The 144,179-nt window shown below is 40.8% G+C and overlaps 3 protein-coding genes and 1 non-coding gene across 4 annotated transcripts; 1 reads left to right on the forward strand and 3 right to left on the reverse strand.

Moving 5' to 3' along the window:
- Window positions 1-10,931: 10,931 nt before the first annotated feature.
- Window positions 10,932-14,767, reverse strand: LOC122643933 (protein DETOXIFICATION 40-like). Its single transcript, XM_043837509.1, has 6 exons — window positions 13,776-14,767; window positions 12,546-12,602; window positions 11,887-12,125; window positions 11,352-11,470; window positions 11,182-11,268; window positions 10,932-11,045 (listed from the first exon to the last, which is right to left on the reverse strand). The coding sequence occupies exons 1-6, from the start codon at window positions 14,750-14,752 to the stop codon at window positions 10,980-10,982; spliced, it is 1,545 nt and encodes a 514-aa protein (XP_043693444.1). The 5' UTR covers window positions 14,753-14,767; the 3' UTR covers window positions 10,932-10,979.
- Window positions 14,768-34,858: 20,091 nt separating this feature from the next.
- LOC122643935 (protein DETOXIFICATION 40-like) lies at window positions 34,859-38,339 on the reverse strand. The gene is made up of 6 exons (XM_043837510.1): window positions 37,402-38,339; window positions 36,459-36,515; window positions 35,684-35,922; window positions 35,254-35,372; window positions 35,080-35,169; window positions 34,859-34,942 (listed from the first exon to the last, which is right to left on the reverse strand). Exons 1-6 carry the CDS (start codon window positions 38,205-38,207, stop codon window positions 34,880-34,882), a joined length of 1,374 nt encoding a protein of 457 aa, XP_043693445.1. The 5' UTR covers window positions 38,208-38,339; the 3' UTR covers window positions 34,859-34,879.
- An 8,685-nt stretch (window positions 38,340-47,024) lies between these two features.
- LOC122643369 (probable jasmonic acid carboxyl methyltransferase 2) lies at window positions 47,025-99,059 on the reverse strand. The gene is made up of 3 exons (XM_043836994.1): window positions 99,030-99,059; window positions 96,104-96,508; window positions 47,025-47,333 (listed from the first exon to the last, which is right to left on the reverse strand). The coding sequence occupies exons 1-3, from the start codon at window positions 99,057-99,059 to the stop codon at window positions 47,025-47,027; spliced, it is 744 nt and encodes a 247-aa protein (XP_043692929.1).
- A 38,500-nt stretch (window positions 99,060-137,559) lies between these two features.
- On the forward strand, window positions 137,560-137,666 carry LOC122644410. Its single transcript, XR_006330340.1, has one exon. It is a non-coding gene; the product is annotated as a small nucleolar RNA R71 (small nucleolar RNA).
- Window positions 137,667-144,179: the final 6,513 nt, after the last annotated feature.

Below are 144,179 nucleotides of genomic sequence, written 5' to 3' on the forward strand. Positions count from 1 at the left end.
GACTGAGAAGGGTTAGGAGGGGACAAAGGAGAGGCTATCGGGTAGATGGGGTCAAATCCATCGGACTCGGAGTCGGGTGAGGAAGAGGTATCCAAGACTTCGTCTTCTTCATTGTGAAGGACAAATAGTAGGTCCGGGGAGAAGTCATCATCTACAGAGTAGAGTGATTCAACATCTGCATCTGGATCATCATTGATGGAAAAGGGGGCAAGCATATGCATTAGTTTAGCCTGCTTAGATTTGTCAGGGCAATTTCGAGCAAAGTGGCCAATTTTTCCACACGCAAAACATTTGGTAGAGGTCTTCTGCCAAAATTTCTTTCGTTTGAAGAACTTATAGGGCTGCTGCTGAGACCTATGCTGATTCTGATGCTTACGTTTGAACCGATGGGATCTGTGAGTGCCATCTTTCCTGGGAATCCTTTCTGGTCGGGAATTGGTCTTGAAGTGGGACTTCTTCTTGGATGGACAAGAACAGGCTTTGTCTTTACACTTGATCTTAAGATGAGATGTGTCACACGCATCAGTGAGTCTATGAGTGGTCTTTTCCCATTGCTTGAAGAAGACTTGCTGATCACACAACTTCTGCAGAGCACTAAGGATCTCTTGGTAGAGACGACCGATAGGAGCTTGATCAATTTGGAGACCAAAATGGTGCAATGATTTGAGGGCTTCTTTGCCCAAAGGTTCAGGGAAAGAATTGAGGAACACTTGCTTCATATTTGGGTCATCCAATCCTCCAAGGATGTAAAATCGGTCTAACATCCGTGTATAGTGCTTAGCAAGATCATTCTTCTGAAAAGAGCAACACTTCATCTGGAAGTATTCTTCTCGGGCTTTGAGCCTGTTGTTCTCAATGGGTCCAATCATCTCATTGTACAATTGTGCGATGAAGACGTCAATAGGAATCTGAGTCCACTTGAGTTGCCGATAACCACCAAGGGCCATAAACCATTCTCTGAGGGTTCCATGGGTACGGGCCAAGAACTTGGTGATAACAGTACCATCTGTGGCTCCAGCAACTAACAGTTCTGCAGTGAGCCAAGCATGAAACTCCGAAATCCGCTCAGGCCATTTGTGAAAAGGGAGGCCATCAAAAGTGAATAGCTGCTTCGGGTCCTGATTGGTAAAGGGACTGGGATTCGGTGCCTAAGGGGGAATATGAGGAGCTGCAGGGGCGGTTCTGGGCTGGTGCTGCTGTGGGGCAGTAGCAACTTCACTGTCGCTGCTATAGATAATGGGTTCAGTTGGAGTCTGGGAGGCATCTGGCGCCTGGGGATGGGTTTTTTTTTTCTTTTTCCCTTAAATCTCGCTCAATTTCCAGAATCTTCTCTAAATAAAACAATTCCCCTTTTTTAGATTTTAACTTCCTCTTTCCTCTCCCAATAACCCCTGAAAAGATGAACATATCCCCCCCTCTAACCAAGATGATTTCCGATTGGGTATTTTAAGGAGTCAAATGATTTAAACAAGAACGATTTCTGATTGAGTCATTGAGTTCAGGGTCGATTTGGTGGATTTAATTATTTTTATTTTCTGTGGGTTAAGGGACTGGTTCGGTCAATGGATGGGGACTTTATGGGTCTGACATTTTTTGGTCTGGGGCTTGATCAGGGATTCATGACCAGGTTTAAAAGATGATTTGATAAATGACTAAAATGCCCCTACTATTCCATGGCTTTGGGAAATCTCTATAAGCAAAATTGGGGTGTCTACATCCAGTTTGACCGGGTTTATTATGTATTAAACATTTCATACATTTTTTATTAACATGATCACATGCGATATAAACTTTTTGAGCAATGTATGTCCATAAGTTTTACTTTAAATTGGTAGTCACAACTAGGATTTGGGTTGGGCAGCCCTTATCATATGGTTGTCGCATTGGGTATGCCTAAACATGTTTGATGTTGTTGGGGTACAAATGCGAGTAAGCACATGTTGATGTGTGTATTGGCAAAGAATCTTATTTTGTCGATTTCCTTATGTATGACTGCCAGATGTAGGTTTGGGATACACATGTGTAGCCGAGACTCAATACTTGAGAGGTCATTGTCACTGCATGATGTGAGCGTATTCTTTGGTTCACCAATGACTGCGGTTTAAGAGAACTAAAGCCGGTGTTCTGAGAATGCGTAAATATTATGTGAGTGAAAGAGTTACTCAACATGGTCTCCACTGTTTGATTGAGAAACATTAAGGGAAGTTAGTTTGTGGATGGTCGGATTTGAAACAGGATCCTATACCGTTTTGTTAAATGGTTTTTGCAAAAAATATTTTCACATAAAATGACAATCTATAATTATGTGTTTGATTAAAGAGTTTAATCGTGTTTTGTGGTTTTCGATCATGTACACAGACACTCTAATACAGACACGTACCATAGAATGGGGTTTGGTAGTACTAGTGTGCATGCCCTAGATTCCATGACGACGATATTGTTTAGTGGAGGGTTAGTGCATATTTGATATATAGGGGTCTTTCTGGGATTTGCTAATTATCCATTAATTATATTAAACTAGTATGGGCTTGATGCAATTTATTTAAGGTCCATTATTGTTTAATTTAATTAATTAAAATATTCCTTTTTAGATTCTATTTCTTGCCTAATTAGAAACCCATCACTCAAGCCCATCGGGGTTTCAAGACAAACTGGAGAGAGAGAGAGAGAGTCAAACTCACATTGGGACTGGGGAGGCTGTTTAGAGCCTCACCTATATAAACACACTAGAGGGGGTGCAGAAGCTATCCAAGGGTTGGACAAAAATTTCCCCCCCCCCCTTGCAAAAACACAGACACTCTCTCTCCTCTCTCCTTCTTCTCTTTTGATCTCTTGCTCTCTAGAGTTTTGAGATCTGGTTAGGATTTTGGAAACCTAGTTTTATGGATTGGATCCAATGAGAAGAAATTCTGGTTTGGCTTGGGGATCTTCTGCTTGCATCAAGGAGATCCAGATTAGGGTTTGATCGATCGGCTCATTAGGGGAAGAACCATTATCTGGAGGAGCAACATTTGAGGCTCAACAGGTTAGCAAATTTTGATGTTTTTTATTTACATTCAGTGTTTTAATTATTTGATAATCATGGGATTTGAAAGAAACCTAAATCGATCTCTTTTTGTTACGCATTCGGGTATGGGATGGATCCCTCTTTCCATGTGATGGAAAAGAGATGAGTTTCTCCCTCTTGAGGATCCCATATTTTTTATGGGACAAGAAAGAGAGGGTTTGGTTATAAATTTTTATACCAAACCCTAATAGAGATTCACTAGGGTTCCCATGGGGCAACCATGGGATTGCCCTAGGGTCACCATGGGAGACCATGGGCTGACCCAGATTTCCAATAGTTGTGAATCCAACATGATGGACAATTAATTCATGTGTTTGATGATCCCATGGACTGTAGTTTGCCTACAGTGTGGTATCCGAGCCACTTTTCTCACCCATGGATATCATATAATTATTGTTTGATGTAATTATTATGTATGGGATGCAATCTTTTTTATTTAAATATTCATGGTAGAATATAATTATGAATGATTGCACATGGGTTGTTAATATGGTTGTAACAACCTTTCCATGTGGCACATGGGTGGTTACAAGGTAGTTATTCATGTAACTGCTGTGTCATGTGCACATGGATGGTTATGGTTGTTGTAACAACTTTGTCCATGTAAGACGATGAAATTTTTTTTATTGATTAATTTTTTATTTCATCATGAGATTTAAAACCCAATATTTCAGAATTAAAAAAAAAAAAAAAACAGAATTTAATTTTTATTATTTTTGTTTTTTGGTTGGAAGAAAAAGATGGGTAAAGCGATTCTTATCTTCACCCTCTTGGAATTAAATTAATTTTAAATTTTGAGCTTGGGTACATGTTGTCACATGAGATGTGATGGTTTAATTTTGGAATGATCCATGTGATTGTGGACCCATAGATGATGTTACATTATCTATGTGATTATGGGATTGAGTTTCTGATAAAACGGATGGCGTGTTTATGCATGTGATGTGTTGGTTTCTTTATGGGATTATGGGTGGATGTGATGCTTCTCTCTCTCTCCCTCCTCTCCCCCCTTTCATTTTTATAAACAAATGTACTCTACCCCATAGGCAGTCTAAATGGTGGGTTGGTTTCTCCATGCGGGATTTCTTTACTATAGAAAAGAAAGTGTATAAAAATTTCTTAGATTTCCATTGTAATTTTAGCGGAGTTAGGACTCCTAAGGCATGTTAATGTTTGATCCACATGTGGTGATTAAAGATTATGGAGATGCAAATCAATAACTTTGAAGATTTGATCAAGCAAATGAGAGGGACGAGGCATGGCAACTGGAATATCCTGGCATGATGATGCACCCATGTTTCATAGAAAGTTATTAGATTTATTTTAATTTTTTTATGGGAGGGTTTAATTATCGCTTCTATTTAAAATTGCTGCCATCTCATAATCACTTTAATTGTTGCTAACGGTAAATTGTTATCCATGTATAATGTGAGAGTTGTTATTATCCCTCTTTAACGGTAATACATGTATGATATAGATTAATCTAATCTAGTAGATCAAATCCATAGCCTCCCATTGAGGATAAATATAGAAATTGTGTGATATCGCCTCGCTGATGCCGATAGGATAAGGCCCCGTTCATATCACATAATTATCTATATTTATCTCCTTTTGAATAAGTAGGGTATGGATAGTGAAGGGGCACTGCGACAGTGGGCCATCCTTCATGTTTTCGTGATACTAACCAATGCAATGGGTATGTACATGACTTGAGTGTGTGTCAGCAGATAGGATCTGGACATGACACTCAGGTGGCTGAAAATATTGGAAGCCCAAGGGGCGGACAGCATAGTCCAGATTGCCAAGGTATGTATAATCACTCTCGACAAGGTAAGTTATGCATGCAAGGATGGTAGGTATCCAATTCATGTTACAAGTCGTGAGGGAGACTTGAATTGTGAGAGACCATTGATCATGATTGCTTACTTTTATTATTTTGTCGATGGTTATTAATTCATGTGATCGAACTTGTGCATATGTAGATTGAGATTATGATGGCTGCCGTTAATTCAAATTTATTAGCCGTTATAAGTTATTCGAAATTGATTGACGCAACTATGTTGATTGGTACCGAAGCATTAAGTTGTTCCTGACTGCAGAAAGACTCATTAGTGTTCTTGATGAGGATCCTCCTCATGAATCCCACCAGAATAATGACCCTGAAGTCATAGATACTATGATGACTTCATTGTGAGGGATTTCAAAGCCTCACTGTATATCCAGGGATCTATCGATAAGTCATTAGTGGAGTCTATTAAAGACATAAGGACTACTGAGGGTAAAATGGATAAGCTTGCAGAGTTGTTTAATAGATAGCTCAGTCATGCACATTACGATGTGGTGAGCCAGATCCATAATACCCGGATGTCTAAAGGGTCCCCAGTAATAGGTCATGTCATGAAAATGATAAATCTATTTTGAGAAACTGGAGACCATGGGGACAACATTCGATCTTCTTTACAAGACAGATGTTATTTTGAACTCTCTGCCAGGGTCATATGCTTCTTTTCGAATGTCTTATAAGATCAGTGAAAGACAACTGGAATTGACTAAGTTGGACAATGCTTTGGTCGAGGCAGAGAAGACCCTGTGAACACCACTGATGCAAAGCCTTCTTCCAAGCTGAAGAAGAAGAAAAAGGGTTACAAGAGCAAGACCCTGAAAGCCAAGGGTGAAGGTGATGGCAATAAGAAGGCATGTGGTAAGTGCTTCTATTGCAAGAAGGAGGATCACTGGAAGAGAAATTGTCGTGCATTCCTGGCTACTGTGAAAGACAAGAAGCCAGAAGAATCAGGTACTCCTAAAGAAGGTACATTTGATATAAATGTTCTTTATGAGTCAATTTTATCTATTGAACCATCTAATTCATGGTTGGTGGACTTTGTGGCCATTATCCATGTTTGCAATATATTGCAGGGGTTCAGAGAGACAAGGAAACTGGAAAGAAATGAGGTGCGCATGAGGATGGGCATTAGAGCCGAGGCCATGACAATGGTTGTTGGAACTTTTACTTTAACTTTTAGTTCTTTTGATTTAGTTTTAAAGGATTGTTACTGTGTACCCTCTTTTAAGAGGAAGATTATTTCAATTTCAAAACTTGTTTTAGACGGATATAGTTTTTCCTTTAATTCTAAATTAGTTATTTATTTTAATAATTCCTTTGTGGCATCTGGTTATTTGCAAAAAGTTTTATATTTTCTAGATTACCCTATTAAAATGAATTTAATTTCAAATGTTGATTTGAAACGAAAAGCAGCTCCAGTGAATCTAACGTACCTGTGGCATATAATATTAGGTCACATCAATATGGACCGAATCAGTAGGCTGGTAAAGGATGGAGAGTCTAAAAGTCGAATCCTTTCCCACATGTGAGTCATGCTTTCAAGGCATGATGACAAAGAAACCCTTTAGTAATAAAGGTGTTAGAGCCACAGATTTGTTAGAATTGATACACGCTGACGTGTGTGGACCCATAAATGTACAAGCTAGGTATAGATTCGAGTACTTTATAACATTTACTGAGGATTATTCTAGATATGGATATGTCTGCTTGATGCATAAGGAATCGGAAGCCTTTGAGAAATTTAAGGAATTCCAAGCCGAGGTCAAAAAATAGATGGATAAACGCATCAAGTCTTTGCGATCAGATCGCTGATTAGAATATTTATCGGATGAATTTACAAAGTATCTTACATCAGAGGGGACTTTTAGTCAGTTAAAAAATCCAAGAACACCACAACAGAATAGTGTGTCCGAACGGAGCAACCGAACTCTATTAGATATGGTTCGGAGCATGCTTACTTATAGTGAGCTCCCTCTATCTTTCTGGGGGTTTACGCTAGAGACAATGATGTATATCTTGAATAGAGTTCCAACTAAAGCAGTCACTAAAACACCTTTTGAGTTGTGGAAAGGGAGTAAGCCTAGCCTGCAACATCTTAAGGTATGGGGTTGTATCGCACATGTGTGCAAATAATAGACAGATAAGTTGGAATCCAGGACTTCAAGATGCTATTTCTTGGGTTACCCCAAAGGCATGATTGGTCATTACATCTATGACCCAATGACCAAAAGGTCATTGTAAGTAAACATGCTACTTTCCTTGAGGAGGAAACACTCACAAGAAGATCAGACCCTGTAGTTACTGAGGAGTTATTGGATAACTCAGAAACATCACTCCCTAAACTGAAACCAAGCAACGTACCCATTGAAACCTCAACACCTCAAGAACCTCGACGCAGTGGGAGGATAACTAGACCACCCACAAGGTTAGTTTTTCTCACTGACGATGAGAAAATAGTGGAAGAGTTCCACATGGTGTCCGTTAAGTCAGATGATAATCTGATAACATACTCTGAGGCTCTTAAGGATGTTTATGCTATTAAATGGTTGGAAGCAATGCGCTCTGAAATGGATTCAATGCATTCCAACAAGGTCTGGACTCTAGTCGATCCACCGGTTGGGGTAAAATCCATTGGATGTAAATGGATCTTCAAGAATAAGAAGGGACCTAAAGGAAAAGCTGAAAGGTTCAAAGCGAGACTGATGGAAAAAGGATACACCCAGAAAGATGGTGTTGGCTATGATGATACCCTTTCCCCAGTGGCGATGATGAAATCCATCAGGATTTTATTGATAATCGCAGCGTACTTTGATTATGAGATCTGGCTGATGGATGTGCAGATCGCATTTCTAAATGGATACCTCAATGAGGATATCTATATGACACAGCAAAAGGGATTCTCTTCCTTGGAGGAAGAAGGCAAAGTATGCAAATTGCAATGGTCTATGGACTTAAGCAGGCTTCCAGAAGCTGGAACATCAAGTTTGATCAATCAATCAAAACTTTTGGTTTGGATCAAAACATAGATGAACCATGTGTTTACAAGAAATTCAGTGGGAGTGCGATTTGTTCTCTAATTCTATACGTAGATGGCACATTGCTAATCAGAAACGATGTGGGGTTTCTTACATCGATTAAACAGTAGTAGTCCACTACTTTTCGATGAAAGATCTAGGAGAAGCAAGTTACATCCTAGGGATTAAACTAGTAAGAGATCGCCAAAGATGGATGTTAGGCAAGTCACAAGGCACCTATATAGATAAAGTTCTGGCCAGATTTGGTATGGGGAACTCCAACAGGGGAAGCATTCTTTTTTGGTATGGAGTCAATCTTTCATTTCTCAATGTCCTCAGACTCAGACGGACATTGAAGAGATGAGGAGGGTTCCTTATGCTTCCATAGTAGGGAGTCTTATGTACGCTATGTTGTGTACGATGCCAGATATTTGCTATGCAGTAGGGACTGTGAGCCATTACCAGTCAAATTCTGGATGAGAGCATTTGAGTGTTGTGAAAAACATCCTCAAGTACCTGAGAGGGACTAAGGATTATTTCTTACTTTATGGATGTGATCAATTATCGGTTCTAGGGTATACTGACTCAGAATTTCAAACCGATAAAAAGATGACATGAAATCCATGTCTGGGATGGTTTACTTAATGGGAGGAGGTGTCATTGTATGGGGGAGTGCAAAACAAAAATCTACGACCGATTCCACTACCGAAGCAAAATACCTTACAGCCTATGATGCGACAAAAGATGGTGTTTGGCGGAGGAAATTTTTATCAAATTTGGAGGTAGTCTCTGACCTTGTCAAATGCCCTATTCCCCTATTATGTGACAATAGAGGGGCAATTGCATAAGTAAAGGAGCTTAGGGCTCATCAGAGGAACAAGCACGTGCAGCGGAAGTATCACCTTATCAGGGAGATTATCTAGCAAGGCAATGTGAGTATCTCCAAAGTGGGCACAGCTGAAAAATGTCTGGGACACCATGACAAATGGTTTATCCCCTAGAGTGTTTGAGAAACACATGGAGGGCATGGGCTTAAAATGTATGAGGAATTGGCTTCGATGTATAAGTGGGAGATTGTTGGATTTGTGTGTCCATCAAACCCGATTCATCCGGTTCGACCCGATTTATTATATATTAAATATTTCATACATTTTTGTTTAATACATTTTCATATTTGATATGCAGGGGTATTTCTGGGATTTGCTAATTATTATTAATTATTTTAAACTAGTATGAGCTTGATGCTATTTTTTTAAAGCCCATTAGTGTTTAATTTAATTAATTAAAATATTTTTTTTTAGATTATGCTTCTTCACTAGCTAGAAGCCCATCACTTAAGCCCATCAGGGTTTCAAGACAAACTAGAGAGAGAGAGAGAGTCAGACTCACATTGGGAATGGGGAGGCTCTTTAGAGCCTCACCTATATAAACACACCAGAACGGGCACAAAAGCTATCCAAGGGTTGGACAAAATATCTACCCCCTGCAAAAATGCAAACATTCTCTCTCTCTTCTCTCCTTCTCTTTTGATCTCTCGCTCTCTAGGGTTTTGAGATCTGATTAGGATTTTAGAAACCTGGTTTTTTGGACTGGATCCAAATGTTTGAGAAGATATTCTAGTTTGGCTTAGGGTTCTTCTGCTTACCTCAAGGAGATCCAAATTAGGGCTTGATTGATCAGCTCGTTAGGGGAAGAACCATTATCTAGAGGAGGAGCAACACTTGAGGCTCAAGAGGTTAGCAGATTTTGATATTTTTATTTATATTAAGTGTTTTAATTATTTGATAATCATGGGATGTGAAGGAAACCCGAATCGATCTATTTTTGCTGCGCATTCGGGTATGGGATGGATCCCTCTTTCCATGGGATGGAAAAGAGATGAGTTTTCTCTCTCTCGAGGATCCCATATTTTTTATCGAACAAGAAAGAGAGGGTTTGGTAATAAATTTTTATACCAAACCCTAATAGGGATTCACTAGGGTTCCCATGGGCAACCATGGGATTGCCATAGGGTCACCATGGGAGACCATAGGCTGACCCAGATTCCCAATAGTTGTGAATCCAACATGATGGACAATTAATTCATGTGTTTGATGATCCCATGGACTGTAGTTTTCCTACACCTTCATCAAGTAATGCGGTTTGAAACCAGATGTGGACGACAGACGATTATTAGCTGTAGAGTCCTTACGATTCTTCAGGGTATGGTACATCGTCTTGACAGAAAAAAATTCCAGGTTTGGCTCCCCCCCCCCCCCGAACCAGCCTATCTTCATGGGAGTAGAGGCTTAGTTTAATCTTGCAAAGTTCTAACTTTCCACTAACAAGTTCCAAGTTCAAACACAGGGATCTGAAGATCGAAAATGTGCTGGTGAGATACTACTGAGATCGGATGATCACATTGATCAATTTCAACCTCTCATTAAAATGCGATGATACAACATCAACGGTTCACCTTTAATGGGGAGGGGAAAGGAAGAAAGAGAATCCAGGAAGGAAATCAAAATTGCAAGGGGAAAAGAGAAGAAACTAAGAGGTGAAGAAGAAGAGGGGGGGGAATCAGAGTTGCAGGGAGAAAAGAGAAGAAGAAGGAAGAAGGGGGGGGGGGGCAGAGGGTGCACATGCGCACAACCAGAAACTCAATTCATTCTTTCCATTATTCAATTCTGTTCCACATTCCTTTTCAAAATACAGTCTTTTAAAGACTCAAAATCAAAAAAAAAAATTACAAAAAATAACTCCCTAACAACTACTTCTATAGCTATAATTGTCCTCTAATAACTACTTCTATAGCAATAACTGAAATAAAAACTAAATGCAGGGCTGTTAGGGCTTGAGCTTGGGCCTGAGATGGTACCCCTTGGAATATCTAATTGGGCTTGGGCAAGGGCTAGTTGCCGTCATAAAGCAATTACAGAGATGGATGACCATCAGCATTGTTAGTAAGGTTAAAGGATCTAACTCACATCACTCCACACCATACACATCACCACAGAAACCATATCTCTTCACCTGTTAACTAGCCATGCTTTTCAAGTTCCAAAGCTCGCTCCCATCACTCTTTCCCTACTGGTTCTTCATCGACTTTCCATTTATCCAAGCGTTTCATAGCTTTCTCCACCTAAAATTTAAGTCACATTACAACTATTATGAACAGATACATGAACACAAGAGATCAATCATGCCTTGACTCACTTTATTTCATTTTTTTTTCCTCTTCTACTTTAAAGATAAAAATGATAGTTTATCAGACTCACCTCTTTCTTCCAATCTGTCCTTAAGGTAACCCACAGTAAAATGATAGTCTGAATTGTTGTGCCACCTATCATCCCTGACCATATTCCCTACACCATCCACAGATGATCAAAGAGTGAATTTCCATAAGTAAATTATGGTAATGTGAAGGATATCAATAGGAATTTCATACCTTGGCACCTAAGTTGTACTTAAAACCCAGCAAAACCCCTAAGGGGATCCCAATGATGTAATAACATCCCACGTTAACATAAGCAACGAATGTTTGCCATCCACATCCAACAGCTACACCTGAAAAAGAACTTGGCTTTATACCCAATTCTTCAAACAACCATAGTTCAAAATTTCGCGAATATTTCCATAATTTTGAACCCCCGAGATGAAACTGTTGGATATAAACATCATACGACGCGTCGAAACTCAAAATAGACAATGTTTTGATTGAAACTTTGAAAATTTTGTTTTGGAATCACGTTTATTTCGGTCTAAAAATGCATCGTTTTGTCATCGCTTCAGTTATTTCAATATTTAAGCCTTTCTCATCCAAAAATGACAAAACAAAAAAACTTATGAAAAAAAATACAATGTTTTAATGAAATTTCGATATTTTTCTTATCTCGATCTGATCGAAACGAAACGAATTTTTGAAAATAATCAAATTAATTTAAAGAGTTTCAGACATGAAGTTGTAATAAAAAAAAATGTACCTGACAAAACGGGTTGGACTCCATTGAGGATCATAGTGATGGCTAGTAAAGGGCAAAGGTCTGAGACTGCTTGGGCTACAGCTTCTCCACCAGTAAAAGCATAGCTGATGACATCTCTTAATGCAAGCACCACTGCTGATAAGATCAATGCAGTTACAAAAGATATCAAAGTCACCACCACTACTGAGAATGCTGCCGATTTAGGGTGTCCAGCTCCAAGCTCGTTGCTCACCCTCACACTGTTATTATTATTGTTTTTTTTATCAAAAAGAAAAGAATGAGGTTAAAAACCAACACACTTTAGAACTATCAAACAACCAAGGTTGTGTTTGGTAAGCATTCTCTGAATAGATTTAAATAGATAAGAAGAATTGGGTTTCAAACCATGTTCTCGACCCAAAATCTATTTCAATAATGCATACCAAACACAGTTTAAGATTCATAAAAAAAAACCTCACATGGTAAACCCAAACCCAAACCCAAACTCTAGCATGGGCAGTTATGGACCTGGGTCTCTGTTAACCCAAGAAGAGCAGGCCTAGCTCAACTTTTTTTTTTTTTTTTTGGCCCAATTCCTTGTGGAGGAAAGAACAATTCCAAGCAATAATAATATTTAAATTAAGAAATCACAGTTCTTTTTATAGAAATTAGAGACAAACCTTGCAGCAGCATTGAATCCAACCGAAATCATGAAAACCCAGCCACTTATTGTCATGCTGCACATTGTACACGTACACATATTTGAGTTAACAAAAAACAATAAAAGCAGGTTTCGGATCCGCCCATATACTGATACCATCTGGCCGATACCGAACTAGTGGTTAGAAATGGATACGGGTATGATATGATAATATATCTTTGAGACCCCCTACCCAAATCCATAATTTTGGTTTTTTGGTTAGGATTTGGATTCAACCCTATAGCCCAACAGAACCCACCGATTGAGACCCCCTACCCAAATCCATAATTTTGGTTTTTGGCTAAATCTAGGGCTATAATAGGGTCGGGTTGGGTCGGGCCTTTTAAAACCCCAACCTAACCCTGAGTCCCCTTAGCTGGACTCAGGCCCGACCCTGTCCTAACTCAGGATCAGAAAAATTCAACCTTGACCCGTCCTCAAGGTTGGGCTGGGATGACCCTGATTGGCCCTGACCATAAGGAGGAATGGAGATGCATGGGCCGACCAAGCTAGGAAAGGGAGATGCATGAGCTGGCCCGACTGGGAAGAAGAACAACAACAACAACAAAAATAAAAAAGAACAAGAAAAAGAAGACAGGGTCGGGTTAGGCCGGACCGGGCTCAACCCGAGCCCTCAACCCTGACCCGGCTCAGCCCTGACTCAAGGCCGGAATTTCCCAACCCTAACCCGCCCTTAAGGCCAAGGTATCTCAACCCAGGCCCTATTCGGGCTTAGGACAAGTTAGGACAGGTTCGGACTGTCATGGCCAAACTTACACCCCTACCTAAATCCATAATTTTGGTTTTTGATTTGGTTTGGTTTGGTATTCACCCTTATAGCCCAACAGAACCCATCGATCCGATCCATCTATCGAGAGTTGAGACCTCCTACCTAAACCCATAATTTAGGGGACCCTAATTTACAGTATTTCAAATTACCCCGCCATGAGCAAGCAATGACTCGTAGAGCATTACAGTGGGAACCACTCCACACATGCAAGTCACACTTTGTTTTTTTTTGTTTTTGGATTATGATGCGAGTCAGACTACGGATCACAATACAGATCCTCTGCTGCCCGTAGCGGCCTTAGCGGCGCATTCACAGGGTCGCACATTATGTGAACCCGTAGAGGATCTGTTGTCCTATGAATTGCAAAATGCAAAATAAAAATGGTTTATTAACAGAGTTAAGGAAGCTCTAGTGCTTTACCAGATAGAGAGAGAATTCAACGATAACTGAGGGTTCTCCAGCAAGCCAGCAAGCAAAACTAGTATCTGAAAATACCAAATCTCCAAGCACAACATCACCGCCGACGAAACCGATAGCTTAAAAAACTCAAACAGCCCTGAAAAAGCTTCCAATGTGAACCCGGTCCATGTCTTCTTACACTTCTCACTCTTCACTATATAAACGAACTGAGCCACCACTATAACCCACCACGACAAGCTCAGCAACAAAGAAGCCCCAAACAACCCAAGCCCGATCTTGTACACCGCCACCCAGCTTAATAACATATGCAGAACCAACGTCACCGTCGCTATGTAGGCACTGGGGGTCACAATGCTCTGTGCCTGCAAGAATTTCTGTATAGGGAAATTGGCTCCATAGGCGAATATCTGAGGGATCAGACCATAAACAAACATGGAAGCTGCCGATGCGATTCTTGATGATTCCCCAAGGAGGATCAAGATTGGCTTAGAAAAGATGTAAAGGATGGTAACTGGGATTCCAGTTAGCATAAGCAGGATCGTTGATCTCTGCATGTATACACCAAGCATTTCATATTTCGATGCACCGTAGGCTTGCCCACATAGGGTCTCCACTGCACTCCCCATTCCAAGCATGACTCCATAAGTGAAGCATTGGATGCCGGTGTTGCCGAGGGAGGCGGCGGCGAGTTCGAGGTTACCGAGGTGGCCGGAGAAGATCTGGGTAGACATTGACATGAGGTAGTTGATCATGTAGACGATCACAGACGGAGCAGCGAGATAGAGGAGGAGTTTGAGCTCGATTATGGTGGCTAAACGAAGACGTTTCAGTTGAGGTAACTGGGTATCTGATAGAACATATTCTAGTTGATCGCTGGCTTGGATATCTGGAGAAGATGATATTGGGAAAGAAGATGGTGATTTTGGAGAGAGGAGAGGTTGATCGAGTTCAGTGTATTGGTTGTTTTGATGATCCATATTGAGATTGTTCTTGTAAGAAGGTTAGGGTGAAGAGTGTAGAGAAATAGATGAGATGGGTCTCGTACTTGAAACTTGAAACTTGAAAGCAGTAAGAGCTGGTTTCTTAAAGTAGGTTTCTGAGTTCTGACCGCAGTTTAGTGGAGGGTTGATGTTCGAGTAACGGGAGACTAAAAGAGAGAGAACATGTTTAGGTGGTTTGGCTTCTAGATTCGTCTTTTAAAGTAAAATAGGCTGGAATTAGACGATCTGGATCCGTGAGCAATTTGTTCGAGTGGGGTAAGGCGATTTTTGCATGCAGCATCGTATCTGACAGCACATTCCTACTTAGACAAATCAGCAGTAGAGGATCTAGATCCATGAATGAGGGATGAACGTGACTTTAGAGTACACGTAAGAATGCTCTTTCGTGTCTTCATCTATGAAAGTTCAAGTCCGTGGCGCGTGTGAGGTTGCTTGAACTCGACCCAGCGTACGTACCACGTGGTTCATATGGCATGTTTTATGGTACAGAAGTCAATGAACCGCGTGAGTATGAGAGTGAGAGTGCTAATAAAATTCTCATTACCAAAAAACAAGAGGTGAGATTAGTATTATCTCGGAGAAGCGCGTTGCACGTGCTTTACTTCTCTGTTCCCACGTACACGTATTTAATATGAACTTATTAACAAAAAAAATTGATTTGTAGCATTTTCAGTTTTTTGTTTTTTTTGTTTTTGGTCTGAGTTTTAACAGAACTTGTGGTACCCACCTTGTGTCTCTCTCTCGGATCTGTATTCTCTCAATTATATTGTTCGTACTTGACGTTAAGTACATTTAATTGAGCAGGCAAAAATAACTATCCTATTCCCTATCTGAACACACTGCTTGATGTGGGGTCTATATGGGGTCCATTTTCTTCTATTAGATGTACTTGACGTCAGGTACGAACAGTGTAATTAAGAGGATAAAAATTCCTATTTCTCTCCCCTCCCCCATGGAAAAGGATCACCATGCCCATCCCGTTGGACAAGGCCGTCCATCTGCTTACTTGAAGTGGGTGGCATATCCAATCCTCTTGAGATACGTACACTTATAAATCTAAGGGGTAATTATTATCACTATCCTACACTTAGCTTGTATTTATTAAAACTACCCTGCATTAAACTTCTTTTCTGATACTTCCCTGCTTTTAAATTTTTACATCTCCTTCTACCCTCATGTTTTTAAATACGTAGATTACCCTTTTCACCTAGTAACCTGCTAATCTATGTAACCTACCATTCATCTTCTACTTTTTATTATTTTTGCCAGTAAAATAGTAAAAAATGAAAGCACTCATCCACTTCTTCTCTCTCCCGCTTTTTACTCCATTCGTTTTTTTTTTTCTTCAATTTCTCTATCTAATTAATTTTTTATTCAACATTTCATCCTCATCGTTTTTCTTTGAACAGATCATGGTTCTAAGTATCAGTATTGTATCGCCCGTATCGAACAATACATACCGATGTTGCTAGTCACCGATATTGATACCGTATCGGTAACATGTTACGGACAAGGAGTAAAATGGTCAGAAAACTCATTTTTAAGGAGATTCAAGGGTAATTTTGCCCGATACAGCCAATCCAAGCCGATATCGTATCGGTATCGTATCGATATTGTAGGTTACCGATATCCATTCCGATACCGTGCACTAAACCATGGAACAGATCGACTCTCTTCAAAGCACCCCACTTCTTCTCTCTCTTCCTATTTTTATTCAATTTACTTTTTGCTATTTTTGAAGAGAGTCGATCTGCTCCATGGTTTTCGTGCACGGTATCGAAACGGGTATCAGTAACCTGCAAAACCGATACATTATCGATCTGGTATCGGTCTGGATCTGCTGTACCAGGCAAAATTATCCCTGAATCTCCTTAAAAAATGAGTTTTCTGACCATTTTACCCCTTGTCCCGTACCGTATAGTATCGGTTTCAATGACTAGCAAAATCGGTACCGGACGATACGATACGATACTGATACTTAAAACTATGATCTATTCAAAGAAAAACGATGAAGATGAAATGCTAAATAAAAAATTAATAAATAGAAAAATTGAAGAAAAAACAAAAAAAAAAAACCGAATGAAGTAAAAAATAGGAGAGAGAAGAAGCAAGTGGGTGCTTTCATTTTTTACTATTTTAATGAAAAAAATAGTAAAAAGTAGAAGATGAATGGTGGGTTAAATAGGTTACTAGGTGAAAAGGAAGGGCAATCTGGGTATTGAAAAACATGATGGTAGAAAGAGATGTAAAAGTTTAAAAGCAGGGTAGTTTCAAAAAAGAAGTTTAAGATAGGATAGTTTTAGTAAATATAGGCTAAGTGTAGGGTAGTGATAGTAATTACCCCTAAATCTAATCCTATAGAAAAATAGTATCAGTGGTCTGTTGCAAAAAATAAAGAAAACCTAATGAAAGCAATGGTTAAGCTAATCCTAGGAAGTAAGTAATATGTTGGAAAAAAACAAAAAAACAAAAACAAAAACAACATCTTTTTTTTAACCCTTAACTCTGGGGTTACTCAGGTTAGCAAACCACGATTCACGACCCAACAACCCTACTCCGCCTCGCCTCTAATGGCCTCAGCCGCAGAACTCCTTCGAAGTTTCATATTCCATCTGGCGATGTAACCCACCATCTCCCGCCGCCGGCGTAACTCCATTGAAGCACCTAAGAATGAAGTGAAATGCTTACGGGACTCAATAGGATACTTCATCTGCTATTCTGTTCTGTTCTACTCTCCCTGCTTTACTTCGTCTTCCCCACCATTTCCAATTAATATTCTTCACTGTTATTATGTCTTTCTTTATCTTTACCGCATCATTTAGCTTTTTCATTTTTCTTTTTTGTTGTACATTGTCTTCTCTTCGGGAATCCAGAAACTCATTCCAGAAAATTCTTTAGAATTGCTATCAGTGGTTGATTTTGTGAGATGTCTCTTCCACCACTTTAAAATCAACAATGCTTTTGTCTTTAATTTGTGAGATCTCTCTTATAGTTGGGTAAAGGTTTCTTACATCATATTCTCACATAATTTTAGCCCTTTTTCTCAAAATGACAGACCAAATAGGAAGCCTTTCTAAAATGAACCCTTTTTTAGGTAATTTTCCCCTCATAATTTATAAATATGTCATCAATATTTTGTATTTATCTCCTTATTTGGTAATATGGCAATCTTATAGGACAATGGTCAAACCTTTGAGCAACTTATTCACTTTGTGTTAAAATTTTACAGTGAGATGAGTAATAAGTTATTTATCACATTACACTTCTAGAGATTTTCTTATTGACATTTCTTAAGCTATCCAATAATTAGTTTTTTTTTTTTTTTTAACCTTTTTAGTATAACATACATTTTTCTTCCAATCAGTATAAATATTTATTGTCAATTCACATGTATACATAATTACTGTCATTTCACATGTATACTCAAAAATTATGCACAATAATGAAACCTTTTGATAATGACATAATGATGTCATTTTCATATTATTTTTGAAAACCCTTTTATACCTTTAAATTAAATAATTTTTGGGAAAGACAAAATGGGCAATTAAAAGGTGTAAAGTTCTAAATACACTTATATAGGTGTTATTTAGACACTCAATTTTCTTATTAACACCCATTAGGCTATGTTTGGAAACCAAGAAAAAAAAATAAAATAAAAATTCAAAAGTTTTTTAATTTGAGGAAAGAGAGCCACACACAAAAACCAATGATTGTGTCTCTGTGAGATTTCATAAGGTAGGCTGACATAGTCTCATTTTTGTTTTTAATAAAATCGGTTTAGCAGTGTTGATGGAAGCTACCTTAATGGTATGAGTCCAATTGCTATGTGTGGACGTAAGGTATTGTTTCCTTAATGGGAAGAAAACCCTAATTTCTATGCAGGGTTGGTCCCTACCCTCACTACTATAAATAGTTGTCACTGACCCATTAAGTGACTAATCTTAAGAAAACCTAAAGTTGAGTGGAAGAGGGTAGACCAGACCAACGCAGTTCGTGTGCGACAGAGATCGTTAAGAGTTTGGCTTCCACAACTATGGATCCAGGTACGCCAATCACACATCTGTTATTCTTGCATGCTCATCGATCTCCATGAATGTTCTGCATGAATTATTCTATCAATGATATAAGAGCAGTTTCATGATAGAGAAGGGACTACAATTTTGTTTTGTGTTTTCATGACCGATTCGGTGGATTAGATCCAATTGCCATGTCTGAAACCATAGCCTAGCCTTTATTCAACCGATCATTGTGAAAGTAACCATCTATGGCTTTAGACCCTTCTAAGTATGTATCTCATCCGCCAAGAACCAAATTCATAAAAATAAAAAAATAAAAAAATAAAAAGGGAAAAAGGGTTGCGTCCGTGGTTGAAACCATGGCTGCAAATAGTCTCCGCAGAACTGTTCCTCGTCGTTCGGTGATCTTGATCCCTGTCGGGGTTCACCTAATGATCCTGACCATATGAAAGTTTTTTTTTTCATGGTTGGAATCTGGGTTTATGGTCCTTGTTAATATATTAAAAAAAAAAAAAAACCTTTAGATCAGAAGTTGAACTCGGTTGTCTCGGTAGCCTTCATCTATTGGCTTTTTCGGTGTTTGGACACCGGCATCTTAAACCGGAGTTGTCATAGCTGGAATCAGGTGGTCGTTCGTCCGCTTTTATCGACGCCGTCGGTGAAGGCAACAATGTATTTTTTGGAACCCTTAAAAGGGGGTTTCCTGGTTTTCTGTCAGCGTTGGGTTTTCCAGGCTGCCACTGAGGACGGGGTTTTGGATTCAGGAGCGTTACGATCCTTCGCTGGTATTTTCCAGGCCACCAGCCCTCTCGTTTGGCCGCTGTCGGAAGTGCTGGTAAACCTTGAAACCCCAAAATAAGTTTTCTTTCGTTCTCTGCTTCTTGCGATTTGGGGAAGAAGGAGGGAATATTCCCTCTCCGCGATTCCTTCTTTTAACCTATTTTGATTTAATAATAAAAAAAAAAAAAGACGGTCAACATGGTTTTGAACCGTGTAATAAAACAGAAACCACCTTTTTGGTAGTGCAACTAATAAAAAAAAAAAAACTACCTTTTTGGGTAGATGTGCAACTATTTAAAAAAAAAAAAAAACCAAAGCATGTGGTGTCAATTTTGTCTTTATTCTTAGTTGTCAAAAACCGGATTTTATGGGTTGATTATGGAGTTTTTTTTTTTTAAATAATCAAAGAAAAGGTTTTGCCTTTTATAATTATCATGGGTGTGTTTTGTCTATGATGGATATGCTAACATATGTCGATTCTTGGTGCTAAAATGCACCACGGTTCTGGTCGACCCGCCAATCCAATTCGGTGACCTGATCCATCGACCCATATATATATATATATATATATATATATTTTATTCATGACCTGATCCGATTGACCAAACTTTTTGAATTGGTTCAGCCCTTGGTTCAAATCTGATTTCTGATTTAATTTTGTTCAAGTTGGTTCTTATGGGTTTATTTGTTGTGACTTTTAATTCTGTCACGAGTATGTGCAATATTTGTTTAATTTTGCTTTTACCTTGTAATGTTACATATTGAAACGATAGAGCACATATGATGTATACATGACGGGATGTTCTATTTCTATAATGATAGCGAACATTATTGAATGCCAACACTTAAGAAAATTATGTGTTCCATATTACCTCGTGATGTTCCCTCTTGTAACAATAGAAACAATTTAAGTGTTTGATTAGTGTCTCATTATGTTTCAAATTGGCACAATAGGAAATTTTTATGCATGGTAACACACTTAAATTTTATTTTTGTTATATTTGTTACATGCTTAAAGAGGATTTTTAATGGAAATAAAATGAGTCCATTCAGTTTTTGGTGGTTTATTATTATAAAGTTCATTAAATTGAAAATGCGTAATATGGATATAAGCCTATATTAATTTTATTTATTAAAGGCTTATCATTGTTTTATGCCATGTCTAGCACATTGTCATATTGATTGATCGAACCGGTGGGAGGACGAAATTATGTACTCCGAGTCGGTTATATGGTTCAACCAGTGGGACAATGTAATTATGAACTTTGTTCAGATTTTGGCTCAATTTTTGTCTGGTTTGGTTCAATTTTGGCTATAGATTATTCGTAGAAATTGATTTGGTTCATTCTATTTACAGAAGTAATTTTTTGTTGATATAATTCATGAAAATATTTCAGAGAAATATTTTTTTACTTCAGAATATTATTTATGTTCCATAGAAACACTTCTATTTCAGGGAAACAATTCTGTTTTAGAAACAGTTTTAGTAAAACTAATTTTCTAAATTATTGTAAGGCTATTTTTAAGCCATTTCTGAACCGTTTTAATCCTGAATTTAAAGAATATCTTGAACCTGTGGGAGTATAAAATTTAAATCAAGGGTAATTTAATGTTCCATACAGTGTCAGAAACGTGTTAAAGCATACTCTCAATTTGAGAGACATTAAATTAAACTCACACAGAAGGGTCTGTTTAGCTGCTTTATGTATCTCTTTAGCCTTCTAAGGTGTTGTATGGATACATAAAGAATTGTTTGGTTGTATATTAGTTATTCAATTGTTTAATCGTTTAATATGATTATTATACTTGTTTTCCCTCATGCTATGTCACATACATGTATTTTTTACAACATCACATTTTGGACTATTCTAAGTGTGGATTTAGTGCCATTAAGGTTGTGACATTTAACTATGTCACTAGGCAGTATATAAAACTACATGTATATTATAATACATTAAGAAATTTGTGACATTTTGTATTGCCATGAGGTATTATAATCAGTGATATACACTTTTGGTTATTTGTGACATTTAGAGAAACACAATCTTTAATGTTTGATATTTATAAATTTGTCATTGAGGGGATATTGTTACCACATGTTCCATCATTTTATATCTCATAAAGTTATTTTAGGCAATCTTATAAATATGTGAAGGCATTGAAAATTTAATTTTTTGTAACTCCTGTACAAGATGAACATGATGATGTCCACGTATAATTGAGGTTTTGGATCATAAAAGTAGTAAGCTTGAGCTTATAAAGTTACGGATTAAATACTTCCATCATAGTTTTAATGAAACCTACTTGAAAAGTCTTATAAATGGATTGACCATAAATTGTTTATGGAAGTGAATCAGAAATCATACGATTTAAGTTTGATCTATTGAAATAATTTCTAAATTCTAGATATGACCTTATGATTTTTGTATTTGGCTTCATTTCTAGAAATCGTTTCTGTAGATTGGTTATATACATCATTTCTGGTCTTGAAAATTATTTATCAATAAACATTTATGGATTACTTTCTGTGCTTACAGTTATTATTTTGGAACATCTACGATATCGTAATTATGAATCTATTGACTAGTTTTTTTTTTCGATGAAAAATGACATATATATTTAGTTAGAACGAGAAAGCCTGTACACGGTAGTGTTTGTGGTGTCAACCCACCTATAAGATATGTTAGAAAAATTATGTGTTAGTTCTGTAAATTCAAAAAAATAAGGTAAGCAACTCCAAGGTATAAAAGAGAAGGTCTGTCTAGACAAAAGGTCAAAAAGAGTCTTGTTGCATCACCATATCTCCCTTAGAATGATATGATCTGCAACCGCTGTCCTCCATCCATGTAGAATGCCACAGAGCTCTGCCACCAGTTCATCTTTAGAAGTCGTTCGACCGGAACTGGTTTTAAATCTTTTCCCTTTATGGAACATCGAAAATGTCCACTTGGCTATTCCAAGTTTGGGATCAAAAACTCCTATGACCAGCAAACCAGGCAAGCCCATTGTAAGGTCAATGATAGAATTATCAGTAAGTTGTGGATAAAGTGTGTGGTGAAGTGTATGTTATGCATGAGGAAGTAAAGTATTTGTTGAAGAGGGAGTTAAATGTAGGTCAGAGATCCAACGATTAACAAAATGGATGATCTGGATAGGGTCAGCCTTAAACCCATCATTTAAAACCTTATTTCGTACAGACCAAACAAAATAACAGGTATTATAAAAATAGAAAAAAACCAACAAAAAGACTGTTTTTGCATAGCACTGGAGCTAAGGAGGGAAGCACACAGACATATGAGCGAGAGAGTAGATAAGTGCTCGGTTCTCAATCCAAGTGGGCCAGAAGCCGAGATTCGCTTAGTCCAATCACAAGATAGAAAAAGATGCCAAAGTGATTCCTTGTGAAAGCCACAGAATACACATGAAGGCTCGACATGTATCCATTCCGAAAGCGAATCTCTGACAGGAAGCCCTGCATTTAAGACATGCCAAAAGAAGATTTTAAATCGCGGATGTAAATTAAGTTTCCAAAAAAATTTCCACCATTGGCTAATCAGAGGATTCGGTAAAATAGAGGTTGTAAGTTGTTTAGCAGCTAATCTGGTGGAGAATCTACCATTCTTAAACAAAGTGCAAGCCCAAATATTAGTACAATGGGAGATATTGATTCGAAGTATACTATTAATAGTTTGAGCATCAAAGTAAGAGTTTAATAATCCGGCCCGTCGACTTGTTTTTGGGCCAGTAGGCCCGTTGCCAGTATGGTCTTTTGATTTTGACTGATTTTGGTCTTTTGGTTTAAGACAAAGATTCAAACAAGGTTGATTAGTTCAATAGTGAACAAGTTTTAGATCTTATATGAAGTTTTCTTATGGTATCACGATGGGAAGATCGAATTCTATCCTATTATAGGTGATGGGTGCATTACACATTGGTTTATATGCATTACACTTGTCTTTCATGAATTTTAACCAACTTGATGTATTTTTACTTGCTCATTGGTGTTATATAGTTTGTGACATTCAGTTTCGTCACGAGAAATTGCATGTAGCCTATTCTTGATATTGACATCTAGTGATAATTCTAAACGTCACGAAAAGATTAATTTGGTGATATTTCTGTAAATATATTGACTATGTGTGTTTTATGATAAAAGCAATCTTGATGGAGATTATTGAAATAAAATGGGCATTAAGTAGCAATCCAAGTCTATGGGGTTCATGATTTAGGTGATTATGCTTTCCACTTAGTGGGCTAGTTACTTGGATTGTGAGATCATCATTGAATATTCGGATGGATTAATTGCAGTCAAGGAAACCATATGGCGAACGATGTGCTCTTGCCACCACAGGTGAATCATCGTTCGGCCTATTTCGCTTGATGGTGTTAGGGTGATGTTTTAGGCTTCGCAGCTCTAGAGGTTCTTGTCTTGCCACCACAGATGACAGAATCTTCAGAATGGTGTTGTTTCAAACGTCTCACCTTACATGTGAAAGAGTCCATTGCGTGTTGGGCGATCTTGCTACCACAGGTGTGATCCCGATGGTGCCAGAACTTTCTCCAGTTGTTATTTTCCTATAGTTATTAAAATAAACACTAGGATAAATCTGATTAATAAGCTCTAATTAATCAGTTTTAGTCATATTATTGGGATATTGATATGCCTTAAGTTATTACATATTGTATGTTTTGGTATATTTTGTGTGATCATGTTTGCCAGCTTTAACTTCCTAATTATCTTCCATCAAAATGTTGAATGATTCCAATTTAGGGAATGTAACGAATTCTTGAATGTTTTCTATAGTTATAATGAGAATGGATTTTGCCATTTTAGAGTTGACAAACCTCCCAAGCCATTGGCTGACAACTCTATTGAAGATAAAGGTCTTTATGAAAAGTGGGAGGAGTCAAATCGGTTATATCTGATAGTCATAATATATATTATGGACATGACCATCAAGAAAAATATCATTTTTGATTGAGAGTGATAAGGAACAGAAACTCATTACACCTATAAACAGAAGATTCATTATTCATGATAAGCTTTAAAGAACACTTACATGGATTTTGTGTTGTTTACACCCAGTTCTTATAATAGTGTAAGTGTGTTTGTGAATATATTATAAATTACTAATTATGTCATACAAGTTGAGTTAAATAGAGATAAAATACTTGATACGTTTTCTTGAATGGTATATTATTTAGTTATTCTTGTCATAGTTTGACAACATTTATCTAAAGATCAGTGGGAGTTAGATAATCTTTTTTTGTATTTTATAGTAATGATATTCTTGCTGCAATTAATAATGTTACCCTTTTACTTGAGACAAAACAGTTGTAACCATTTTGATAATGTTAGCATATTAACATTCCATTAATCACAGAGGTTTAGGGATTACCTGAACCGAATGGAATCGCAGCGGAAGGGATGATCGAATGCGGCTTGCAGTTACGAGCAGATCACGATCATGAACAATCTTAAAAAGTTTCTCCACGAAGAAGAACCCCACACCACAAAACCCTAGGCAACAATGGAAACCCTAGAAAAAGCAGAACTTGAAAGAGAGGGAGAGAGTTTCTAATTGTGTTACTCACTTAGGGTTTGAGCCAAATAACATATTTATAGGCTAAACCCCTAGGGCTCCCCACTAATCTGATTCCCTCTAGGAATCTAATCTAAGGGATAAGAAGGGGGAAAGGAATCGATCACTTAAGTGATCGTTCCTCCCTCTCTCGTCTTGGGCCTGTGATCAGCCCCCACATGTGGGCCATCAAGTTAGGCCCAAAGCCCATTAACGTTTTACATCTCCCACTCGCCCACATAGGGCGCATAAATTTAATTATGCATTCAAGTTTCTCTCATTTCGCATTATCCTCCATACAGGTAATGGGGCGTGTAACCTATCGAGATGATACAAGGTAGGAGTACTATATCAAACTTCCATCTAGCCAACATAATACATCACTCTCAAAAGTCTCGAAATACCCCAAACGATCCACTTACACCCGATCTAACACTCTCGACCCCTCATGATGAGCAGTGCTAATCCTTGGTATGTAATGTACTCATGACTGCGTCGATCACAAATACGACACGTCGCCCGGGCAATGAGTCACATAACAAAGTTGTAACGTCCAATGGTTTTCCCTAAGCCCCTCATGTCAATCCAAATATCCCTAACAGCTTTCCCAATCACTTCCCGCTGGACCGCATCATGCATGGTCCTAAGGAGAACGTCAAAGTAGCGTCATTGAGTGTCCTTTTCATGACATTGTCTCAGGTAATAAGGGTACTATGGGATTAATATAATCCACGTGGCTCACATAGTGATGAAGCAGGGATCTATTCGGTCACTCTCACAATCGATCGATATAATAAGCACATGCAGTATGATGTGCATGCTATGGCATAACTCCCACTAGGGTGGGCATGTCACTCGTAATAAATAAACGCCATACAGATCTTAGTCTAGTCGCTTCTCTAAGCGCCTAACCTGAGTCTCTAGCGCAGTCACCCTCATGGTTTCTGCGTAGAACCTCACATCTGGCTTCTAACAAGCTACTTGGAAGTGTGGTGTCTTCCAAGTTGGACCAAGTAAAGGTCACATCTTAGCTCTAACTAAGGCCCCATAGAGCACACATGCTCATGGGCTCATCTCATTCGCTACACCCTAGTGCTGAGGCGAATCACCCGCGTGAGTGGGTCGATTCTAAGCCTGGTGACATCTTTACAAATAATGAATGTATACACACAAGATTACTCAAACAAATATATGCTCATCAATAAATGTAAGAGAAATACAGATAAATGTCCATCATAAACTAAGTGTTCTCAAAGAAAATACATATCAGATCCGCCTGAGTCCCAAGTTCCTAACGTGAACTAGGAAAACGTCTCTGGCAATGTGCTTAGTCAATGGATCAACCAAAATATTGCTAGTGGAGATATGCTGCAGAACCACTTTACCTTGCGCTACCATATCTCGAATGTAGTGATACCGTATGTTAATGTGTTTGGCTCTACCATAGAACTTGGGGTCCTTCGTAAATGCAAGCGCTGTCGTACTGTCACAATGTATAACCACAACGTCGTCTGAGTGAGCAGAAATGCAAAGTCTCTGCAAGAACCTCCTAAGCCAAATGGCCTCCTGTACTGCTGCCGAACATGCGACATACTCTGACTCCATCGTGGACAGGGCGATGTAGGTCTGTTTTTTGCTACTCCAAGTGATAGCCCCGCCTCCCAAGATAAACGCATACCCCAAAGTGGACTTGCGTTCGTCTCTATCACTAGCCCAATCAGCATCACTGTAGCCTCTCAGTCTCAAGTCTGAACCACTGAAGATGAGTGAGAGGTCTACGGTGCCACATACGTATCGAAGTATCCTCTTTATTGCCTGCCAATGAGCTGGCCCTGGGTTACTCTGGTAACGGCTCACCATGCCAATAGCAAAGCAAATATCTGGACGTGTGCACATCATTGCATACATCAGACTACTTACTGACGCTGCATAGGGTATTTTGGATATTTGGTTTCTCTCTTCATCACTCTTAGGGCATTGGTCTAGGCTCAAAGTGCATGCCTTGTCCATTGGAGTGTCAACGGGTTTCGAGTTGCTCATATGAAACTGCTCCAGGACTTTCTTTATTTAAGTTTCTTGAGACAAACTAAGAAGTCTCCTAGTGCGATCCCTCACAATCTTCACGCCCAAAACAAAGTTGGCCTCACCCATGTCCTTCATCTCAAAAGTAGAGGACAACCACTCTTTAGTGGCGACAATCATTTCAATGTCATTCCCAGCCAACAAGATGTCATCAACATACAATGATAGGATAAGGAACCCCGCCTTGGACCGTTTAACATACACACAGTGGCCCTCTTCAATCATGTCAAAACCCACAGTGGTAATGGCATGGTGAAATCTAATGTTCCACTGCCTGGACGATTGCTTAAGGCCATAGATGGAACGTTTAAGACGGCATATTTTACGCTCATGTCCCTTCTTCTCAAAGCCCATAGGCTGAGCCGTAAAGATCTCCTCGTCCAGTTCTCCATTGAGAAAATCAATTTTAATGTCCATTTGGTAGAGTTCCAAATCCAACTTTGCGACAATGGCTAGAATGAGGCGTATTGAGGCCATTCTCACCACAGGGGAGAACGTCTCAACATAGTCTATACCCTCCTTTTGGGTATATCCCTTCTCCACAAGATGTGCCTTATACTTGTCAATTGATCCATCTGCCTTTCGCTTGACCTTCAGGACCCACTTGTTCCCGAAGGCCTTACGTCCAAGTGAAAGATCAACTAACTCCTAGACTTGGCTCTTGCTCATGGAACTCAACTCATCTTCCATAGTAGCTTGCCACATTTCCTTAGCTGGAGAAGAGAGCGCCTCACTCACTGAGGCTGGCTCATCCTCATCCCTCGGGACACAGACAAGGGCATCGTCCGCTTCAATCTCAAAATGACGTCGAAGAACGTGTCCACGTGCGCTCTTAAGCGCAGAGGGTTCTTGACCCATGGGTTGTGCACTTTCATTAGGTAGCGCACTCTCACCCTCTCTGGTAATCTCATGATGAGTGTTTAATTCCTCACCCTCGCCAAGAGTAGGTGAGACGCTTTCATCAGTCTCTATCTCAAAGAGATCAAGGTCTCTACTAGCGTCACTAATGCTAGGAAAATCGGTCTCTAAAAAATCCACATCGTGGGACTCACTCTCTGTCATTCCTCCATGTTGATGTTCACCGTATACTACATAGCCTTTCGAGGTATCAGAATATCTTATAAAGATACTCTTTTTAGCTCTAGGGCCAAGTTTTTCAAACTTATGGGAGGTACTATGAACATATCCTGCACATCCCCATGGTCGCATATGCCCCAAAGTGGGCTTTGCGTCTTTCCACAATTCATAGGGAGTGGAGGGAACTAACTATGATGGCACGCGATTAAGGACGTAAGCAACGGTCAACATAGCATCCCCCTAGAAAGATATTGGGAGGTTGGCCTGCGCCATCATTGATCTAACCATATCTAAAAGCGTCCTATTCCTCCGCTCTGCTACACCATTTTACTGTGGAGTGTAGGGAATAGTCAGTTGCCTAGTGATTCCTTTTTCCTCACACATCTCTTTAAATTGATCGGACAGATACTTGCATCCTCGGTCAGTGTGCAGAGTTTTTAACCTCTTACCTTGTTGATTCTCAACCTTTGCTACAAAGCGTTTGAAGCAGTCTAACACTTTGTAGCAGTGAGCGATCAGATACACATAACCATATCGTGAATAATCATCGATAAAGGTGAGAAAATAGGAAGCACCATGACGTGCCTTCACATTCTTTGGTCCGCAGATGTCTGAATGGACAAACTCTAGGGTCTTGGTTGCCCGTTTAGCCTTTCTAAAAGGCTTTCGGTGGGCCTTACCCGCTAAACAGGCCTCACATAGTGGTAAGTTGACTTTAGCGAGTGAGCCAAGAAGGCCTTCTCGAGCTAGCCGTCCCATCCTATCTCGACCTATGTGTCCTAGTCTAGCATGCCAAGTAATTGAATCTAGACTAGTATTAGAATCAACTACAAAAGATGAAGATAAAACAATAAGAATTATCAAATCTAATTTAATAAAACCATTCTCAAGCCTACAATGTCCAAAACTACTACCATTCCATCGTATCTCAAAAGAGTCAGCATAAAAAATAAATGACTATCCTAAAGTCAATAATGCAGTAACTGAAAGTAGATTATGCTGGATTTCTGGTGCGTATAGCACATCATGAAGTAGCAAGATGCACCCAGTGCGTAAGGTGAGCTGGTAGGTACCAATTCCTGGAACTGCTTCACTAGTGTCATTACCCATGTATATACTTTGGGCGTCATTCGAAATCTTTCTATAATCTACAAACCCTCCTCAATCTCGCGCTATGTGTCTTGTTGCACCTGTATCCACAATCCAATCAGATTGAGTTTGGGCAACCAAAAAGTGTGTACATACAAAAGTACAAGGAGAGAGGCAGAAATGGTACCTGCTTCGCTTCAGTGCAGTCACGAGCGAAGTGCCCCATCTTCTGGCAGTTGTAGCACTTGACCTTGGTGATATCTTTCTTTCCACCTCGCTTGCCACGTCGGTGCTTGGTGGTTTACGCCCAGTACGCACAGCTTTCTGAGCTTGATCCTGATTCCCAGTGGTCCTTTGTCTCTTGCGCTTAGACCCATTCTTGCGCTGCCCCGCTTGGGTGACAAGGGCATGTGATTGGGTAGCCTCTAGGTACTCCGCCTCTAGTTCCACATGAGCGGCAATGTCATTAAATGTCTTGACAGTGTCATTATGTGTCAGAACTATCTTCATCTGTCCCCAAGAATCAGGCAATGTCCTGATGACGACCTATACTTGCTGCTCATCGGTAAGGTGTACCCCAACATTATCCAATTTTTGGATCATGTCTTTCACGACCCTGAGGTGTTCAATCATAGTATGCTTGGGGTCCTTACGGTACATCTCAAACTTCAAGGTCATGGACCTAAGTCTGGTCGTGGATGTACCGCCACAGTCGAGCCTTACCTGGTCCCACATGGACTTGCCAGTCTCGCACTTCTCATACTGGCCAATAAGATCATTATGCATCGTACTTAACATAAGAAAGCGCGCACTACGATCTCTCTTAAATCGATTGTCATACGCCTCTTTTTCTTGACGGTGACGGGTTGTAGTATCCACTTCGGATGGGGCCATCTCACTGGTCAGGAGGTCTAGGTAATCTTGCTCATTAAGCAAGAACTTGGCCTTTTGGTGCCACATGTCATAGTTGGTGCCATCCAACTTATTGCCTTGGTTAAGGTCAACAACAACACTTTTCAAGGTCATCACTACAATGTGCAAACGAGGACATTTAGTATACATCCATAAATCTACAAATTTGTTCAAGAAACCCTAATTAAAATTAATGGTACCCTTCCCCACACGGTGAGACCAAAAACTTCGCTAAGCTAGTAATCAAATCTCACAATGTGTGGGTCTGGGGACATATAACTTTAACTGATTTCAAACAAATGTAGGAGAAAAAACAAGAATCTCCTAACCACAGTTTAATGCGCCATACACATGGGTGCGCAAGGGACTCATCACACAAGAGACCCAAGTTTGGTATTTGAAGTGATATGCCGAGTCAGTACGGGGTTATGATAAGCAGTGCAGTAGCTCCCATTATATGGCTTCTAAAAAAATATTAAAATTAAAACCGACTCTTTACATTCAAGATCAAACTACCGGCGAGCACTGCACTTTGTATCACTTCCAGGCACTAACTCTAACGCACATCTATCCAAATAAACACATCACTTGACAAGTATCAAATCCATCCTATGAGAAATAAATAATAAAACATATGGTTGCTTGGGAAGGGGTGTTTGACAGCGATACCCTAATGGTAGCGTCAAACATGGTTGTACCGCAATGGGGGGAATCGCATGTTTCTTTATTAACAAAATGGCCTTGGGCGATCTCCAATACACATGGAAAAAATATGGAACGATCTGGGACAACACCCTATCTTCCATTTTTCTCCCATGAATCTCACAAAATGATTTCTCACTAATGGGGGGTGCACCTGACATAAATAAAATACCCCCAAAAATGAGAAACCCTATAGGAGATATCCCCAAAATTTGTTAGGGGCCACAAGAACAAATCATAAATAATACATATATCAAATTACATGTATATAAAAAATTATGATTTATCCCTAGATCAAGAAACCATATAATAACCAACTCAATAACAATCCCCAATACATGTATAACAAATCAAAGCATATGCATACAGTTGTAACTAACCATAAATATAAGCTTATTAGGGGGGGGGGGGAAAAACGGTAAGGGGGTGGGTGAAGGGATTCCCACTTCACCCATCTCCTTCTCCTAAAAAACCTTAAAAACAAATCCTTAAAAAAAAAAATGAAACTACCATTTTTTTTTTTTTAATATTTGTAGGGCTAGCCGCCATGCCAGCAGCCACAGTAGCTGCAGGCCACGGCATGTTGTTGCCACTGCTGTACGCACAGGCACAAGCCGGCAGATGCATAAAAACGAAAAAAAAGAAAAAATGCAGTTTAAAAAAAAAAAACTTGTCATCATTACAGTATGACATCATGATGTAATGGTTTTTTTTTTCAAAAAAAACTCCTGATTGCAGTAATGATTTTCCTTTTTTATTTATTCCTTTTTTCTTCTATTTCTTTCTTCTTTCTTTCTTCTCCGTTTCCATTTTTTTTAAACCCACCTACTGCTAGGAAAAAAAACAACCGGAACGATTGCAGCGGCCGTGCTTGGCCACTGCTGAGCATGGCCACTGCCCACTCAACGTTCCCTTTTTTTATTTAATAAAAAAAAACTACAGCCGAGTGCGGCTCGCCTTGTGCCAAGGTCGCTTCCAAGGAGGGTCGATCGATAGGCGAAGGAAAAAAAAAAAAAACTACGAACAACAAGCCCTAACCGGCTCTGATGCCAATGTTAGCATATTAGCATTCCATTAATCAAAGAGGTTTAGGGATTACCTGAACCGAATGGAGTCGCAGCGGAAGGGATGATCGAATACGACTTGCAGTTATGATTAGATCACGATCACGAACAATCTCGAAAAGTTTCTCCACGAAGAAGAACCCCACACCACAAAACTCTAGGCAACGATGGAAACCCTAGGAAACACGGAACTTGAAAGAGAGAGAGAGAGTTTTTAATTGTGTTACTTACTTAGGGTTTGAGCCAAATAACATATTTATAGGCTAAACCCCTAGGGCTCCCCACTAATCCGATTCCTTCTAGGAATCTAATCCAAGGGATAAGAAGGGGGGAAGGAATCGATCACTTAAGTGATCATTCCTCCCTCTCTCATCTTGGGCTTGCGATTAGCCCCCACATGTGGGCGATCAAGTTGGGCCCAAAGCCCATTAACGTTTTACCGATAAGAAAATCTTGGTGAAGCCTCTTATGTTTAGGCATTAAGATTCACTATACTAGAACTATGTACATTCTTGATTTGTCTCAAAAGACTTCTTATGAAAGAAAACAAATTTACTAACACTTAGTGAACTCAGGTGAATAATACTCTTTGTGCATCTAATGTTGGTAGTTTAATGTAACTTCAAGAATACATATGAATTGATATTGCTTATTTTATATTTGACTAATCTTGGAGTAGCATATTAAGTAACTGCCAACATGACCTACAAGACCACATGTGGATATCTGTTTGTGATGACAGATGGTGTTATATATTAGAAAAGTGTCTAATAGGCACCGACTGATTTTCCATATACAAACAAGGAATTTGTGATTTATTATGATGTCACTACTTAGACTCTATGGCTGATGAATTTTTTAACTCAAGGCATTTGATAGTTTAATGTAACTTCAAGAATACATATGAATTGATATTACTTATTTTATATTTGACTAATCTTGGAGTAGCACATTAGGTAACTGCCAACATGACCTAAAAGACCACATGTGGATATCTGTTTGTGATGACAGATGGTGCTATATATTAGAAAAGTGTCTAACAGACACTGACTGATTTTCCATATACAAACAAGGAATTTGTGACTTATTATGATGTCACTGCTTAGACTCTATGGCTGATAAATTTTTTAACTCAAGGCATTTGATAGTTATGCTTCCTTGTTAAAGAGAAAGTATGCGAGTTACAAAACTCAGTAGGGTACATTACTACAGATAGTATGATTGTTGATCCTCTCACTAAGGACTTGACTCCAAAAGTTTTCAGAAGCATGTTAGTAATATGGAATTTATTAGTTCTTTTGTTGTATTTTATTAGTGGGAGTTTTACCTATGTATACAGTTGCAACTGATTTCACATTCTTGTCTTTTTGTGATATTTTATTCTCGAAAATATACATACATCTTTTATTATGGCCTTTTGTTTATATGTATACACTTGATTAATTGCCTCCTACAGAATAAATTGAGGTCATATGTGGTGTATTTACCTCATTCGGTATATAAGATTCTAGTCAATGCACGCATATCCAGTTATTAGTAAAAGTCTCATTTGAATCCGAAGCATGAAATAAATGCATGCAGATTCTATTGTATACACTTGATTATTTGCCTCCTTCAAATATTTGAGGTTATGTGGTGTATTTGCCTTCTATAGTATCTAAGGCCTTCAGTAAATATACGCACATTTTATTCACTAGTAGAACCTCGTTCGATTTCAAGGACTTATACTAATATGTTGGGACGTTCGGACCCAGTCCCAATGAGCTTTCTTATGTGAAGTATTTACGTTTGGGCCACGCGTATGGTAAATGAGACCTCCAGTATTTATCTTATGCGGCTTATTCGGTTTTCAAGCCTGGACCAATTTGAAAATTGACATGTTGATCATTGTATCATGAATTTTCCATACCACACTCTCATATTGTACAGCCCAAGTCGGTGAGGCCATAAGCACTTTGACGTGTTAGGTCCCATGTCTTTTTAGATGTGATGATCCGCACTATTGGATGTTTATAGTTTCATTCAAACCAATGTATCAAGTTTAAGGTGTACTCCATTCAACACTTTCGTTTGTGACCACAATCAGTTCTTCTAAACCGGAAAGTCATTTTAAAAGATTTTCAAAATCAAAACTTATGACATATGCAGCCCAAGTAGGAGATTGTAAGATTCCATAAGGTAGGCTAGCACAACCCCACTGTTGTTTTTAATAAAACCGATTTAGCAAGTACTAATGGGAACTACCTTAATGGTATGAATCCAATTACTATGTATGGACCTAAATATTGTTTCCTTAATATGAAGAAAACCTTAGTTTTTATGCAGGGTTGGTCCCTACCCTCACCACTATAAATAGTTGTCACTAGCCCATCAAGTAACTGACCCTAAGAAAATCTAAAATTGAGTGAAAGAGAATAGACCAGACCAACGCAATTTGTATGCGACAAAGATCGTCAAAAGTTTGACTTCCACAACTACTGATCCAAATACGCCAATCACACCTCTGTAATTATTGCATGCTCATTAATCTCCATGAATGTTATACATAAATTATTTTATTAGTGTCTTCAAGTTTTTTTTTCCTTAGGTCACAAGTTTAAAAAGTTTGAGGCTCATAGTAAATCTAATTGTTAGTTGTCGTCATAAAGCAATTACAGAGATGGATGACCATCAACATTGTTAGTGAGGTTGAAGGATCTAACTCACACCATTCCACACCACACACATCACCACAGAAAACCATATCTCTTCACATGTTAACTAGCCATGCTTTTCAAGTTCCAAAGCTCGCTCCCATCACTCTTTCCCTATTGGTTCTTCATCGACTTTCCATTTATCCAAGCGTTTCATAGCTTTCTCCACCTAAAATTGAAGTCACATTAGAATTATTATGAACAAATACATCAACACAAGAGATCAATCATGCCTTGAATCACTTTATTTCATTTTTTTTTTCCTCTTCTACTTTAAAGATAAAAATGATAGTTTATGAGACTCACCTCTTTCTTCCAATCTGTTCGAAAGGTAACCCACAGTAAAATGATAGTCTGAATTGTTGTGCCACCTATCATCCCTGACCATATTCCCTACACCATCCACAGATATATGATCAAAGAGTGAATTTCCATAAGTAAATTATGGTAATATGTAGGATATAAATTATTTCATACCTTGGCACCTAAATTGTACTTAAAACCCAGCAAAGCCCCTAAAGGGATCCCAACAATGTAATAACATCCCACGTTAACATAAGCAACGAATGTTTGCCATCCACACCCAACAGCTACACCTGAAAAAGAACTTGGCTTTATACCCAATTCTTCAAACAACCATAGTTCAAAATTTCTCGAATATTTCCATAATTTTGAACCCCTGAGATGAAACATCATACGACACGTTGAAACCCCAAATAGACAATGTTTTGATTGAAATTTTGGAAATTTTGTTTTGAATTCTCGTTTATTTCGATTTAAAAATGCAACGTTTCAGTTATTTTGGTATTTGGGCCTTTCACATCCCAAAATGACAAACGAATTTTTAAAAATGATCACATTAATTTAAAGAGTTTCAGACATGAAGTTGTAATTAAAAAAAATGTACCTGACAAAACGGGTTGGACTCCATTGAGGATCAAAGTGATGGCTAGTAAAGGGCAAAGGTCTGAGACCGCTTGGGCTACAGCTTCTCCACCAGTAAAAGCATAGCTGATGACATCTCTTAATGCAAGCACCACTGCTGATAAGATCAATGTAGTTACAAAAGATATCAAAGTCACCACCACTACTGAGAATGCTGCCGATTTAGGGTGTCCAGCGCCAAGCTCGTTGCTCACCCTCACACTGTTATTATTATTTTTTTTTCATCAAAAAGAAAACAATGAAGTTAAAAACTAACACACTGTAGAACTATCAAACAACCAAGGTTGTGTTTGGTAAGCAATCTACGAATAGATTCTGGGTCTAAATAGATAAGAAGAATTGGATTTCGAAACGTGTTCTAGACCCAAAAAAAAAAACAAACTCATATGGTAAGCCCAAACCCAAACTCTAGAATGGGCAGTTTTGGACCTGGGTCTTTGTTAACCCAAGAAGAGCAGGCCTGACTCAACTTCTTTTTTTTTGGCCCAATTCCTTGTGGAGGAATGAACAATTCCAAACAATAATAATATTTAAATTAGGGGGTAGTTTGTAAGCATGCACGGTCGTGTCCCATTTCTCAAAGAGTTGAAAAAGTCATAAACCCGCACCCATTAATTAATGCCTTGAAACTCCCACCCTCACACATACACAGCTTACACAACTTACACAACCGTGTATGAAACTTTCCCCTTTAAATTAAGAAATCACAGTTCCTTTTATAGAAGTTAGAAACAAACCTTGCCGCTGCATTGAATCCAACGGAGATCATGAAAACCCAGCCACTTATTGTCATGCTGCACATTGTATACACATATTTGAGTTAACAAAAACAGTAAAAGTAGGTTTCGGATCCCACCGATATAATGATACCACCTGGCCAATACCGAACCAATGGTTAGAAATTGATAGGGGGTATGATATGATAGTATATATTTGAGACCCCTACCTAAATCTAGGGGTGTAAATGAATAGCCGGAATCCGTGTCCGTATCCGTGTCCGCTTAGCACTATCTGAATCCGTCCGAAAGCTAAAAGGATACGGATAGGCTATAGCTATCCGAAAAGCTATATTTACATGTAAACAGATAAAATATCCGATCCGTATTCGTGTCTGTATCCGTTTAGCACTATTCGAGCCGAATCCAATCCGTTTACAGCCCTACCTAAATCCATAATTTTGGTTTTTGGTTTGGATTCGGATTCACCTTTATAGCCCAACACAACCCACCGATTGAGACCCCCTACCTAAATCCATAATTTTGGTTTTTGGTTTGGTTTGGGATTAACCCTTATAGCCCAACAGAACCCATCGATTAAGAGTTGAGACCCCCTACCTAAATCCATAATTTAGGGGACCCTAATTTATAGTATTTCAAGTGACCCCACCATGAACAGAACCCTGGTCCTGTACTGCCGAACTACCCGGCAGACCCTATTCCCACATAATAAGGCAGGGAATGATCGCCTTACCCCTGTCGAGTGCCTTGCCCGTATAGGGGTAAGGCGGTCATTTACTGTCTTTCCCTTGTTTGGACAAGGCACTCGGACAGGGGTAAGAAGAACATTGCACAAAACCCTGTGAGGGCAGCGCGCCACAAAGGATCTGTATTGTCCTACAAATTGCAAAATGCAAAATAAAAATGGTTAATTAACAGGGTTAAGTAAGCTGTAGTGCTTTACCAGATAGAGAGAGAATCCAACGATAACTGAGGGTTCTCCAGCAACCCAGCAAGCAAAACTAGTATCTGAAAATACCAAATCTCCAAGCACAACATCACCGCCGACGAAGCCGATAACTTAAAAAACTCGAACAGCCCTGAAAAAGCTTCCAATGTGAACCCGGTCCATGTCTTCTTACACTTCTCACTCTTCACTATATAAACGAACTGAGCCACCACTATAACCCACCACGACAAGCTCAGCAACAAAGAAGCCCCAAACAACCCAAGCCCGATCTTGTACACCGCCACCCAGCTTAATAACATATGAAGAACCAACGTCACCGTCGCTATGTAGGCACTGGGGGCCACAATGCTCTGTGCCTGCAAGAATTTCTGTATAGGGAAATTGGCTGCATAGGCGAATATCTGAGGGATCAGACCATAAACAAACACGGAAGCTGCCGATGCGATTCTTGATGATTCCCCAAGGAGGATCAAGATTGGCTTAGAGAAGATGTAAATGATGGTAACTGGAATTCCAGTTAGCATAAGTAGGATCGTTGATCTCTGCAAGTATACACCAAGCATTTCGTACTTCGATGCACCGTAGGCTTGCCCACATAGGGTCTCCACTGCACTCCCCATTCCAAGCATGACTCCATAAGTGAAGGCTTGGATGCCGGTGTTGCCGAGGGAAGCAGCGGCGAGTTCGAGGTTACCGAGGTGGCCGGAAAAGATCTGGGTAGACATTGACATGAGATAGTTGATCATGTAAACGATCACGGACGGAGCAGCGAGATAGAGGAGGAGTTTGAGCTCGATCATGGTGGCTAAACGGAGACGTTTCAGTTTAGGTAACTGGGTATCTGATAGAATACATTCTAGTTGATCGATGGCTTGGTTATCGGGAGAAGATAGTGATATTGGGGAAGAAGATGGTGATTTTGGAGAGAGGAGAGGTTGATCGAGTTCAGTGTATTGATTGTTTTGATGATCCATGTTGGGGTTGTTCTTGTGAGAAGGTTAGGGTAAAGAGTGTAGAGAAATAGATGAGTTGGGTCTCCTACTCAAAACTTAAAAGCAGTGAGAGCTGGTGTCTTGAGTGACTTCTGAGTTCTGACCCGAGTTTAGTGGAGGGTTGATGTGGGAGTAAAGAGAGAGAACATGTTTGGGTAGTTCGGCTTCTAGAGTCGTCCTTTAAAGTAAACTAGGCGAGGTTATATGATATGAAAACTGTTAAAGATCATATCATCAGTGTAATAGGAGGATGGTTTGTAGTCTCGGATCGGATTGGCCAACTTGAATCGGATTTTTTGGATTGATCAACTTTAGATCGGATTGATACTTGTTATTTTTTTATTTTTTTTAATATCTTATTAATATTTTTACTGATCCAAGCTCCATCCAATAAAATCTGAATTTTAATCATTTTTTATCTATTCAAACCGATTTTGACCGATCCAGATCGGACTCAGGATCAGTATCGGCCTTGAATAGAACAGAAGACACGAGGGATTTGAGTGGAAGTTAATTCAAGTAAAACACATGCAAGTTGAAGTGTTACCAGATCCTGCATGTTTCTCGTGATCATGACTTTTTTTTTATTTTATATTTTTTGGTAGGGGTGCCAATGACTTTTTATTTCTCGTAATTGACAGTGATTTTTATTTTATTTTATATTTTTTGGTAGGGGTGCCAACAGTACAAATATTCTGGTAAAAAGATTGTGATGTTACGTGACAATTTAAATCATTAAGGACTAAAAGAAAGCCATTAGGTACTGCAACTCTGCCACCTCTGCAAGTAAGACAACAGAAAACTTGTGCTCCGCCAGTTGTATTTGTGTTGTGGGGACAATTTCTTGTGTACTTAGAGGATCTTTATCCATTCAATTTGTCTATCCGTATTTGATGTCAAGTATATCTAACAAAGGGGGGCAGAAATGACTATGTCACCCCCTATCTGAGGTGGGATCCACGTGGGATTTACCTCCCTCTATTAAATATACTTGACGTTAAGTACGGACAGGTAAATTGAGAATATAAAAATTCGTACCTAAACGGTAAGCCAAACCTTCTTTTTGGAGACATGACAAAGGTCCTGAGCATAAAAGTAAGTAGTTACTTATTATCACCTATTGGTGTTGTACATGACATGTGGTACTCTTCTATAGCGTGATAGGGTGTGTAGCGCACATCCAATGGCTTGCAGTGCCTGGGCACATAGCCCAACACCCTGTCCGTGTGTTGGGTTGTGTGCTCAAGCATTATGGGCCGTCAGATGTGATCTACAAGCCTTGTCGCGCTACAAAGGATCCAAATCTGGTACTTGGCTGGGTTAGGGCAAGAAGTATGTACTACTGGGCAGGGGTAGGGGAGAGAGCATGGCGAGGTGGGGCACAGTTGCAAGGGGTTGAGGCAATAGTGATGGAAGCAGTGGTTGGGAAGGTGGAGTTGAAGGTGGGGTTGAGACTTGAGAAAGATAAATATGGAAATTTAGAATAGGGCTAACTTAAAAGGCCATAAAGGTCAATTTTAAAAAATTGGGCATCCAAAAAAACCTTTTCATAAAGATTGGATACCCAAAACAACTTTTTCATAATGATTAGGCACCTGTGGTATAATTTACTTATTTCGATTTATGTGATCGGTTCGGATTGACCTTTGACACTCTTACATAGCAAAACACCTTATTTAAGTGTTTCTCTCTCCAGCGTGTCTATGCTAATAAACAAAGCTAGTGTATAAATCACCCCCCTAAAGGTAATATTACCTATTATGTTAAGTCTAACTAGTTAATTAAAACTTGTTTGTTCACTCTAATAGACATAATCAAATTTCAAAAAAAAAAAAAAAATGAACAAATTAAGATACTTTCACCACAATCCTCGATACGAACAAAAAAATGCTGACTAATTCTACTTAGAAAATTAAAGTTAAGACAAAAAGTTTAAGAATATAATAATTACCCAAAATAATTACCGTTCTAGGAGAATGTTCTTTTCACAGAAGTGCTCTTTTTCGATTCCTTGCTGTGAGAATACTCTCGTAGAAGAGAAACAGCGTTTGGTAAAACTGTTCCAGAAGGGCTCCACGAACAGAAAAAGAACAGAAACAGTGTTTGGCAGACATTTTACAAAATCACTTCTTTTATACAAAAAAAATTACATAAATGTCATTATGTTCATTATTATCCTGTGATCAGACTTCAGAGACACTTTCTCTACTTTGACAAAAGGCATTTAATTAAGTTATACTAATTATCTGACATAATTAAACCACATTTAGCTTTTCTAGTGGTTTTGCAACTTGAGACTACAGAGGTTGAAATTTTAAATTTAGATGGTAGGAGAAACTGTAAAGAATGATAATGAAATTTGACAATCAAAAGGTGCTAATCAGATTTCTGTGCAGTGGTCAAAGTGGAAAGACAAAACCATTCATTAGTCACTAGGGTATTGGGTTGCTCGAAGGTGCAAATCCACCAACCAACCATCTCTGTAATGTGTTTAAACTTGAAACAATGGATTGGGAGCAGTGAAGGAATCATCTTAAAAAAAAGGGACAACCCCACCATTCATTAATTAATATCGTTCTTCCCAAGTAGAGGGGCCTACCACCAATATAGCAACCATGAATATTGATGATGATGATGATGGAGTTGGCCCATGTAAAATATGGAAGCATGAAAAGGACCCAAATATATTTATTAGACAACCACACACAGCTTTTAGGGGGAATCTGATCATGTGTGGATGAAAAGACAAAAAAAAGGTAATAAAGAGAAAGTCTAATAGTTCACCTTGTAAGACAGTCCTCTGGATATAATTCACCTTGTCGTTCAATTGGTATGACCATGAAGGAAGGGTGTTTGTTTTCCATGGGAAAATGGATATATATTATGGGTCCCATGAAGGATGTTTTCAGTTTTGACTTCAGGAATTAAGGCAGAATTATATGGATAATCATCCTATTATAAAATACAGAAAAGAAGAAGAAGAAAATATGCGTCTATGTATTGGAGATCGGAAAAAATTACAGAGGATCTCAATCGAACAGAGGGGATTTGCAAGTTATCGTCTGTTGTTCGTTACAGAAACCAGAGCTAAAATCTGCAGTTTACAGAGGATCTCAATCGAACAGAGGGGATTTGCAGGTTACCCCTGATGTTCGTTACACAGAGAGAGAGAGAGAGAGAGAAGGGGATCAAACCTTGTGAATGAATCGATGGAGTTGCAGGGAGAGGGAGACGAGCTCAGCCGTGAGAGAAGGGTATAGCGTGAGAGAGAAGGGTTTTGTGGGTTTTGCGTTTTGCGTTTTGCGTGAGAGAGAAGGGTTTTGTGGGTTTTGCGTGAGAGAAGAGTTTTATCGGGAACACACCTCTATTTTTTCACTTTTTAATCTGTAAGTTGAGCTGAAGAATCGAAGAAGCTTCTAATTAGTATTTCTCAATTCCTGATCTTCTCATGTTTTTTGAACTGGTTCAGTCTGTGAGAACACAAGATTGAAGCATGTGTGCCAAATGCATTTCTACTCTATATGCACTCCCATAGAACAAAAGAACACCAGAAGCACTCTCCAGGAGTGTTACCAACCGGGACCTAAGTCCATATAGCTTACCTCCAAAGTACCAAAGATACTAGTAAATAGAGAAAAGATACCTATTGGGAAGAGTGTGGCCCCTACGTATGCATGCGGAAGAATCATGAGGACGGCATTTCATTCTTTCATACATAGGAGTGGAGTAATCATTTTGCCCCGTGTTTGGGCTCTATGCACACGTTGGCGTTCTTTTTCAATCAAATTATTAGTACCTAAATCCTTAAACAAATGTATATTACCAAAAATTATATTAGTGTTAGTACACCACAACTATTACTTTTGCTTAGAAATGTAGAAATGTGGATTGCCTGCCTAATCCTAATAGATTTGTCGTTCAAGGAAAAATAGAAGGAAATAAACAATTAAATAGCCAACATGTAGATGGATTGATGGATATCATTTAATTCTATTGGAGAGAGCGATCATTTTGCTTACTTAGTGGTTGGCTCTTCATGACCCAGCAAATGTTCAATGTGAATTGTTATAGGACCCCACATCTAGATCTAATGGTAAAGTTTTAGTCAAAAAAGAAGATAAAAAGTGTCTTATAGTTGGGTAAAGGTTTCTTACATCATGTTCTAACATAATTTTAGTCCTTTTTCTCAAAATGACAGACCAAATAGGAAACCTTTCTAAAAGGAATCCTTTTTTAGGTAATTTTCCTCACATAATTTATAAAGATGTCATCAATATTTTGTATTTATCTCATTGTTTCGTAATATGATAATCTTATAGGATTATGGTTCAAACTTTGAGCTATTTTTTTTTTTTTATAAAAGAAAAACTTTGAATTATTTATTCACTTTGTGTTAGGGTTTTCTAATTCGAAATCACTTTGGTGAAACTCAGGTAACTGTATCAACCCCTTCTATGTTCAACAACATTTTGATTGGAAAAGCAATTACTATTAGGGATGAATTACTTGAAACTCTTTCAGAAATAATCTATATGTTGGTGGTGGAGAGTAATAGCCAAGAGTTCATCTCTTATTTATGTAATTTCATGAAAATTCTTGCTCTTTTAATTAAGTCGATTGTCACTGATGTTAAACATTTGATTACTTATTTTGATCAGGTTTCATTTCAGTCCTGAGAAACCAATATTGTGATTGATTCCCTTTTTAAAAAGATTTTATCTCTTACGAATAGGATAGTTTGACCCATTCAACCTCAGATCCATGAAATGTAATACGTGTTCTTCAACAATATTTTTGTTTTTTAAAAAAAACTATTAAAAGATGATGCCATCGATGGGTCATTTAGAAATCTTATCTTACCACGTGGAACTTTTTAAAGCTCCAGATGTGAACCTCCTCATAATCTTTGACTATTTAATTGGATTTTCCAATGATTCATCGATGTGAAGTGTGAACCATTAATTAAGCAATATTGAGAAGAAGGAAATATTTATTAAAACAAAAAAGAAGCTACTTTTAATATACTCTTTGATTCAAGTGCTTGACTGTCTGGGTATCTGTCTTATTTATTTGTTTATTTTTACCAAAAAAGAAAAAGACGGATACCCAGACAAAAACACCCACGAGAAGCACGGGAGGGAAGGGCAAAGACGTCTCGAAATTCGTAACGGATATGCGTCGTCGATACTTTGACTGTTACAACCTGTCCAATCCCAAATCGAATCCCTGTTTGCGTTTGAATCTTACATGTGCAAAATTTCTGTTTTTATTAGAAGAGGAATCTACAATACAGTTCTAGACGCTATCCGCGGTATTTTACAAATTACAATTTACCTGTAAAGTCAATAATATTTATCCAAAAAAACAAAAAATAAAGTTAATAATGGACACTAAAATATGGGAAAAGATTCTGACCCTGATTTGTGCAATTGTGCTCTCTCAATTACTTTTCTTTTCAATCCCTTCCCATTTTTATTCAAAAGCTATCTATATTTTTTAATTCTTATTATTATTTTTGTTTTCATTCAAATTTCTATGATCAAAACCACTTTCAATACGGATTTGATATCAACTCATTATTGATCCGGTACAAGACCGATTCATATCATATCGATATTGATAATACCATATGATATATCACTATGATGATCACGGCATATCATGGGATTGTGATATAGTACGATCTCACGGTATGGTGTAATCTGATCTCAATACGGTGTGATTCAATCATGATATCGATATTCTTTTGACCATTTTTTTTTTCCTCTTCCTTCAATCGAATCCACTTTTAGTACCGATCTGATACCAACTCATTATTAATTTGATACGCGATCAACCCATATTGTATCGATATTGATACAATATCATACGCGATATCACTATGATGATCATACCATAGCATGGATTACACCATATCGCAATATAGTGTGATCTCGCAATAAGACATGATTATCATAGCGATATGACATGATCCTTCTACTAACATCAATTTTTTGGTGATAACAAAAAATGATAAAGGGTAATTAAAAAGCAAAAAAATCCATAAATTTTAAATAAAATAATTAGAAAATAATAATAATTGAAAAAAAATCGATATCTTTTGAATAAATATAGGAAGGGATTGAAGAGAGAGAGAGTAAATAGGTAGCTTTTGAACAAAAATAGAAAATGATTAAAGAGATAGCAATTAGAGGAGCACTTGAGAGAGACCATTCCTTGAATCCTCTCCAGCACACGTGGCTGATGGAGAGATCTCACTGGGAGATCCCCAGCCAAGTCCCACTGGAGAGGATCCAAATCCCTTTGAGCCTAGAGAGGCGTAAGGTATACAATGCCTTTTTCACATTGTTGCGTTAAGAAATCGCCTGGTGGTCCCTTCGAGTGTCGTAACCTACAAAAGGACCTTGGTGACAAGGGAGAACCAGTGTGGTTCCGGCCTAGGACTCTCTGATGCCTAAGTTAGATCTCTCTGAGCAACAGATGAATAGTCAGAATTCAAGATGGGTTAATGGGATAGAGTACCTTGAAATTTATAGTGGAGTGTGGCGGTGTGGAGAGTCCCAGTTGATAACGAGTAGTCCTCGTAGTAGATAGATGTTCCTAGTTGGTAGGATTCATCTCTTGGCTGGTTGCTCTCCCATGGGAGGTAGAGTCCCAGTAGGGAGGATGTTCTCGGTAGATAGACATACATGCACCCTTGTATATTGGATAAGGTCCTTGGTGCATGAGTCCGTCTGGAATTGTACCTCTGGTAGGTGGTACCCTCAACTGATGAGGTAATGCATATCTTGTCGGTGACGATAGTAGCTTACGTGTAGTACTTGGTCTTGGTTCTTGGACTTCCTTGTTGATTCTTTGCCTTCCGGGCTAATCAAGTGAGACCTAAGGTGGCCGGGCTTGGGATGGTCTTCCCACTTGGGCCAGGACACGTGGTGGCTCCTGATTAGCCGGTATAATTTTGGGTTTATAATTTGCCCCTCACTCTCTTGGAACGGAGTGTTCAAGAGAGTAATTCTCTGTCTTTGTGTCAGTGAGGGGTTTGTTATAAATAAGTTCTCTCGAAAGATATTTCTGTGAAACCTTTAGTGAAGTGGGAGAGGTTAAGGGTTCTAATCCCTCCCACTACACTTTTTGCATTTCTCTTTTCATTTTAGACATATCTTCTTTTCTTCCCTCCATTCTTTGCTTTCCATCTCTCTTATCTCTCTTATCTCTCTCTTGTTTTTTGCTTTTCCCCCTTTTGTTTTGAAACTTTTCTCTCTTGCTTTGGAAGCGACTTGGACAGAGAAAAGGCATTACGTGCATCTTTGTTACTGTTACAGGGCTTTGCATTTAAGGGGGGTAATAAAAAGGAAAAATAGTTGAGAGAGAGAGAGAGAGAGAGAGGGGGGTGATGCAGGTAAAGTAATCATACCCAGGGATGGTAGTTTTCGTAAGGAGATGTATATCCGGCTTTTTTCATGTTCATAAGAGGCGAGGTGATTAAAGGTAGGGGTCGGGGATGGTGAGAGATGAGAGAAAAATGTTTCTTTTTTTTTTTATGGAAAAAGAAAAGTTTATAAATAAGAACTGGAACTCTTTACAAAAGATGAAATATCACACTCTTGTCTCTAATGGCTTGGAGAGCCATACTTTCTACACAATTAATTAAATGTTCCTGCTGCCCCAATTGAAAGCTCAAATTTGGAATCATGCCCTTCCTCTTTAGGTTCACAAATACCTACTTAGGTTTTTATATTTTTCGAAATACTTTGAATTCTAATTTGAGGCATACGAATGATACAATTGGAGCAGAAGGAACATGGCTGCAACCCAAATTTGTCCAAAGAAGACTGAGGAGGGGCTTTGAAGGAACTTTCTTTGCTTAAAAGTGGCCATTAGGCTCTTACCATAAAAGCCGGTAACCAGTGACAAAGTGAAAAATCAAATGGGTGGTTTAGATTACTTTCATGCTGAATCTACGGTTACAATTAAAAAACGTGAAAATAAGTTTGCAATACGTATGTACTGCCACCACCCACCCAAAGAAGAGAGAAAGAAATAAGTAAATTACGAAAAACACTACAAAGAACTGAAAATTACTTAAGTAGGTAACTAATCAAGAAATTTATTGAGGATACATATTGGAAATAACAATCATTATTATCCGGTGCATTGCTCGGGTCTATTGCTAATTGAAACCAAACTTTTGTCCCAAAAACTCAATACCCAGTAGGAACATCTAGTCTCTACTTCTCATAGAAACTATTAAATTAACATATTTGGATTTCTCCCAGGAATTCTCCTCTGCTAAGTGTTTGGCTATATTCTTTGTAAATCTCTGGAACAGGTTGTTGATTATGGCATCCCCAAAGTGTTTAACCAACAAGGACTCTGTAACAGCTCTTAGATTTCTTGCGATATTTTGTGCACTTGTGAACTTGTCAAACATGAATTCATTATTGTCGTCAACAGAAATATCCCAAATCATCTCGAACATCTCTATCTTTTCCAGAAGAAATGACCCTTCCGTTTGAATTATGGTCCTTACTTCTTCAGCACATGGTGTATAAACAGGTAAATTGAATGCATCCACTTTAGTCTCTTCAACGAGCCCCTGGTGCAGAATAAATAACCTTTATCATATCATGTGTACAACATAGAATTTGAAGCATAATAATTAGTAGTAAGAAAGCTTACTTCTGAGACAAGGTCATAGAGTGACTTTGCTAAAAGCTCCTTAAGGCAACAAAAATCTGTGCTAAAGTCGTCCACAGTTTTCCTGCCAAAAAAGGTTATGACCATATGTCCTCCAGGTAATATTTCCTCATAACGTGAAGTCAAAAAAACAGAGAAATCCTTCTGAAATTGCTCCAAGTATCCCTTAAAAACAGTAGGAGGGCTTGTCTGTGCCAGGTAAATATGTCCCTTGTTATCCTCAATCCCGGGTGGAACCTATCAATGAATCATGGTTAATTAGGTTCCCTATAAAACAGTTTAATTAAAAACAGGTAGCTAGGTAATTTTCATGAATATAATAGATTATCAAATTTTCCTTATTGATTTCAACAATGTTGAGAATATATAATTACAAGAGAGAGAGTCCTATTAGATGTATTCATCAGAAGAGGTTGAGATAGAGAAAAGAGTAACATGTGATATAGAAGTAGAGAGGAGAGAAGAGTTACATGTGATAAAGAAGTGTAGAACAGAGACAGGGTTATAAAATAAGAGTCCCACATAAGGAGAGGTAGTAGGAGAACTGAATAAGAGTCTCCTAGATAGAGAAGACTCCTATATCGGGTGATACACCCCCGCAAATTGTTGAATTGACTAACCTAAGGAGATGGCAACAGTACGAATAGAACAAACAGTGGTGGGCTTCAGAACAGGTTTAAATGTTTTTGTATAATCAAGGCCCTCCTACTGGTGAAAGCCCTTTGCAATAAGATGTGCCTTATACCTATCCAGGGAACTATCAGCTTTCTGTTTAACTCTAAAAATCCATTTGCGACCTACAAAGTTCATGTGGGGTGAACGATGAACAAGAGTCCAGGTTCCATTTTTTATAAGGGCATTAAATTCATCAGTTATGACATTACACCATTAAGAAAATTCTTGGATCTGTGGGAAACAGGTAGGTTCATCAAGGGGGGTGGGGGTGACAAAAGCCGTATGAGAAGGGGGGGGGGGGGCTTGTGTGAGACCGAAGCTGCATGCGGCGTAGTAGTGTGGTAGACCTGCTGGTTGGGGGGGGGGGACATGGGGCCGGTGGGAGGCCTGCTGGGGTGGTAGAGGGAGTGTTAATGAGTTGCTAGCCAGATGGAGGGGAGATATGATGTTGGTGGTGCGGATGTGGGAGAAGATGCATGGAGGTCCCTAAGGGGGGCGGGGACGACAAAGGGGAGAGGGGGAATCGGCTTGTTTGGGGGAGGCTAGGGGAATAGGGGAGAGGGGAGTTGCCGTTTGTGGAGATGGTGCAGGTAAGTGAGGATATGGTGTAGCTGATGTAGGAAATGCTAAGATACATGTAGAGACAATATTTGGAGCAGCAGCCCAAGGGGTGGGGCTGGTAATGGTAGGCAAGGATGGAGGAACACAAAAAATGGAAGAGGAGAAGGGAAAGCTAGACTCATCAAAATGGACATGGCACACAATATACATACGGTTAGTAGATAAGTCAAAACACCTATAACCAGTGTGAGAGGCACTATATCCAAAAAATACACACGGGGTAGACCGAAAATCTATTTTGTGACGGTTGTAGGGACACAAGTAAGGGTAATACAAACAACCAAAAATGCATAGAAAAGAATAACCATGAACTTTGTGATGAAGTAGTTGAAAGGGAGTTACCCTATATGTAGTTTTAGAAGACATACGATTAATTAGGTAAACGATGGTGTCAAAAGCAAAATTCCAATAACATTGTGGAACGGAGGCATGAGCAAGGAGGGAAAGAACGGTCTCTACAAGATGGCAATGTCTCTGTTCCACAAACCCTTTCTGCTCATGAGTATGTGGACAAGAGACACGATGGGAGATGCCAAGCTTTTGAAAATAAGTAGGGTAGAGAACAATATTCCCCACCCCTGTCTATTTGGATAGCCTTTATTTAGTGAGAAAAAGTGCTGCTCAACAAGAGATTAAAAAGTAAGAAAAATAGAAAATACATCAAATGGGTTAACCAAAGGTTAAAAGCCAAATAAAATTGGTATTATCATCGACAAAGACTACAAAATATTTGTGACAAATAACTGTAGACGCTGAATTTTGTCACCCCCTGGCGATGATGACAACAAGACATGGACAAACATTGGCATCTCTCTTGAGAAGGACTCTTGCCCCTGCAGCCAAGACATATCATCATCACATACCTAAAAATTATTCAAAAGACCCTTTTTAACAAATTTTGAAAGATGTCCTACTCACCTTCTCCGACCACGGTGGTCTGCTGGCCGGTTAGCGGGTCGTGGGGGTTGTAGTGGTAAAGTTGTTACACCCGTGTCGTAAAATCCGGGCTAATTTGAATTTTTGCTTATAGGTCCGAGAACCTAGGTCCTAACTACTAATACACTGTGGTGCATTGACCCCGTGGTTGAATTTAACGAGGTAGCCACGTTGGTGAGGACCCACATACCATTGGGGAGGCAAACACCATCCCCGTGCAGTTGTATAGTACATCACCAGATGTACATACTAAGGTAAGTGCCCCCCTAATAATTATGAGATCCTGCCCAAATAAATAATACATTTGACCTAAGAACCATGTAGGGTAAGTGGTTACGCAAAGGCCTTGGCCTTTGGGATGATCTGACACATAAATAGCAGATAAAGACACTATGGTCGATCTGATCGACCAGTCCAATCAACAAGAGTTGTTGTACTCAGTAATTTGAGTCTTGGGAGTGTGGGACCCGGTGCCACGCATCGTGGATCTCCTTGCCATGTCCCGGGAGCCTAGTGGAAGTATTTCCCCAACAATTGGGTTGAGCGGGACCCGCGCATTGGCCCATGTACATAAGAATCGGCCTAAAAATCAATTTTTGGGCAAATAATCCCTTAGCTAAACAAACCCTTAGGACACCTTAACATATAAACCAAAGTCATTCTAAACTCATTTATTCAGCCCAATTCATTGTGAGGGAGAGGAGAAGAAAAGAAAAGAAAAGAAGGAGATGTAGAGGAAGAAGAAGGAGAGGAGGAAGGAGAGGCTTGGATCACCTCTTGCTGTCCAGATTCTAGTTTGAGGTAAGGACTACCCTCAACCTCACTCTCTTTTCCCTCTTGAATTGTTCCTCTCACCAAACCCTTATTGGAATCAAGTTTCCTTTCCATGATTCAGCTTGTCTAGGAAGAACCAAGTGTGAAACTCACTTTTATCCCCAATTTCAGCAATTGAAAAGGTAATATCCTATCACTACTCTAAATCCACTTTGTTGAGGAAATCGTCCGATGGTCCTTTGAGTGCCGTAACCTGCAAAAGACCCTAGGTGACAAAGGAGAACCGGTGTGGTTTCGGCCTAGGACTCTCCGATGCCTAAGTTAGATCTCTCTGAGAAAATAGATGAGTGAATAGAATTCAAGATGCCTTATGGAGTCACATACCTTCCTTTTTATAATGGAGTATGGCAGTGTGGAGAGTCCTGGTTGATGGCGAATAATCCCCGTAGTAGATGGAGTCCCAGAGTATCTGGGGTTCTTCATGGTTGGTCGCTTCTCTATGGAGAGATAGTGTCCTGATAGGAATGGTGTCTCTAATAGATAGATATAGGTGTGTTGTTGGATGAAATATTTGTGTCCATCTTGGATTGTGTAGTTGGTAGGGGATATTATAGAGTCCTGAAGGTGGTATAGGTCTTCTTCAGGACGGTGGGAGAGAGTCCAGGTAATGGTGTAGTTCTTGTTGGGGACGATGGTAGTATCCTAGTCCCAGTCGGTGAAGGGTTGTTGTTTGGTCCGGGTTCATTGAGGTCTGTATGGGGTGAACCCACGGTCGGCCCACCGTTGGCTAAGCTTTGGTCCACCTCCTTAGACCGGGGACCCGTGGCGACCACCTATTGGTGGGTGTGAATTTGGGTTCATCATTTTCCGCCCACTCTCTTGGGCCAGGTTGTCCAAGAGAGTACATCTTGTCTTTTTACCCTCTCAGGGGGTTTGTTGCAGATTCTTCCTGTTGGAGGATGTGTTTGAAAATTTCTTGGTGTAGGGAGAGGTTGTGGGTTCAAACCTCTCCTCTAACTTCTTTTTATTTATTTATTTTTTTTTGTAGATATATCTCCTCTTCTTCTCTATTTCCTTTTTCACTTTTTCATTTCTCAGTTTGGCTTTTCCACTCTAGCTTTTTACTTTTTCACTTTTCCATCTTGAGGTCTTCTTCCCTCCTTGCATTGGATAGTTGCTTTTTGGTGCCCCCCCAAGTGTTTGATTTTGGGTCACATGGAACAGTAAGGCTTGGTGGCTTGCTTGGCTTGGCTTGGCCTTTGGTCTTTGTCTTGGCGGCCCATCTTTGTGCTTGCGGTCTTGCCTTTCACGCGCTTGGCTGGTGTCTTGCGTGGGTAGCGCTAGTGCACGCGATCTGCGTCGGGGGTCACCGCTTGTCTGATCGACGCCTATGGCGGTCCACGCCTGGTGCCACTCATTTGGTGACGGAAGATCATTGTCCATCGTCCGTCGTTCACGATCAGTGCCTACGGGTCCGTCGTTCGATGATTGGCCATTCTCGTTTATGAGCAGCGTCCTTGGGTTCGTCTGATTAGCCGTCTCATCTGTGATCTCAGGGTCCTCGGGTCCTCGTTCGACAATTGGGCCAACCCTATCACATCCTCGTCCTCATTGCCTTCTTCCGATGATGGCGCCTGGACCGTCTCGTTCAACGATTGGCTGTCTCGTTTGCGATCTCAGCATCTTCTGGCCCGTGGTTTAACGATTGGCCGTCTCTCGTTCATGATTAGCGCTTGTGACTGGTGATCAGCGCCCGTTTGTTGCTCGACGATCGACGCCTGCGTGTGTCCTTCGTTCGCGATCAGCGTCTGCCCCGTGATCGGTGTTCAGTGCCTGTCGTTTGATTATCGACGCTCGTGATCGTGGTTTGGCATTCGATTGGTGCCCGCCCGTTCACGATCAGTGTCCGCCGTTCTCCATTCGTTCACGACCTCTTGTTCAACGATTTGTACTTGCGGCTTCTACTTCGATCCACGTGGCTGGTATGGACTCGTTCTCTTCTCTCTCTTTTTCTTCTCTCTTTGTATTTTTTATTTTTTTTCTTCTTTTTTTTTTGTTTTTTTGACTAATTTGCTGCTGATGGCTGTAGGTTGGCGGTCTTCTTGTGTCGATTGCCTGGCATCGGGAGGACCTAGTTTCGAGTAAGTCACTTGTTTCATATTTATATCTTCATGCGTTGATTCTGATCTTGCCACGGTTGTGGTTGGGTCCTCTGGGGAGCCCTTGTCAGGGTCTTCTTCCCCTGCAGACACTATCCCTTCACCACCTCCTCCGACCTCTAGTGAGGAGGATGGGGTCTCTAGTGACTCTGGTCCTAGTGGGAGACTTGGCACCTCTCTTGTAGCGGACCCTATTAGTAAATTATCTTGGATTTCCAGTATTGTTACTGCCTCAAACCGCGCTTCCCTTCACCAAGAGTTCCATATACCTTCCGAGATGGTTCTTCGTGTCCCAGGACCTAGTGATCGGGCTTCTCACACCGAGCGGATGAGATCTGTCCCTACCCCATCTTCTTTTCTTGTGGTCTTTGGTTTCCCATGGTTCGTTTTGTTGAGTTGGTGCTAGGCCATTGGCACCTCACCCCTGGGCAGGTATTGCCCAAATCCTGGAAGATCATCCAGGGCTTCTATGTATTTTTTGCTCGGATGGGGCGCGCCGCCACTGTTCCCCTATTCTCGTATTTCTATATGTTGAAGAAGGGGGAAGGCGTATGTTATCACTTTTCCCGTCGCCTCCCTAAGCCGCATCTTGCCAATCTTGACCTTCTCGAGGGGATCACTGATTCGGTGAAGCGTTGGAGGGATCATTTTTTCTTTGCCATAGTCCCCCCTGGTTCCCTGCATACTACTTGGGAGGACATCAATATTAAGAGGGTGAATCTCCATCTCAGGTTGAGTGGCTTTGAGAGAGAGTCCCTCAGGCGCTGTCAGGGATGTGAGCCGTTCAACGTCCGGGAGTTAGACTCAGAGGCTTTCCTGTTTCTTTGGAAGCTGAGTCCTGGTAAGATGTTCGGTTTTGTACTTGGTACCTGCATTGATGCTTTTCTTTCTGGATCTTGGTGGCTTTACTGATGTATTATTGTTGTTGTGCAGTGGACCGTCGATCAGATATTATTATCTTTCGCGCGAACCTGGGAAGAAGGCTGCTCAGGGTGGCTCATCTTCTGGTGGGTGTGTTCCTATAGCTTCTAGACCTCCTCCTGCTGTAGTTGCTGGTGGCAAGCGGAAGGGAGGTCCTGATCCCTCCAGTACGAGGAGTGGTCTGCAAGTTATTCTCCCAAGACTGAGGCCTGCTGCAGATGTCCCAAGACCTTCTATTCCCTCCTCTGCTGCGATTCAAGGGGTGGCTTCTTCTTCTGTCGGGGCGCCTGCTAATCCGCCGACTCTATCTACTATCGACCTGTCGGCTCCTTCTACTTTGGTGCTTCCTTGGGACCTTCATGAGGGTGCGGCCTTAACTCACCTTGGAGTACCTTGTGAGTGGTTGGACCTGGGGAGGCTTCCAACGAAGCGTTGGACTCTGCAGGGGATGAGTGACTTGGTTCTAGTACACTCTCTTTATCAGGACCTGGCTTTAGTAAGTCATATTTCTTCGGTCTTTACTTTTGATGTACTTGTGTGATGGGCTTCTGATGCTCTTGTTGTTCATAGGTCCAGCATCGCACTACGGAGATAGTACTCCGCCTCAAGCAAAGAGCGTTCCAGGAGATCTAGCTGACTCGTAAGTGGCGCAACATGGAGAGGGAGCTCCAGGAGCATTGGGTCGCCCGAGAGGAGGCCGCCGTTCAGGTACGGAGGATGGCTGAGGAGCTCAGGGCTATGTCTTCCGAGAGCGTGACTAGGGAGGTCGAGACCTCAGCCAGGATTCTCGCTCAAGAGGAGGAGCTTCGAGACTTGAGGGAGAGCCATGAGGTGGAGTTGGCCGAGGCTGGTAGGCAAGTTGTAGCGGAGTACCAGTAGTCTTTGGAGCTTATGGAATGGTTCTATGAGGAGAACTAGAGGATATATAATGCAAGGATCCAGGATTTGGCCGCCTCTGTCCTTAAGGAGACTCCTGGCTACAACTTCTCACGCTTTGCGGGTGTGGCGGCATTGACCTCTATCGCTGCTGTGGCTACTGTCGTTCTGTTGGGGAGAGTACTACGGTGCCCGAAGAGGGCGTTACTCCACTCGATGAGGGCACTGTTCCTGCAGAGGAGGGTATGGCACACCTGCCCGAGGCTGAGATGGCCTCCCCTCCAGAGGAGGATGTGACTCCCCCAGCGGAGGTCTCTTGATCTTTTTTACTTATCACTTGTTGGACTTGTGAATTCTGAACTATGAGTTGTAATTACTGTAACTTTCTTTTCTGACTTGTGTGTAGTTAACTACTTACCTTTTTTCACATATTGTTTCTTGCGACTGATGTGTATGGTAGTCATTTGATCCTTATTGCTTTAAGGGTTCCCATACCTTAGTACTTCAGATGGTCTATGGACCTTGGTGGTTTGGTAGTCTACAGACCTTGGTGGTCAATGGACCTTGGGTGGTCTACGGACCTTGGTGGTCAACAACCTTGGGCGGTCTACGGACCTCTGGTGGTCTACGGACCTTGGGTGGTCAACGGGCCTTGGGTGGTCTACGGACCTTGGTGGCCAACGGGCCTTGGTGGTCGACGACCTTGGATGGTCTACGAACCTCGGGTGGTCTACGAACCTTGGGTGGCCGATGGGCCTTGGGTGGTCTACGGACCTTGGTGGCCAACAGGCCTTGGTGGTCGACGGACCTTGGATGGTCTATCAACCTTAGGTCTAAGGACCTCGGGTGGTCTATGGACCTTGGTGGCCAACCGGCCTTGGTGGTCAACGGACCTTGGGTGGCCAACGGGCCTTGGATGGTCTACAGACTTTGGTGGCCAACAAGCCTTGGTGATAGACGGACCTTGGATGGTTTACGGACCTCGGTGGCCAACGGGCCTTTGTGTTTTGGTGGAAGTGATTCGATCGACATGTAATAGATGAGTATACCAACTATTTACTTTAAATAAACTTCTAATAAAATTTCAAATTATCCTTGAAAATGCATCTGCCTGACACCTCACTACGCTACTGCGACTACTACTGGTGGTACTGCTACTACTGATGGCACTGCTGCTACTGGTGATACTGCTGCTTTTATTGGTAGTACTTTTTCAGGTGTTCATAGTTCCAGGTACGGTCTACCTTCTTGTCCCCCGAAGTTTTCAAGCGGTAGGTCCCTGGACGTATCTGCTTAGAAACTATGTATGGTCCTTCCCAGTTGGCTGACAACTTCCCCTCCTTCCGCGGTTGTGATGCACTTGCCCTTCTTAGGACTAGGTCTCCCTGGTGGAAGAGCCTTTCTCTTACTCTGACGTTATAGTACTTGGCCGTCCGTTGTTGATAGGCCACGTTCCTCAGGAGTGCTGTCTCACGAACCTCATCCAGGAAGTCAATGTTTGCCCGTAGTCCGTCGTTGTAGGTGCGCTCGTTGAAGTGCAGTACTCTGTGGGACATGATGAGTACTTCTATTGGTGCCAGTTCCTCTGTATCGTATGCTAGGCGAAATGGGCTTTCTCCTGTGGGTGTCCTTACTGTGGTTTGGTAGGCCCACAAGACACTTAGGAATTCCTCAACCCACTTCCCTTTGGCTCCTTCTAGCCTTTTCTTAATTCCATCTAGTAGCATTCTGTTCGTCACCTCCACCTGACCATTGGTGAAGTAGTCAATGGTGACCACCAAGTACTTGCGGTTCCTTGATGCTGCTGTGAAGTCACCTAGAATGTTGACCCCCCACATGGCAAAGGGGATGGGGTTGAGGATTGATGTTAGTTTTGTGGTGGATAGATGGGGTACTAGGGCGAACAATTGACATTGCTCGCAAGCCTTAACGTATTGTATGGCCTCCTCTTGCATCTTCGACCAATAGAGTCCTTGGCGGAGTAGTTTATAGGCTAAAGCTCATCCTCCCATATGGCTTCCACATATCCCTTCATGGACCTCCACCAGGGCATTCTGGGCTCCCTTGGGTCCTAAGCACCGAAGTAATGGTGCTGTGGCCCCCCTCTTGTATAGTACGCTATCTAGGACGGTGTACTTTGTAGCTCTCATTCTTATCTTCCTTGCCTCGACCTTGTTATCTAGTAGGATGCCATTCTGTAGGTAATTGAGTATAGGGTCCATCCAACTAGGCCCTTCAATCTCAATGACCTGCTTTTCCTGGAATGTTGGCTCATGCAGTGTTTCAACGTAGACGACACTGACCAAGTTACGAAGCTCATCATTGGCTAGCCTGGACAGGGCATTGGCCTTGGCATTCTCGATCCTGGGAACTCGAACCATCTCAAACTTCTCAAAATCCTCGATCAATGCTCGAGCACGTGCTAGGTATGATGCCATTCGCTCGACCTTCGCCTCATTCTCTCCATTCACCTGGTTCACTACAAGCTGGGAGTCACTCCGGGTAGATAGATGTGTGACTTGAATCGCCTTGGCCACCCAGAGTCCAGTGAGCAATCTGCTTCATTATTGGATGCTGGGAAGGTGAACCGGAGAGCATACTAGATTCAAAATCCTTCGGGGCTGGTGAGTATGAAGCCAGCCCCACTTCCTATTGCATTACTCGATCCATCTGCGTACATCTCCCACGATCCTCGATCCTGCTCCTCTGGTTCTGTCGCTCCTGGTCCGTCTGCCAGTGCCTGGCCTTTGATGGCCGTTCGGGGTTGGAACCTGATGTCATGTTCACTCAACTCGACTGCCCTGGCAATCAACCGTTTGGAGATGTCTGGTTTGTGCAGTACCTTCTTCAATGGTAGATCCATGAGTACTGTGATTGTGTGGGCTTGAAAGTATGGTCGGAGCTTCCTAGCCGCGATCACCAGTGCATAGGCTACCTTCTCGATCCTGGTATACCTGGTCTCCACGTCACTCAAGACATGACTGACATAGTAGATGGGTCTTTGCACCCTTGCTTCTTCCTTCAACAGTACCGCGCTTATCACGATCGGGGTTGTAGCTAGGTAGATTTGTAACTCTTCATTGGGATCTGGACGCCCCAGGAATGGTGGATTCTCGAGGTATTCCTTCAGCTCATCGAACGCCTTCTGACACTCCTCAGTCCAGGAAAAGTCTTTAGGACTTTGGAGGTTCTTCAACATCTTGAAGAATGGCAATACTTATCACCTGACCGTGACACGAACCTTGAAAGGGCGGCGACCCTTCCATTCCATTCAACCTCTGCACCTCCCTGACCGTCCGTGGTGGTGCCATCTCTTGGATGGCCTTGATCTTGGGTGGGTTAGCTTCTATTCCACGTACTGAGACCATGAACCCTAGGAACTTCCTTGACGTTACTCCAAAAGTGCACTTTGCAGGGTTTAATTTCATCTGGTTCCTCCTCAGTACGGTGAATGCTTCCTCCAGGTCAGTCAGATGTTGGTGGGCTTGAACGCTTTTCATGAGCATGTCATCCACATATACCTCCATGTTGCATCCGATCTATTCTTCGAACATCTTGTTGACCATCCTTTAGTAGGTAGCCCCTACATTCTTCAATCCAAACGGTATGACACGATAGCAGTAGTTCTCCTTGTCCGTTCGGAAGGTGGTGTAAGACTCATCATCCTCATGCATGAGGATCTGGTTATACCCAGAGTAGGTGTCCATAAAGCTGAGCATCTCATGGCCTTCTATCGCATCGATCAATCGGTCAATCCTAGGTAGTGGGTACTCATCCTTTGGGCATGCCTTGTTCAAGTCGGTGTAGTCGACGCACATTCTCCACTTCCCGTTAGGCTTTGGTACCATGACCACATTTGTGAGCCAGGTAGGGAACTTCTCTTCATGGATGAACCCTGCTCGGCTCAACTTCTCGACCTCTTCTTTGATAGTTGCTTGCCGGTCGAGGGCAAAATTCTACCGCTTCTGTTGGACGGCTTCCTGGTCGAGTCTATGTGTAACCTGTTCTCTGCTATGGATCGGGGTATGCCAAGCATGTCCACAGTTGACCATGCGAAGACATCCATGTTGGCGGGGAGGAGGTGTCCTAATTCTTCTTTCTATTCATTATTCAACAACAAACCAACCTATACCACCTTGGAAGGGTCATCCTCACTGAGTTGCCATGGGACGAGGTCCTCCACCAGCCTACCCCTCTTCTCTATCTATTCATCTCTCTGGTCGCTGACCAGGTTCTCCATGCACAGTGCCATTCCCCTGGTGTTACCATTTTTCTTCTTGACAAAGGTGGCATTGCATTCTCTGGCCTTCTTCTGATTGCCTCGGACTTCACCCACTTCGTTAGCAGTGGGGAACTTCATCTTCAGGTGGAGTGGTGACACGACCCCTCTAACGGCTATCAAGGAGGGTCGCCCTAGGGGACCGTTGAATGAGACCATGGACTTAACCACCATAAAGTTGAACATGATGGTCACCTATTGAGGATGTTCTCCAAATGTGACGGGTAGCTCTATAGTGCCTCTGATGGAGGTAGTGGCGCCTAAGAACCCATGGAGGTAGGTAGGCTCCGGCTTGAGTTGGTTGTCCCTAAACCCAAATTGTCAATAGGCTTCCAGTGAGAGCACATCCACTGATGCCCCTGTATCTATCAATACCCGATGCACGGGTCGATTGGCGATCTCCACCTATACTACCAAGGCGTCCTCATGTGGAAAGCTTACACCTTCCAGGTCCGCATTCGAGAAGGAGATCACCGTCTTAGTCTTTGCTACCTTGCTCTGCTTCTCTGTTACTCCCACAAACTTAGCATGGGCTTTGGCCTTTCTGGTAGACTCTTGCCCCTGTCCTCCAAGTATGGTGAGGATGGGGGCTCCCTTGGTGCCGCTGGGTTCAGGTACATCTCTCCTGTCTTCTGTGTAGTTTCTCTCTCTATCTCGATCCGCTCTCCTTTCTTCTCTTCTTGGTTCTTCTCTTTCTCGCTCACGACCTCGGTCTCCTTGGCCTGAACAGTCGTCACGCCTTCCTTTGATGTACTTGTTCAGACTCCCTGCTCTTACAAGGTTTTCTATCTCCCTTTTCAGTTGGTAGCAGTCTTCTGTGTCATGCCCGTTATCCTTGTGGAAGAGATAGTATTTTTTGGGGTTACGCTTCTCAGGCCCTGCTAGCATGGGTCGGGGCCAATGGAGTAGGTCACGATCTTGGATCTGCATAAGGATCTGGGACTTGGTGGTGTTCAGAGGTATGAACTCTAGGCTGCTTGCTCGTTCACTCCTTTCTGGGCGATGCTCACTCCTGACTGATGGTCGATCGCCCTTCTCCTGTCGATGCTTGGTCCTTGACCTCTTGCTCCTCTTGCTCTCTTGTTATCCTGGGGCTTGCCTTCGATCGTCTTCTTCTGGGCTTGTACTATCTCAGCCATGTTGGCGAACTCATTGCACCATTCCAGGAGCTCCTTCATGGTCTTGGTTTCATGACGTGCCAGGTCTTTGATCAGGTCTAGGTCTCTGATGCCTCCTGCTAAGGCTGCATGTTGGGTTTGGTTGTCCAAGTCTCGAACCTCTAAGGATTCCTTGATGAACTTGCTGACATACTCCTTGAGGGACCACCCAGGGTTTTGTACCACGTTCAGTAGATTAACCGTGGTCTTCTTTTGCTTGACGCTGCTCTGGAAATGAGTGACGAACTACTCACACAATTCTCCCAATCAACCTCGGTCGTAGCCTGGAGAACCAGGAACTAGCTGCACCCTTGAGGGACGCAAGGAATGCTCGGCAGGAGACCACGTCCGATCCACCATATAGTGTCATCATACCATTGAAGTAGTTGATATGGTCATTGGGGTCCGTGGTGCCATTGTACAGTTCAAAGGTGGGTAGCCTGAACCTGGATGGGAGTGAGGCTGACATGATCTCCCCTGAGAATGGGTGCTGCCCAAGGATCGAGTGTGTCTCGCCTTTGGTCTGCTTCTTCAACCCTTCCAGTTTCTCATCCAACTCTCAGAGTCTCTTGTCTAGCTCTTCATCCCGTGTCTGTCCCTCATGCCTGGCAGGACGTTCACTACGACTTCGTTCACGTCCTCTCCTCGAAGTCCCCTCCCATCTTGACTGTTGACGGGATGATGAAGGATCACGCCACAATGAATCTTGACGTGAACGTGAAGGGCTTCCTTCGCGGTATGTTTGGCTTCGCTCTGGTGTATAACTTCCTCCTAGTCGACCTTGGAACACCGATCTCTAGATGGACCCTTCGGGGTTGGGTACCCGGATCGGTGTGATGGTGTTCTTCCCTGGTTCGACCGCACTGGGAGGTCCACTGTTCGCTTGGGAGGTTGGGAAGGCTCTCCCCACTACCTGGTGTGCCTCTTTGATCTATCTCCCCTGGGAGGTGACCTCCTAGGGCTCTGGTCCTATCGGGGATTCGTCCTATGACGGTGGGACATCTCTCGGTGCCTCAAGTAGTCACGGAAGAGTTGCCGATCATCGAGGATCTGTCGTTGCAAGTCATTGACCTAACCCATAGTCGCTGGTGCATTAGGGTCAGGCACTGGCTCCGCGGGGGCTCCAATGGCTGCTTCGGGGTTGAGGTTGACTACCCCCACCTGCTGGTTCTCTGGAACCCCCCTCTCTTGAGAGACACGGTCAGTGGCTCTCCGACATGAGCTCTCTGGAGGAGGTGATCCGTTCCCCTAACTTGCAACATTGTTGGTAGAGGGAATGGTCTTCTTGCCTCATGGTGCCATGGTTGGGGAGATATGGAAACAAGCTAGTAGAGGTGACAGCTAGCGTCCTTCCCATAGACGGTGCCAATCTGTGGCGTAAAGAAATTATCCGATGGTCCTTCGAGTGTCGTAACCTGTAAAAGACCCTGGGTGATAAAGGAGAACCGGTGTGGTTCTGACCTAGGACTCTCCAATGCCTAAGTTAGATCTCTCTAAACAAATAGATGAGTGAATAGAATTCAAGATGCCTTATGGAGTCACATACCTTCCTTTTTATAATGGAGTATGGCGGTGTGGAGAGTCCTGGTTGATGGCGAATAATCCCCGTAGTAGATGGAGTCCCAGAGTGTCTGGGGTTCTTCATGGTTGGTCGCTTCTCTACAGAGAGATAGTGTCCTGATAGGAATGGTGTCTCTAATAGATAGATATAGGTGTGTTGTTGGATGAAGTGTTTGTGTCCATCTTGGATTGTGTAGTTGGTAGGGGATATTATAGAGTCCTGAAGGTGGTATGGGTCTTCTTCAGGACGGTGGGAGAGAGTCCAGGTGACGGTGTAGTTCTTGTTGGGGACGATGGTAGTATCCTAGTCCCAGTCGGTGAAGGGTTATTGTTTGGTTTGGGTTCATTGCGGTCCGTGTGGGGTGAACCCACGGTCGGCTCGCCGTTGGCTCAGCTTTGGTCCACCTCCTTAGACCGGGGACCCATGGCGACCACCTATTGGTGGGTGTGAATTTGGGTTCATCACACCCTATAATCTTTTCCTTAGCTTAGAAACCAATACCAAATTCTGTTATACGCTAGATCATCTAACTTACATGCTTGGTTGTTTATATGGAATAATGAAATTAGGAACCCAACACCATGCATGCATGCCCAAACCTCATCTTTATACCATACTTGGGATTAATATGTACTTCAGATTACAGCCATGGGATGACCATCCATGATGCCAACCTATGATCTTAGTTCAGAATTTATGATTTTAGAACCCAATCCCCTTGCATGCATGTTCAATCAAATCAAATAGCCTAAGTCTAATGTTGTTTCAACCTAAATCTAATCTGTCCTCACCTACTATGGTGTTATGGATTTAATCAAGGGAAAATTACACTGTGGCCCCCTGAGTTTCTAAATTATATAGCCGCACCCCCTGAGTTGACGGTGTTAAATAATACAATCTAAAATGCCACACTTTTCCCTCTTCTAATATCCTGTTAAGTAATACAATGTAAAATGCCAAGTTTTCCCTCTTCTAAGATCATAAACCAAAAACCTATTCAAACCCTCTTTGCCATTGCCTTCTTCCCCAAAACTGAAGTTGCCGAAGTCATTGGACCTGCAACTCCACCGCATAGGTATACCCTTCTCCACCTACCATTATCTATTTCTTCTCTCCCTCATCTCAACTACTCATCTCTTCTCCCTCTCTTCCCTCTTGTATTTTTTTTCTTTCTCTCATGCCCATCCCTTATCGCCATTAACCTTAAGAGAACGGTGAAAAAACCCACCAGAACTAGAAGAACCCTAAACATAACCCTAGACGCAACAACACTGGTAAAAATTCAAACATATGAACATTGAGGAATAGACAAAGCATTTAAGCCAGGAAAACAACAAAATTCAATTTGGGTTAACCCTACCTGTCTCGGATTCCGGGATCTAGTGCTCATAAATCTAGAAGTTATGTTGGAATTCTAGAAGACAAACTCACAATCAAAGAATGGGTCTGCAGCGACAGAAATTAGAACCTTCCAGTTACAAGAGCTGCTGGAGTTCTCTCAATTCCCTTTTATTTACCAAAAAATCCAAATTATTTACACACCACAAGAAGAAGGAGAAAAAGAATAAGAACAAGAAGAACACAATAATGCAATCAAAATTCAATTTTTCCACCTGGAACCAGAAGAACCCTAAAATGCATATGCATCTTCCTTCAAGTAGCTGAGGAAGGAGTGCAAAAACCCTAAACCCTCTTTCTGATTCATGTAATAAGGGAAGGGGATGGGAAGGGGTGTGAAGTTAAGGATCCCTATAGGAAAAATGGTAAGCTCACCCCCCATTAGGGGTATATTAGTCATTTGAAAGCAAACTTAACCAACACCATAACACCTAACTAACGGAGTGAGGCTGACTGTAACAACTAACCTAAACTTAGGGGGTATGGCTGTATAATTTAAAAACACAGGGAGTAGCTCTATATTTAGGACAAACCTCAGGGGTTCACAGTGTAATTTACCCTTTAATTAAAGGTTCCAGCCATGTATGGCTACTTTAATGAAATTGAAACCCAACCCATCATATATAATTGATTCCATCTCAAATCCCACGGGATTCCATCATCTATCCTAAATTGAATGTAATTGAACTTGTTGAACATCATACCATAGCAAATTTGGAAGAACCATGTGAAAATCCCCAGTAACCATTCAAATTTTTGTGCTTTACATGGTCTGGTCGATCTACTCTGGTCGATCTGAATGGACCAGTCCAATCGACTAGAGTTGGTCCTTGAAGCAAGAAATGGATCCAAATACCTTGAGACCTTTGGTATTGTCCCTGAGGGAAATTAAGGTAAAACTACATAAAATCCCCAAGATCTTTTCAGCTTTGTTTCTAACACTTGAGACAGGTTGATCCACTCTAGTCGATCTGGATCAACTAGTCTAATCAACCTGAGTGGGTCTTTAGAGCCAAAAACCTAAATCAGTCATGTGGAGACCTATAGTACTGTTCCCAATGGAAATTGGGATGGAACCACATGGAAACCCCCAATAATTCTTCAATTTTGGTGCAACTACCAAGACTGGTCCATCAACTCTGGTCGATCTGGATCAACCAGTCCAATCAACCAAAGTGCTGTCAGCCGATTTTGGGTTTGAGACCTGACTAGGGTTATGAACAAGTTCTATTTTACATTATGATTGGGTCATCTAAACCCTTAAATGTCTAATTTGTCATGATAAGAACTCGATTCCATGCATGCATGATAAATCCCAACTCAAAATTGATTTTTTTTGAAAACTTCTATTCTGGCAGATTGACTCCTGCTTAGTTAAAATGACATAACTTCATAATCCAAACTTCAATTGTGTTGATTCTTGATTTTTTAGAAAATATAATCATAGAGCTTTCCACAAAAATAGAAATAGGGTGTGTCAAATTCTGTCTCTAAGTGAGCTAAAATTTCACTTCAAGATGTTGTCAAAAATAAAATTCTTCTATTCTAGCAGGTTGACCCCTGTTTAGTTAAAATAACATAACTTCTTCATCCGAGCTTCATTTGCTTTGATTCCAATTTTTCTTAGAAACTAGACCTATAGAGCTTCATTTTGTTAGAAGGAACCATTGTCATATTCTGCATCTAATTGAGCTGAAATTTCTCTTTAATCCAAGTAAAAACCTCTACTTTCCCTTTGAAATTCTGTTGTTGTTGTCTCTGGTCGATCCACTTTAGTCAATCCAAATCAATCAGAGACATCAACTAGAGTTGTTGTCTGCTCTATTTTGGGTATGAACCATGTTCAAACCTAAACCTAAGGGTATCCTGAAACTCTAACATGTACTATTGATTTAATAAACATAGGTCATAACCCCGTGTGCGATGAAGCGTATCGAAGTTCAATCGGAACCCGACAATCAAGTGAACAACCAAATTCTAGCCAAGGTGAGTGGGGATACACCATTCATGTAGGTGTAACACTAGTGTTGTGTCATGATATTATGGTTAAATATATTACATCTCTTTCTTTTATACTCGTTGTGGATATGGAGCTTGAATGGAAAACGGATGAGATACTATTATGTTGGAATGCATATTATTGATATTGTTAGATTAGATATTGTAGTGGGCTTGGAAATGAGGAGGGTTGTGGCTCGTAGTTATGGGATGCAAATGGCACCACTCAACTCATACGATGTCATATAGAAAGCATATGTGTTACACCCGCACCCTAAATATACCCCTATACCCGGGGCAGTTTAGACCTTTACCTAAGGGGCAATGCCATGGTGGCACATGCCAACACCTACAACCTTAGACTTAAAATATTACTAAAAGTATCCCCTCGAAGACCTGGAAGTGTGGGCCAAAGCCCTACAACTTTCTTTGAAGTTTGGGCTATGACAGCAGCATTGGAGTCACGAATAGACTCAACTATATTGAATCCGCCCGAGGATCCGCCCATGCTATCATCTACCTTTTTGGTTTATTTTCTTGTGGGACCCACATCCCCGTGTCCCGGACACCATAATGAGACCTTTGGACCACATGGACCCCTACCCTTACCCTTAGATGGATAGTTGAACCATGAAGGTGGGCCCACAAGGCTTAACTTAGGTGAATAATGGGTTTTATACACCCTAACCTAAAACCAAATAGACCTTAGGGGACAATTAAGTCCTGTGGACTTAGGGTGCTTCCCAAACATGACCTAATGAACCTAATGGTTAGGACTAAGGCCAAACAAGCCCTAAGACCTAACCAAAACACATTTAAAGCCTAAGGACTAAACTACATTCTAAAGACCCCTAACCAAACATAACCTAAGGTCCCTTCTACCCCTTAAAGATAAGAAATCCCTCCCATTCACTTATCTCTCCCCCTCCCAAAAACCGTGGAGGAGAAGAGACAAGAGAAGAAGGAGAAGAAGGAAAGAAGAAGAAGAAGTAGAAGTAGGAGAGGAATAGGAGGGGAAGGGAAGAAGGTGGAAGCCATGCAAAGATTGCTGGCTGCCCCACATCTCCTCCCAAGCTGGCCGGACCCAAGGGAGAAGAGAAGGAGGAGGAGAAGAGATGGAGAGAGTGGCTGGAAGAAGGAAGCTCACCAAGGTAAGCTCCCCAAACCTAGCTCTCCCCCACTTCTCCTTGATTTTGGTAATTCCTTGAGCTAGGGCTGACCTAGGGTTCCATTTGGGACTCAAGGTGAAGCTCGGCCCTAGTTGGGAGCTCTAATAATGCTGACCTAGGCCTCTAAGTGCTGCATTTGCAGCCATGGCTGTGGAATCCCTGGTTTAAGCTTCAAACCCAACCCTTGGACCAATGTGAGACCCAAACCATAAAGGATCTTGGATCCTTAAGGTGAGCTTAGGACCTAGTGACCCTAGGAAGGCTAAGACACCTCTCCCTTGTCCCTGAGAGCTTAGCGCACTCCAAGTTTCAAGCTAGAGCAAAAGCCCTCTGAAATCTCAGAAGAGACTGCCAGCGAACAAACGACGGGATCCACCAATTGTGGTACCGTTCGTCAGGCCACCCAGTATAAACCCTGTGCCTTAGCCTGAGCGGACGAAGGCACGGATTCACTCTGTTTGCCTCTGCACTGGCCTATTTCTCTCGGGTGTGTCTCAGGAAATGAATGGATGCTGGGGCGGACCCGAGAAGCACATCTGCCCATTGATCTACTCCTTTTTAGATGTGTCTCAGGTATCGAACGGATGCACGATCGGATCCAAGTGAGATGTTCCGCTCGTGGGTCCGCTCGCTCTATTTTTACCTTTTGGCCTAAATAGAGTTAGGGGCGGATTCACTTTTGCTGAAACCATCCGTGAGTGCGCTCGTGCTATCTTGGTCGAAATATGATTTTAACCTTGAGGGTCTAGCATAGGACCCTTCTATGCATGCTTTAATGGTTGTTTTTATATTCCTAGGCTACCCAACTCGATGGATAGCGGGGAGTCCAGGTGAGATTCATGTCAACCACACACGGCGACGCCCGTGTTAGGTGAGTGGGTTCTGGATGATTTGTCGGGCTTGAATATATAGTTAATATGAAATCTTAAGCATACTATTATATATTTGTAAGTATTATGCGCATTGTATTGTTTATCTTAAATGTGATCTTTTATGAATGTGATAGTATGCTCACCATTGTATCGGGCTACAGTACCGGGTGTGTCGGTATCGGAACCCCAATTTATTTAAATTATGAAAACTGCTATATGTCATCCTGATCTGTATGTGTCGTGCCGTGCTGGTACCCGGGTACTAGATGGAATAGGACGTTGATGCACCCGGAATACCTGTCGGGACGATAGGACTTGCATATAGTATATCTACGACTAGGATGCCTGTTCCCTTAGGCTACGACCCTTGCCTACAGGGGTTTATGTGTTGGATAGTCTGAGCACCTATGGTCTGTGGAGGTGGGAGAGCCCAGGATAGGGGTAGTGATGGCTATCGGGGTCTGCCACTGGGTGGTTATAATGGCTTCTACCGGCGTAGGTCCCCTCATGATAATTGAGGTTTCACTGGGGCGATAAGATAAGTGACCCTTAGTGTCTCCCGAGTTATCACAGTAGCATACACTTGACAGATAGAATTGTGTGCTAGGTGGAAAAATGAATCTAGCATGCGCATGCATTATTCTGCTTGAGATTGATTGTATGGTGTATGTGCATTCCCCTTTGCTCTCTCACTAGCTAGTGTAGCTAACCCTGTTATGTAACCCCTTTTTAGTTGTTATGCAGGAGATACTACTTAGATGAGCACCGTTGGATGCGAATCAAGTGGAGCTAGTGGCTGTGACTTTGATGTAGATGTACACCCAAGGATGGTGCCCTTGGGGCAATTATTTGTTATTTTATTATTTTCTATCTTCATTCCACAATCATGTATAACCTGTGTGTTTATTATAGGAGAGGTTGAATGGTTACATTTATAAACAGTGTACTATGTGTTATCATTAGAGAACCGATGTTCTATAATTTCACATGATTTAATTAAATTTTGCTTCCGCTAACTCTGTGATTGGAATGGTTTATTCCATTTTGGTACGTTCCTTTCTGTTATCAATACGTGATGACAGGGTGGACTGTGGCTCGGCACAGTTTATCTGTGATCCTGGTAGATAGTGGGATGATACGGGTTGTCCCAGTCACCCCCTGTGTGGCAGTATATATATTACATCGGGATGGGGGCGTGATGCTCTGCACCGACCACGGTCCAGTGTAACCTCTTGGTTTACTCTCCATAAATAGGTTCTAAATTAATAATCTCAAGAACATAAAGTGTTGTATTTGGACATAGGAGAAGACTGATTGGAGTGAAAATAAGAACCTAGAAGGATAATAGACAACATGGAACTTAAAACTTGAAACATAGGCTGTTGAATAATAATTATGCAATTGTTTGGCTGAGTCCAAAGTAGATACTAGCTGGGTAAGTATATGTTATAATTCATAAACGGTAATGAATTAAACATAACCAACCATAATAATCCACAATGATCTAAACAAGGGGGATAATATATATATATTTATACAAGACTAATTATAATTTCCATACTGTTCCAACTCTTCCGTGAAGTCAGTCAAGCCTTTCCCAACTTCAACCCGTGATATCATTCATTCCAACCTGAGGCGTGTGATTTTATCCTATTAAATCATGCATATAAATTCAACCATCAAATTGTTTCAAATTTCTGCTTGGGCATAACTGTGTCCATTCTAACCTCAAGCACAAGGTTTCAAAGATCCAACCCAAAACACCTGATTTGTTCCACCCAAATCAAGGGTACATCCATCCATTACAATTAAAAGTTTCTAAAAGCTCACCAAACCATCTGACCAGAAGAAAGAAAAGAAAATGCAAGAAAAGCCAAAAAAAAATAGTTTCAACATCCCAAATCTACCATGAAGACAAGAAACTAAAAGAACTGATCCACTATAACTTCAGAGAACTACTGGAGAAGAACTGAGCTAGGCATCTTCACCACCGCCACTACCGCCACCCAGGAAGGCATTGAGATCTTTCACTCCTCACTCTATGGTCTCTAGACGCCGAGCTTGATCGGAGAACTGGTTCTTGACATCGTCGAAGCCATCCGTCATCCTCCAGTTCAGTCATCGAATAGCCATCATGATGTCGCTACCTCCCCCAGGTACACCTGAAGTACCTACTGCAGATGGTCCAAAACCCATAAACTCTAGGTCATCATCATTGTCATCCTCATCCTCCTCCCTAGCCCCTCTACCATCCCCGTACTGCACCTGTTCCCTGCACTGTCATAATCATAATATAAATTCATCTTCTATAGTACATTGAACCCAAAAGGTCCCTCAGTGCATGTTCCCTTGGGTTCACAGTCAAGATCAATCCCAAGGAATAGGAAAATCCTGGTAAGTAGTCGATCGTAGGGTAGAGTGTTGTTTCGAGCAGGATTCATCACCGCATGGGCCATGTGCTGCATGACCACGTGAGGTAGACAGATGGGCTGGCCAGTATACAGAGAATGAGCCAGAACTACAGACATCAATGGAGGCAAGGTGTTGTGTGCCTTAGAAGAAGCTAGATTGGTCCTGGCTATAAAGATCAGAACCCGCTGTGAAGGAGGGAACTTGGAAAGATCTTCCTTCTCCTAGAACCTATCATTGGAGAGAACCTTAAATAATTTTCGCTTCTCATTTGAAGGGAGGCACTAGTTAGGATGACTGCCTGGAGGATAGTATACTCTCTCACCCTCTGAGGATACACTGAGAAGAACCCCCAGCTCCACGGCATTAAAGCTAATGACCACTCCCTTTACATAGGAAGTCAACCTGGAGCCGTCGTCATCTTCCTGGACCATTACTAGATTTGCATAGAACTCCCTGACCAGAGTGGGGTAGTAGAAGTCTGATTGAGTGAGCATGTCAGTCCACTGCAGTCTATCAAACCTGGCCCCCCCACCTTATAGGCCAAAAGCTCTTCCACTGTGACGTCTCTCTCTACAAGAATCTTTCTATTAAAGAGATGCTCCCTGTAGATTCCTTCGGCCTTTTCAGAGGTAAAACGGTTCACGGTGTAAGCCGTGGGAGCGAAAGATACAATGGATAGATCTCTCCCTCTTTTTGGACCCATGATCAGATTTCCTACACATAAGGCACAAATCAAAGAAGGACGATAAATGTAAGCCCAATTGAAATGATGACATACAATTGGCTAATAAATTATGGGAGTAGAATGCTTAAATGATATGGAGATGATGAGAAAAGAAGGTTATACATGATGGGGGAAATCAAAATATACACATGTAAATCATGAGAAAATGGGATATGTTGAGGAGAAAAGAAGCAAGGTTAATTCACACATGAGCAAGGTTAATTCACACATGAAGCCTACATGAGATCCCTAGTGTCAAAATATGAGGTCAACACAAACGATGTATGTGCTCTTGAATATTATGTATTTCAACCAATGTCAAACAAGCAAGTTATTGAATGAGATATCCCAACAAGAGATAAGGACTAAATAGAGGATAAGCCCCAAGAATTGTGCAAATAATCCCACAACTAAGAAATGCATTGGGGATACATCAAGTGAATGAATTATTTGGAAGATGAAGGATAGAATTCAAAGGTTTGTCAACAATCTTACAAACAAAAGAAGATGCTTGAAGATAAAATAGTTAGGTAAATTCCTATGAGGTTCTAGGGCATATAAAATTAAACACAAACTTGAAGGGTTGTCCTAAGCAAGGAAGGATTGAGGTTTTACCCCAATTTAAACCTAGAATTGTCCAAGTAAATCCAACTACACTTGACAGCCATAGCAATCAATCTTTAAAATGCTTACAAGGACTTTAAAATTTATAAGGAATACAATGAACAAACAAGGAATCCAACCATGTAGTGCCATTAATCGATTGGGGCCTGATTCTAACCCTAGAACCCTAGCCTAAATAGATTTTAGCATGGATTTGGTGTGTATAACCATGATAATGCAAACAAAATCAAATCCTATCACAACCTAGGATTATCTATCTCAAATCCAAGAAGAAACAGGAAGAGAATATGAAGAGACACAAGTAAAATCTTACAATGGAAGAAAGAGGAGAACGGAAAAGCGAAAGGAGAAAGAGAAATCTTACCTTGAGAATGTAGAGATGAACCTTGAGGCTTGAGATTGCAAGAAGAACCCAAGAGAGTGTTAGGAAGCCCAAACGAAAACCCTGTAGAGCCCTCTCCCCTTACGGTTGTGTTTCCCTTCTTTGGAGCCAAAAGTGAGTTTTAAAACTCGCGGCTCTGTTTTGTTAAAATTCTGCGAACGGATGAATGAACGGAACCACTAATCGTGACTCCGCTCGATAATCCGTCCCACATAAAACTTGAAATTTTGGATTATTAGCCTGAGCGGATTAATGAGCGGATCCACATTTATGAGTCTGCCCGTAGATCTGTTTGATTCATTTCCTCTTGGCCTTTGACCCCTCTGAGAACAGACGAACGAACGGATTCACGTTTCGCATCCTCCCGGTCAGTCAGCTCTCTTTATTTTTGGTGGAGCCATGAATGGACCCAAAACACTGATTCCGTCCGTGAATCCGCTCGATTTCTTTTAGGATTTTGAGCTCAGATTTTGGAAGCCTTTTAACCCCACCCATGTATGATGATTTTGTGCCTATACCCTAAATTGGACACCCCTATATGTGACCCATTTGTGGGGACCACCTAAGCCTTGTCTATTGCCCCGAAATTGAAAAGGGATTAGAACTTACACTCGACTAGGCCAGCCAATGTGAGATGGCAGGCATCAGTGTGCGTGTAACTCCCCTTCTATGCAAGAGGAGGGGAGTTATCTTTATGAATAAAAATCCTTAGGCCCCGTTAGTAAGTGAGCCGGAACCTATGGATAGAGGAACCTAAACCTTCGGGGTGTGGGAATTCTTATGGGGATACATAGGATCCAACTTTTAGCCAGGCCGGGAGAAAGGAAAACACTAGGCTGGTTTGGACAGGTTTAGTTGAACGATCCATAAGGGCCATGTATACTCGAAAATCATTCATGACACCTCAAGCTAGTGACGACTCTATTTGTGCTTTACTTGTTTCATCCAAACCTTGTATAGGCTCATAGAGGGAGTCCTACACTGTGACTTGGTTTCCAAAGAGACCTAGTATACCATTCCTAGAGCTAGCTTGTTCCTATGGATCGACCTAGGTTATAGATATGTCCATAGGGATATGAATGTAATTATTAAACTTATACCTATGATGGTGTGAAAATAAATAAAATAAATGTGTCTTTTCACCCTTATGTGTGGTAGATTAGTTCTCCTGAGCCACAAGTGTGACTTTGGATTGACCTTATCATGATAACTAGTTGAGCCTCAACCCTGGTCCACCAGACCTTAAGTTAATAGGGAATTAATTTAATAATGACCGGGTAGGTTAGTAATGGAATCTGTTTAAAATATTTGACTCAGACTCAAACTGTGAGAGGATTGTGTGGTTCTCAAGAGAGGACTAGTATGGACTTTTCCCCTGTGGGATAACTGTGTGACAGGGTTAAAGGTTGTGAAAGTTGAAACTGAAAAAGGTAACAAGACCTTTTCCGACGACGGATATAAAGGGAGTAATGGGTCGCCAATGCATTCCCTCCGTGCTAGGAGTGACACATATGGAGGTCCCATCAATATTCCAAATCATTCTGAAGTTGGGTTAGGTAATGAGATGACCCGAAGTAGAAGCATTCAAAATGTAAACCCTATGCTAGGAACTAGGCAGGTTGAGTCCTGCAACCCAATGATAACAAGAGTAGTGAAGGCCTAGGTGGTATCACTTGATCTGGAAGATCTAGGGAACTTCCCGTTCCTTATGACTTAGTTTAGTGTAGAAGACAGTGTAGTTACCTCTGGAATACGGTAACTACCGACTCTTAACCCAATGGATCTTAGGGTTACTATGAATCACACCTTTGTGGTGATGAGACCCTAAAAAGGAAAAGAAATTGAAGAACCTGACCAGCTGTGTCATGCAAACACTGCCTTACTTTGACCTGACCTTTGACTTAGTCCAATTAGTAGACAACTAGACATGTTGTTAATCAACAAGCCCTTATCCTGGAGACCTTAGTCGTCTCAAATTTTGAGGACAAAATTTTTAATAAGGTTGGGGGGATTTTATAGCTGCACCCCAAATATACCCCTATACCCGGGGTAGTTTAGACTTTACCTAAGGGGCAATGCCACGGTGGCATAGGCCAACACCTATAACCTTAGACTTAAAATATTACTAAAAGTATCCCCTTGAAGACCTGGAAGTGTGGGCCAAAGCCCCGTAACTTTCCCTGAACTTTGGGCCATAATAGCAACATCGGAGTCACGAACGGACTCAACTGTATTGAATCCGCCTAAGGATCCGCCCATGCTGTCATCTGCCTTTTTGGTTTATTTTCTTGTGGGACCCACATCCCCGTATCCTGGACACCATAAAGAGACCTTTGGACCACATGGGCCCCTACCCTTACCCTTAGATGGATAGTTGAACCATGAAGGTGGGCCCACAAGGCTTAACTTAGGTGAATAATGGATTTTCTACACCCTAACCTAAAACCAAATAGACCTTACGGGACAAGTAAGTCCTGTGGACTTAGGGTGCACCCCAAACATGACCTAATGGACCTAATGGTTATGACTAAGGCCAAACAAGCCCTAAGACCTAACCAAAACACATTTAAAGCCTAAGGACTAAACTACATTCTAAAGACCCCTAACCAAACACAACCTAAGGTCCCTTCTACCCCTTAAAGATAAGAAATCCCTCCCATTCACTTATCTCTCCCCCTCCCAAAAACCGTGGAGGAGAAGAGACAAGAGAAGAAGGAGAAGAAGGAAAGAAGAAGAAGAAGTAGAAGTAGGAGAGGAATAGGAGGGGAAGGGAAGAAGGTGGAAGCCATGCAAAGATGGCTGGCTGCCCCACATCTCCTCCCAAGCTAGCTGGACCCAAGGGAGAAGAGAAAGAGGAGGAGAAGAGATGGAGAGAGTGGTTGGAAGAAGGAAGCTCACCAAGGTAAGCTCCCCAAACCTAGCTCTCCCCCATTTCTCCTTGATTTTGGTAATTCCTTGAGCTAGGACTAGCCTAGGGTTCCATTTGGAACTCAAGGTGAAGCTCGGCCCTAGTTGGGAGCTCTAATAATGCTGACCTAGGCCTCTAAGTGCTGCATTTGCAACCATAGCTGTGGAATCCCTGGTTTAAGCTTTAAACCCAACCCTTGGACCAATATGAGACCCAAACCATGTAGGATCTTGGATCCTTAAGGTGAGCTTAGGATCTAGTGACCCTAGGAAAGCTTAGACACCTCTCCCTTGTCCTAGAGAGCTTAGGGCACTCCAAGTTTCAAGCTGGAGCAAAAGCCCTCTGAAATCTTGGAAGAGTCTGTCGGTGGACGAATAACTGGATCCACTAATCGTGGTACCGTTCATCAGGCCACCTAGTATAAACCCTGCGCCTTAACTTGAGCGGACAAAGGCATGGATTCACTCTGTTTGCCTCCGCCCGGGGCCTGTTTGTCTCGGGTGTGTCTTAGGAAATGAACGGATGTAGGGGCGGACCCGAGAAGAACATTGGCCCATTGATTCGTTTCTTTTTAAATGTGTCTCAGGTATCGAACGGATGCACGATCAGATCCAAGTGAGATGTTCCGCTCGTGGGTCCGCTCACTCTGTTTTTACCTTTTGGCCTGAACGGAGTCAAGGGCGGATTCACTTCTGCTGAAATCGTCCGTGAGTCCGCTCGTGCTATCATGGTTGAAATATGATTTTATCCTTAAGGGCCTAGCATGGGGCCCTTCTATGCATGCTTTAATGATTGTTTTTGTATTCCTAGGCTACCCAACTCGATGGATAGCAGGGATCCCAGGTGAGATTCATGTCAACCACACACGGCGACGCTCGTGTTAGGTGAGTGGGTTTCGGGTGATTAGTTGCGCTTAAATATATAGTTAATATGAAATCTTAAGCATACTATTATATATTTGTAAGCATTATGCGCATTGCATTGTTTATCTTAAATGTGATCTTTTATGAATGTGATAGTATGCTTACCATTGTATCGGGCTACGGTGCCAGGTATGCCAGTATCGGAACCCCAATTTATTTAAATTATGAAAACTGCTATATGTCATCCTGATCTGTATGTGTCGTGCCGTGCTGGTACCCGGGTACTAGATGGAATGGGACGTTGATGCACCCAGAATACCTCTCGGGATGATAGTATATCTGTGGCTAGGATGCCTGTTCCCTTATGCTACGACCCTACCAACAGGGGTTTATGTGTTGGATAGTCTGAGCACCTATGGTCTATGGAGGTGGGAGAGGCCAGGACAGGAGTAGGGATGGCTATCGGGGTTTGCCACTGGGTGATCATGATGGCTTCTACCGGCATAGGTCCCCTCGTGATAATTGAGGTTTCACTGGGGCGATAGGATAAGTGACCCTCAGTGTCTCCCGAGGTATCACAGTAGCATACACTTGACCGATAGAATTGTGTACTAGGTGAAAAAATGAATCTAACATTAGCATGCATCATTCTGCTTGAGATTGATTGTATGGTGTATGTGCATTCCCCTTTGCTCCCTCACTAGCTAGTGTAGCTAACTCCGTTGCGTAACCCCTTTTTAGTTGTTATGCAGGAGGTACTACTTAGATGAGCACTGTTGGATGCGAAACAAGTGGAGCTAGTGGCTGTGACTTGGATGTAGATGTACACCCAAGGATGGTGCCCTTGGGGCAATTATTTGTTATTTTGTTATTTTCTATCTTCATTCCATAATCATGTATAACCTGTGTATTTATTATAGGAGAGGTTGAATGGTTACATTTATGAATAGTGTACTATGTGTTATCATTAGAGAACCGATGCTCTATAATTTCACATGATTTAATTAAATTTCGCTTCTGCTAACTTCTTGATGGGAACGATTTATTCTATTTTGGTATGCTCCTTTCTGTTATCAATACGTGATGACAGGGTGGACTGTGGCTCGAGACACTATATCTGTGATCCTGGTAGATAGTGGGATGACACGAGTTGTCCCAGTCACCCCTATGTGGCAGTATATATATTACATCGGGATGGGGGCGTGACAATATGGCTAGGTATCATCACCCGTACTATGAACCCTTACCAATAGGGGTTAAGGTGTTGGATGCCTGTATGAGTACCAATGTCCAAGAGGCATTGTTCGGTTTCGGACCCATCTTTTAAAAGGGTATGGTAACACAGGTTAATCCTAGAGGGCTGGTCAGGCTGATCTTGGGAAGAGATGCTGGAGCTACTCTTGGGAAGAGATGCTGGAGCCGACTAATCTTTTCTAACAACTCAATTGGTGTATCGCGGGAAGGTGTTAGAAGCCCGCACTAGGGAAACATGTATTGGGGATTGTAGTAGTACTTACTTACCTAGTGACTTAGTTTCGATGTTAGGTGGACTAGAGAATAAAATATGATCTCATGCATATAGGATCATTGTGTTGCATCTGTATGCATGGCTTATTATTCACTCATTGGGCTTAGTGGAGCTCACCCCGTGGAATCTTTTATTTTAGATGATTTTGCAGGTATTAGTTTACCAATGGATGATGAAGCTGTTGATGGAACCGTAGATCTTCCTTATCTTGCTATTCTATGGTAATTTTATAATTATTTAAATTTCTTTCTTTCAAAAAGTGTAATCGTCAGGATATTGTATTTTTTAGCATAAATGGATATATATATGGTATAACATAGGTATTCGGGATTTTACTACAAATGATATAATCCATTTATGGGTAGTTCATGTCTTCTATTGCACTCTGATAGTCATTTTTGTCTATTTACCCTTTTTGTGTGGTTTGTGATATGTAAGTACTGCTTTTGGATCCTGGAGGATTGGTGGATATCATAGGATATCCGGGTCACTAGCTGAATCCTCCTAGGGGTGGTTTCAAAGTGTGATAGAGTGGTATCAGAGCGTGAAACTCTATTTACATTCACAAACAACGGAAGTAGGATGGTGGGTGCTCTAAAGATAAAGAATAATATTTTTAAATAAACACACAATTAAAGAAATAGAAGAACACAGTAGGAGACTAGCTAGGTGCAAAAGTCGATAATTTCATAATTGAAAGAGCATAACCCATTACATTCAAAAGAAACTGGGAGTACTACTTCCAAACACAACATAAAAGAAATAAACAACTGATAAGTAGAAACAAACACGAACATAAACAGAGAAATTCAAAATTTAAAAAAACATTAAAACCTAGACCTACTTTTGAGCTAAACATAAGCTTAAAATGATAATCAGCAACTGTAGATACCTACAGACCCATCTGTACCATGATCGAACCTTGACAGCCAGGGACTTCTGGATGATTGAACGAAGGATAGGCTACCTCCAAAGTCCAAACTACAGATGTCAAGAGCTTACTCAATCGATGGTTGGACCAAATCCAATGCTTAAATTAGAACGCACGAGTGTATATCTTGCTTAATACTGCTTTATCATCATCGCACCCATGCATTCCAAACTTCTTGTTCCAAATCATTCCATTCAAATATTTCAAGTATGTAAATGCCATCTCAATATATGAAATATGTTGAATCTTCGTGTTACATCCAAGTAATCTTAAATCCCAAATTTTTTTCAGAAAGCAATCATGGTTTGAACCAGATCCAACCGAAATGTTTCTCGTGGAGCGTGTCCTCTGATTATTCATCCAGTCCATCCTCTCAATGAATCCATTGCTCAGAACATAGAAGTTCCTACCTCCGCTGTAAGTATACCTAAGGTCCCTCCAGCTCATGCACCTATACCATCCCCTGTTATGACTGCTTGTGAGGTGACTTCCATCATGGTCAATATGATGCAGTCCATGCACCAACAGCAACAAATCCAGTAACAAATCCAACAACAACAGCAAGAGTTTCTAGCCAACATGAGCGCTAAGTTTGTGACCACAATGCAACAATAGTAGCAACAGTTTATGACTTGCATGAAAGCACACTTTCAAGCTGCATAGCAGGCATAGGCCGTGTCACTCCCCTGGAATGCCTAGACCTAGTGGGGTCCATGACACCGGTTCTAGTTGGGGTCTGTGTAAGTTAAACTTAAACTTTCACATAAACATATACTATGAATGGATCATGAACATTTATGGAGTTTAAAGCTCCGCTGCAATCATAGGTAATTTATCAATTTATCAATAACACAATATCCATCAAAATCATAGCGGAAACATTCATGGTTAGGGGCATCAAAATGAAAACAGTTAAAACATTCGATCTTACATAGACCCCAATACCCATCTGTCGGGTAGTAACACTATTGGCCTCTAACCTTACTAATTACAATCATCCTTTGAAAATATTCTTTAAACATCCATAATATTGACCTTATCTAAACTTCGAAGAATAAAAAAGTTTTCCTCAATCTGAGTGACCCTGATCAATTACAATTTCATTTCCTTTGTCCTGGGCTCCTTGCTCTGTAAAACATTTAACAATAATGAAATGAGCTTTACAGCCCAGTGAGCAAGATAAACAATTATGTACAACTATACAAATACATAAGTCATAACCATTTCTAGGGTAACATGCATTTTACAATATTTTCATCATTTTTTAAACCATTTATAAGTTACCCAGTTCCATTCTTAGCCTTAGTCACAACTTTCCCATAGATATGGTATTCCTTTGTGTCAGGCCGTGTCTTGGCAAGAGCCTTGACACCTTTCATAACTTTTATGTTGAGTCATGTATTGGCCTTAGCCTCAATGTCTCTCACATCATTTCCATCGGGTTATGTCTTGGCTTTAGCCTCAACGTCTCTTATGACACCATTTCATACCATCTCGAGTCGTCTATTGATTTAGGACTTGAAATGATTTTCTTTCTTTATCCTTGAACATTCATTGTGTACTAGAAGCACCTTTAAATAACCCATTCTTAACATCATAGACATGTAAATGATACATAGGGAGCATATACATCAGTGGCATGCACAATAAGAGTACATAACATTCATTCCATTCCTTTGTCCATTCATAGTCCTATGTAACCATACATTCCTTCATCCATTCTTATTATAATAGACATAGGGGAAATATACATTGCATCATCATCAATCATAGTCCACTCATAGTCCATCAATCATACATCCCTATCATTCTACCATTCACCATAACATAAGGCATATTTAGCATCTCTGACCACGTTGAGCCTTCATACTTATATTCAGCCATGCATCCTATATATTTAACATATAAGCATAGTTAATAGTTGGCATAAACCTTAGCATTTATTCATTCCAATCATCCTTCATACAGTTTTACCGTTCTAACCATTCACCATACATATAATGCATAAATAACATCTTTTATCACATTGAGTCTTCATACTTACTTTCTACATATATCTTTTATATCTATCATGTGTACATCGTTCATAGTTAGCATCATTTATCGCATTCATTTATTCCAATCTTCATTTATTCATTCTTATCATTAATAGCTTATAACTAGCATCTCTTTTTATTTTGAGTTCTCATACTCACTTTCTAACATGCATACTTTAAATCCATCATGTGTGCATCATTCATAAATAGCATGGTTCATAACACTCATTCATTTTAATCATCATTCATACATTCTTGTCATTCTAAACATTTACCTTGTGCATAACTTATAACTAGCATTTCATTCCATAACTAGCTATTATACTTACGTTCTACTATGTAATCTTTATATCTATCATGCATGCATAGTTCAGTTAACATAAATTATAGTAGTCTTTCATTCCATTTATCTTTCATTCATGCATAGCTTAATAGCTACATGTCCTAACATATTTGAGTATTGTTACTCACCTTTCAAACGCTTCCCAATCTTCCAACTTTAAGTCAACTTCGAGTGGCCCTATGGGTCACCAAAACATCAAATTAATGCATAGTTTTTGGTATCCAAAGGCTAACCAAACTAAGGAATAAATCCATGCAAAAGCATTCCCTAAAACCCAACTTCAAAATTTGACCATTCTGTCAAGGGTACCGATTGTCCGGTCCACGGGGCAGTGCTGTTCGAAAATGCTAAAATTTCATGGGGTTCTTCCCTAAAGTTGGGGATTTCACTTCTAACCCTCCAAACTCGAATTCCAGAATGGAAAACCATTAAATTAAGTTTCCAAAACATTCTAAATTACTCAAATAATCCAATTAATATCAATCAAAGGAACCAAAATGGGTTTACTTTCTTCTTCAAAGAAAACCCCCAAATTCTAGGGTTCTTCACTTGAATCCACACTCAACACTTAGAATCTCTTCAATCTTTCATTTTTCTAAGATCAAAACAGTCTAAAAAGTCATTCAAACATTTAAGTAGCTAAACCCTCTCTTGAATGTTAAACCAAAACAAGAAAAAGCTACCTTACCATTGAAACCTTCCCATAAACCTTCGAACTCAAGCTAAACCTCTTCAAAATAGATTCTACCTCCAAAACCCTTATAGGAAATGAAACCACACAACAACTGCCCATATGACCTTTAGACTCGGCCTCCGGAGAAGCTCCCAACCCAATTTAGAAGAAAAGAGACCTGAAGGATTTACATTCCAAACAACAATATCATCATCTGAAGCATTAAGCCTTGTAATATTTTTGAGCTGGCTCCACATAATCTCAAGGGCAATCGATCTCATTGGTCCCGGGTCCCAACCCCCATCAACTAAAATCGAAAGCACAAGAGCAAGTCTGTCTGAACCTACATCATACCAAATTCTATCCCCAAATCTTTTGATGGGAACACTCTTTGGATGCCATGGATCAAGCCATAATCTGGTACCTTCACCACTACCAATTTTATGCTAGATCAAATGCTCAACTTTGCCTGTATACTTCAATATTTTTCACCACACCTAAGAACAACCCTTCAGAACTCTCACTGTCCACAAAGAATCAACTTTTAAATAGTTTTTATGCACCCATAGGCTGTCCTTGTTGGAAACAATCCTCCAAATCAATTTAACAATCCCTGCACCATTCATGTCCTTGATTCTTTTAATCCCCAATCCACCCTCCATGGTAGGTTTGCAAGTAGAATCCCAAGAAATTAATTGCATCTTTCTTTCCAAACCCAGACCTGACCATAAAAAGTTGGCAAGCATAGACTCCAACTTTTTTATACCTTACTTGGCAAGGTAAAGAGACCACACCAGTAGATATAACCTTCTTGTAACACCAAATTTATTAATTGCATCCTGCCACCGTAAGATAAGAATCTGTATTTCCAACCCTCCAACTTCCTACGAACCATCTCGAATAAAGAAGCACAATCACTAATCTTCAATTTTCCAAAGACTAGCGGCACCCCTAAATAATTAAAAGGAAGCTGCACTTCCTTAAAACTAGACAAGTACACCAACTCTTGCTTGACAGCTTGATCAATGCCTCTAATAATAATAAAGGACTTGGCTCTATTGAGCTGTAGCCCAGAGTAGCTAGAAAATGAATTAAGAACCTCCAAAGCATTTGAAATAGAAACTCTACCCGCCCTCATGAAGAGCATAATGTCATCAGCAAAAATCAAATAAGATAGATTCAACGCCTTACAATTGGGAAGGAGATGTAATCCTTCATCCTGTACCAACCTGCCAATCTTGACTGTCAAAGCTGCCATAGCAATAGTGAATAGATAAGGGGACATCGGGTCCCCTTGACGACTTCCCCTTCTACTATCAAAGTACCCAGTCGGACTCCCGTTAATTAAAATAGAGAACATGGATGACTCCACACAGGCTTGAACCCATTGGATAAATCTCAAAGGGAATCCCATACGACACATGGCATCGAACAGGAAGATTCTATTCAAAGAATCATAGGCATTATGCAAGTCGATCTTAAGGACTGTCGAAGGGGAAACATTCTTCCTTTCAATACCTCTCACCACATCATGGCAAACCAAAATGTTGTCAGAAATAGTTCGTCCCCTAATAAATGCTAATTGATTTTCAGAAATCAAATCTCCCACCATAGCCTGGATCCGGTTAGCCAAAATCTTAGTAATAAATTTATAGACAAGATTGCACAAAGCAATTGATTTATATCAAGCAAAGTCCATGGCCATATCGAATTTAGGAATGAGGCAAATAAATGTTGAGTTAACTGACCTGGGCATAATAGACTGGGAGAAGAACCATTGCACCGCCTCAATCACATCTACAACCACCAAATCCCAAGAGGATTTAAAGAAACTTGCACTGAACCCATCAGGCCATGGAGCTTTACTGTCACAGCTAGAAAGCACCACTGCCTTGATATCCTCTGCTGTCATATCAGCCATAAGATCTCTCCTTTGTCCCTCTGTAAGGACCCATGAAAAAGCAAAGCTATCCAGTAGGGACCCTCCAATTTGCTGGTCCTACCCAAATAACTCCTTGAAATAGATGACAGCTTCCTCCTTAATGAGTTTAGGATCCTCTATGGTGGTACCATCCACTCGCTTCACCTCAAAATTATGATTAACATTTTGTCTGCACCCAACCGATTTATGGAAGAAACCATTATTACCGTCCCCAAGTTGAAGCCACTTTACCCGAGATTTTCGCTGCAAAAAAGCTTCCTCCATCTTAAGACAATTCAAAACCTCTATACTAGCTTCCTTCTCTTCTCCCACAAGTTGATCATTTAATGGATTACTTGAAAGTAACCTCTGAATCTCTTGTAATTTCAAGTTAGCAGCCTCAACTCTCTCATGAACTTCACCAAAGGAGGATCTATTCCACTCATTAAGCTCTATTTTCACATTTTTTAGCTTTACTGATAACCGTACTAGAGGATTTAAATGATTGGGCGTAACCACAGACCACCCCTTCAAGATAACCTCCTTGTAGCCCTGTTCTTTAGTCCAAATATCAAAGAATCTAAAAGGCTTGGGACCAAAGTCCAGATTCTCTAAAATTGATAATTTAATAGGGCAGTGATCAGACACATTTGGAAGGAGAAAATCTGCTTCCAAACACTTCAACACCTCCATCCAGATGGAATTATCTAGTTTTCTATCAAGCTTACATACAACAAATCCTCTCCCTCCCTGTTTAACCATTGCTCCAAGTGAATCTCTCACCTTTCCATTTCAAATCAGACAATCCTGCATCAAATATACATTTATTAAACTCATCAACAGCCCTCTGGTTAATGCGAAGACCTCCAACCTTCTCCAACTGATTTCTAACCGCATTAAAGTCACCTAATACAGTCCAAGGTGCAAAGACTGATTGAGAAAGCCTTAACACATCCTCCCATAGTTTCCTTCTTTCCTCCATACTATTGCCACCATATACTGCTATACAAAAAAAAATCAGGTCTTTTCCTATCACTTTGACCTGAAGATGAATGAATTGATCAAACATTTGTAAGGACTCTACTTTTAATTTTGAATTGTCCCATCCAACCCACAATCGGCCAGATGGATCCACCCTCCCATTATGAATAAAATCCCAACCGAGATAAATTTTAAGAAACCTCTAGTTCACATTATCCATCTTCACTTTCATTTCTGACAAAATACACATCTGAGCCTTTGATTTCATGATCATGAGTCTCACAGCTCTTTCTTTCTCAGGGGAATTAATACCCTTGATATTACAAAACAAGCACAACATTGATCAACTCAAATTAAAATTATTGAAGAAGGGAACAGAAGACCAACCTTGGTCAGCTCAAATTCTTTCATAGGTGAGCCCATCATATGGACTCTTCCGAACTCGCCCTGACCTTCGCGGACCTTGGGATTTCTTTGCTTCTGCATCATGAGACTGAAGTTGCAGGTTTATACAACTATGAATAGCAGGTTCAAGTACATTATTTACCGTAAACTCGCCGCCTTCCTGGTCATGCAAGTTTGAGTTCCTTCGACGATTCTCTTCCGCCATCACAATGTCTTGATCCCCTACCTCTGTATCGGTTTTCTCATTGAACATAGCTTTTATTTTATCGTACCAATCATTTTTAATAAGGGAATCTGGAGGAGAGGATCATCAAGTTTCTTCTATGGGGTTCTCAGCCTCGTCATAGTCCATCCGAGATAGAATTTGATTTTGTGGTTGCACAACATGTACATCAGTTCTAATAATGACCACCTCAGCTTCCAGTGCCTCACCATTCAAAACAATTTGAAAATTCTCCTCCTGAGACTTCATGCTCATGCCTACATTGTGATTCGCTACTCTCTTGAACATGGAGGGAGCCAAAATCCACCTGATTGATACGTGTTGTGGGAATAGTGGTTAGAGAGACCAGGTTGTGTGTATTGTCCAAAGACTCCAAAGTGGTGAATTTATTAGTGACCAAAAGCAGGGTAGCAGCAGCTTCACCAGTGCCTGCTCTAAAAGAAATTTCACCAACATGGAAATTTTTGGGACGTCCCCCAATAGTACCCTCAGTCTGCAAGCTGACCAGAGGAGATGTGGCAATAGTCCCTCCTTGGTAATCTACCCCCACCTGCAGCTCCAGCTCACTGGTTGGACCTTGTAGCTGCAAACCATGAGAACCTGCTCGCAAAGAAGGATCCTGAGTATTGTTAGGAAAATTCTTCCCTCCCTCCATAAATATTTTGATGATAACAAATGAGTTGGCACAAGCCATTGTGTTCTATTATGTCAACAGGTTTAATGGAATAATAAAGAAGAACGAGTCAAGGCTTAAAACACGAGGAAGCTCAAGACAAAGCCTGAAAAGATCAAGTATGTAAAGAATTTTCAAGATAAATAGCTCTTGAAGAAAAGACCATTTGAAGATCGTAGAACATCTCTTAAAGAAGAAATCAAGTTGAAGACCAAAATGAAAATGCTCGTATGTACATACACATACACACACTTGCATAATTATAATTGTAATTATATACATATAAATGAAATTTCATTTGCATCATATAGAAACTCTTGGAAGGTACTTAAAGACCCTAGAAGTCCTTAGCATTCGCTAGGAAAAGACTAAATCAAAGACTGTCAGAGATAGGTTGGCAAAATTCCTTAAAATCCCAAACGGTCGGACAACTGGTCGACCGGATGTAGAGCCAAATCAACCGCTGAAAATAGTGAGCAACCGGTTTCAATCGGTTCCCTCAAACGGTCGCCCAATGCTTGTCGGTCGACTAGCTATCGATCGCTTGGACATGATAAGTCCTAACGGCTCTATTTTCCCCAACGGCTATATATAGCGGTCGATCGGTTGAGCAAAAACTAGTCATTTTATAGCCGTTAGAGCAATTTTAACACATGATTTTTTAGCATTAAATGATTCCTATAAATACCATTCATGTCATACCTTTTAACTATCACTACAATCTAAAGGAATACATTATTGTGAAGTGAAAAAGTCAATTCAAGCTCTCAATGATATTATTTCAAGTCAAGAAGAAAGTTTAGTTACTCAAGCTTAACATCACAACTCAATGACTTATCTTTTTCTAGTATAAAGCTCAAAGTTCAAGTATCTTCATACTATTCATTATATATTCACAATCGCATTGCGTTGGAACACTTTCGCTTAAGTAACATTTCCTTTTATCTCTCTTATTAATTAATTTCTTACTCTTAAGTCAGGTTGACTTTAGACTAGTAAGGTGCGCTTATATTTTCCTAAACTGTATTTAGGTTTTGTAAGGGATTCTCTTATCCTTAAAAGATTATGGGATTCTCTTGTCCTTAAAAGATTGTAGGATCCTCTTATCCTGATAACAAGATTTGTAAAGGTGTTTTCCACACCTATTATACTAAAAGAGAAAAGGTTAGTAAAATTCGCTCAAGGTTGAGAGGAGTGGATGTAGACTCAAGATTGAGTCGAACCACTAGAAATGCCTGTGTCTCTCTTATTTTAATTTATTTTAAATTACATTGTCTTGAAACTCTAGTATAATTTTAAAAGAACAAAAATTCCACTAAGGTAACCTATTCATCCTCCTCTAGGTTATCCAACACTTAGTATCAGAGCGGGAGCTCACTTTAAGAGTCTAAAAGATTAATGGAATCATATCACCCTACTGCACTTGAAGGGTTGAATGTATCAAGACCACCATTGTTTAATGGAGACAATTTTTTAGTGGTCACTAGAAAAATTAGATTAACAAATTTCACATGTGCGTATAATCTTGATGTGTGGCATGTGATTGAAAATGGACCACATCTATAATCTAAAATTGTAGATGGTGAAACTGTACTAAAGGACACATCTAAATTAACTCCCTTGGAAAAAGAGAAAGTTCAACATAATTACAAAGTTATCACCTTTTTGCAATATGCATTGAGCGATTCTGAATTCAATAAGATAGCTATATGTGAAACGGCTAAGGAAATTGGGATACGCTTGTAGTTTCATATGAAGGAACCTCACAAGTAAAAGAATCCAAATAGACAAGCTTATTCATGAATATGAACTATTTAAGATGCTAACAAATGAGAATATTACTAATATGCTTTTACGAATTACTAACATTATTAATAAACTGAAGGGTTTCAAAAAAATCTATACCAAATCAGAAAATGTTCGAAAGATTCTTAGATCACTACCTCCAAAGTGGAAATCAAAGGTAACTGCAATCAATGAAGCCAAAGACCTTGAAAAGGTAAGTATGGATGAATTATTGGGTTCTTGACTAACTTATGAAGTTGAGTTGAATGGGGATGAAAAATATGCTGAGACAAAAGAACCTAAGAAGAAAGTCATCGCACTCAAAATGTCAAATATATCTGATGACGAAAGTGAGGAGGAAAATAACATCACCTTCTCTGACAAAGAAATGTCCTTGATAACAAGAAAATTTTAAAAGTTTCTCAAAAGAAGAGTAGGAAGATCATCCAATAAAGGAAGCTCTTTCAAGGAACAAAAAGGTAAATTCCCATCTAAAGACAAAACTGTATCTACTAACAAAAAGGATATTGTTTGCTTTGAATGTCGAATACCAAGACATTTCAGAACTGAATGTCCAAAGTCTGGAGAAAAGAAGAAAACCTCTGCTGCAGAAATTTCTTGGAACTCTAGCGAAGAAGAACAAGAAGAGGACTCCGATGATGAACAAAGTAATCTAGCATTACTCAAAAGAAAGACAATGATGAATTAACTTCTGGATATATCACATCATCTAAATATAGTGATTTATGTGATGATGTAGGTACTGATAATATTGATGAAAATGACATTGAGAAAGGCTTTGAAGCACTATATGAAACTAGTCAACAACTAGAGATATCCAAAACCAATCTTGAAAAAGAAGTCGTTTTATTACATAATAAAATAGATGACTTATATTCCTATATTGCAAAGCTTGAAGAGGAGAATGAAAAATTGACGAATGCTTTAATACCTTTATCGAAGGACAAAAGTCCTTAGATGCTCTTCTTGGTACACCACAAAAAGGACCTCCGGATAAAGAGGGACTATGTTATAATGGAAAAATCTCATATCAAACCAAAGGCAAAGGAAAAGTTGTGTATCAAGAAGACAAAAGATTCAATCAAGGTCAGACATCAACTTCTCATGGTCCTCATTCAAGAAATAGAGAAATCTAGGAATCAAAGGTATGAAAAATAAAATAATTATGCCTTTCAATATACATCTCGAAGAAGGGATAGACCCCAAAGAAACTTTGCACCTCAAAGAATCCAAAGGCAATACCACAAACCTTAGGCTCCATACATGATGGAAAGAAGGCCTAAACCTCAACATAATCATAAGTCATATATGACTTATCATCCTGAACAATATGGTTATTATAGACCAAATATAGACCAAAGAACTCAAAGAGGAAGGAGGCCTCAAAAATATCTTAATCATCAAAAGTCACAAAAATAAGTAAGGGCATCTTCCCCATTCGATATCTGTGATCCTAGGTATCAATGACCTAAAGGTTATATTCCAGATAAGAACAATAACTATAAAAAGGTTTGGATACCTAAAGGAAGATTTGATCCTAACACCGATGGATCCAGACCAAGTTATAATTGATTTTGTTTTGTAGGTATGCTTGAAGAGCAAAAGCAAAATTGAATGGTACATCGACAGTGGTTGCTCCAAGCATATGATGACAAACTCTAAATTATTCACCGAACTAAAGAAGCAAAATGGTGGATGGGTGACTTTTGGAGACAATGGAAAAGGAAAAATCATTGGTATTGAGAACATTAAAATCGGAGGTACAATAATGTGTGTTTAGTAACTAAATTAGCATACAATTTGCTGAGTGTTAGTCAACTATGTAGTGTGGGATATAAAGTAAATTTTGATGTATCACATTGTTTGGTAGTTAATTCTGAAAATCAAGTAATATTGAAAGGAACTAGAAGAAACAATATCTATACATGCTTGATTGATGAATCTAACCGTAATAATACTTACCTTATTTTTAGCACTGAATCTAGTGTATGGCACAGGAAGCTTGGGCATATAAATGTACAGCTAATCAAAACTATTGCCTCCAAAAATTTAATTAAAAATCTTCTAAAATTGAATTTTGACAAAGATCATTTTTGTGATGCATGTCAAAGGGGTAAACAGACCAAGATATCACACAAGGCCAAAAATATAATGTCAACTGATAGACCTTTGAAACTATTGCATCTAGACTTATTTGGACCAATCACAACATATAGTCTTGGTACAAAACACTATACCTTTGTGATTGTTGATGACTATTCAAGATTTACATGGACTTTATTCTTGAGTCATAAATACAATGCTTTTGATGAATTTGCATCTTTGTGCAAGAAAATTCAAAATCAAAAGGGCTATATGGTTTCAACGATCCAAAGCGACCATCAAGGAGAATTTAATAACCAAAATCAATTTGGAAAGTTTTGTGATAATCAAGGGATCACAGATAACTTTTCTGCTCCTAGAACTTCCTAGTCAAATGGAGTAGTTAAAAGGAAAAATAGATCTCTTCAAGAGACTGCTAGAACTATGTTGAATGAATACTCATTACCCAAATACTTTTGGGCTGAAACTGTAAACACAACTTGTTATGTACTGAACCGAGTCTCTATTGAAAAATACTCTCAAAGATACCATATGAGCTGTATCATGGAAAAGTCCCCAAAGCCAACTATTTTCAAATTTTCGGATGCAAATGTGGTATATTGAATACTAAAAACAAGCATGAAAAATTTGATGAAAAGTCAGACGAAGGCATCTTTCTTGGATACTCAAATAGTCATGCCTATAGGGTATTTAATAAGAGAAGCTTGGTTGTCAAAGAGTCAATGAATGTTAAATTTGATATTTCTCCACCAAAGGAGAAATATAAACCTTTGGATGATGATGATGAACACTTACTAGTAGAAATCAATAAGAAAACTGAAGATACATATCTTGACAAGCCACAAGACCAAACTCAAGAACTGCCTAAAGAAATGATTTCTGTAAAACACCATCTTTTGGAACAAATTACTGGAAATCTTGATATAGGTGTACAAACTAGATCTAAAATTCAAAACACCTGCAATTTTGCTGTTTTTCTATCCAAAATAGAACCCAAAAACATAAAAGAAGCACTTAGTGATAATGATTGGTTTATATCTATGTAAGAATTACATCAATTCAAAAGAAGTGATGTTTGGGAACTCGTATCTAAACCCAAAAATAAAACAATTATTGGCACTAAGTGGGTTTTTAGAAGTAAACTTGACGAGGATGGAACAATAGTAAGAAATAAAGCTTGGCTGGTTGCTCAAGGATATAATCAGTAAGAGGGAATAGATTTTGATGAAACTTATGCCCCCATTGCTAGACTTGAATCCATTAGAATGTTACTGGATTTTACCTGTCACAAAATTTTTAAATTATTTCAAATGGATGTCAAAATTGCATTCTTGAATGGATTCATAATGGAAGAAGTATATGTTGCACAACCTCCTGAATTTGAAGATTCAAAATTTCCATCTCATGTTTTTAGATTAAAGTGAGCATTATATGGTCTTAAACAGGCTCCTCGAGCAGGGTATGATAGATTAAGTAAATTCTTGCTTGAAAATAATTTTTCTATAGGTAAAGTAGATACTACATTATTTGTTAAACACAAGAATTCAGATTTAATCATAGTTCAGATTTATGCGGATGATATAATTTTTGGTGCTACAAATGACTCATTATGTGTTGAATTTAGTACTTGTATGAGCAATGAATTCGAAATGAGTCTGATGGGTGAGTTAAATTTCTTTTTAGGACTTCAAATAAAACAAACTTTAAAAGAAATATTTCTAAATCAATCTAAATATGTGAAGGAATTATTAAAGAAATTTGATATCAACTCACAAAAATCATCTAGCATTCCAATGAGCACATCCTTAAAACTATCAAAGGATGAGAATGGTAATATCAACTGATGCTACTCGATATAGAGGAATGATAAGAGTTTACTATATTTAACTACTAGCAGACCTGATATCATGTTTAGTGTCTGTGCTTGTGTCAGATTTCAAGCAAATCCTATACAATCACATGTTAGTGCAGTAAAGCAAATTTTTAAATACTTGAAAGACACGATTGACGTTGGATTATGGTATCCTATACATAATGACTTTGATTATATCAGCTTCTTTGATGCTGATTTCACCGGTTATCACCTTGATCGGAAAAGTACTAGCGGTACGTGTCACTTCCTTGGTTCTTGTCTTGTTTCCTGGTTTAGCAAGAAACAGAATTCCATTGCCTTCTCCACCACTGAAGCTGAATATATCGCTGTCGGTAGGTACTATGCCCAAGTCCGTTGGAAGAGACAAATTCTAATGGACTATGGAATATCCTTCCCACCATCAATAATTCAATTTAATAACATAAGTACTATAAATCTCAGCAAGAATCCCATTCTTCACTCCCAAGCAAAACACACCTATATCAGACACCATTTTCTAAGGGATACAATTCAAAAAGGTGAAGTGACACTTAGCTACATAGAAACCAAAAAACAATTAGTCGATATCTTCACAAAACCCTTGTCAAAAGATAGATTTTGTACTCTTAGAAGGGAATTAGGGGTTTGCAATCCATTTGAATAAATCTCTGTAAAATTTCCCCAAGTAAACCCCAGAACAGATTCTAGGTCCGAAATCTGAAAAATTTGAGTTTTTACTCAAACCGGTCGACTTGTCCGATCGTACCAATCAACCAGTACGTGAAAAATCCCTATTTAAACCCAACCCGTGGGTCCATTTACTCACTTGTCTCTTCTAATTTTTCATCCTCTTCTCTTCCAAAACCCTAGGGCAAGTAAACTAGGGCAAATACTCTTCAAAATCTCTTGATTCCTTGTCCCTATTCCATCAAAACTCTCCTTTTCTCCTTCTAAATGGCTCCTAAAGAAGGTGTTCCCAATAAGAAGAGAAAGACTTTTGCCAATAAGGGCAAAACCTCTTTCAATCATGCTGTGTTTTCATCCTTAGAGGGTTCAATCTTTTGGCCTAAGTACTTGGAGAGGAAAGTCATTCAAGAATGGCATGTGAGGACTTCGGAACTCCAAACCGGTAATATCTCTGAGTATTACTCCTTTCTAGGTTGGGATGCCACTCTTTATCACAATAATCTTTGCTATCCAAATATTGTCAAGTACTTTTATTACAATCTTCAAGTTGTTCAAGAGTATGATGACATTAGAATCAATTCTCTTATTAAGGGAACTCCCATCTCTTTTACCTTTGATCATCTTGAAGACATCCTCAATATTAGGGCTTATGGTGAAAAGAAGTTCTTCAAGACCAAACAAAATTTTGATGAATTTATGAATGAGGCTAAAGTGTATGAAAAAACTATGCTTGATTACAATGGGGACTCTCATAACCTCAAGGCTGTCCAACTTCATGACACCCCTAAGATCATGTGTCTAATCAACTCCTACAATACTCTTCAATTCCTAAAGGAGGACAAAGGGATGCTGTGCCTTTCGAGGCCTTTCTCGCCTGGTGTCTTGTTACTTGAAACCAAATTAGTCTTTCTTATCTCATGAAGCGAGTTATGGAGACTGGCTCTCGAAGGACTACCAAGAATAGTCTATCTTATGGTAGATCTCTTACTACTATCTTTCATTATTTTCAAGTTGATTTTTTTGGTGAAATTCCTGAGGACAAGCCCTATGATATTGATGCCACCACCATCAAGAAGATAACACTTTCTGTGGTTCCTCCCTTTGTTGATACCTCTCAAGCTCGAAAAAAGAGGGCTACCCAAAACAATGCCTTCAACACTAAAGATGAAGACTATGATGAAAGCGAAGAGGAGGATGAGGATTACAACCCTGAGATAGGTGAAGGATCCTCTAGTGCATCTGGTGACAGGAAAGTTATAATGGACTACATGGAGAAGACAACTGGGTGGCTCGATGAGATGGAAAGAAGCTTGACTCCATTGTGTTTGATCTCGCACGCATCACCAGCTACTGCAACATGCCTCCTCCTCCTGCCCCTTAGTTTTTATTCAATCTCTGATGACTCTAAACAATTTTAATTTAGGTTGTAATAACTCTAGATTTGAACTCTTTACTTTTCTTTCGGTCTACAATACTCCCTAAAACTTTAAGTATCTTTGCTAATATGGATTATATGTTTTTAATCTTATTTCGGTACCTATATTTGCTACTCTTATTTCATTTTAATACATATGTTTAGGGGGAGTATGCTTATGGATATGCAGATTTTATCTGCAAGGGGAGCTTCTTTGAAATTATTTCTTTCTAATGATGACAAAGGGAGAGAAGAATCATGATTTGAGTTTACTTACAATGCTTATGCTTATGTTTATAATGATTTAAAATGATGATGCATGAGTTGCTTTTCTTATTTATTATCATTGCATTATACCTGTTATAACAAAATCATATAGTTGTCATCATCAAAAAGGGGGAGATTGATGGAAAAATTCTTCCCTCGGTCCATAAATGTTTTGATGATAACAAACTAGTTAGCACAAGTCATTCTGTCTATTATGTCAACAGGTTTAATGGAATAATAAAGAAGAACGAGTCAAGGCTTAAAACACAAGGAAGCTCAAGACAAAGCCTGAAGAGATTAAGTATGTAAAGAATTTTCAAGATAAATAGCTCTTGAAGAAAAGACCATTTGAAGATTGAAGAACATCTCTTAAAGAAGAAATCAAGTTAAAGACCAAAATGAAGATGCTCGTATGCACATACACATACACACACTTGCATAATTGTAATTGTAATTATATACGTACAAATGAAATTATATTTGCATCATGTAGAGACTCTAAGAAGGTAATTAAAGACCCTAGAAGTCCTTAGCATTCATTGGAAAAAGACTGGACCAAAGACTGTCAAAGACGGGCTGGCAAAATGCCTTAGAATCCCAAATGGTCGGACAACTAGTCGACCGACTGCAAAGCCAAATCGACCACTGGAAACAGTGAGCAACCAGTTTCAATCGTTTCCCCCAACGGTTGCCCAACGCTTGCCAGTTGCACAACCGATCGATCAGCTATCAACCACTTGGACATGATAAATCCTAATGGCTCTATTTTCCCCAATGGCTATATCTAGCGGTCGACCGGTTAAGCTAAAAATTAGCCATTTTATAGCTGTTAGAGTAATTTTGACACATGATTTTTTAGCATTAAATGATGCCTATAAATACCAATCATGTCAAACCTTTTGACTATCACTACAATCCAAAGGAATACATTATTGTGAAGTGAAAAAATCAATTCAAGCTCTTAGTGATATTATTTCAAGTAAAAAAGAAAGCTTAGTTACTCAAGCTTGACATCACCACTCAAAGACTTATCTTCTTCTAATATAAAGCTCAAAAGCCAAGCATCTCCATATTATTCATTGCATATTAACATTTGTATTGCATGAAATGAGTTGGAACACTTCCGCTTAGGTAACATTTTCTTTTTTATCTCTCTTATTAATTAATTTCTTACTCTTGAGTCAGGTTGACTCTAGACGAGCAAGGTATGCTGACATTTTCCTAAACTGTACTTAGGTTTTGTAAGGGATTTCTCTTATGCTTAAAAGATTGTGGGATTCTCTTGTCCTTAAAAGATTGTATGATCCTCTTATCCTGGCAAAAAGATTTGTAAAAGTATTTTCCCCACCTATTGTATTGAAAGGGAAAAGATTAGTGGAATTCTCTCAAGGTTGAGAGGAGTAGATGTAGACTCAAGATTGAGTCGAACCACTATAAATACTTGTGTCTCTCTTGTTTTAAGTTACTTTAAATTACATTGTCTTGAAACTCTAGTATAATTTTAAAAGAACAAAAAATCCACTAAGGTAGCCTATTCACCCCCTCTAGGTTATTCAACAAGTATCACCATCTTCAGAATCGGACACTCTATTGGATGGGCTCGCTGCAATATGGTTCTGGACATCCCCTTTCCCATCCGAATCTCTCCCCTTAATCTTCCAACGGCCTTGAGCTCTAGTCATAGGGCCATGAGAACCACCAAATTTGCAAGCTTTAAAGGAGTGCACAAACACATGGCAGCTATGACATGCAGGCGGTTTCCATTCGTAACACACATGTTGGAGGAAAGAAAACCCCTCATTGTCTTCAACTTGAATAATTTCTTGTAGCTTCGTATCCGCAGATAACTCCACACAGATTCGAGCATTGGCCAAGCAATCTTGAGCTCAAGTTCTCTGGTCTGAAAACATCGGAACACCTACAATGGACCCAATGGCACTCAAACCTTGCTCTCCCCATAGATGGAATGGTAAGCCTGGAAGGCTTAACCAAATCGGCAAAGAGGTTAAGTTTATCTTGTGCATTTCAATGTTCCTCTCCCATTGACGAAGAATGGTTGGCTTCCGAGTAACCATCCAAGGCCCCTCCTCTAGGACCTTAATCTTATCTAATTCTTCAGAGAACTTACAGATAAATAAGCCATTTTCAAGCACAAAAGTCTCCACCGCAGCTAATGGCTTCCACAATCTCAGCAAGACCTCCCTCACCAAGTGAAATGGAGGTCTTTTTCCAATAAAATTCCCAATGAGAGAGTTTTTCCACTTGGAAATATCCTCTTCCAGATCCTCGATATGAATCTTGGCCACCTTAGCATCACCTGATCGAGATGGTGGAATAAAATGAAGATCAAGGCTTGCATTCCCAATGCTCTTACCAGCCCCAAATAGGGAACTCCAAGACGTTTTTCTGGATGGGAAGGTTCCTGGAACAATAGAGGATTTGATTAGATCGATTTCAGAATCACCCTCCAACTCTTTATCACCACCACCAGTGACACTCTTCCTTCCCAGAGGAGGGAAGTTAACACCATCCAAGAGAGTGTCAGTGGAAGAAGAAGCTCTTTCCTGCCCATTTTTTGGCAACACCACCACGTTTGGAGATCCCATGACTTCTGACTCTTCCACACATCTTTGACCTAACTCCAGCACTTTAGTGTTCTGCCGATTACCCGCACCCTTCTTCTTCTTCTTTCTCATTCCGATTACCTCCTTAAGCAAGCCCTTCAATGGTTGATTTTACCAAAAAAATTAATCAGCAACAAAATGGTGCAAGATAACTCTACCACTGCTAGCTCATTTACATCAACGTGGAATCCTTTTGATTTCATGGTGCATTACGTTGAGACCTATGCTAGATGTGGTTTGATTGTAGGGCATTGTTATAAGCCCATTATTTATGTTGAGTTGTCCAGTTGCATCTGGACATAGTGTAAGTTACCAATGGGTGCTGTGAAACCATTAGGGTCTCTATATTTAGGGACTGGAGTAGGGTAGATGTCATGAGTCATAAGTGTGACTGAAACATCATTTGTCGTGGGTGTGACCTCTCAGTTTCATGTTGGGTAAATTAGTATTGAGTAGATGTTGAGGTCAGAGTGACCATTACTCTGTGCAGACAGGCAAATTGTCGATGCACGTATTTCTCTATGTTGTGAATGCTTTCTTGTTTTTGTTAGAAGTGTTTTTCAGTAGAATGGGTGTACACATCTAGTAGAGCCATTGATAGTAAGGCTAGGGTATGTATGTGTATGTATGCAATCTGTGAGGAACTCCAGCAGTGATTTTGGTTGTGTACCTGAGTGACAGTACAGAGTGTGAATAGCAACTCTTGGTAGCAGTACTGTGACTATGGTTGTGTGAGCCTATGAGGGTTTCCAAACAGAGTGTAGTTTGGTGCTTGTGTATCTGAGAGGCCTGTGTAAGTGATTGTGTTGAGTGCCTGAAATATAAATAGGTGAATTATGAAGTGAGCCTATTGAGGAAAAAATTGGTTTTTAGTCCACTGATTCACTCCCCTCTCAGTGGCCATCACTGTTTAACAGAGAGGACCGCTCCACTGCCACAGCATAGGATCTTTTAGCCCAGAGATCTACCCCCCCCCCCCCCCACACCACCTCTATTAGAAGACTCAGGGACTCCCACCACTTGTGCCACCACTCCACCTTGGGCCTTCCTAAAGCGGGGATCCACAACCTCTTCTACCGGAACACCTTCGTCCAAAGTCAACTCAGCACCTACCATCTCTCTCTACTGGACATCCAACCCTAACAATTTGTGGTACCGATTTATTCTCCTCCATTAGGTTATTATTATACAAGTCAAAGTGGAATAAATTCGCCATTAATTAAGATTGTACCTGAGAGAGCCAATGGAGACTATAGGAAGAGTGAACGAAGTGTAGACTTTTGCTTGGGAATAGCCTTCCATAGAAAGAACCAGGCAGTCCAGATATGAAACAGGGACCCAATTGGTGTTCCTTCTCCTTCTCCAGCTTCTCATAAAAAGCTAGCAAGGACTTGAAGATGGAATTGAAATCGTTCCCTGGAAGATCATTCAGGGTTACATGGTATTCAAGTGGTGGACGGCACATTCCATTGCGTGCTGATTCAATGGAATCTATGATCTCAGTGATCGCCAATAGGGTGTTGGGTCCAGAACCGCAACCTAAATCTGCTATATAAATGCACTTAGGGAGTGTTCGGATGTAGAGATTGACTATGCTGTCCTCTATCAACGGCTTTGCCTTCGTTATTCCTATTTTCTGAAAGAACCAACAAAATGAAAGTAAGAAATACATACTTATGAACAAAAATACAGAGAGAGAGAGAGAGAGACTTGAGTGATTGAGTTGAGGGCATAGCTACTTTCCCCTTCTCCTCCAACCATGTGAAGAACATGATGGACATCCATGGTTTTGCTTTCTTGGCCTTTGATTTCCGTTTGTTAAAAGATCCCTTGCTTTGTTTCCGCGGGGCTGTGACTGCTGTTATTTATAGGAGGAGCCAAAGACCTTCCAGGAAGGGAGTGCTTAACATTATGCCATGAACTGTGGAGATCGAGTTCCATCTAAACAGCTGTGAGTCGTTCACATTCCCTGCTCTCAAATAAAATAAGCAACTACCCAATAGCAAATTATCTCCTCCAAGGGCCTAGCCCACTTTTTTTTTTTTTTTTTTTTGTAAGAGTGCCTAGCTCACTAGGTATAGTGTAGAGCGCTAGAGTCCGTCCAGTCAGGAAAAAATTTTGCTATTACACTTGTTACATTCCTGCTACAAGACTGGCAGCCAAGCAAATAGAATAATTAACTTCCCTTTTGGGTTCATAAATACCCTCCTAGGTTTTACTATTTTCTAAAATGCCCTTTAAGATCTCATATCCTTGGCTGCCAGGCTTGAAGCAGGAACCTGCAAAATTTAGCTCGTCGAGTCAGGTGGTTCGGGTTTAAACCGCATGATTCTCACCTACCCTCCCCCCACAGGCCACAGGTCAAATTATCAAAGTAGGGAACATCATATTTTGTTCATTGCATCGGGACATGATGAGGCCCATGAACATTAGTGATATTCAGAAACCATGGCAATCAAAGAGAAAACTCTTTTTCATAAAAAAAACGTACAACTTTTTCTCACTCTCAGATGATAAAAAGTCTCACAACAGCCAAAAGCAGTGCTATGATAGGACCTTATATCTTCCAAAGTTTCAACCGACAGCCATTGTGGCAAATGCATTGGTGCCATTCGTCCCATTCGTACCATGATGTAATGATCTTGTTTTGTTCTTCAAGCAACCAGATTCTCATCATCCATCCCGACAGGCCACATGACGAGTTGAGCTCGTCACCAGGGAGCCCAGCACACTCAGGGAGTATCCAGCCGTTGGGCTGTGCCACACACATCTCTAGATGTGTATTGAGATGTGTGCAATACAATCCTACCCTTGGATGCCCCCTGGACGTGCCCTAGGTGCTGAGCTTGAGGGTGTCAAAAAAAAACTGAAACCGTTTACCAAAACCGAATCGAACCTTTTAAACCGGAACCGATAGATCGTTTAAATAAATGGTCTGGTTATGGTTTCAAAAAAGCCACCGTTTAACTAAACGGTTCGATCCAGTTTTAACCAATTAATCCAACGGTTTCATGCCGTCTAATCCAATTACCACCGATTATAATCGTTTAAACCAAACATCAAAAAATTTAAAACCTAGCAATAGCAACTACTAAGTACTAACCATTAAGTCACTAACTCACTAAGTCACGTTTCTTCAAAAAATGATTTTCTTTTATCAAAAAAAAAAAAAAAACTAATAACTTCTTAATTAATAACTAATTAGTATTAGTAAATAGAAGGTAAACTGTTTCTACCCAAAAATAATAATAAAAAATGGATAAACAATGATTGAAGGTACAACATTTTCATGGGATCCGTCGTCCATTGAAGGTATTTACTAATTAAAAGAGATGCACTACAATTTACAGTCCATTGTCTATTAAAAAATGCAGGAGATTTGGTTTAAAAACTATTAAACTATTCAATAAATCAGGGATGTTATTCATAACCAGCTAACCCAAACCGTGTAAAATCGTGTAGGACCATTTAACCGAAAATCGTGTATAACCATTTAACCAAAAACCATGTAAAACCATGTATAACAATTTAAAATCGTGTAGGACCATTTAACCAAAAATCGTGTATAACCACTTAACCAAAAACCATGTAAAACCGTGTATAACCATTTAACTGAAATCGTTTACTAAACGGTTACGGTTTTGGATATACAATCATTTAGCTAAATGGTCTGGTTACGGTTTCTACCCTCAAGCAGTCAAAACCTAACCAAACCGAACCGTTTAACACCCTTAGCTGAGCTCCCTGGAGAGGAGTCGGATCCCCACATGACAGGGTCAGCTACCAGATAAAGGAGCACATGAGTTTTCCCCCTACTTTTGTCCGTTAGTTTTGTTGCAAAATTTATATGTTAAGAAATTTTGCGATGTTTGTTATTAAGATGTAAAATGTCATTGTAAATTTTTTCAATGTTTGTTTGGCATAATTATTTAAAATAATTACATAAATGTCATTATAACAAATTTGAATTAGGTAATCCATATTAAATTATTGTAAGAACCATGTATTGTCTTACCCAAAAAATAAAAAAACTATCATGTATTGACATGGGACCCACGTATAGATAGGTTTAATGTGATCCAAGGCGTGCTTTCTAAATCTGTACATCCCAACTCCGTCGCTGTACGTGTTTTCTTCTCCGTCGTGAACTCTATTACCATTTGACCCTGCAACTCCGGTGATTTCATCCTCTGAAGTATGGAAGATAATCCCGAGCCATCGTCATCACAGCTCCCCTCTCGTGCAGCAAGCACGCCTCTCCAGGACGACGACGATGATGAAGATACCTTGGCCTTAGAGGAAGGGATTGAGGATCGATTGGAGGGCACTGATAATAATAGTCTGGTGGGCCAGATTGTTTTCTGTAAACCTTACAGGCGCCAAGCTGTTTTGGAGGCACTCGTTCACGCTTGGAATCCTCGCTTCCCTATCATTATCACTCCCATGCAGGATAATCGTTATCGTTTTCAATTCCAGCATGAACTTGATCTGTTGAATGTGTTGGATGAAGGCCCTTGGGCGGTTGGGGGGAACCTCCTGCTGCTGGAACATTGGAATGTCGATCAAGAGTGGGGATTTCACAGCACAGATTTCTGGGTTCAGATACATGACGTCCCCTTGGAGTTGCTCAACCTAGAAGTGGCTTCTCAATTAGCAGCGAAGGTTGGCCTTCCCAAGCAAGTGATCCTGGTTCAAGGTACTCAGTTTGGGACGAGAGTCATGTATGTTAGGGTGCGGATTAAGATCAGTGTAATCAAACCTTTGCGCCAGGCTATCACAGTCAAGCGAAGATCGGGGAGCAAAACCACCGTTTTACTTAAGTATGAAAGGCTTCCTAGTTTCTGTTATTACTGCGGTTTGTTCGACCATGAAGCCAAGAGATGTGTGTCCCTCTTTGATGCTGAGCACAAGCATTGCGTGGAGCATGGCTGTAAGAAGGCCTCGACCTACCCTTCCTTTCCTGCATTTCGGTATGGCTCTTCTGTGAGGGCTACTCCCCCGGATCCCAGGCTTCTTGAAGGCATGCCATCGCAACTGCTTAATCAGTCACAGAATGTGTCCATGACCGGTTCTAGAACTCCAGTGACAAGCTCTTCCAATGGTGTTCAGAAGAAGAATGTTGATAATGGCAAGTCCGAAATTGCCAGAGCCGTCTCATGCTACTCACTCTCTTTCCACTTCGGGATTGGTACGCCAACCACATAATATCGCTCCATTACCTCCCCAGATCCCGCAAGATTTGAATCCTAACCTTATTAGTCACCCATCCACCAACCTAAATCAAATCCTAGCCAGTAACCCAATCTTCAGCCATCCTGATGTGGCAACTCTTCTTTCTAATTTAATCCCACGCCTCTCCACTATATCTTTGAATCATCCTTCCAAACTTGACCCACCATATCAGAATCCTACTACCCACACCTCACCTACTCATGAACAGATGTCTCCCCAATCCAATATTCCTTTATTACCTTCACCACACCCGACCCAATGGACCCACAACTCACCCATGGATATAGTTGAGACGCAGTTACAACAAGGAGGGCTTGCGGTGGTCCATCATGAACCAGATTGTGCCATTGATTCGGGTCATGATAAACAGAAGAGACCCAGGTTGGAGTGTCCAGGAGAGAGGCAAGACCCAGTCGAGACAACTCAAACTAAGACAAATGCTGTGGATCATTTTTTATACTTGGAACCCACGGTAGCTGGGGAGGCCCAGCACCGCGGGAATCAATGAAAATCTTGAGCTGGAATTGTCGCGGCAATTCGTTACCTAGTTCATCTCTCTCATGTGGAGAAACCAGAAATAATTTTTTTGATTGAAACAAAGACTGGGAAGGATAATATTGCTCAGCTGTGTAGGAAGTTAGGCTTGCATTCTTGCTTCTCAGTGGATGTGAGAGGCGCCTCGGGTGGTTTGGCTCTTATTTGGACTCAAAATGTTACTGTTGATGTTATTTACTCTGATAGCCATGTAATAAATTCCAAGGTTTACAATAAAGACAACTCTTTCTTTTATGACTTCTGTTTATTGGGCTCCTATTAAGAGTAAAAGGAAAGAAGTGTGGGAGAAGTTAACTCAAATAGGGAGTGGTAGACAGATGGAGTGGCTATGCTATGGTGATTTTAACTCTTTTTTGGGCTGGCATGAGAAGGGGGGTGGTAACCGAACTGGGCAAAGAGATATTGAGGGGTTCAGGGACATGACCATAGCTTGTGCTTTGGATGATATTGGCTCTCATGGTCCTTGTTTCACTTAGAGTAATAAGAGAAAGGGTGAGGCCAATATAAGAATTAAGTTGGATAGAGCTCTGGCGAATGATGCTTGGAGATCTTCGCACCCTGATGCTGCAGTATTGGTCAAGTCCACTCTGAACTCTGATCATGCTCCCTTAATTATTGATTCGGTGGGAAGCCGTTTTAAAGGGAAGCGCCTCTTCTATTTTGAGTCATCCTGGTTTCGCCACCCCGATTGTGAGAAGACAGCTAATGCAGCATGGACTATCCCTGTGCCAAGTACTCCTCTGCCTGCCTTACATCATAAGATGAGTGGTATTCAGCCGGTGTTCAGATGCTGGAACAAGGAGGTTTTCGGCCATATTCAAACAAAAATTAAAGACCTCCAGTTGGCTCTGATCAAATTACAAGAGGGACCGATAGATGATGATTACCATACCTAGGAGGAGAATCTCACAGCTCTTCTTAATGAAGAATTGGAGAGAGAGGAGGAACTTTGGTGTCAGAAGTCTCGTATTAGTTGGCTACAATAGGGTGACCGGAACACCAGATTTTTTCACATGTCCACCATACAACGCCGAAGCCACAACAGGATCTTGAAGCTCTAGGACAGTGAAGGACGGTGGACTCATGATGAAAAGAGAATTTTTGATCTGATGACTGAGTACTACCAAGACATCTTTACTTCTGAAGGGCTAGACTCTGTAGCACTGGATCATGTTCTCTCTACCATGCAGCCTCAGGTAGATGCTACCACGAACTCTTATTTGTGTGCCCCTCCCTCTTTAGAGGAGACTAAGAAAGCATTATTTGCTATGGCACCTTTAAAATCCCCTGGTCCAGATGGGCTTCCCCCGACTTTCTTTCAAAAATACATGGATTTTACTCACCCAGAGATACATTCCTTTGTTTGTAATTTTTTTATTACTGGTGTGCTCCCACAAGAATGTAATGAGACCTTACTGTGTTTGGTTCCAAAGGTTTCTAACCCCTCAAGTGCAGATCAGTATAGACCTATTAGCCTATGCCCTGTGATTGTCAAGGTCATCACGAAGATTATGGCATCTAGGTTGAAGGGTGTTCTGGATCAGATTGTGGCTCCAAACCAGTCTGCTTTTATCCCTAGCCGATCTATCTCCGACAACATTCTTATGGCCCACGAGTTATTCAGCTACATTAATAAGAAGAAGAAGGGGAAGCAGAGATTTTTAGCTCTAAAGCTGGATATGAAGAAAGCGTACGACCGTATAGAATGGAATTTCCTGGAATTAGTCCTCTTGAAGTTGGGTTTCAGCTCTCAATGGGTGAACATGGTCCTCTCCTGTCTTAAAACGGTTTTGTACAACATTATCATCAATGGGGCAATAAGGGGGAAGGTAGTTCCCACCAGGGGTATCCGCCAAGGGGATCCTCTATTCCCAGCTCTTTTCATTTTGTGCTCACAAGCCCTAAGTGCAGTGATAGCCCACTCTGAACAACAAGGTCTGGTTAGAGGAATCAGGGTCAAAAACAGGACTGAGCCGATGACACATCTTCTCTTTGCAGATGACTGCTGCCTGTTCTCATAAATGAAACTTGAAGAAGTGTGCAACCTGAAGGATTGTGTGGATGTTTACTGTAGGGCAAGTGGTCAAGCTGTTAACCTAAAGAAATCTTCAGTTACCTTCAGCCCTAATGTAGCAATGCGGTTTCGAAGATGGTTTTCGCATATCCTGAAGGTCTCTTACTCTAAAGGTCCTTCTAGATACCTTGGTTTGCCTACAGATTTTGGGGTTTCAAAAGCAGCACTCTTCCAAGATCTTGCAGATAAGGTGGGGCATCGTTTCTCAGGATGGAAGAATAGGTGTTATCGCATGCAGGGAAGGAGATCATGCTTAAATCCGTGGCTCTGTCAATGGGGAACTATGCCAATTCCTATTTTAAGCTGCCGGCTTCACATCACTCTCGGATTCGCAAGGAGGCCACGAGTTTCTTTTGAGGAGATGACACAGAGAAAAGGAAGATCCGGTGGATTGCTTGGCGTAGGTTATGTAGATCTAAAGATCATGGTGGCTCGGGTTTTAGAGATCCAGACCTTCAAAATAAAGCTCTCCTTTCTAGAATGGCTTGGAGAATGTGGAAGGAGCCTGAGTCAATGTGGGGGAGGTTTATGAAAGCAATTTACTTCCCCAATGGGGATTTCCTTTCGGCTAGGTTGGGAGCTCAACCATCTTGGGCTTGGAGGAGTCTTTTGGAAGGGCGCAAGGTTTTGAAAGATGGTTTGCTTTGGAAAATAGGGGGAGGTGAGAATATTCAAATTTGGGGGGATAATTGGGTACCTTCATTACCTCATTTCTGGTTACATTACCCCCCTATTGAGGCTGACCCCCCTAGGCTGGTTGGGGAGCTAATTGATCATTCCTGTAGAAAATGGAAGGAAGATGTTCTTTCTAAATACTTTCATCCTAGTGATAGTGAAGCTATTAGAAGAATTCACTTGAGTCTTTTCCCTAGGAGTGATTGCTTGAATTGGGGAGCTGCAAAGGATGGTCATTTCTCTGTTAAAAGTGCTTACCATCTTCTCTCCAACCAAAGAATGGAAAGTGAGTCTTCTAAGCCCTCTTCGGCGAAATTACATTCTTGGGACTTGGTGCCGAGATCAGTGTGGAGGTTAATCTGGTCGAGTAATACTCTCCCTAAAATAAAGGCCTTTCTTTGGAGAGCGTGTGCTGGTGGGTTGGCTTGTGCTACTGCTCTACACCAACGTCAGGTTCCAGTTGATACTTGTTGTCGAAGATGTGGTGCTCATGAGGAATCTATTGATCACATTCTCCTCCATTGTAAGTTTGCGAGAGCTGTTTGGTTCGGCTGTAACCTGCACCCCCTCTTGCCTCGTGGTGACAACCTTTATCTGTATCAGTTCCTTTAGGTGTGGCTCTCCCTTGCTAACAAGGGCAAGTCTACTTTTAAGGAGGTAACAACCCTTTGCTGCTTTGTTATTTGGCATCTTTGGACCTCAAGGAATGACCTCCTTTTTGGTGGTTAGAATTGGACCGGTGAAGAGGTCACCCAGGCTGCTCAGAGGGCGTGTGAGGAATTTTTTAAGGCCACCAGTATTGCCCTTCCCTCTCAAGCCCCTACTCGGGCTCCAGTTCGGGTTGCTTGGCTTCCCCCTCTTCTTGGTTCCTTCAAACTGAATTGTGATGCTTCTTTAGATCCAGGGGCGAAGAGAAGTGGTGTGGGTTTCATTATCAGGGATCATTTTAGTAGATGTTGCATTGCTGTCTCAAATCCCATTCCCTTTAATGATATTCTGGTTGGTGAGGTGATGGTGATCAGAGAAGGGCTGTTGGATGCCATTTCAGAAGGAACTCTCTCCATCACCGTGAAAAGTGATAATTTGGGCATTATTTCTTCACTCTTGAATCCTTCGAAGGTCCCGGATTTTATTGTGTTGCCTATTGTGGAGGACATTAGACACATCTCCTCCTACTTTGATGATTGTACTTTTGTTTATATTCCAAGGGCTGCTAACTCTCTAGCAGACTGCCTTGCCAAGAGGGCCCTATCCGTTGCGGGGAGGATGGTTTGGCCCAATTCCAATCCCTTGTTTTCTGAAGTTGCGACTTTGGATTCAAGGAGTGTTTCCCGTTCTTTGCAATAAATCTATCTTTAACCAAAAAAAAAAAAAAAAGATTATTTATGGGAGCCAATGCAGAAGATCATATTTTTCTCTTTGTACCGGGACGTGATGAGGCCTATCAATTGAACAATAGAGTTAGATCATGACTCATCACTAATAACGTCACAGTCTTACAGTATATCTCAAACTCCTCATGTATTCGGTTAACCAGTCAATTTTTTTATTTTTGTTTTTTGGCTAAAAGATCCTATGTATTAAAAGAAGAATAAAACAATGAACACCTTGAATCAAAAACCAAGGAAACCAAAAAAAAAAAAAAAAAGGTTTTTTTCTCGTACCCCCATGAGGTTTGACGTAATTATGAAAAAGTTTTGAAAAATTCTGCGTGCCTCCTAAGGTTCTTAACAGTTAACAGATACCCACATTCCGTTAGTCTAGGTCTAACAATGTTAAAATCAAGGGAAACTGACAAAAATGCCCTTATAAAAAAAATAAAAATTAAAAAACCTGCAACTCATCTTCCCCAAATCGATTTGGGAAAGATGAGTTGCAGGTATGAACACCATTGGGTTCTTGAGGTTTTGGGCTTGGATTCCAACAATTTTGCAAGGAAAAAAAATGTACAGCCTTAGATTTGGGGTTTTGAACCCACCGGTTCAGACACGAATCTACATCAAGATTAGCTAATCAGAATTCTGGTTCTGGCCCGTAGGATTTAAACCGATCAGAACACATCCTGATTACCCATACCATCCAGATTTACACCCTCACTCCCCATTTATTTGAAGTAATTTACCAACTCAGCTTTCTGAAACTTTGCTGTTGCAAATTTAGTAATGTTCTCTGGCTCATATCTCAACTTGCCAAACCACTCCCAGTGGCCGGGGGTAGAGAAACTCAAAATAGAAACTAAGGCATCGGGTAAGAAGTGTCGGTCAAACAACGGTCCAGGGATCAAACCATGGTTCCGTAGGGAAACCAATTATAAACCAATTAGGGTATTGCACGCCCTGGGTTATCCCATGGTGTCCCATGGGTGCCCCATTTTAATTTTAGGGTGTCCCATGGTTTCCCATGGGAACCCTAGTGCATCCCTATTAGGGTTTCTCCTTCCCTATTGCGTCCCATAAAATTAATTATCACAATAGGGACGGAGAAATTCGTCTCTAGTCCATCACATGGCAAGAGGGATCCATCCCATACTCGAATGCGCAGAATGCGCAGCGGAAATTAATCGATTCGAGTTTCTTTCGCATCCCATAAATATTAATAATCAATGAACATAAGGAATTAATAAAGAACTGCTAACCTGGTGAGCCTCAAGTGTTGCTCTTCCAATAAATAGTGGTTCTTCCTCCAGTGAGCGCTCCAAGCAAATAGATCTGAACCTCCAATGGTGCTACCAAGGTTCTACACGCCAATCCTAGATGCCCTCAAACTCCTCAGCACATATCTAGGGTTTCATAAACCCCAACTCTCAAACACAGGTGAGAGAAGCAAGAAGAAGAAGAGAGATCACAAGAGGGAGAGAGAGAAACCAAAAATGCAGGAGAGAGAGTGTGTACTCCAAAAACATGGAGAGCTTCTTCTTCTGCGTTTTATGGCCCCCTATTTATAATAATAGGGTTTAATTAAATCCTAGATAGATTTAATAGAGCCCTAGTGAGAGTCGACTCTCTCTCTCTCGATCTGGCGTTTGTTTAAACTCAAAGTGCTACAGGTGAAGAAGCGAGAATCTAATAGGAAAAGTATTAATTAGATTCTTTATTTAATTATTAATGGATAATTACAATTAGCACCAAATCCATTAATTAAATAAAGAGCCAATTAAATTAGAAAATTCCAAATAACTCCCTATATGATAACAATTTATCATATACAACCCCCACTAATCAACACCATCATTATGGAATCTAGGGCATGTACACATGTACTACCAAACCCCAATCCATAGTACATGTCCATATAAGAGCGTCTGTGCATCCGATCGGGTCCGCAAAAAGTCAATAAAACACTTTATTTGAAATAACTATAAATAATGTATCATTTTATGTAAAATAAATTTTGCAAAACCATTTCCAAAACGCAGTCTGGATCCGATTTCGATCCGACCATGCACAGATAGTCTCTATCTTGGTGTTCCCCAATCGGGCGTGGTGACCATGTTGGATAACTCCTTCACTCACAAAGTGTTCACGCATTCCCGAACACGGCTTTGACTCGCTTGAGTCTCGGTCATTGATGAACCAAAGAATGCGATCACACTGCGTGAGGGTTCCCTCAGGTATAGGGTGTCGGTGACATATATCTATCCCTTCCTACATCCGCAGTAATACATGAGGGAATCGACAAAGTAGATTCTTCGCCAATGCACACATCAAACATGTGAGCACTCGCATTCGTACCCGACATCACATGTCTAGGCATACCCAATGCGACAACCATATGATAAGGGTGCCCAGCCCAAACCCTAGTCGTGACTACCATTTTAAGTATAACTTATAGACACATAATGCTCAAAAAGTTTATATCGCATGTGACAATATTAAACTAAAATGTATAAATGTTCAATACAAAGGTGAACCGGGTTGAACCGGACCGAACCGGGTTTGATGGACACACACTTGTCCAATAATCTCCCACTTGTACATCAAAGCCAATTCCCCATACATTTTAAACCCATGCCCTCCATGTGTTTCTCAAACACTCCACAGTGACAAACCCTTTGTCATGGCATCGGACACATTTTCGATTGTGTCCACTTTAGAGATACTCACGTCACCGTGTTGGATAATCTCTCCGATGAGGTGATACTTCTTGCACGTGCTTGTTCCTCGATGAGCCCTAGGCTCCTTAGCTTGTGCAATGACCCCTCTGTTGTCACATAACGGGGAATAGAGCCCTTGACAAGATCGGGGACTACCTCCAAATCGATAGGAATTTTCTCGCCAAACACCTTCTTTTGTTGCATCACAAGTGCAAGGTAATGCGCTTCGATAGTAGAATCGATTGTAGACTTTTGTTTCGCACTCCGCCACACAATGGCACCTCTACCCATTAGATATACCATCCCGGACGTGGATTTTCTGTCATCCTTGTCAGTTTGGAAATCCGAATCTGTGTATCCCAAATCGACAAGCGATCGAGATCCAAAAACCAAGAAACATTCCTTAGTCCTTCTCAAGCACTTGAGGATATTCTTGACAGCACTCCAATGCTCGTGTCCAATGCCTACTGCATAGCAAATATCCAGCCTCGTACACAACATGGCGTACATAAGACTCCCTACTACTTGAGGCATAGGGAATCCTCTTCATCTCTTTAATATCATGCGAGACCGAGGACATTGAGATCGGAAAGGCTGACTCCATGTCGAAGGGAACACTTCCCCTCTTGGAGTTCTCCATACTAAATCGCCGGACTTTGTCTATATAGGTAGCTTGTGACAAGCCTAGCATCCTTTCTAGCGATCTCTTACGAGTTTGATCCCAAGGATATAGCTAGCTTCACCAAGGTCTTTCATCGAAAATGTTGTGGATAACCACTTTTCTTATGATGAAAGGAATCCTACATCGTTACCAATCGGCAATATGTCATCTACGTATAAAACAAGAAAACATCACGCCCTCCCATTGATCTTCTTGTAAGCATGGTTCATCCATGTTTTGATCAAAACCAAATGATTTGATTGATTGATCAAACCTGGTGTTCCAGCTCGAAGCCTGCTTCAGCCCATAAATGGACCTCGCAATTTGCACACCTTTCTTTCTTCCTCCAAGGAAGAGAACCCCTTTGGCTGTTCCATGTAGATTTCCTCTTGAAGGAACCCATTTAGAAATGCGTCGCACATCCATCCGGATCTCATAATCAAAGTGTCTTGCGATAGCTAATAAAATCGATGGATTTCATCATCGCTCTGGTGAAAAGGTTTCCTCATAGTCTATACCCTCTTTCTGGGTATAACCCTTTGCCACCAGTCTCGCTTTGAATCTCTCGACCTTTCCATCTGCACCCTTCTTCTTCTTGAAGATCCATTTACATCCAATCGGCTTGACGCCAAGTGGTGGACCGATTAGAGTCCAGACCTTGTTGGAATGCATCGAATCGATTTCAGAGCGCATTGCTTCCAGCCACCTAGTGGCATCAACATCCTTTAGAGCCTCAAAGTATGTCATCGGATCATCATCCGATTCAACCGATACCATGTGGAACTCTTCCACTATTTCTTCTTCGGTTAGAAGAGTTAGCCTGGTGGGTGGTCTAATAGTCCTCCCACTGCGTCGAGGTTCCTCAGGTGTTGGTATTTCAGCAGGTATGTCGAGTTGGTCTCACTCGGAAGTGACGTTTCGAGCCATCGATAGCTCTTTTATGACTCTGGTTCGACCTCGGGTCATCATTTCTTCCTCCAAAAATATGACATGTTTACTTACAATGACCTTTTGGTCAACTGGGTCATAGAAATAATAGCCTATCTTGCCTTTGGGGTAGCCTAAGAAATAGCATCTCAAAGTCCTGGATTCTAACTTATCTATCTGTTGCTTTCGTACATGTGCTATGCAACCCCATACCCTAAGGTGTTGAATACTGGGCTTTCGCCCTTTCCACAACTCAAAGGGTGTCTTGGCTACAGACTTAGATGGAACCCTATTCAAGATATATATCGCCGTCTCTAAAGCGTACCCCCAGAAAGAAAGAGGCAGCTCACTATAAGTGAGCATCGTCCTGACCATATCCAATAGGGTCCAATTGTGTCGTTTGGATACACCATTTTGTTGTGGTGTGCCTGGATTAGTTAGCTGACTAACTATCCCTTGGGATATGAGATGTTCTTTAAACTCATCCGATAGATACTCCCCTCCACGATCTGATCGTAAGGACTTAATGCGTTTATCGAGCTGTCTTTCGACCTCGGCTTGGAATTTATGCATCAAGTATATGTAACCATATCTAGAGTAATCATCAGTGAACGTGATAAAGTACTTATACCCATATCTTGCTTGTATGTTTATGGGTCCACACACGTCGGTGTGTATCAACTCCAACAGATCGTGGCTCTAGCACCTTTATTGCTAAAGGATTTCTTGGTCATTTTGCCCTGAAGGCATGACTCACGGTGGGGAATGGTTCCACCCTCGGACTCTCTAAGGGCCCATCCCTCACCAATCATCGATTCGGTCCACATTAATGTGACCCAATCTTAGATGCCACAGATATGTTGAGTTCACTAGAGTCGCTTTCGTTTCAAATCAACATTTGAAACAACATTCGTTCTAATAGGACAATCTAGAAAATACAAACCACTTTGCATATATCTGGATGCCACAAAGGAATTATTAAAATGAATAATCAATTTAGAATTAAAGAAAAAACTATATCCGTCCAAAACAAGTTTTGAAACTGAAATTATCTTCCTCTTGAAAGAGGGTACATAATAGCAATCCTTTAAAACTAAACTAGCAGAACTAAAATTTAAAATAAAAGTTCCCACAGCCAATGCCATGGTCTCAGCTCCAGTGCCCATCCGAAGACACACTTCATTTCTTTCCAGGTTCCTTGTCTCCTTGAACCCCTACAAATCATTGCAAATGTGAAAAGTGGATCCACTATCCACCAACCAAGAATTGATCGGTTCAAAAGACAAATTAGACTCATAAAGAATGGGAACATCACATGTACCTTCTTTAACAGCCTCTGTTTCATCCGGCTTCTTGTCTTTCAAAGTTGCCAGGTAAGCACGACAGTTTCTTTTCCAGTGACCCTCCTTCTTGCAATAGAAGCACTTGCCTTTGCCTTTATTGTCAGACTTCCCACCCTTGGCTTTCAGGGTCTTGCCCTTACTTCCCTTTTTCTTTTTCTTCCCATTTGAAGAAGGCTTTGCCTCAATTGCATTAACCTCAGCCTTGTCCTTTTTCAAGGATACTTCAGCCTCTACCAGTGCATTAGCAAGCTCGGTGAGCTCCATCTCCTTCTCAGACATCTTGTAGGACATCCTAAAAGGTGCGTGGGTAAAAGTGAGTGACGCTAAGATCATATCAGTCTTGTATCGCAGGCTGAAATCAGTCCCCATGGATTCTAGTTTTTCAAACAGATTGATCATTTTCATTATATGATCCATCACTGGAGTCCCCTGAGATATCTTGGAGTTATGGATTTGACTCACCGCATCAGAATGTGCGTGTGTCAACTGCTTGTTGAACAATTCAACAAGCTTATCCATTTTACCCCTAGCAGTGCGTATATCTTTGACTGAGTCTACAACTGATTTTTCCAACGATCCTAGGATATAGAGTGATGCCTTGGAATCCCTCATGAGGAACCCTTGCATCACTTCATTTGCCTCAAAATTGTTCGGGTCGGGTTGAGGAGGAACTTGGTCATCTAGAACTGTGTACAGTCCTTCAGCAGTCAGGAGCAACTTAATGCTCGGGTACCAATCGACATAGTTTGTACCATTAAGTTTGTATTCGCTAATGAGTCTTAACAGGTTAGAATTAACGGCAACCATCGTATATTAATCTACACATGCACAAGTAAATAACCACATGCTAATTAATGACCATTGAAAATAATAAATTGAGCACACACACATCAATAGTCTTTCATGATTTGAGTTTCCCTCATAACCCAAAAGATGAATTGGATACCTACAACCCTTGCATGCATAACTTACCCTGTCGGGAGTCATTATACACACCATGGTAGTGTGGACTAAGCTATCCGCCTCATGGGCTTCCAATATTTTCGGCCACCTGAGTGTCATGTCCAGATCCTGTCGGCTGACATACACCCAAGTCATGTACTTACCTATTGCATTAGTTAGAATCATGGAATCATGAAAGATGGCCCACTGTCGCAGTGCCCTCTCACTATCCATACCCAAACGTATCTAGATGGAGATAAATATAGATAAATGCGTGACAGAGGTCCTGGCAATGTCCTGTCTGCTTATGCGGGGTCATGTCACACATTTTCTACATTTATCTTCAATAGAAGGCCATGGACATGTCTACTGATTAAGACTAATCCATATCATACATGTATTGTGAATAAAGAGGGATTAATTAACTTTCACATACATGGATAAATTTAAACAACATAATTAATCAACATTAATTAAAAGTGATTATGGGATGGCGGCATTTTTATCAGAAACAATTAAAGAACCCTCCCAATAAAAATAAAACTAATAACTTTGGGTGCATTTATCATGCCATGGATGCCACGCCTCGATCATCTCCTCCGCCAGATCACGTCTTCAAAGTAGGTGACTTGCATCTCCATAAGCTTTGAGCGCCACATGTGGATCACCATCTACATGCCCTGGGAGTCCTAACTCCTCTAAAATTACAATGAAAACCTAGAAAAATTCTATACACTTTCCTTTCCATAATAATAAAGAAACCCCGCATGGAGAAACCAACCCACCATTTGGGTTGCCCATGGGGTGGAGTACATTTGTTTATAAAAAAGAAAGGGGGAGAGAGAGAAAGAGAGAGAAGCATCACATCCACCCATAACCCCATGTATCACATACATAAACAATCCATCCATTTATTAGAATGCCATTCCCATAATCACATCATAATATAATTTCATGCATGGGCATTAAAGTAAGTGAACCAAAAATTAAAACATGGATTCCTTCAATTATTGAACCACCACATCGCATGTGATATCATGTATCCAAGCCCATAAAATTAAAATCGCATTTTAATTGCAAGTGGGTAAAGAGGGAATCTCTTCACCCATCATCATCCTCCAAAAACAAAACAAAATAATAAAATTCTGTTTTGAAAAATATGTTTTTTTTTTTTTGTTAAACTGTAGGGAAAACAAGGGGTGCATGCAGCCCACTTGCGCAGCTGCGAGCACTCCTGCGCAACCCATAGGCACGGGCCCACTGACAGCCCGTAGCCCGCAAGCTTGCTGCCGCAGCAGCAGCCCACAAGGGGATGCACAAGGGTAGGTTCATGGGGAAGGGCGGCGCAGAGGCTTGGCAGCGTGCGCTCCCCACATATAGAACATGATTAAAAATTTTAAAATAAAAATTAGTAATCACAACCTAATTGGATACATGCTTCAATAATTGGAATAAACAAAACAAACCAAATCCATCATCACATGGGTAGGTTGTTACACTAACAATCTTGTAACTACCCATGTGCACATGGGAAGGTTGTTACAACAACCATATCCTAACCACCCATGTGCCAACTTGCATCCCACTCATGATAATCATATTAACCATTAATTATCTAATATTCATGGGTGGGAAAGGTGGCTCTGATACCACACTGTCGGTCAAACAACGGTCCAGGGATCAAACCATGGTTCCGTAGAAAAACCAATTATAAACCAATTAGGGTATTGCACGCCCTGAGTTATCCCATGGTGTCCCATGGGTGCCCCATTTTAATTTTAGGGTGTCCCATGGTTTCCCATGGGAACCCTGGTGCATCCCTATTAAGGTTTCTCCTTCTCTATTGCGTCCCATAAAATTAATTATCACAATAGGGACGGAGAAATTCGTCTCTAGTCCATCACATGGCAAGAGGGATCCATCCCATACTCGAATGCACAACAGAAATTAATTGATTCGAGTTTCTTTCGCATCCCATAAATATTAATAATCAATGAACAGAAGGAATTAATGAAGAACTGTTAACCCTGGTGAGCCTCAAGTGTTGCTCCTCCAATAGACGGTGGTTCTTCCTCCGATGAGCGCTCCAAGCAAACAGATCTCGAACCTCCAATGGTGCTACCAAGGTTCTACACTCCAATCCCGGATGCCCTCAAACTCCTTAGCACATATCTAGGGTTTCATAAACCCCAACTCTCAAACACGGTGAGAGAAGCAAGAAGAAGAAGAGAGATTACAAGAGGGAGAGAGAGAAACCAAAAATGTAGGAGAGAGAGTCTGCTCCAAAAACATGGAGAGCTTCTTCTTCTGCATTTTATGGCCCCTATTTATAATAATAGGGTTTAATTAAATCCTAGATAGATTTAATAGAGCCCTAGTGAGAGTCGACTCTCTCTCTCGACCGCGATTCGTTTAAACTCAAAGTGCTACAGGTGAAGAAGCGAGAATCTAATAGGAAAAGTATTAATTAGATTCTTTATTTAATTATTAATGGATAATTACAATTAGCACCAAATTCATTAATTAAATAAAGAGCCAATTAAATTAGCAAATTCCAAATAACTCCCTATATGATAACAATTTATCATATACAACCCCCCACTAATTAACACCATCATTATGGAATCTAGGGCATGTACACATGTACGCCAAACCCCAATCCATAGTACATGTCCATATAAGAGCTTTTGTGCATCCGATTGGGTCCATAAAACTCGATAAAATACTTTATTTGAAATAACTATAAATAATGTATCATTTTATGTAAAATAAATTTTGCAAAACCATTTCCAAAATGGCATCGATCCGATTCGATCCGACCATGCACATGACAATCTCTATCTTGGTGTTCCCCAATCGGGCGTGGTGACCGTGTTGGATAACTCCTTCACTCACAAAGTGTTCACGCATTCCCGAACACCGGCTTTGACTCGCTTGAGTCTCTCATTGATGAACCAAAGAATGCGATCACACTTTGCGGTGAGGTTCCCTCAAGTATGTGGTGTGGTGACACATGTCTATCCCTTCCTACATCTGGTAGTAATACATGAGGGAATCGACAAAGTAAATTCTTCGCCAATGCACACATCAAACATGTGAGCACTCGCATTCGTACCCTAACATCACATGTCTAGGCATACCCAATGCGACAACCATATGATAGGGGTGCCCAGCCCAAACCCTAGTCGTGACTACCATTTTAAGTATAACTTACAGACACATAATGCTCAAAAAGTTTATATCGCATGTGACAATATTAAACTAAAATGTATAAATGTTCAATACAAAGGTGAACCGGGTTGAACCGGACCAAACCGGGTTTGATGGACACACACTTGTCCAACAAGAAGTCCCTCGTATTTGCACTGGCTTTGAAGGTGGATTCCAAGTGAAGGCTATGGCCGATTCCTTACTGGAAAAGTGGCTCCAAAACCACTGCAGGTGGATTCCTAATCTATTATCCCATCTTTCTATTCAATTTGTCTTACTCAAATTCCTACTCCATTATCCCACCTTTCTATTCAATTTGACCTACTTAAACAAACCAGATTTTCCCATTCTTCTGCTACCTGTGGCACCCCTGGCTTTCCCTTCAAATTTTGTTTATATTCTATCTTGATATCTCACTAGTTGCAGACCTGATTTCCCTAAAACTTCTCATGCTAGTTTCTGGTTTGGTATTTTCTGGAATTCTAATTTACGGTAGCTAGAATTTTAGTTTCAGATCTGCTGTCGTGATTCCTATTGCCACTAAGAATAATTTGTGCATGACAGATTCTTTGTTTGTTTTCTGAGATACTTTGCAGACCTGTTCTACAGGGTCAGGCCTAATCTCAATCTAATTTGTGTTGTTCTAAATACCCTAGTTTGAGACATCAAATTTCTCCTTTTCTTCTGTGATCCTGTTCAAGCTAATCTCCTACTGGAGTTTCCTGTTCGGGATTAGTCTTCATTATTTGCAATCAGAGACATGGATTCTCTAAGCCGTGGGGAGAGACAACAATTGTTTGCAAAATTGTTGGAATCCAGGCCCAAAACCTCAAGAACCCAATGGTGTTCATACCTGCAACTCATCTTTCCCAAATCGTTTGGGGAAGATGAGTTGCATGTTTTTTTTTTCTTAAAAGGGCATTTTTGTCAGTTCACCCTTTTTTTTTAATACTATTAGACCCAGACTAATAGAATGGAATAATATGTTAACTGTTAAGAACTTCAAGGGGGCACGCAGCATTTTTTTAAAGTTAGGGATTTTTTCATAATTACGTCAAACCTCAAGGGGGGAACGTGAAAAAAAACCAAAGAAACAAACAGCAACACTAAGCAAAGGCGATATTCCCACATCAGTGGGAGATACCGCCCAACCAAACATTAAGAACTAATAACACATCCGAAAACGGAATCTTCCCAATGCATCAAACCCCAGTTCGCTGACAATTGACGGAGGAAGAGACTGAGAGACAAACGATACACCCCTCTTCACTGCTGATTTTGATAAGTAATCTGCAATTGGATTAGCTTCTTTGTAACAATGAGTTATTTACCATTCAATGGACATTAAGAACGATTGAAGAGATAACCAATCTTAACGCACACACCAAGGGATAGAGTTGGAATAAACTGATGTTACCACTGCTTCCGAGTCACATACCACCCACAACTTTGAACTCCCATATCTTTGATAAAACTCATACCGCAAATCAAGGCTAGAAATTCTGCTTTGAAATTTGTCCGATGTACAACAAATGAACCAAATGGAGTGAACAACTCTAGCATTTTCATCACTGAAAACCCCAAGCACTGACCTTCCTGGGTTTCCATGTGACCAACCATCCACACTCAATTCCATCCAATGTCTAGGCGGACGACACCAAAAAATCTCCAACAGTGAAACTGATTATCTAGGAATAATAGGAACACCTAGACTTCGAGCACACACCAAGTCAACGATAGACGAGATTGAACCATGGGAGTGAGATGGTCTTAATTTGATCTCATTCAAAAGAGAAAAGAAAACATGTTGCACGCCCCTACTCTCCCCTTTGAATCTTCTATAATTCCTTTCCAGCCAAATAAAGTATAGAATGAGGATAAAACCTAAACACCAAGCACCTTGTAGAGATAAACTACAAGATTTCCTCCCCCATTAGATCGCCATCTCTAGAACCGATGAATGATTCTGCCAAGAATTTCCAAATCAATTTATGAAGGCACCCCAAACTACCAAGGTAAACTTGCACACTCAAGAAAAGGATGCTTAAAGGACTCCACAGCCTCAAGGCATAGATCACATCTACAGGGCATTGGAACCCCTTTTCAACAAATCCTTTCGTCCGTGGGAAGGCATTCGTGGAACAATTTCCACCCAAAAATAGACTGCCAAGGAAGGAGAGAACCTCCCTAGACTAGAGACGCCCATAGGACTTTCGGATTTTTTACTCGGAACTCTTCCCAAGCTGATTTAACAGAGAATCGACCTGAAGGAGAAGGGCTCTAATCGCATATATCTTGCATCTGAGTTGCTGGAATATGTATTTCCAAGATATTCTTGAAAACATTCTTCAACAAAAGAGAATTCACTGACGGTAACACCCATTTCTGGTTTACTATAAACACCGATACCCAGGTGTTTGAGTCAATAAATAAATCTGAACTCAGATTAGACTTCTCCTCTATTGAGGCCTCTCCTCACCATTTGTCTTTCCATAATCGAATGCTTGCCCCATCACCCACTGTCCATCTCTCCTTCGAAGATACAAGGTCCCACATTTTCTTTATGCCTAGCCATATAGAAGAAGATTTCTAGCCTATCTTTAATGTACCATCCCTGTTCACAAACCTTGCCTTAAAAAAATTACTCAAAGGCGACTGGTCATGCTTAATATGCTAGACCAATTTACCAATGAGTGCTTTATAACATCACGTAAGCGATGTATGCCTAGCCCACCCTCAACTTTGGTTTTGCAAACATCATTCCATTTAACAGAAATCTTCTTAGATGAATCAATATGCCCAGTCCATATAAAATTCCGCATCCATGATTCCACCGTTGAAATCATTGAAGACGGCCACCAGTGTATAGAAAAATTGTGCACTAGAATCCCTTGGATCACTGATTTCACCAGCTCGACTCTACCAGCCATAGATAGAAGCTTTCCTTTCCATCCCTGCAATCTGCCTTTAATCTTGTCCATTAGCGGGAGCAAAGACTCCTTCCTCACTCTCCCTTTAAATTTCTCAACCCCCAAATAACGAATGAGAAAATTGCATCTTGAGAAACCCAACGTCTCTGAGATGTGGTGCTTTCTATGAGGAGCCACCTTCCCAAAAAATAATTCTATATTTTCTAGATTTATTCGTTGTCCCGAAAAACATATTGAAGATGTCTAACATACCTGATAGAGGCATTCATAAAAGTAATTAATGGTCATCCAACCATAATGGTGAATTACACCATCGTGGCATTCCACAAAAATAATTAATGATCATCCAACCATAATGGTGAGTTGCACCATAGTGGTGTTCCACAAAAATAATTAATGGTCATCCAATCATAATGGTGAGTTACACCATAGTGACGTTCCACAAGAAAAATGATTAATGATCATCCGACCATAATGATGAGTTGCACCATAGTTGTGTTCCACAAGAAAAATGATTAATGGTCATCCGACCATAATGGTGAATTGCACCATAGTGGCATTCCACAAGAAAAATGATTAATGGTCATCCGACCATAATGGTAAGTTGCACCATAGTGGCGTTCCACAAAAATAATTAATGGTCATCCAACCATAATGGTGAGTTACACCATAGTGGCGTTCCACAAGAAAAGTAATTAATGGTCATCCGACCATAATGGTGAGTTGCACCATAGTGGCGTTCCACAAGAAAAGTAATTAATAGTCATTCGACCATAATGGTGAGTTGCACCATAGTGGCGTTCCAAAAAAAATAATTAATGGTCATCCGACCATAACACTGAGTGATACCACAGTGGCGTTTCATGGTCAACCGACCACATCAACAAGTTACGCCGCATAGAGATAAAGGGCCCAAAGTTTTAAAAAAAAAAAACCAAAAAAGAAGAAGAAGGGAGCAAGGATAATCCGAGCAACAGAAAGTTCTTTATTGACAAGTCCAAGTTTTACAGCAAATGTATGATCGTTTTTATAAACGTTAGAATAAGAACTAACAGTTGTACAAAATTTGGAAAAAGAGTATCGAAGGTGCTCGGTTCCCAGTGAACACTTCTTCCTAGCAAGAAAAGTGAAACAAATGCGAGGCGCACCTAAACCACAAGCACGCGAGCATCGTCTTGACTCGCCAAAAAGGAGGTCTGACGGAAGAGGGAAGCAGGGGCCAAGAAGTGTGAGATAGGAGTATCTATAAAGAGGATGTCGTACAGGTTATGATCAACCCAGACATTCATGGTGTACCATCCCGTGGCCCAACGCGACCTCGAGAAGCCTTGGGAGGCTGTTTTGCCAAATGGGAATCACCGTACCGACATCTTTGAGCTCCTCTGAAGACAGAATGGATCCCACAGATGGCCTTCTACCCCTATCAAAGATGAGGAGGTTGAAGATGACAAGAAAGGGCGCCAGCTTTTATCCTCCAAGGCACTACTTGTGCAAATCTCCCATCCTCGAACTCTGAGGAGGTTAGGGAAGACAAGAAACAGCCCCCTCAAGACTCTCCTCCTCTTCGTGGTAGCATGACCGCTACAAGCATTGACACAGGCACACCACACAAAGAGGTAGCCCCTCGGCTTGGAACTACAAAAGATACCATGTGTCGATTGAAGATCGAAGCTATAAGGGAAAATGTCGATTAAAGATCGGAGTCGAAAATAATACAATCAAGCTGAAGGTCAGCACCCAAAAAATGGCACCCGTTATAGCCATATAAGCAACCACACTCATAGCACCAAAGAAATAAGAGGGCGTCAAGAGAAGCGCAGGGAAGAAACCCACAGAGAAGGTCCATGGCTTCGCTTCATAAGGAAGAAGCAGAGTATAGTAAGGGAAGAAGAAGGAGAAACTACTATTTATGGTGGTACGGAAGGTCTAGATCAAAAGAGAATCCCAAAAGGTAATATTCTGGATTTAAGAGAAGTAACTGCTAGGGGCCACATGGCAGGTCCCCATTGTGCCTATGCTTTTCAAAATCTGTGGAAATGCTTAAGAAGGGAGGCGGCAATTTAGCTTCTGTTTGAGTCCCATTAATGGCGCAGTAAACGAAGTGTTAAAAGGGGCTTAGGTAATAAATGTTCTGCGTTAGAAATTACAAACAAGGCATCCAGGGTACGAAACCAAAATCACATAAAGATCTTCTAACCATAAAGGCGACTTTCATCCCAAATGGTAGTAGGCACCACAAGAAGAGATAATTTCCTCCTAACCATGTTAGAGAATAGCGTCCTGAGCATTGCAAGCCAAACAAAGCCACAGTGAAATGAAGTTTAGTCGCAACAGTCATGGAACATGGGTAAGGCAGGCAACAAAGGGATAAAAATTCCATAAATAAAGTGTGCCAGTTATTACCGCCAGGCCAAACACAACAAACAATTACAAGTATAGGCGCTTGGGACACCGAGGATTGGGGGCAGTGGTCCTAGAGCATTCTCGGGAGGAGGAAAGAAGGGCACCGAAATAGAAGATGTGTCCAACCTCACCTCTTGCACGAGAATTCTTGGATAGAACCTCAAATCGATCTTCCCCCACTTAAAGTGGGGAGCATCTTTCTTTATTTTGTTATATAGGCATTAGGCACCTTCTAAAGCCTTATCTTCACAAAAGTGCTGGAAAACTACTGATTTTAAGAGTTATTCGATGGTGAGGTTCGCAGCGGCATACTTCTCAACAGAGATAGTCAGCAACATTGTCTACGATATCATGAGCGAAGTCCAGCCTTTCCAGCAGATCCTTCTCCTAAGTCTCAACTGACTTGTAGTTTTCTAATTCATCCTCAAGACAAGATTTGAACTTCAACAAGGCAACGTTCGAACTCTCGTACATCTTTATATGAGCTTGCAATTCCTTTTCTTGCTCCATAGCGTCAGGTTGTACGATACCGGGCAAGGAGGTATAGCCCTATATGCAAAACACAAAGGTCATGATCAGATAATGTGACTCTGAAGACGAGCATAGAACAAAGAAGCCTAGAAAAGGATCGTTTTCCATTAAAAGCATACGTGATGAATAAAAAGTGCAAAATAACAAGAGAACATGCCCAAGACAAAAAAGAAAAAGGGAAAGAAGCTAAACTAAGGCAGAATCCTTCGGATCCTAAGCGTAAAAAATTGATATTACTTCATCAACGGGTGGCGAGTAAGAGGTTCCTTTCAGTGGGACGACGCCTTGCTCAATGCCTTGCTTGAAAACCTTCCCATCCGTCCCAACCTGCTCTGTATCCCGACGATGGTCTGTTCGGCCTCCACAGTTGAGGTAGACCCCCCAGCCTCAATGTTCGCCACATTTATAGTCCTTGTGGGGGGACGTGGCACTGAAATTATCAATTCTCCCTTATTCGAGGTGGGGACAAAGGCCCCAGACTTCAACCGGATGAGCATATATTCCACCTCGACCATACCTTGGAAATCAAAATCAAGCTTCTTCTCCTTCACTTGCGCCTAGATAGAGTGTGCCAGCTGCAAAATATTTTAGAAGCAGTCTTCATGTGCTCCTTGGTGTTATCCTCCAAGCAAAGATAGGCTTCCGTGGCCTTGGTACCAGCGTCCTCTAACCTGGACTTCAAATCTGTAATTTCTATTTTCTTGGCTCTTCACCACCTGGTTCTTCTTACGTAGCTCTTCCTCAACCGTATATTGGATAGGCTAAGGGCCTCAATACGTTTCTTGGCGGCAGCAAGACCTTTATCCGTCGTCGCAAAGGCCTTCTCCATGACCATATATCTTTCCCTTTGTCGGTGATTTAACCTCAGCAACCAGAGAATGGATCTGCTCGTTCCTGTCAACACAGGTTCGCTTCAGCTCCTTGCAATCCTTCTCCAACTAGTTGTATACAGAGGTAATTTTCCTCTTCTACTGTACCAACCCGAAGGCGAAGACCAAAGCCTGGGTCAAGGAAAAGTTAGTAAAGATAAACCGAGAACACAAAAATCTCCAACAGGGGAGAGCGTCACCTCATAGGCCCGTGCGAGGGTGGTGTTTTCCAATGCATCATCCTCCATATCCGTGAGGGCATCCCGATCAACTGGGGGAATGCAGGTCAATGCCAAATGCTCAACAGCACCAGCATCCCCGATCACCTTTTGGTCAGCTTGTACTGACTACTTGGGGACAAACAAATCCGAACCAACCTTCTCCTTACCCTTATTTTTCTCGATGCCCTCCAACAAGGGGGCACCATCAAAGACTGTGAGAGAGCCCTCCTCCCGTACAATATGAACGGAGGAGGGTGCCTTCTTCTTACTCAGATGCTAGCCCTGATTCTTATGGCCCCCAGAGGTTAGGGGAGGGACATTCTTCTTAAGTTCCTTCCTCGGGGGGATCCTTCTTCTGTTCAGTTGGAACTTCCTTCCTTTTCTTTTTCTTATCCGAGGGTGGAGGAGAGAGGATTATATCCCCGGTGACTTAGAGATTCTCCTTCTCCATAAAAGTAGGAAGGGAACCCAAATCAAAATCCACTGTGCCGAACAGGGAGGAAGGAGTTATCATAAAGTAAAAATTAATAAGGGTAAGATGATAAAAAAGAAACAAAATCTAGGGGCGCTCACCCCTCTCCAACTCGAACATGTCCAGGGCATCAATGTCGGCTAGTTCTACTGGCCCTAGAGTATTCACTATCATTCCAAGGTGGATAGATCCTCGTCATCGAGAACTGGGATCTTGTTTCGAGTAGAGGTGGTCGAAAAACCCCATGTATTGGGGAACCTAGGTCCCACACATGAAGCCCAAAAGAACCTTTGTTTCTAAGCATGGATGGAGGTAGGATTCTACCCATAGTAGGGATGTCGCACTGACAGAAGTAATACCACCTAAGGTGACCACTATTCAAATTCAATAGAAAACACTTAATGAACAATGCAGGAGAGGGATGTCTACCTAACCGAGTACATCTAAGAATGAAGGCTCCAACACATCTCCAACAATTTGGGAGTAACTGACTGGGGGCAACTCCGTAATGCTTAAGAAGATAGGAAACAAACACTGGAAGAGGATAATGGAAGCTAGCCTCAAAGGCATCCGAGATGAGGCCAACCTCATTGGGGTGCTCAGTGTTTAATTTGTCCTCAAGAGAGGCGGCCCTGAGGTCAACGGACTTTGGGATTGAGTAGATCTCTCGAATCTCCACGACATCAAACACAGTCGATACCGAGGGGATTTCATCTGCCCCTTTGCCTATAGTAGAATCAATTTGAGGTTGGCGAATGTGGTGAGCCTTCCTCCCTAGGGAAGCCAGAGGTTTTTTCGGAGGAGTACGATTGGAAGTACCAGTGGAAACACCAGTTACTCCGCTGAACTGAGGCAGAAATCCTAGGAACCACGATAACCTCTTCAAATACCCTAGATGGAACCACCGTGGTTCTCCTAACACCTTCCTCATGGTATAACTCCTCGGATTCTTTAAACAATGAAACCACATCCCGGTCGGACTTGGAAACCAGGGTTTTCTTAGAACTCGACATCTTTCGAAGAACAAAAAAAGAGAGAGAATCAACTGTAGAAGTAAAGGAAAGAGAGATTACTTGAGTAAGAGAAGTGTAGTTGAAGAAAAAACGCATAATGGGATAACTTCAAGGATGGAATGAAGGCAGAGAATCAGAAGATTTTTAGACTCAAAAAACTCGAAGACGATGGAGAAGAAATGCCCCGGGAAGTTAGAACACTTTATACCCTTGGGGAAGGAACAGTGGCTTCTGATCAACCCAGTGATTTTAAGACAGTCAGGATGTAAGGAAAAGATGAAAGAGGCACGTGTTTAGAGAATAAGGTAAGCTCCCTCGACAAGGAAAACATTAGTAAAGCAAGAGGTTTAAATTCAAACTTTATGATATCCTTTCAACTTCCCTCAAAACACATGAAATCCGGAAGATATTTTGGACCCACATGCAAACAATGGTGAATGGCGACACAGTTGTGGAGACTCCCGCTCCATACCCAAGGGTAAAATCATCAAGAAGAGAAATACGATTCAAAAAGGGATGTAATTTGCATACGTGATCAATAACCAGTTCTGCCAGGCATGAAGCAACATAAATAAAAACTGATCATCACTGAGATACATTGATGGGCGACGCCCGCAGAAAAATAGGCATACTGGCTGGAACGCCGTTACTTATGATGAATGGATAATTCTGCCCATACCTCATTCCAGGTAAGGAGAGTAAGGAGAAAATGATACACCATACTTTATCTATCTAATCCGAGCTTGACACGTGGAGTGGCTTGGATTACAAACAACCGGCCCTCGTCCGGAATAGATCAGACCACTAACGAGGCTGTTATACTAGCCTAGACACGTCAGCAAGATCTATTTAGAACACCCTGGTGGATGGAGACTGATAACCACAATCCACGTGTGGGAAGATTCCATATCACGGAATACGAGGGGAGGATCACATTTTTTAAGGGTTTCCCAATCCGAGCACAAGGGGACAATCTCACAAAGAAGGAAAGCCATCTAACAGATCTAGAAGGTGGGTGAAAGAAGATTGAGAAGTGAAATCTATATAAAAAGGAGCCCTGGTGCCCATGTAAAGCAATGGAAAAAAGTATTCTCTCATCAAGAGAGCGATCAATAAACCCTAGAGCAGCATCTTCGTTTTCCTTAATCTTTTTTTAGTCTAGTCTACCTTGAAGGTTGCAGTGTTTGAGGAATTTCCTTGAACATCTTTCTTTGTGCAACACCATCCAATGCTGTAAACCAAACCATGAGATCAGAACTGGCATGTTGTTGATGAGTGAGTGTGGTATGCAGGGAGTCCATACGTTCACCGTGAGGTGCAGAAAACTCATTGAGCGACTTAATGGCTTCATTGAGTTGACAGAGGTGGGTACCTTCGACCATAGATGGTGGCGGTGTTAAGGAGAAGGGTAGTCTGGGTTAGCTTAGATCATTTGAGATTCTTTGTATTATGTACACGTCATCACTCCAAGTAACTTCTAGAGTCCTGTTTACTGCATTGGTTATATATTCCTATATAATGTAACTCTTTGGTCATTAATAAAGTGTGGAGATATCAAACATAACATGGTATCAAGAGCTAGACTCTAACGAGTTTTGACTTTTTCTTTCTTTTCATTTCTTATTTCTTGTCTTTTTCATTTCTTGATTTCTGGCTCTTCGTCATGACGATTGAGTCTTCCAACACCACTGCCTCCATCATCGCCGCTACTTCCCTAGTTTCGCTGCATGCTTCTCCATGTCTTCTGCTTAAGCTCACTGCCGCAAACTATCTTCTTTGGCGAGCTCAGTTCCTTCCTCTGCTACAAGGCGATAATCTTCTTGGTTATGTTGACGGTTCTTTCCCTCGGCCTCCTTCGTCTTCGGAGCCTTCGACACTCGATGAATCTCTCGTTTCCCTTTGGGATCGGCAAGATCAATTGATCTTAAGTTGGCTTATTTCTTCTCTGTCTGAGGAGACTCTTCCTCATGTCATCAGTCAGTCTTCGTTTGATGCTTGGCAAACCCTAAATCGGGTCTTTGCTCCTTCTTCTCGCTCCAGAGTCATGGATCTGAAGGATCGTCTCCTACGAATGCAACGAGGCACATCCTCTGTTGCTGAGTTCCTTCTTGCTATTCGTTCCCTTGCTGATGCGTTAGCCGCGATCAACAATCCAGTCTCCGATGAAGATCTGGTTCTTGTTGCTCTTCGAGGATTGGGTGATGATTATCGTGATTTTGCCACTTCAGTTCGCATTCGTGCCGAGCCTATTACGTTCTTAGATATATCTGGTCTTCTTCTCAGTCAAGAAATCTATCTCTCCTCCATAGCGGCTACGGCTACTGCACCTATCTGGATGGCGAATGGTGCTTCAGGGACCAATTCTCCTTCTGATCGTGCCTAGCTACAGGTCCGATCATAATTTCTGCCCTTACGATTCTTGTTGTTCTACAGATCGTAATTACTCGCCTCAGGGCCATGGGAATTATCGCAGCAATTATAGAGGTCCTGCTACTTGTTATCGCAATTCTGGTTACAAAGGTTCTGACAATGGTCAGAGGAGTTCCTACAATGGCTATAATGGCTATGGGAACAACAATGGTGATGGATTACGTGGTTAAAAAGGGAAAAATGTTTCTCGTGGTTCTCAGCCTGGTTCTCCCCCCTCTGCTGCTGGTGAACCATCGTTCCTCAATGCTCCACACTCTCTATGCCAAATCTGTAAGCTTGAGGGTCATATTGCTCTGCACTGTCCTCAGCGGTTTAACTATGCTTACCTTGGTAAGTTTTGTTCCCCTGTTCTTTCTATTTCTTCGTCTGCTCCTCCTTCTCTGTGGTTACTTGATAGTGGCTCTAATAACCACATTACTGCAGACATGTCCAACTTAGCAATTTGTGATCCCTACTCTGGTTCGGATAGTATTGTTGTGGGCAGCGGTCAAGGTCTGTCCATTTCTCATCATGGTTCAGCCATTTTCTCCTCTTCTGGTCACTCCTTTACTTTGAGCAATATACTGTGTGTGCCTCAAATTCATTGTAATCTTCTTTCAGTTTCTCAATTCTCTTCTGACAATTGTGTTTACTTTGAATTTTCTTCGACTTCCTTCTCCATCAAGGTTTGCAAGACTCACAAGATTCTCTGTTGCGGCCCGAGTGACAATGGGTTGTTCTGGCTTCCCCTTCTACCTGTTCATGCCCGCAACTCTGCCCTCTCATGTCCTGCTCTGTCTATCGCTGATTGGCATTGCAGGCTTGGCCATCTTTCTCCACAATGGCTTCATCAGCTACTACCATCACTGCCACCACTGTCTTTTGGTACACTACCCATCTGTGATGCGTGCAATTGTTCAAAATCTCATAAGCTGCCATTTGTTTCTTCTATTTCTACTAGCTTAGCTCCATTAAATATCATCCATAGTGACATTTGGGGACCATCCCCTCTTGTTTCTTTTGATAAATTTTGGTACTATGTGATTTTCATGGATGATTACACAGATATTGTTGGTTGTATCCCATTACGAATAAATCGGACGTGTTTTCAGTTTTTCAGCGTTTTAAATCTCTAGTTGAGTCTTATTTCTAACGTCATATTAAGGTGTTTCAGTCTGATGGTGGTGGGGAATTTAGTATGCTCACCCCCTTCCTTACCACTCAGGGTATCTCTCAGAGATTCTCCTGTCCTCACACTCAGGAACAAAATGGTGTGGCTGAGCGTAAGCATTGGCATATTGTCAAAACTGGCCTTGTACTCTTATTTCAGGCCGGCTTGCCAACTATTTTTTGGACTGCTACTTTTCAAACAAGTGTTTATTTGATCAATCGGCAACCCTTGGCCGTGTCTCTCCTTTGGAGTCCCTTTTTGGCACTTCCCCTGATTACTGTTTCTTGTGCGTATTCGGTTGCCTCTGTTATCCATGGCTACAACCCTACTCCCAGACCAAACTATCTCCTCGCTCACGGCCTTGTGTTTTCCTAGGCTAAGTCCCTTTCTCACAAGGGTTATCGTTGCTTTGATCCTTCCACTCAATGGATTTTCATCTCCAGGCATGTGGTGTTTGATGAGATGAATTTTCCTTATTCCTCTATGGTCTCTTCTCGCCCTACTACTGTTTCTCGTTCCTCTTGGTTTCCTTCTGCTGCTTCTACCTACTTCTTCCCACCTTCTTGCATCTAGTTGCTCCACTACAATTGGGGGTTTGGCTGCTGAGGACCTTGCTACTGAACCTATTGGGCCTGACTATGCTTGGTGTGCTACTGGGCCTGCTCCTATCGCTCCTATACCCACTACTTCATTTGACACTGTTGAGATTATTGGGCCTTCGGTCGTTGGGCCTACTTATGGGCTGACTGTTGCTAGCATTGGCACACTTTCTGATGGGCTTGCTATTGGCCCCGATGTTATTGCTGATGTTCTTGGACATGTCCCTGATCGCACTCATGATATGGTTACTCGCTCTAGGTATGGTGCTTTTAAGCCCCGTTTACGCTTAAACTTGGCGACTAACACGACTGATACTGATACTGTTCCCACATGTTATAGCCAGGCTGCTAATCACCACATTGGTGCCTTGCAATGGAGGATGAACTAAATGCTCTTATTAAAAATGGGACATGGGCTCTCATACCCCCCCACTCCAACATAAAATGTAACAGATTATAAGTGGGTGTTTCGAATCAAACGCCGCTCAGATGGTTCGATCGAACGCTATAAGGCTCGCTTAGTTGCGAAGGGGTTCCACCAATGGCCTAGTTTTGATTTTCACAAAACCTATAGCCCGGTTGTTAAGCCGGCCACAATACACATAGTTTTATCCCTTGCGGTTACCCATCCTTGGCCTGTGCGCTAACTAGATATTTCCAATGCATTCATACATGGTAATCTTGTGGAATCGGTTTACATGGTCCAACCTCTGAGTTTTATGGACTCTTCGTTGCCTTCCCATGTTTTTCACCTTTGGAAATCACTTTATGGGCTGCGGCAGGCCCCTCGTGCCTAGTATACCAAGCTTAGCACCTTCATTCTGTCTCATGGGTTCATGGCCTCGCGGACTGATACGTCTTTATTCATTTATTGGTCCTCCTCTATTGTTCTATATTTTTTGATCTATGTGGATGACATCTTGATCATGGGCAATGATACCTCGGTTGTTTTGGCCCTCATAAAGGCCTTATCTGTTAACTTTGCCCTCAAAGATCTTGGGGACTTGCACTTCTTCCTTGGCATTGAGGTGCAACGTAGTGCTGCCAGTATGCATCTCACCCAGCAAAAGTATATTCACAATCTTTTGCATCACACCGATATGACTTCGGCTAAGCCCATTTCTACTCCAATGACCCCTGGCACTCTCTCGGTAGCCCATGGTGTTGCCCTCCCTGATGGCACGTTGTATAGGAAAACAGTTGGGGCTCTCCAATATCTGGTCATCACTTGGCCTGATATCTGTTATGCGGTAAATCGGGTGGCCCAGTTCATGCATGTGCCTACTGACTTTCACTGGTCGTCCGTCAAACGGATCCTACGTTACCTTTGCGGGATACGATCTCATGGTCTCTACTTCAGTACTTGTTCTTTGGTCTCCTTATCGGCATTCTCTGACGTTGATTGGGCCGGTTGCCTTGATGATCGACGTTTTACAACAGGCTTCGGTATCTTCTTTGGAACACATTTTATCTCTTGGGGTTCTAAGCAATAGAAGACTATTGCCCGATCGTCGGCTGAATATCGCGCTGTCACGACCACTGCCACTGAACTTGTTTGGATTCGGTCCTTGTTGGGCGAGCTTGGTGTTGTTCTTTCGCCCCCCTTGCTTTAGTGCAATAACATTGGTGCCACGTATCTTACCGCGAATCCCATCTTTCATTCTCAGACCAAGCATCTCGAGGTCGATTTTCACTATGTAAGGGAACTGGTTGCTTCTCGGCGCTTGCTTGTTCGCTATGTCTCTACAACTGACCAATTGGCTGATGTGCTAACTAAGGGCCTACCCCGCACACTGTTTGCTCTCTTTCATTCCAAGCTTGGGGTTGTTGAACCACTTCGCTTGAGGGGGCATGTTAAGGAGAAGGGTAGTCTGGGTTAGCTTAGGTCGTTTGAGATTCTTTGTATTATGTACACGTCATCACTCCAAGTAACTTCTAGAGTCTTGTGCACTACACTGGTTATGTATTCCTATATAATGTAACTCTTTGGTCATTAATAAAGTGTGGAGATATCAAATCATAACAGGCGGAAGGCAATGAAAGCACCAATGATATGATGGAGATGGGTAATAAGCTCTTTCGAGGAAGCGTCCTCCTGTTTACCAAAAAAAAAACAAAAGGGAGCGTCCTCCTAATATGAAGAGAGAATTTGATAGAATGTTCAGTGACCCTTTTCATTCATTCCCCAGATATTTATACTCAAAAAATACAAAAGGAATTTAACTAATTCTGCTGCAGGAAATCAAATCAAATGCCAATGGTTCACCCGTAGTCTCGTAAGGTGATGGATTGTCGCCTCTGTTTGTTGCTCCTGTGTGTTGGCTATAAAACCATTGGACATTTCTCCTCAGCTACCACATGTCCTTGAGGTGATTCTTCATTATGTATCACGCCCTCTTGAGGTGTTGTTGTATCATACTCTCTTTGGGTTGTGCTCAACCTTTTTTTTTAAATCATAAATTCCTTTACTTGCTTCAATGGAGTTAAATTTTGAACAATTTCTTCCGATTTTGGTTTAGGTTGTTTATCTTACTCTATTTAACCTGGTTTCTGCATGAGCAAACCAAGGGGGAGTAGGTGTTTGAGTTAAAAAAAATACCACAAGCGTACGGGTCAATCGTAGCTACGGGTCGAACACGAGGAGATATACGCCACTCTATTTAACTAACATAAAAGTAATGCAAAGTGAACCAAATTAAAGTGTTAAATTAAACTAATGAAAATTAATGCATCCTAACTCATAAGCATCTAATAAAATTAAGGGATTAAATTGGCGTCCTATCACATGAGCATCTAACCTATCAAATTAACACAAATTGAAAGGAATAAAAATGTAGCCACACATAATAACCACATAAAAAGGAATAAGGGAATAAAAGTGCATCCACAAACTACAACCATATAAAAAAAATAAAAGAAATAGAGGGAGAAGAAGAAGAAGATAGAGAGAGATAGAGGAGATGGAGAATGAGATTGAGAGTTTAGATAGTAAAACCTGGATGTGCTTGCATGAATGAAATTGAAAAGCTTGAATACTTGCATAAACTTGCCATGGCTTTCTCTTCTAAATCTCCAAGTCTTGTCATCAACATAGGAGCTTAGACTATGAAGCTTTAAACTAAAATTATTACAATCATATTGAAGACATTAAAGCATAAACTAATCCTATTACAACCATTAACTAATCTTATGAAGGCAAAATTAAGAACTTGAAAGAACTAATTGATGAAATCAAACTAAAAACTAAAGCCAAAAATAGGAGAAGAAGAGAAAATTTCACTAAGTGAATGAACAATTTTTTACAAGAGAGGTAGGGGATATTTATAGGGGGAAAGGAGGAAAAGAGAAAAGAGGGAAGTGTAGGAGAAATATTCCCTAAGAAAAGAGAATATTTTGTTCTCCTTCCTCTTTTACAATGCTTGATTCCCAAGAAAAAAAGAAAAAATGGAAAGAGGGAGAGAAGAGAATATTGTTTACATAAACCTTCTATTTCTAAAAAAATAAATTTCTAATTCTAACTTGTGCTTCCTTTTCTTTGTAGATATCTTCTCCAAGCAATAAAATCAAAGCATCTTTGATTTTTCAACCTTCCATAGATGAGAAAATATCTTTCAAAATAAATCTATCCCAAGTGAAAATTCAGGAATGCCCTTGAAAAGTTGGAGGAGAGAGAGAGTAAGGGTGATGACTAGGATTCCTTTAAGAATAAATAAAATACTCATTCTGTCTTTCAGAAAACGTGGAGCATGCGGTGATTATATAGGCCTCACCATTGGGTTCTTTGCAAAAAATCACCCAAAATAGACCCAAATTTCGTCCAATTTGGAGTTGGGGAGGCCAAGATATCTTTAGTTGAAGTTAGACTACTCAGAGCCCTCCAAATAGAATCTTTCGGGTACAGGAAAGTAATTTCTGATAATTCATTAAGACCTCTGGAATCCGAACTTCCGCTTCACGTTGTCCCTGGCCAACTATCAATAATTACAAATAAACTCCTACAGACCATTTTCACGCGTCGTTACGAAAACGGCCGTAACTTCTTCGTTTCAACTCGAAATCAAGTGTCATTTAAACCGTTGCGAAGCTGACTTGATGGGCTACGCATCCATACTATTAACACCTCTAAAAAGCTTAAAAGCATCTCCTTAGCATCATCTCCTCCATTTTCATAAGAATTCACCTAAAACCTGAAAAGCACAAGAAAACACCGAGTAACTCTGTCCAATGTGGTAAAATGTATGTTTTATGCCCTAAGATTTCACACATAAATGTGCTCATCAGATTCCCCCACACTTGAACTTTACTTGTTCTCAAGTACAGCAAAATAAAACTAACCTAAAATGCAAAAAAAAAACTAACTCACTTTCGTAGGGATCACGATTGCACTTAGTATGTGCAACAAGCCTTTACACCCCTAGGTTATTCCTAGTGGACGAGTTTTGTCTCATGGGTGTTTGCAGTGAATATACACCCAAAATTCAATAAAGCAAAAAGAATGATGTAAATTTTTCTCATGGCATAAGTAAGATAGTGCACACAGTCTCAAAGAAATACTCAACTAAAGATTAAGGAGCCAAAGGTTCCCCTACACTTGAATTTTATCACCCCACATCAATTCAAGTAACAAGCATGCATCAAGGTTAAGGGATCTCCTCATATTTTCTGAACACTACTCACCTTCAAGTAAACCACTCATAGCACCGATGGAACCAAAGGCTTAGGCATTGAGTAGTTTTTACCATACTTTCTTTTCCAAGCATTAAGGCAAAAGCTTTGTTTTTTTTTTTTTTTTTCTTTCTCAACAACAAACTCTTTTTCTACTCCACTACTATTCTCTGAATGACATGGTGAAGCATACACCAGACACCCAAATACTTGGTAGCTTCGCTTTTTGCATGTATCCATAAGACATTGAGACATTGATGCAAGAGTTTTTTTTTTTTGAGTCTCCTTCCAAGGAATTTCATCAAGTCACCCTGCTTCATGAGGCACAGTGCCCTATCTAGTCCCAAGGAATTCCACTTTTCTTTCTATTTCTCTCTCTCTCTCTTTTTTTCATTCACTTTCACTTTCATGCCTTGCCACAAACAAATTGGTCTCAACTACTAGTCAAAAGATCAAAGGGGTCCATAAACACATAGAGGAATCTAACCATCAAATAAAGTAGCACTCATATTTTCAAACTCAATCCCCATCACCGGATACAAACCAACTACCGTCCTTGAAAAGGGATTTTTTATTATTTCGCATGCTAGGGCACCTAATTCCCTCTTTCTCTCACTTTGCAATCAAAGAGACTTATGCACATAACCAAACTACCGCCATAATCAAAATTCACAAATAAATTCCAACACACACCCCCACACTTAATTTATGCAATGTCCTCAATGCATGCAGAAAAGAAAGAGTAAAGACTAGGGAGGAGAAATATACCAGGAGGTCATTTTTCAAGGTAAAGAGGCTCATGGAGATCCATGACCTCTTCTACAAGTGGAGTGGGCATCTCAATGTATGGCTTCAATCTTTGGCCATTGACCTTAAATGTAGCACTCGTACTTGGATTGAGGACTTCAACAGCCCCATGAGGATAAACTTTTTGAACAATATAGGGGTCATCCCATCTAGAACGCAGCTCACCTGGAAAGATATGCAAACGAGAATCGTACAACAAAACTTTCTGGCCTACCTCAAAAGATTTCCTCAAAATGTGCCTGTCATGGAAAGCCTTGATTTTTGCCTTGTAAATCCGGGCATTCTCATATACCTCATTCTTAAGTTCTTCCAACTCAGATAGTTGGAGTTTCCTATGGGCACCTGTAGTGGGTAGGTCAAAGTTAAGCTTCTTGATAGCCCAAAAGGCTTTGTGCTCAATCTCTACAGATAAGTGACATGCCTTTCCATACACCAGACGGTACGGAGATTGATCAAGATCGATCTTGAAGGCTGTCCTATGGGCCCACAAAGCATCTACCAATCGGTTAGACCAATCCTTGCGGTTTGGGTTAATGGTTTTCTCAAGAATTTGCATTATCTGCCGATTTGAAACCTCAACCTGGCCACTAGTCTAGGGATGGTAGGGTGTGGCCAACTTATGGACGACACCATACTTTCTCATGAGGGCCTCAAAAGGCCGATTACAAAAATGCTTGCCCCGATCACTAATGATATCCCGGGGAGTACCAAAACGGGAGAAGATGTTCTCCTTCAGAAATTTCACAATCACCTTGTGGTCATTGGTCTTACAAGCAATAGCCTTAATCCATTTTGACACATAGTCCACAGTAAGTAACATGTAGAAGTTACCAAAAGAGTTAGGGAAAGGCCCCATGAAATCAATACCTCATACATCAAACACCTCAACCACTAGAATTGGGTTGAGGGGCATCATATTCCTCTTAGTGAGAAGCCCTAAGCACTGGCATGAAGGACATGCCTTGCAATAAGTAAAAGCGTCTTTAAACAGACTAGGCTAATAAAAGCCACACTGTAAAACCTTGGCCGCCGTCTTATTAGGCCCAAAATGGCCTCCACAAGCCTGATCATGGAAAAAAGATAAGACAGATTGTTGCTCATGATCAAGAACACATCTCTAGATTACCTGATCTAGACAAGTCTTAAAAAGATAAGGATCATCCCAAAAGAAATATTTAACTTGTGAAAAGAAACGATTCTTATCTTGGGTGGACCAATGTGCAGGTGTCACACCCATAACCAGATAATTAACAATGTCAGTAAACCAAGGTTCACTAGACACTGCCATCAGATACTCATCAGAAAAGTTCTCGTTGACTGGAGAGTCGACCGTCAAAGAATTAGGCAGCCGGGATAGATGGTCTACAACCAAATTTTCACACCCTTTCTTATCCCTAATTTCAAGATCAAATTCTTGCAACAAAAGGACCCACCTAATGAGACGAGCCTTGGCATCTTTCTTCTGCACAAGATATTTGATAGCTGCATGGTCAGTATAAACAATCACATGTGATCAAACCAAGTAGGGCCTAAACTTCTCTAAAGCAAACACAACAGCTAAAAATTCTTTCTTAGTGGTGGTATAATTAAGATGTGCATCATTAAGAGTCCTACTTGCATAATAAATCACATGGGGCAATTTGTTGATTCTTTGCCTAAGAACAGCCCCTATAGCAAAATCAGAAGCATCACACATAAGCTCAAATGAAACTTTTCAAATTGGAGCTTGAATAATAGGGGCTGAAGTCAACGCTCTTTTCAATTGCTCAAAACTATCATGACACTCAGAAGAGAAATCAAATGGGCATTCCTTTGCCAAAAAAGAGGTAAGAGGTCTAGTTATCTAGCTAAAATCCTTGATGAATCTTCTATAAAAACCTGCATGGCCAAGAAAATATCTAATGTCCTTCACACTCTTGGATGGTGGTAAATTGACAATAAAGTCCACCTTAGATCTATCAAACTTTATCCCTTCTTTAGACATAATGTGACCAAGAACTATGCATTGTTTCACCATGAAGTGGCACTTCTCCAAATTCAGGACCAAGTTCTTTTCTATACATCTTTTAAGAACCAAAGAGAGATGATGCAAGCAATGAGAAAAGGTAGAGTCGTGAATAGAGAAATCATCCATAAACACCTCTAGGAAGTGCTCTACCATATCAAAAAAGATACTCATCATGCACCTTCAAAATGTAGCAGAGGCATTACAAAGCCCAAAAGGCATACGCCGGTAAGCAAAGGTTCCATAAGGGCATGTGAAAGTGGTCTTGTGTTGGTCCTCTAGAGCAATAGGGATTTGGTTATAGCCTGCATAACCATCAAGAAAATAATAATATTTATGACCAGTTAGTCTCTCTAATATCTGATCAATAAAAGGCAAGGAGAAGTGGTCCTTCTAAGTTGCTGCATTCAATTTCCTGTAGTCAATGCACACTCTCCATCCCGTTTGGATACGGGTTAGAATCAATTCATTATTGGCATTCTCAACTACAGGAACTCCTCCTTTCTTAGTCACAACCTGCACAGGATTCACCCATTGGCTATCAGAAATAGGATAAATGATGCCATGATCCAAGCATTTTAGGATCTCTTTCTTGATTGTCTCTTTCATCACAGGATTAGCCCTCCTTTGGGGTTCCCTAGAAGGTGTGGAACTCTCCATCAGATATATATGATGTTGAATAATGGAGGGGCTAATACCTTTGATGTCAGACATGATCCAACCTATGACTTCCTTATGGTCCTTTAGAAGCTTAATCAACTCTTCTTCCTGAATAGAAGTCAAATCAGAAACAATAATAACAGGAAGGGTATGATCATGTCCTAGGAAGGCATACTTGAGGTTGGAGAGCAATGCCTTCAACTTTAATGTGGGGGGCTCAATAATAGAGGATTTGGGAACAGAAGTGGATAGGGGTCCAAGGGACTCCAAAGGTGGTTGGATGCTGCAGACCTCAGATAAGGGAGTATCATCAATACCCTCCAATTCCTGCATATATTTTTGAAATCCCGAATTAAAATCAATCTCAAAGAACGTATCAATATCATCGGAAAATCCTTGAAGCATATGTACCTCTTCATCCATGTCAGGCTGCTTGCCCAACCTAAACACATTGAAGTCAACAAAAGTATTGCTAAAAGATAATTTCATGAAGCCATTGCTGCAATTGATTAAAGCATTACTGGTAGCTAGGAATGGTCTACCCAATATGATTGGGATTTGGTCCTTGAAGTTGGCAGTGGGTTGGGTATCTAAAACAATAAAATCCACAGGAAAAATAAATTCCCCAACCTTCAGCAGGACATCCTCAATCATTCCCTTAGGAACTTTAACTGACTGATCTGCAAGTTGAAGAGTAATTTTGGTCGGTTTCAGTTCTCCCAATCCCAGTTGTTGGTAGACATGAAAGGGTAAGAGGTTCACACTTGCACCAAGGTCCAATAAGGCATGATCAATGGTGGTATGGTCTATAGTACAAGAGATGGTGGGATTTCCAGGATCCTTATGCTTGGCTGCTACAAGCTGTGAGATTAGAGAACTAATATTAGCAGCCAAGAATGCCTTTTTGGTCACATTGGTGGTCCACTTTTGGGTGCATAAGTCTTTGGGGACTTTAGCATAAGCAGGGATTGGGCAATGGCATCTAACAAGGGGATATTCACCTGAACCTATTTGAACACATCCAATATCTTCTCCACAAAAGGAGACTTCTTGCTAACCAACCTATTTGGGAAAGGGGCAGATGGGGTATAAATTCTTTCAGGGTTGGTCTTTTTAACCTCCTCAACAGAACCCTCTTTAGTTTCCTCAATCAAATCATCTAGAATATCTTCAGGTTCATCAGACGAATCTGGAACAGTAGGCACTTCAATGGCCTCTTCAGAAGGGGGAGAGTCAATAGGAGTATGAGATGGTAAAGACTGAGGTGTACTAGCCTGTTGATACTCACGGCCACTCCTTAAAGCATAAACAACATTTACCTGTCTGGAGGGCCCTTGGTGCTGTTGGTCTTATGCAACATTGGTTGGAGGAGCTTGGGTACCTTACTGAATATGAACCTGATGCCTAGGATTTGGCTCAGGTTGGCTAGGTAACTTCCCTGTTTCCCTCTCATGAAGGATTGTGATAAGCTGGGTGAGTTGTTTTTCCATGTTATTGTGGCTTGTCATGAGAAGAGATATCTTGTTGTCCATTTCGTTCAGTCTTGTTGCTTCTCTTGTATTGGTAAATCCTGGGAGTTGCTGATAAAGTGCAAGGAGAGGAGGCCTAACAGAATTAATAGAAGGTCCTGGATGAGAACGAGGGGGAAAGGGGTTAGGAGACATTCCTTGGCTTTGTGGTGCATAGTTGAGCCTTTGGGCACCAAGTTGGCCTTGATGGTTAAAGTCGGATGGGCCTACTTGGTTCCCTTAATTCTAGGAGAAATTGGGGTGATTTCTCCATCCTGGATTGTACGTATTGCTATATGGGTTATTTTGGTAGAGAGCACTTACATTCTCAGTGCTGGAATTGCCCACCAAGGAGTTGGGGCATTCCTCAGAAAGGTGTCCAGGGGTTTGGCACCAACTGCATACCGACACATGGTTGACCTGCTTAACTGGTATAGACTCTTTAAGAACTATGGACTCCAACCGTTTTATGAGGCTATCAAGTTTGGCCTCCTTAGCTGGCATACCCTCAATGAGATACCCCTTAGTGGTCCTTTCAGCCTCTTAGGAAGATTCCCATTCCCTAGTCTTATCAGCCAAGTTGGTTAAGAATGTCCATGCATCATTCTCCTCAGAAAAAGAACTAAAGCCTGCTGGACACATGGACTCTTCAAGTTGCTTGGTCTGATAATCAATACCCTCATAAATAATTTGGCATAACTGCCACAAGTCAAAACCATGGTGAGGGCATTCTAAGAGGAGGTCCTTGAATCTTTCCATGAATTTAGAAAATGACTCATGTGGTTTCTGCCTGAACTGGAGGATGTCACTTTTAAGCTTATTGGTCTTGTGAAGAGGGAAGAATTTTCTCAAAAAGATGATGGTGAACTCATCCCATGTATTAATGGAGATTGTTGGCAATCCATAGAGCCACTTCTTGGCCTGATCTTTCAGGGCAAAGGGTATAAACCTAAGCCTAACTGCATCATCAGTCAAATTCTGGGCCTTAATTAGAACACAGACCTCCTCAAATTCCCTAAGGAAGAGATATGCATCCTCATTGGCCATCCCATGGAAATGGGATAGCATACTGATGAAGTTGGTCTTGAGTTCATAGTTATTCCCTGTAACAACAGGCAGACTAATGCATGAGGATTGTGCAGCCCTGGTGGAGTAAAACCTATCCTTAAGAGTCTTGGGTTGTTGGTCACCCATGGTCAATGGTGGTAGAGAAGATGGTCTTCTAATAAGACAATTACTTGAATCACGAGTCCACATCTTAACCACCTAAACAAATATGAGGTCTCCTTTGAAAAATTAAAGAAAAAAAATAAAAGACTTAAGGAAAAAAAAATACTAAAAATAAGAGGGAGCCCAAGGTAGATAGTGCATCTCTATCCCTCAAAAAGTGAAACAATGGTTCAAAAGCTATAAGGAAACCATATAGGTTGACAACAAGGGAACCTGTATAATTTTCTATAACCACCTACGTGCGACTCCAATATGGATTCTGATGTAGAATGGAGGTCTACTATGTGTTTATGTTTTCAACACTCTCACTATGTCGTTTTCCTATTATCAAGAGTGGTCACCTCCAAAGATAAATCACATGTCAATCCACCCAACTAAGTCAAGATGTAGTGTCATAGGTAACTTAATCCTACGAGGGACACCAAAAAATGGAGGGTTGAAGCATATGAAGGACTTTAGATTGGGCGCACACTATTTGAAACAGAAGAGAAACAAGAAGAGTTTTCAAAAACTGATTTTTTTTTTTTTAGAAAAAGAAGAGAAAATAATAAACTAAAACACTTCGAACTACTTAAAAATCAGAAAAATAAAATGGACTACAATCTTCCCGGCAACGGTGCCAAAAACTTGTTTGAGTTAAAAAAAAAATACCGCAAGCGTACGGGTCAATAGTAGCTACGGGTCGAACACAAGGAGATATACGCCACTCTATTTAACTAACTTAAAAGTAATGCAAAGTGAACCAAATTAAAGTGTTAAATTAAACTAATGATAATTAATGCATCCTAACTATAAGTATCTAACAAAATTAAGGGATTAAATTGGCATCCTACCACATGAGCATCTAACCTATCAAACTAATGCAAATTGAAAGGAATAAAAATGCAGCCACACATAATAACCATATAAAAAGGACTAAAGGAATAAAAGTGCATCCACAAACCACAACCATATAAAAAAAAATAAAAGAAATAGAGGGAGAAGAAGAAGAAGATAGAGACAGATAGAGGAGATAGAGAATGAGATTGAGAGTTTAGATAGTAAAACCTGGATGTGCTTGCATGAATGAAATTGAAAAGCTTGAATACTTGCATAAACTTACCATGACCTCCTCTTCTAAATCTTCAAGTCTTGTCATCAACATAAGAGCTTAGACTAAAAAGCTTTAAACTAAAATTATTACAATTATATTGAAGACATTAAAGCATAAACTAATCCTATTACAACCATTAACTAATCTTATGAAAGCAAAATTAAGAACTTGAAAGAACTAATTCATGAAATCAAACTAATAACTAAAGCTAAAAATAGGAGAAGAAGAGAAAATTTCACTAAATAAATGAACATTTTTTTACAAGAGAGGTAGGGGGTATTTATAGAGGGAAGGGAGGAGAAGAGAGAAGAGGGAAGTGTAGGAGAAATATTCCCTAAGAAAAGAGAATATTCTCTTTTCTTCCTCTTTTACAATGCTTGACTCCCAAGAAAAAAAGAAAAATTGAAAAGAGGGAGAAAAGAAAATATTGTTTACATAAACCTTTTATTTCTAGAAAAGTAAATTTCTAATTCTAGCTTGTGCTTCCTTTTCTTTGTAGATATCTTCGCCAAACAATAAAATCAAAGCATCTTTGATTTTTTAACCTTCCAAAGATGAGAAAATATCTTTCAAAATAAATCTATCCCAAGTGAAATTCTAGGAATGCCCTTGAAAAGTTGGAGGAGAGAGAGAGTAAGACTAGGATTCCTTTAAGAATAAATAAAACACCCATTCTATCCTTCAGAAAAGGTGGAGCATGGGGTGGTTATATAGGCCTCACTATTGTGTTTCTTGCAAAAAATCACCCAAAATAGACCTAAATTTCGTCCAAGTTGGAGTTGGGGAGCCCAAGATATCTTAAGTTGAAGTTGGACTGCTCAGAGCCCTCCAAATGGAATCTTTCGGGTACAGGAAAGTAATTTCTGATAATTGCGTTAAGGCTCCTGGAATCCAAACTTTCGCTTCACTTTATCCCCAGCCGATTGTTTATAATTACAAATAAACCCCTGTAGACCATTTTCGCGGGTCGTTACGAAAATGGCCGTAACTTCTTCGTTTCAACTCGGAATCAAGTGCCGTTTGAACCGTTGCAAAGCTGACTTAATGGGCTACGTATCCATACTATTAACACCTCTAAAAAGCTTAAAAACATCTCCTTAGCATCATCTCCTCTATTTTCACAAGAATTCACCTAAAACCTGAAAAGCACAAGAAAGCACTGAGTAACTCTGTCAAATGTGGTAAAATGTATGTTTTATGCCCTAAGATTTCACACATAAATGTGCTCATCAGTAGGGATACCATGAAAGATTGAATTGTATTTTGTTGGCCTAACCTATGTTCATCTGTTGCCAACATTCCAATTTGGTTGTGGTGTTGATGATGAGAAGGAGAAAAGGAAGTACGCAGGTAAGATTATTCATACCTTTGTTGGCCATTTTTATTTTTGGTAGACCTTTGTTTTAGTGAGCGGGGAATCTTCACATATGTGAGCGTACATGAACGACTCACAATCGTTTAGATGGAATCCAATCTGTAAGAATATTCCATCTGAACGGCTGTAAATAGTTCACGTATGCTCAAGTGCTTTGGGAATTCAATGCAGCCTTAATGACTTAAAATTCATTTTGCTGCATCTTTAATTTTATTTTTTTTTGGTAAGAAATAAATTTACTGATCATAGGCATGTGTACAGCCAGTGGCTTCATTTAGGCAAAGGGTATGAAGCCACGGAATGGTAAGCGGCCAATCTGTCTTACACATGGTGGGCAGGGCCTTCCTAGCCAGGGTATCTGCAATAGAGTTTAGATCCCTTGGAATATAACGAAAGGAAATGGACGTAAAAGATGCAGTTAATCGCCTTACGTCTGCAATTTTGATAGCCACTTCAGAGGGTGGTACACGATTGGGGTTGAGGAGAAAGGAGTGACGTTCCTTGCTATCAAATTCCACCTGCAATCGTTGGTGTCCATCTTCAAGGGCTTGGATGAGAGCGATTCGAACTGCCGCTGCAATCGTTGCTGCATCTTTAATTGAATACTTCATTTATATGCAGTATGATTTAACCCTCATTCCCTATGGTTAACAAAGCAACTACCTATTACAATGTTGGTTAGAATTAGGTTCCAATGTTCCATTAGAATTCAACATGATCTCTCTTTTTCAATATCACTCCATGTCTCTCCATGTTCCAAAGTTTGAGTTGATGTCTTTTTGGGATTGAGTACATTTATATTGATTACATAGAGATATATTGAGTTGATGTATCTCAGGATATTAAGATATTTGAAGATTACATGGATCCCCATCTAAACATGATGGCTTTAGCTCAATTGGCAAAGTACTTGGGTGTGGGAAATGACTTCATACCATCAAGAGGATGGTGGTTCGATTCCACCAAGTCCCTTTTCTATATTTTCTTTTTAACTTCAATGGTAGTGTCATGATACCTGGTATTTTATGATGTAGAGAACTCAGTAGCTTACAGAATTGTGCCTCTACCTAACTTGTTTAATTTTCCCTATAGGTTCTTTGGTATTTATAGTTTTTACTGCATATTTTTCTTTAGAATGCCTTTGTTTGATACTAGTGCTATCCCCATAAACTCTTTTTTAATGATCTTATAGATTTTTAGTCCATGTATTACCCTTACAGCTTGATTCTCTCTCTCTCTCTCTCTAGTTGTGCTATCCCCAGAAACTCTTTTTAATGATCTTATAGATTATTAATCCGTGTATTACCCTTACAGCTTGGTTCTCTCTCTCTCTCTCTCTCTCTCTCATGCCAATTAGAAGTATACAAGATTTAGCTCCTGATTGGGCCAAACATTATTGGACTTTATTTTGGTTCAAATGTTGTGAAATTGCGGACTGTTAGAATATCTAGAAAAAAATTAGAGAATTATATCGTAGTATTAGAATAATAAATATCACAATCCATAAACAATTCAAAAAGGAAATGGTGAAGGTTCTGATTTTACATTATTTTAGAACATTGAGCCTCCCTGTAGAATACATCAAAATCTGAAGAGGAAGAAAAATCCTCAGCCGAGGGATCCTCACGAGCAACAGGTGCCTCAGGGACCCTTTTTGGGATAACAATCCCACTCCCACGTGTACGCCGCCTCTTAGGAGGCTCTTCCTCATAGGTTAGGAACATGAAGAGGCAAAAATTGGAAGAGGAACTCTTGGCATCCAATGCTAGTATGTAGCTCTACCCTGAACTCATAAATGACTTCCCCTTCATCAAGCATTGTTGCTATTGTTGATCTTTTTTGGTAGGATCTCCTTAGTGCGCTTGGTTGGTCTTTTTCTGAGGTAAGGCCAGTTACCATCAAGAATATCCATTTTGGGTTGGATTGATCAATTCTCTATCATTATTCTCGGATAAGAGGTTAGATTCGCTGAATCATCCTTCCATGTGGCACATTAGGTGGTCAACGTATGGAAGCTTTTATCTATTACAACTGTTGCTATCGTTGTTACTACTGTTTGCAGCCCAAACCGCCTGGGTATGATTTGGTTGGGCCAGGCGAGGACCAGGAGTAGGCCATCAGCATGGGGCCGAAGTTGTAAGAGAAGTGCAGAGACGTGGCTGCACCCTCGCGGTTAGAGGGTGGCCCACGTGGCAAAGGTGTAGGCAATACCAGGTGCAGGTCTACGTCTCACAGGGAACGAGGGTGATGGCAATATTGGTGGGGCCCGCCATTGCTATAGCAGTTGGAGCGAGAGCAGGGGTTGATGGCCTGCGTGGCAACATGTGATTGGAGCTCGAATGAGATGGGCCGAATGGAGTGTTTTTGGAGGGAACGGTTGCACAAGCTGATAACTTCCAAGGCTTATCTATATAAGGAGGAAGGCTTATCCGTGGAGGGGACACACACAAACATCTGACAACCAGCACACTTCTTTATTTCGTTTACTCCATTTGTTTATTGCTTTGTTTGTTTCATTTCTTTATTGGTGCTTGTTATCGATTGAGATCAAAGGGATGTACGGTCACATACTAGGAGCCGCAAGAGTGAACTCGCGGAGCCGACACTTATATCTGGTATGATTGATTGATATAATTTCCATTTCATCTTATTATTGTTTGTGTCTCAAGTTGCTTTTGATTATTCTAAGATCTGTGGCATTTCGAGCTGTAGTCCGTAATTGTTGGCTTAACCCAAAAGACCTTAGAGCTACTTAGGCAGGAGGGAAACCTACTAGCCTAGTAAGGAGTCAAATTAGGCTGATTTCGGCCTCGTTTGAACCTGCGCAAAGGTTCTGGCACGCCCGCATTATTCACACTACATGCATACACCGCGTGTGAGTGTTTGGGAGTTTTGTCACCAACACATTTTGGCACGCCCCGTGGGACCCTCATAAGCCAACGACTGCTATAGTCAAACAAAAGAAAGGGCCAGGACGTCCTCGTATCCAAAAGGAAAATATGGTGGATGAAGAAATGGAGAACCCTAAGGCGGCTGAGTTTGCAGACCAGGCCGAGGACGAACCATGCGGTTCACATGGCAGTAATGCCAGCCATGACTCAGCGCATCAGCTAGCAGTCATGGTGCATGACTCTGTAGACCCCCTCGCGGGCAGTATACAACAGCTTGTGGACGTCTTTAGACCCATTTTCGATGACTTACGTCACATGATGGCTACGATTGATAAGTCTGCGGCTAGTCAGCAAAGTCAGTTCGAAGAGTTCTATGAAACCCTTGTTGCCTTGAGACAGCAGGCCATGTCAGGGACAAGACCGAACACCACGGTCACACCGCCTGATGGAGCCGCCATGGGGGCCGAAGGTAGAGGACTTGAGGTAGGCCGAGTAGGCCTGCCGACTCCGCCCGCATATGGTGGCAGTTCAAGCCAAAATCCCGTTGTTGGGGATCGGCCTAGGTTCAGTCTGCCAGCGATGACTTTCTCTAATCCCTTATATCAGGCCGCTTCACCCAGCGTCCCTAACCCTGTTGGGAGCTATGTAGTCAACAGTCCTCCCACAGGCATCCCAAGGGGCACTAATCAGGCGACCGCCTTAGGGGCAGGCCATGTGCCCGTAGCGACTATCCCAAAGAACGC

Source organism: Telopea speciosissima, chromosome 10, assembly GCF_018873765.1.
Source record: "Telopea speciosissima isolate NSW1024214 ecotype Mountain lineage chromosome 10, Tspe_v1, whole genome shotgun sequence".
Lineage (NCBI taxonomy): Eukaryota > Viridiplantae > Streptophyta > Magnoliopsida > Proteales > Proteaceae > Telopea > Telopea speciosissima.

Coding starts and splice junctions, on each gene's coding strand:
- LOC122643933 (XM_043837509.1), bottom strand. CDS start 14,752: ATGGATCATCAAAACAACCAATACACTGAACTCGATCAACCTCTCCTC. Junction 12,126..12,545: donor GGATTCAATGCTGCTGCAAG/GTTTGTCTCTAA, acceptor TAATAATAACAG/TGTGAGGGTGAGCAACGAGC. Junction 11,471..11,886: donor AGTCCAACCCGTTTTGTCAG/GTACATTTTTTT, acceptor GTTCTTTTTCAG/GTGTAGCTGTTGGATGTGGA.
- LOC122643935 (XM_043837510.1), bottom strand. CDS start 38,207: ATGATCGAGCTCAAACTCCTCCTCTATCTCGCTGCTCCGTCCGTGATC. Junction 35,923..36,458: donor GGATTCAATGCAGCGGCAAG/GTTTGTTTCTAA, acceptor TAATAATAACAG/TGTGAGGGTGAGCAACGAGC. Junction 34,943..35,079: donor CAGATTGGAAGAAAGAGGTG/AGTCTCATAAAC, acceptor CAATTTTAGGTG/GAGAAAGCTATGAAACGCTT.
- LOC122643369 (XM_043836994.1), bottom strand. CDS start 99,059: ATGAAATCACCGGAGTTGCAGGGTCAAATG. Junction 96,509..99,029: donor CGGAGTTGCAGGGTCAAATG/GTAATAGAGTTC, acceptor TGGTTCTTTCAG/AAAATAGGAATAACGAAGGC. Junction 47,334..96,103: donor GTCTCCATTGGCTCTCTCAG/GTACAATCTTAA, acceptor ATTCATTGATAG/GTTCCACCCGGGATTGAGGA.